Genomic DNA, 129052 nt, shown 5'->3' with positions numbered 1-129052 from the left:
CAGGGTCCTGGGATGGAGCCCCGCATCCTCTACACAGCAGGGAGCCTGCTTCCTCCTCTCTCTCTGCCTACCTCTTTGCTTGCTTGTGATCTCTCTCTCTCTGTGTCGAATAAAAAAATAAAATCTTTAAAAAAAAAAATCTCCCTTGGAAAAAATCAATAGAAAAAATCAGTGAATTTTTTAAAAATTAAGATTTTGGAGGGTATGGGCTATGATGAGTGCTGTGAAATGTGTAAACCTGACGATTCACAGACCTGTACCCCTGGGGATAAAAATACATTATATGTTTATTAAAATAAAAAAATTTATTTAAAAAAAAAAAGAAAGAAAAGCACTTGGAATAAAGTTTAATATCCTTTATTTCAATATATTTTAGGATATAGAGAAATATAGGAATTTCTTTATATCCTAAATGTATATTCTAGTACTCAATAAATGTTATCTGCTAAAAAAAAAAATTAAGATTTTTGTTTAAGATTTTTATTTATTTATTTATTTGACAGGGTGATAGAGAGCACCAGTAAGCAGAGAGACAGGCAGAGGGAGAAGAAGAAGCAGGCTTTCTGCAGAGCAGGGAGCCCGATGTGGGGCTTGATTTCAGGAGTCTGGGATCATGACCCGAGCCGAAGGCAGACCCGTAACCAACTGAGCCACCCACGTGCCCTGAAATTAAGATGTTTTTAAACTTGTTGAAAAATAATTATAGATTCACATAAGGTGGCCTCCCATCTCCCTTCACCTAGTTCCCCACAGTGGTGACAGTACAGTATTTAAACCAGGAAATTAACATTGGTACAATCCACAGAGTTTATTCATATTTCACCAGTCTTACATGCATTCGTGTGTGTGTGTGTGTGGTTTTATACAATATGTGTGTAGATTCCCGTAACCACCACCACAATCACCATACAGAACCATGACATTATTATCAGACTCCCTTGTGCTATCCTTTTATAGCCATATCTACCCCCATCCCTAACCCTTATCAGCCACTAATTTGTTCTCCATCTTTATAACTTTATTTCAAGAACGTTACATAAATGGGATCATACAATATGAGACCTTTTAAGATTGGCTTTTTTCCTATTTTTGCCTATGGATGTCCAATTGCTCCAGCACCATTTGTTGAAAAAGGACCCCTTCCTCCATGATGCCCTTGAAGTCCATCCAACTTATCAATAGTTTTCTTGCTGAGTAGTATTCTGTGGAATGAGTGTGCCATAATTTAACTATCTACCTCACTAAAGGACAAGTGCAATTACTGGGTAGGAAAGTAATCACATGTTTAGTTTTAGAAGAAACTGCCAAACTGCTTTCCATAGTCACTTTACCATTTACCAGCAATGTATATGGGATCCAGTTTCTCCACATTTTCACCAACATTTGGTGTTGTCAGTAGTTTCTTTATTCTTGCCATTTCAATAGGTCTGTAGTGATATATCATTGTAGTTCTAATTCTCATTTCTCTGGTGGATGATGATGTTGCCCATGTTTTAATGTGTTTTTTGCCGTCCATTTATCCTCTTTGGTGAAGGGTCTGTTCATGTCTTTTGCCCATTATCTAATTGGGCTGCCCCCTCCCCCTTTTTTTTTTAATAACTATTGAGTTTGGGGACTTCTTTAAGTATTCTCGATAAAGTACTTTGTCTGATAAGTGCTTTCTCCAGGTCTGTCATTTGTCTTTTTATCCTCTTAAAGGGATCTTTCATAGAGCAAAGGTTTTCGGTTCTGTTAGGATCCAATTTATTAACTTCTCCTTCTGTGGATTATACTTTTGATGTAGTCTAAGAAGCTTTGCCTAGCCCTAGACCCTGATGATTTTTTTCTTATTTTTTCTAAAAGTTGTATATTTTTATGTTTCACATGTAAGTCTGTGATCTATTTTGAGTTCATTGTTGTATAAGGTGTAAAGTTTAGGTCAGGGTTCATTTTACTGCCTATGGATGTCCACCTGGTCCAGGACCATTTGTTGAGAAAGCAAACCTTCCTCCATTGAATTGCTTTTGCACCTTTGTCAAAAACCAGTTTGGCAACAAAACCTAACAGCACACCTAAAGGAGCTGGAAAAGGAACAAAAAATAAACCTTAAAGCCAGCAGAAGAAGGAAAATAATAAAGATAAGAGCAGAAATAAATTATATAGAATTTTTAAAAAAACAGATCAACGAAACTAGGAGCTGGTTTTTTGAGAGACGTAACAAAATTAATAAGCCCCTATCAAAAAGAAAAGAGAAAGGACCCAAATAAATAAAATCATGAATGAAAGGAGAGATCACAATGAATACTGAAAAAAATACAAACAATTTAAACAGAATATTATGAGCAATTATATGCCAACAAATTGGGCAACCTGGAAGAAATGGATAGACTCCTGGAAACATAAACTACCAAAACTGAAGGAGAAAGAAATAGAAAATTTGAACAGAATCACAACCAGCAAAGAAATTGAATCAGTAATCAAAAACCTCCCAACAAACAACAGTACAGAAGAAGGAATATACCTCAACATTATAAAATATGATGTTGATAAAAACATATATGAAAGACCCACACTTAACATTATCCTCAATGGGAGAAATCTGAGAGCTTTTCCCAGAGGGTCAGGCACATGACAGGGATGTTCACTTTCACCACTATTGTTCAACATAGTAGTGGAAGTCTTAGCCTCAGCAATCAGACAACAGAAAGAAATAAAAGGCAACCAAATTAGCAAGGAAGAAGTCAAACTTTCACTATTTGCAGACAACATGATACTCTATTTAAAAAAAAAAAAAAAAAACAAAGGACTGCACCAAAAAATTGCTAGAACTAATACACGAATTCAGCAAAGTTTCAAGATATAAAATCAACGTACAGAAATCTGTTGCATTTCTATACACCACTAAAAAATCAGCAGAAAGAGAAATCAGGGAATCAATCCCATTTACAATTGCACCAGAAACTATAAGATACCTAGGAATAAACCTAACCAAAGAGGCAAAAGACCTGTACTCTGAAAACTATAGAATGCTAATGAAAGAAAATGAAAAAGACAGAAAGAATTGGGAAAACATTCCATGCTCATGGATTGGAAGAACAAACTTTGTTAAACTGTCTATACTACCCAAAGCAATCTACACATTCAGTGCAGTCCCAATCAAAATAACACCAACATTTTTCACAGAGCTAGAACAACTCTTAAATTTGTATGGAATCAGAAAAGACCCTGAATAGCCAAATGTTGAAAAAGAAAAGCAAAGTGGGAGGCATCACAATTCCAGACTTCAAGCTGTGTTACAAAGCTGTAATCATCAAGACCATATGGTACTAGCGCAAAAACAGTCACATAGATCAATGGAACAGAATAGAGAGCCCAGAAATGGACCTACAACTATCTGGCCAACTAATCTCTGACAAAACAAGAAGGAATATCCAGTAAAAAAATGGCAGTCTCTTCAGCAAATGGTATTCAGAAAACTGGACAGCCACATGCAGAAGAACGAAACTGGACCACTTTCTTACACAATACACAAAAATAAATCCAAAATGGATGAAATACCTAAATGTGAGACAGGAAACCATCAAGATCCTAGAAGAGAACACAGGCAACAACCTTTTTAACTTCAGCTGCAGCAACTTCTTACTAAACACATCTGTGGTGGCAACGGAAACAAAAGCGAAAATGAACTATTGGGGTCTTCATAAAGACAAAAAGCTTCTGTACAGCAAAGGAAACGATCAACAAAACTAAAAGGCAACCTACTGAATGGGAGAAGAAGCAAATGACATATTGGATAAAGGACTAGTATCCAAAATCTATGAAGAATTTATCAAACTCAACACCCCCAAAATAAATAATCCAGTTAAGAAATAGGCCAAAGACATGAATAGACATCTCTCCAAAGAAAACATATAAATAGCTAACATATGCATGAAAAAATGCTCAACATCATTCATCATCAAGGAAATACAAATCAAAACCACAATGAGATACCACCTCACAATGATCAGAATAGCTAAAATTAACCACTCGGGAAAAAAACACAGATGTTGGGGAGGATGCAGAGAAAGGGGAAACCTCTGACACTGTTGGGATTGCAAACTGGTGCAGCCACTCTGGAAAACAGTATAGAGGTTCCTCAAGAAGTTAAAATATGACCCAGCAATTACACTACTAAGTATCCAAAGGATACGAAAATACTGATTCAAAGGGGCATGTGCACCACAATGTTTACAGCACCGCTATCAGTAAGAACCAAATTATGGAAAGAGCCCAAATGATGATGTCCATCAACTGATGAATGGATAAATAAGTGGTGATACACACACACACACACACACACAAACACACACAGGAATATTACTCAGCCATCAAAAAGAATGAAATCCTGCTGCTTGCAACAGTAGAGTATATTATTTTATGTGAAATAAGTCAGAGAAAGAAAAATACCATTTGATTTCACTCATATATGGAATTTAAGAAACAAAACAGAAGAACATAGGGGAAGAGAAGGAAAAATAAAATAAGACAAAAACAGAGAGGGAGGAAAACCATAAGAGACTCTTAACTATGGAGAACAAATTGAGGGTTGCTGGAAGGAAGGTGAGGGGGAGTGGGCTAAATGGGTGATGGGCATTAAGGAATGCGCTTGTTGGGCATCAGCTGCTGCTTTCAGCTCAGGTCACGATATCGGGGTCCAGGGATTGAGCCCCGCATCAGGCTCGCTGCTCAACAGGAAGTCTGCTTCTCCCTTTCCCTCTGCCCCCACCCCTGGTTCACGATCTCTCTCCTCTCCCTACTCAAATAAATAAATAAAATATTTTTTTAAAGAATTTATTTATTTGTTTGACAGACAAGAGATCACAAGTAGGCAGAGAGGCAGGCAGAGAGAGAGGAAGGGAAGCAGGCTCCCTGCTGAGCAGAGAGCCCGATGTGGAGCTCCATCCCAGGACCCTGGAATCACGACCTGAGCCAAAGGCAGAGGCTTTAACCCGCTGAGCCACCCAGGTGCCCAATAAATAAAATATTTTTAAAAAATAAAAGGAGGGCACTTATGATGAGCACTGAGTATTATATGTAAGTAATGAATCACTGAATTTTACTCCTGAAACCAATACTACATTATATGTTAACCAACCTGAATTTAAATAAAAACTTGAGGGGAGCCTGGGTGGCTCAGTGGGTTAAGTGTCTGCCTTCAGCTCAGGTCATGATCTCTGGGGGTCTGCAGTAGAGCCCTGCATCAGGCTCCATGCTCAGCTGGGAGTCTGTTTCTCTGTCTTCCTCTCCCTCAGTCCTTCCCCCCCAACTCATGCTTGCAAATAAATAAATAAAATTTTTAAAATTTTTTAAAATAAATAGGGCGCCTGGGTGGCTCAGTGGGCTAAGCCTCTGCCTTCAGCTCAGGTCATGATCTCCATGTCCGAGGATCGAGCCACATAGGGCTCTCTGCTCAGCAGGGAGCCTGCTTCCCCCCTCTCTCTGCCTGCCTCTCTACTTGTGATCTCTCTCTCTCTCTGTCAAATAAATAAATAAAATCTTTAAAATTCTTTAAAATAAATAAAGACTTGAAAGAAAAACGTAAAAAGGTGTTATTATTTCCCTTTAAAAAATCAGTTTGGCATGTTTGTGAAAGTCTAATTCTGGGTTCTCTATTCAGTTCCACTGATCTGTGTGTCTTTTTCCTTCTGCCAATAACACACTGTCTTAATTACTATAGGTACATAGTAAACCTTAACATCATATAGAATTATTTCTACCACTTTACTGTTCTTTTTCAGATTGTTTTACCTATTCTAGATTTTTTGCCTCAAAAGGTCATTTTTTAAATGCTTTTATGAGCTGACAAGAAAACATAGACTGTGTGACCAAAAAGTAAGTTAAAGCTGGTACTCAGAGAGATAAGCTAAGCACTGTAAGCTGGTTTTGCCTTACGGACTTTGCTAAAAAGTTGAATTTAGGTATGTTGATGGCCTCACTGGATGCCACCGTGGCAGAGGAGACAGAGCTCAGGGCTTTTCTAGGGTTAGAAATCTAACAGAAGGTCCCCACCATAAAGTCAGAACCCCTATATTGTCATGGAAGAGTGGATTTAAAGTATACTCACACCCACACTGCCTTAGGGGACTCCATAGAAAATTGCTTGTCTGGAACCTAGGTGCCTAGTGGAGATCTTTTACTTTTTTTTTCTTTTGAATACTAGCAAAGAATTTATAACCCAAGCATCGCTTTTCTGCCTAAATGTTTTGTTGATCCTAAAAACAAAATGGCAAGAATTTAAATTGGTTTTAGGTCAATAGTGCCACCAAGCACCAGGCGGGAAGCAATGCAAATTCTCTCCGGATGAGCTCATCTTCAATCCAGACCCTGGGGAATTTCCACAGATACAGTTCCAAGAAATGTAAATGGTGATCAAAAATTGCAAACAAATAAGGAACAAGGTTCTAAGAGCAAGAGCCAACAGAGATAGAAATAGGAAATAAAAAAGAAAGTTGGAAAATCAAGCCAAATTGTCCCATGTCTGACTAATAGGAGTTCAAAAAAAGAGAAAACAGGATATGAGATACAATGAGAAAACAGGATTATAAGAGAAATACAAGAAAAATTTCCTGAATTGAACAAATCCTTCTGGATTAAATAATGTGCTGTGTGCCCAACACAAAGAAAATAGAAGCACATCACGACACATTTTTATGAAATCAGAATGTTAGGGAAAAAGAGAAGATCCTAAAAGAATTCAAAAAAGGGTGGAAAAAGGAACAGGAATCAGAATGGCATCTCAATACAGTATTAGAAGTCAAAAGACAATGTGGCAGTGCCTTTAAAATTCTGAAGAAAAATGATCATTAATCTAGAATTCCATACCAACCAAACTATCAATATAGGACTAATATAAAAATAAGATCAGGGGCACCTGGGTGGCTCAGTAGGTTAAAGCCTCTGCTTTCGGCTCAGGGCATGATCCCAGGGTCCTGGGATCGAGCCCCGCATCGGGCTCTCTGCTTGGCAGGGAGCCTGCTTCCTCCTCTCTCCCTCTCTGCCTGGCTCTCTGCCTGGCTCTCTGCCTACTTGTGATCTCTGTCTGTCAAATAATAAAGAAATAAAATCTTTAAAAAAAATAAGATAAATAAATATCAAAAAGTAGAATATAGACTTCTTTCAGCATCAAATTCTTACCTCTCTTTTCAAGTAGGTTATTACAAGATGTGCTTTGGCAAACAAGAAGGAGAAAGGCAATAGATATAGGGAATGGAATGCTGGATCCACACACAAAACGGATGAAAGAAAATCCTTGGAATGGTAGCTGTGCCACAGACCCAGAAACAACATGTCCTAAATAAGAGTATAGAAAAAACTGCAAGGAAGTCTCCAGAGAAAAAAACTGATAAAGTATCTGACAGGTTAAATATTTGAAAAATAATATGAACAAGTATTTTTATAGGTCTGATGATACATATGGGACAAAATTAGAGCTAGAGACATAGAAAATTATACAAAAGAAAAAAAGGCAATGGTTAACTTAAGGAAAAATAAAAAGTTAAATGAGAAATAGAAGTTACTTCACATTTATGTCAATTGATTTTCAACAAGGGTGCCAAGACTATTTAAGACTATTTAATGGAGGAAGGAATAATCTTTTCAACAAATGTTGCTGAGACAACTGGATGTCAACATGCAAAAGAATGACTTTGTATGCCTACCTCTCACCATACACAAACATTAAATCAAAATGTATCAAAAACTTATGTTATGCCCAAGTTTTCGCATCTGAGAGACCACCAAGGAGCCAACACCAATGTAATCACACGAGGGTTTATTTGACAAGCTTAAGCTTGGGCCCAAGTATACCCAACACAGCGGAGTAGGGACTTGGACCCCGAACCAGGTTACAGTCAGAGTTTTTAAAGGCAGAGTAGGGGTGGACTCAGCGGTGGGTGAGGACAAAGGGGGTGTTCAGAAGGGCTATCAGGGGAAAGAAGACTGTCAGGATATTGGAGGCCTGGTTATTATCAAGCCAAGGCCGTTTTTCCCTCTAATGAGGCACTAACATGAAGACAGTTGGGAGTTTCCTGGTGGAATGTCACATTCCTCCTATCAAGCGTCCTTGTTAGTGAGATTTAGGTTTAGAAGAAATTTAACTTTCTTTGTTGTAAATCTCTAGGACATTTCTAAACCGAGGGAGACTCCTGTCTTGCAGGATTGTGATCTCTGCAAGTTAACTATTTGTTCACACATACTACCGAGGGGAGGGGAGCGGGTGGAGAGGGGGTGCAGGGTGCCAGCTTTTGTTTTGTCAAGGTGGCTGTACTTATGTCAGGGCTAGACTCAAGATGGGTACAGTCTTGTTTTTCTTGGCCTCCACACTTCAATGTAAGAGCTAAAACTGTAAAAGTCTTAAAAGAAAACATAGTTATATGTCTCAAAAGAAGATATGAAAATGGTCAGTAAGCACAAGAAAAATGCTTTACATCATCACCCATCAGGGAAATGCAAATCAAAGCCAAAGTGAGATACTGCTTTATGCCCACCAGGATAGCTATACTGGGAAAAAAACAAAACAAAATAGATAATACCAACTGTTGCCAAGCATGTGGAGAAATTAAACCCTTGTACACTGCAGGTAGAGAGGCAAAATAATGCAGCCAATTTGGGAAATAGTTGGCAATTCCTCAAACAGTTAAACAGAGTTACCATGTGACCCAGAAATTCCGCTTCTAGGTATATACATAAGAGAAATGAAAATGTCCACACAGGGGTGCCTGGGTGACTCAGTGGATTAAGCCTCTGCCTTTGGCTCATGTCATGATCTCAGGGTCCTGGGATCGAGTCCCCCATCGGGCTCTCTGCTCAGCAGGGAGCCTGCTTCCCCCGCCCCCTTCCTGCCTCTCTGCCTACTTGTGATCTCTTGATCCCTCTCTGCCAAATAAATAAATAAAATCTTTTTTTAAAAATGTCCACACAAAACCTTGTCATGAATGTTCATAGGTCACCTTATTCAGAATAGTTAAAAAAAAAAATCCAAGTGTCCACCCACTAATAAATGGATAAATATGGTGTGGTATATCCATACAATGGAATGTTATTCAGCAATAAAAAGGAATGAAGTCCTGATACATTCTACAACATGAATGAACCTTGAAAGTACCATGCTAAGTTTAAAAAACCAGTCACAAAAGATTAAATATGGTGTGATTCCATTTAGATGAAATATCCCGAATAGGCAAGAATCTATAGGAACAGAAAGTGGGTTAATGGCTGTCTAGAACTGGAGGGAGGGGAACTGAGGGTAGCAACTAAGGAGTATAGGGTTTCATTTTGGAGCAATGGTGAAAATGTTCAAAAATTAAGTGTGAGGATGGATGTACAACCCAACGAATATACTAAAAGCCATTGAATTGGGCAAATTATATCTCAATAAAGATACAGAGTTTTTAAATAAGAAACAAGTTATTCCACAGTACACTAAATAGCAAGCAATATTGATGTGGTCCTGGTAATGTAGACACCACCTACTGATTTAAGCCAAAATGCTGAGATAACTTTGATGAAGAGGAGTGGGGGTGGGGACCATAAGGAAGGAGGGGATTGAGAAGGGTAAATCTAGATTCCTGACAAGATAACTTATAGGGGCCACTGGCTTCCTCTTCCAAAATCCAATCTGGAAAATGTGTTGAAGCTATAAGGAATCATGAATTTCAAGAACTAACAACAAAAGCAAAAGAATGTGGTATATATATTAGTAGATATATATATGTATATACATATCCCACTGGTGTGTATGTATCGGGGAGACTGAAGACTCTTGTTAGGAGTTGAATCGTGTCCTTCAAAAAATTTTAAGTTAAAGTCCCAGGGCACCTGGCTGGCTCTGTTTTTGGAGCATGTGACTCTCACTCTTGGGGTTATGAGTTTGAGCCCCACATTCAGTGTAGAGATTACTTAAAAATAAAATCATTAAACAATTTTTGTTGTTGTTGAAGTCCTAACCCTCAGTACCTCAGAATGTGATCTTATTTGGAAATGTTGCAGATGTAATTATTAGAGATGAGGTCGTATTGGAGTAGAGTGGGCCCCACTCTGGTATGACTAGTATCTTTATAAAATGGGAAAATCTGGAGACACACACACAGGGAGAATGCCATTTTAACATGAAGGCAGAGATCAAGCTGATAGATTTACAAGACAAGGAACACCAAAGATTGCCCGCAAACCAGCAGAAGCTAGGAGAGAATCATGAAATAGATTTTTCCCTCATAGCCCTGAGAAGAACCAATCCTGCTGACATCTTGATCTCAGACTGCTAAGCCTCTAGAAGTGTGAAACAGTAAATTACTGTTGTTTAAGCCACCAAAGTTGTAGTATTTTGTTATGGCTGCCCCAGAAAACTAATATGTACAGCTATCTTGAAGTACCTTATGTTACATACCCCAAATCAGCAACAAACATACATATATTGTACATGTACATTACACATGATTGTGTAATAGGTGCTGAGAATATCAAAATAACTTGAGGGTGTGTAAAGTTTGACCTATCTTGAAGTACCTTATGTTACATACCCCAAATCAGCAACAAACATACATATATTGTACATGTACATTACACATGATTGTGTAATAGGTGGTGAGAATATCAAAATAACTTGAGGGTGTGTAAAGTTTGACCTGTTATAATAAACACTGATAAGTTTAAGAAACCAATGGGAGGAAATAAATGTTTCTTAGAATATAAATCACCCTGAAGACAAAAATAGAACATTATTTTTCTGAGAGACCACATGATCTTTACTTATCCATCAAAAGATGTGTTTCATTTTTTTAAATTTATTTTTCCTCTATCTCCCCTCAGTAGCCATAGACATTATAAATTGTTTGATAGGGGGCCTTTGTGGCTCAGTGGGTTGGGCCTCTGTCTTGGGTTCAGGTCTCCATCTCCTTATCTGGGTCCTGGGATTGAGCCCTGCCTCAGGCTCTCTGCTCAGCAGGGAGCCTGCTTCCCCCTCTCTCTGCCTGCCTCTCTGCCAGCGTGTTATCTCTCTGTCTCTGTCAAATAAATAAAAGTCTTTTAAAAAATTAAATAAATTGTTTTATATAATTCTGTGTTTTTGCAAAATATGTTATTTTCTGTTCATGTACTTTTAATTACATACATGATGTTTTAAATCTCATTCTGTTTCTTTTTCTCACTTAGATTTTAGTTTTAAAGATTCCTGTTTTAGACAATGAAAATCATATAATTTGTAAATGACCACAATTTGATCTCTTTTCTTTCAATCCTCATATCCATTCTCTCTTTTCCATCCTCCCTCCATTCCTTCTTTCCTTCCTCCCTCACTTCCTTCCTCCTCACTCCCTCCCTCTCTTCCTTCCATGACACCGACTAGGACCTTCAGTACTAACTGAAAGTGCAGCAGTAATACCAGGCATCCTTGTCTTGTTGCTGATTTTTTTTTGGGGGGGGGGTGCGGGATGAGAGGGCAGAGGGAAAGGGAGAGAATCTTTTTTTTTTTTTTTAAGATTTTATTTATTTATTTGACAGACGGAGATCACAAGTATGCAGAGAGGCAGGCAGAGAGAGAGGAGGAAGCAAGCTCCCTGCTGAGCAGAGAGCCCAATGTGGGGGGCTCGATCCCAGGACCCTGAGATCATGACCTGAGCTAAAGGCAGAGGATTTAACCCACTGAGCCACCCAGGCGCCCCGAGGGAGAGAATCTTAAGCAGGCTCCGTGTCCAGCATGGAGGCTGAGGTGAGCCTCCATCTCACAACCCTGAGATCATGACCTGAGCCAAAATCAAGAGTCAGACACTTAACCACTGAGCCACCCAGGCGCCCCTTGTTGCTGATCTTAAAGTGAATACATGTCCATTAAATATTTGTTGCTGATCTCTGTATATAATCTTTGCCAAGTTAAGGAAATTTCCTTCTGTTTCTAGTTTAACAGGATTTTTTAAAAAATCATAAATATGAGTTGAATTTTTAAACTCCCTTTTCTGTATCAACTAAGATAATCATGGAGGGCTAAAGCTTCATCTTTCATAACAGGAAGCTAATAAAGTCTAAAGCTGATAAATCATAAAGAGCAGTAGGGCATATTATTTCAAGCTATGATAATAAATACCAGAATAGTTCAAAGAAGTGAAAGCCCTTGGGTTAGCTGGATGATGAACATTAGCGAGGGCACATGATGTAATGAGCACTGGGTATTATTTAACACTGATGAATCACTGAATTCTACCTCTGAAACTAATAATATACTATACGTTAATTAATTGAATTAAAATTTTTTAAAAAGTGAAAGCCTTTCATTCGAGAAACGTAGTTTGGAGGGTAGATGGGTGATGGGTGATGTTTTCGTCAATTTCTCCCCCCCCCCCTTTTTAAGTAGGCTCCATGCAGGGCTTGAACTCACTACCCTGAGATTCAGACAAGAGTTGAGATCAAGTGTCAGACACATAACCAACTGAGCCATCCAGATGCCCCATTTTCCCTTCTTTTTGATTAATTGTATGCATGTATTACCTTTATTTTAAAAATAAAACTTAATTTAGAAATAAATCAAGTCTCCTACCCCATCTTAAAAATTGGGATATAATTTGTATCCCATATAATTCACTCATTTGGTATACAGTGATTTTAAGTGTATTCACAAGGTTGCGCAACCATCACTGCTAATTCCAGAACATTTTTATCATCCCAAAAAAAACCTTGTACCTGTCAGCAGTCATCTCTCATTCATCATCCCTTACCCTGTCCCCTGGCAACAACGAATCTACTTTCTGTCTCTGTGGATTTGCCTATTCTGGACATTTCATATAAATATAAGCCTTTTATGACTGCCTTCTTTGATTTACCATAGTGTTTCCAAGGCTCATCCGTGTTGTTATATGTATCAATATCTCATTCTTTTTTGTATATCCATTGTGTGGATATACATTTTTTAAAATATTTTATTTATCTGAGAGAGAGAGACAAGCAGAGTGAGAGGCATAGGGAGAGAGAGAAGCAGACTCCTCGATGAGTGTGGAGCCCAACATAAGGCTCCACCCCAGGATCTTGAGATCATGACCTGAGCTGAAGTCAGACTCCCAACCAACTGAGCCACCCAGGTATCCACCCCCCATTTTCTTTATTCATCAGTTGATAGAAATTTGGGTTCTTTCTTTTTTGGCTGTTATGAATAACAATGCTATGAACATTTGTGTACCAGTTTTTGAATGAACATGTTTTCATTTCTGTTGGGTATATACCCAACAGGTGTGGAATTGCTGGGTCATATGCACCATTGAGCACTCTTCTTTTCCCTGCTTGAAACTTTCTACCACTTCTTTCACTTCTTTCTCCCCTTACTGAAACCCGTCCTCTTCTAGGAAACCTCTCCTGATTAGGCCAAATACAGTCTTTTATCTAGCTCATTTATGCCCATGTCAGAAGTTTCCAAACATGGCTAATGAAAATTACCTGAGGGATTTCAATCAGAATTATTAAAAACTAATTGAATACTTTGAATAAGTAAATACTTATTCAAAGTAATTATTATTATATATATATATAATATCAAAGTATTATATATATATAATATCAAAGTATTATATATATATATAATATCAAAGTATTATTCAAAGTAATACTTTGAATAAGTAAATACCTGGAAACAATCTCACAATCTAACAATCCAAATCTATCAAAATGGAACTAGTAAAACATTATGGTATAGATGTGAGAATATAAAACAATATCCAAGTTATACTAAGTAAATAAGAAAGGTACAGAACAGTAGTATGGAATGCTACTCTTCTCAAAAGGACTTATATAGTTAATATAAGCTTGAACATGCACTCTGTATGTCCAAAGGACTAAAAAGAATCTTTTAAGAATGGTTGCCTCTGGGAAAAAAAGAGTGGTCACCTCTGTGAAGGAGCACAAAAAAAGTCTGTGAGAAACTTTTCACTTGATTACACTTCAGTAATTTTAAATTTTGCATCGTATGTAGGATACATTTTTTAAACGTGTCTTAAAAAAACAACAACACATAGGGGCGCCTGGGTGGCTCAGTGGGTTAAGCCTCTGCCTTCGGCCCAGGTCATGATCTCAGGGTCCTGGGATCGAGCCCCACATCGGGCTCTCTGCTCGGCGGGGAGCCTGCTTCCCTCTCTCTCTCTGCCTGCCTCTCTGCCTACTTGTCATCTCTCTCTCTCTCTCAAATAAATAAATAAATAAATAAATAAAAAACAAAAAACACCACATAGATGTGCAAGACTCAGCTCAGCTCTACAGATCACAAATCTCTGGAGGCAGGGACCAGGCTTTTGAAATTGTGAAACTACCAAGATGATTCTGACAATCAGTCAGGCTTAGGATGTAAACCATTTATATGGTACTTAATGCCTCAGAATGAAGTGTACATGTGAGAATATATCTTAATTCCCTAACTAGAAAAGCATATTATCTATTACATTTTGTACTTCCTATAGAAGAGGTACCCAGTATTTTTTTGTTTTTAAGATTTTATTTATTTGACAGACAGAGATCACAACTAGGCAAAGAGGCAGGCAGAGAGAGAGGAAGGGAAGCAGGCTCCCCGCTGAGCAGAGAGCCCGATGTGGGGTTCGATCCCAGGACCCTGGGATCCTGACCTGAGCTGAAGGCAGAGGCTTTAACCCACTGAGCCACACAGGTGCCCCAAGTACCCAATATTTTTGATGCGAATAATGCAGAAGCATAATCCCATCTGTTACATTTCCACCAGTGTGAAAGTGTTTTTATTTATTTATTTTTAATATTTTATTTATTTGATGGAGAGAGAAATCACAAGCAGGCAGAGGCAGACAGAGAGAGAGAGGGAGGAAGCAGGCTCCCCGCTAAGCAGAGAGCCTGATGCGGGGCTCGATCCCAGGACCCTGAGATCATGACCTGAGCCGAAGGCAGAGGCTTTAACCCACTGAGCCACCCAGGCGCCCCTGAAAGTGTTTTTAAAAACACATTTAACATAACAGAATTATGAGGCAATCAAAAATTACCACTTTCAGTACATGAAGGGCTAAATGTCAAAAAGTGCCAACAATAATTTTTATTTTTTGGGTGCCTGGGTGGCTCAGTGGGTTAACCCTCTGCCTTTGGCTCAGGTCATGATCTCAGGGTCCTGGGATCGAGTCCCACATCAGGTTCTCTGCTTGGCTGGGAGCCTGCTTCCTCCTCTCTTTCTCTCTGCTTGCCTCTCTGCCTACTTGTGATCTCTCTCTGTCAAATAAATAATAAAATCTTTAAAAATATTAATTTTTATTTTTTAAAAGCTGTAAGTATGACTAGTCTGCAAAGGGCAGGTGGTTAAGTCCAAACCTAAGACTATAAGACTTATGGGTGAGTCAGACTTCATAGTCTACACGAATGAGTAAAAGTTCAACTAGAGTAAAATAAAGTATGTGCATAACAGATTCCAAAGAAGCCCCATTTTATTACAGAGAGCATACAAATTCCTTTCCTTATAAGGAAAAGTACTGTTCCCCTTCTCCGGGTGACAGATGTGCCTCTTCCACAGTTCCCAGCTTTCTCTTCTACCGATACTTTCCATGCCGATTAAAGTGTTTGTAGAGGTAACTGATGCGCTTGTTAAGGTTGTGCAGGTCATCAAGGAACATCCTGTTTCCAACCATTCTCTTCTTTCGGATACAGCGTTGTAATTCGTTCCCCTTCCAGCCTCGAAGCCATCTGGGGCCCTTGATCAGTTCTTTGGGGTGCCTTTCAAAGTCTCCTGTGTAATGTGAGAGAGGGTATTAGTTCCAAGACAAGAAGGAAGCCAGCCTCCACCTGCTGAGCCTTCAGCACATAGTTGCCATTTCCCTGACCTACACCTATAGACAAGACACATTACACCACATGATCAAGAGCACAGCCTCGGGGCGCCTGGGTGGCTCAGTGGGTTAATAAGCCTCTGCCTTCCGCTCAGGTCATGGTCTCAGGGTCCTGGCATGTAGCCCCGGCATCATCGCATCATCGCACTGTCTGCTCAGCAGGGAGCCTGATCCCCACCCCCTCCACCCCGCCACTCTCTCTCTCTCTGCCTGCCTCTCTGTCTGCTTGTGATCTCTCTGTCAAATAAATAAGTGAAATCTTAAAAAAAAAAAAAAATTGCCATTTACTAGCTTTGGGAAAATCACACAATGTCTCTGTGCCTCAGTTTCCTTGCCTGTAAAGTGAAAAGGGTATTCTAAGAAGTAACAGCACCGTACACAACGTAAATAGATACGCACGTGTCTACTCTTACTATTGAGCACGGTACCGTTCCTACACTGGTCCAAAAAAAGTCTTTAAGGCACAACTGCCATTCTGAGATTCTATCCCGCGGAGTCACGTCTTACCCAGAATCCCGATGTTGTCATACACCCCGAACATGGCCCTTTTCTCGTTCCAACGATCAACCACTTTGGGAGGAGGAAGGGTGAGCCTTACATGGAACATTCTAGGAATACCTAGGGATGGGGAAGAAATGGAATGAATGTGAGCTGCTTACAAAACAAGCAGTTCTCGGGCGTTTTTCTGTATCAGTCACTTACCCAGAGAGAAGCTTCTGCAGGCTAAAGGCACCCGGCCCCATAGGACCCTTCCTGCCCCCAAAGAGAGGCTCCCTGCCATTGCTCTCGTCTGTCCCCCACAACAGCGCAGCGTCGCACGTGGCCCTCAAAGAGAGGACAGGGACCTTCCGCACTAGCGTCAGAGGACACTAGATGGAGGGAGCCATCTTGGGCCTCATCCCGCCTCGGCTCCTCTTTCCCCAGCCATAAGCCCCGCCCTCTTTGTTCGGAAGTACGGAGACCTTGACAACCTCCCGCCCCGCCCCTCCCCGGTGCTTCCGTTTCGCCCGCAGAAGTCTGGGAGCGTCAGAACCACGGAGCCGCTCGTCTTGTGTTTGCCTGGGAGGCCTCTGAACTGAATTTCAAGAAAATTTTCCCTATCCTGGGTTGTCCCTCAACTGTGAGGGAGATGAAGGTGCAGACCCTGGAACCCCGAGCTTCCTTTTTCTGTGCCTCACAGCAGTTTTGCGCTGTAGCTGTTTTTATTACCCCTTTTCTACTGGAGAGGAAATGTAAGGCTCAGCGAGTGAAGTGACCTGCTGGACGTCACATAGCAGAGGCGATGGCGGAACGTGGACTATTGCCTAAACCTTCTAAACTCCCGGCTTGGACTTGCCTCCTGTCCTGGGGGGATGACTGAGTGAGCCCTAGCCCAGGGACGCTACCAATTCCCTGTTAGAAGCGGAGGAGAACCCGGCAGCCGCCAGGCGAGGGGAACGGGCGCTGGATCCAGACCCCGCCCCTCCCTCGGCAGCGCGGCCCGGCTTCCCGCCTCCTGCGGAGTGATTGGCCGGTTTCCGCAGTGAGTGTCGCGATTGGCCTCCGAACGGCCGTTGAGATTTGAACTCCACGTTTGTGGCTTTGCCCGCGCGGCGCCTGGCTCTGAGGCGGGTTTTTGCCTCCTGCTGCCGGGGATTGGCTGGTTTCTCTGCCCGCTCGAGAGCTGCCGTGCTGATTGGTGCGTATTGTGCACTCCGTCTTTTTCCCTTCATTTCGCCTCGCGACCTGAGTCGGAGGAGCGGCGGCCGAGTTCTGAGGTGTGGTGTTAATGGGCGGCGGGGAATGAGAGACTGGGCATGTTGGGCTCGGGGCAGTATGACGCGGTATTAGGCCGTGTAGTAGAGGCGGGAGGTTCCGTGCGTATATCCTTGGGGTAAGATGTAGTAGAAACAGTACGTTTTACAGATCCGCTACGGAATAAGGGCAAATCGCCTAACTTTCTAAGCTTCAATTTCCTCATCTGTAAATTGGGTTATATTACTATGCATTCCTTGATATTAGTATTTGAAGAACTAGATCAGATATGATGTATTCAAGTAGCCCACCAAGTAGGTGACACATGATAAACAAATATGTATTAAATGTTAATACTCCCATTCTGGGGCGAGGACACCCACTAACCCATGCTGGCCCACTGTCCTGGCCTCGGGTGAGACGGTCTCTGTGTTAAACTTTGTCCATAACAACGGAAATAATAATGCTAACTTGATGCATTGATACGCCACTTTACAGCTCTGTAAACATTTTCATAGCCCTTGACTCATTTGGTCCTCAGAGCAACTTTGTAAAATAATCAGAGATAAATAACTCCATTTTGCAGATGCGGTTCACCGGGTTATGTGACATGACCAAGGGGCAGAGTCACAACTAGAATTAGATTCTAGTCCAGGGTTGATCTCACATCTTCTGAGGTAATGTTACCAGCTTGATAGAAGTTTGATATAAGCATCATATATTGAAGGGGGAGGAATAACAGAACCTGATAAAAAGACAGGCCTTAGATATAAACCCTAACCTATTTGCTGTTTGGTTTCCAGCCCCGTGAGCCAGTGGGAGAAAGATGTCTCCCCAACTGTATGAGTTCCGTCTGCCTTTATCCCCCGAGGAGTTGTTGAAAAGTGGAGGGGTGAATCAGTATGTTGTGCAAGAGATATTGTCCATCAGAAATCTTCCATCGCAGCTTAGAGGTAAGACCCCATGCTGCTACTGTGCCTAGCACTTCAAAACAACCATCCCACGTGTAATTATATTGTCTGTCTGCTCCACTAAGCTCCATGTGGACAAAGAACATGTCTTTCCTAGTCACTGTTTTTTCCTAGCATTGCTTGGGATGAATTACATGAAGAATGTACACATTGACCTCCTTTCCTCAATTATTCAATAAACCGTCTGGGTGTATGTGGCTACTGTTTGGACAAAAACTTATTTTTAATCTTTATCTCTTATCATACGCCAAGATTAAGTTCGGGTGGATTTAAAGGTTATAGGAGAAGGTAGCTTTCTCAGAATGAGTGGGACTTGACCTGACCTGTTTCAGGTAAAACTTTTTTAAAGTCTAGATCTCGTTTCCAAGAGTGTAGTAATGGGGGAAAACAAACAAACAAACAAACAAACACACACGTACAGCTGCAACACTGAACAGTGTATGTACAATGCAGTTATCCATTGAAACCTAGAGCTGAACAAGGCAATTTATGTGTTATCAGTGAGCCTGTTACCGGCGAGTTATCAGGACCCTGGGATCTGACCTGAGCCAAAAGCCAACTGAGCCACCAGGCATCCCAATGCATCATTTTTTAAATAGATAATCACTATTAGAGTTTTGTTGTTGTTTTTATAACAATTGCATTGCTTTTGGTGTCTAGAACCCTAACTGTAAGTTCTACAAGAACAAATTGTTCAATTTGTTGAACAGGTATTTACTAATACACTATGTACCAGGCAGGCACTGTTCTGGGTACTGGAGCTATAACAGTGAACAAGACATACAAGTGACAAAGTTCTTTCTCTCAATGTTCTCAACAAGGAATAAATAAATATGGGATTTGTCAGATGGTTGAAAGTGCCAGGGAGAAATATAAGCAAGTTAAACAAGACATGTGACACAGGGCGCATGGGTAGCTCAGTCATTAAGCATCTGCTTTTGGCTCAGGTCATGATCCTAGGGTCCTGGGATCAAGTCCTGCATCAAGCTCCTTGCTTGATGGGGAGCCGGCATCTCCCTCTCCCTCTGCTGCTTCCCCTGTTTGTACACTCTCTCACTCTCTCTGTCAAATAAATAAATAAAATCTTAAAAAAAAAAAAAAGTGAAGAAGTGAACTATGCCAATTCTCATAGGCATTCTAAGCAGAGACAAAAGCCAGTGCTGGGGATCTGAGGTGGGGAAATGCCAATCTGGTTGGAGTGGAGTAAGCTAGGGCAAAAGAGGTCAGGTGAGAAGTGATCCAGATTCCTCTATAGTCGTGCTCCTCCAAGTGTGGTCTTCAGACTAGCAACATTAGAATCATGATTTAGGAACTTATCAGAAATCCAAGCTCTAACTCAGAACTGCTGAATCAGAAAATCAATTTTTTAAGATCCCTAGGTAATTCAGATGCATTTAAATTGGAGAAGTACTAATCTAGAGTCTTACAGGTCATGTTAAGGATTCAGCTTCAGTGTGAATGATTTTGAAAGCCATTGGGTTTTGAGCAGAGGAGTGACATGGTCTGACATTTTAAAAATATCACTGTTGGGGTGCCTGGGTGGCTCAGTGGGTTAAAGCCTCTGCCTTTGACTCAGGGCATGATCTCAGGGTCCTGGGATCCAGCCCCTGCATTGGGCTCCCTGCTCAGCAGGGAGCCTGCTTCCCCCACCCCCCGCCTGCCTCTCTGCCTACTTGTGATCTCTGTCTGTCAAATAAATAAATAAATAAATATTTTTTTAAAAAAATATCACTGTTGTTTTGAATAGAGAGTGTGAGTGGCAAGGGAAAAAGCGGGGAGACTGATTGCAAGACTTATACAGTAGTACCAGGTTGCTTGCCTGGGTGATAGCAGTGGAGGTAATTATAAAAAATTAGGTACTGAACAGATGTTGAAAGTCGAGCAAACAAGACTATTAATGGATTGGCTTGAATTTATAGGGTTAGAAAAAGAAGAATCTAGCATGACAGGGCTTTTGGAAGAATGGAGTTGCCATTTACTGAAATGGAGAAGAATATAAGAGGAATAGGTTTATTTACTTTTTTTTAAGATTCTTATTTATTTGAGAGACAGAGAGAACAAGTGGGAAGAGGAACAGAGGGAGAAGCAGACTCCCTGCAGAGCAGGAAGCCTGACATGGGACTGGATCCCAGGACCCTGGGATCATGACCTGAGCTGAAGGCAGATGCTTAACTGACTGAGGCATCCAGGTGCCTGAGAGGAGCAGGTTTAGTCTGTTGGTTGTAGAGTTCTGGAGTTCGGGGGAGAGATGCCATCTGCAGGTATATATTTGGGGTCTGATATTCAGCATGTAGAGGACATTTAAAGCAAGAAAATGAATGTAAACAGAGATGAAAAGCAACTTAAAAACATAAGATCTGAGACAGTCCAATATGTAGAAGCTGGGAAGATGAGAAGGAAGCAGTAGGAGACACTAATGGCCAGTCATTGAGGGAGAAAGTGAACAGAGGTGCTACCTGGAGGCTAAATGATGAGAATATTTCAAAAAGAAAGGGAGAGCTTGGGACTCCTGGGTGGCTCAGTGGGTTAAAGCCTTGCCTTCGGCTCAGGTCATGATCCCAGGGTCCTGGATCGAGCCCCGCATCGGGCTCTCTGCTTAGCAGGGAGCCTGCTTCCCCCCCTCTCTCTCTCTGCCTGCCTCTCTGCGTGATGTGATCTCTGTCTGTCAAATAAATAAAATCTTAAAAAAAAAAAAGAAAGGGAGAGCTTAACTGCAAATTAATGACTGGATTTTGCAATGTGGCTATTGCAGTGTTGGGGAGGGCAGTTTCAGAGGAGTGATGGGACAAAAGCCTAAATGAAAGAGGTTTATGTGAAAATGGGAGGACAGTTTAGATAACTCTGGTTGTTTTGCTTTAATGTGGAACAGAGAAATGGAGTAGTAGTAGATGGGGAGATAGAATTGAGGGAGGGTTTTTGGTAAGATGGGTGGCATTACATGTGTGTGTGCTGAATGAAAGCACTCAGAGAAAGAAAGGTTGATGATGCAGCCGGGGAAGAGGATGAGCGTTGGGGTAGTATCTGTAGTAGGTAAGAGAGTGTGGGATCCAGTGCACAGAGGGAGGAGATGGTTTTATTAGAGCATGGGACAGTTTATCCGCAGCAGCAGAAGAAAAGGCAGGGTACACGGGCACAGATGCAGATAGTGCAGGAAGATACAGATCTCGGGGCAACTGGAAATTCTCTTCTGTGTGATTCTATTTTCTCCCTGAGATAGGAAGTGAACCCTTTAACTGGAAGGGAGCTGGGAAAGAAGTTCTTGATCTTCTGAGCAGAGGAAAGATAGGAAATAATTGCCCAGAGGAAAGTGAGTAGGCCTGGGAATTTGTAATAGGCTTAGCAAGAAGTACTAAGGGTCCACTTGAGATTGATGATCATAAGTTTAAAGTGAGAATAGGCGGCATAATTGTGTATTTTTGTCAAGCCATTTTTATTTGTGTGGTTACATGAATGGAGTAAGTAGTCAGTTGGATTTAATCCAGATTTGCCAAGGGAATAAACATGTTGTGAATTTTGGGGGCCCCAGGGTGGGGGGGGGGAGTATGAGTGAGGGGAGGGGCAGAGGGAGAAGCACACTCCGCACTGAGCAGGGAGCCTGACACAGGACTGGATCCCAGGACTTTGGGATCATGACCTGAGCCAAAGGCAGATGCTTAACCAACTGATAGCACCCAGGTGAGCTTTAGGTGAATTTTAATGGAAAAAATTAGACCATAATGTCTAACAATAGGGGCACCTGGCTGAGTCAGTAGAGCATGCGACTCTTGATCTCAGGGTCATGAGTTCAAGCCCCATGTTGGGCATGAAACCTACTTAAAAAAAAGAAAGAAAGAAACCATAATGTCTAACAATAGAAGAATAGTAAGTTAATTAAGATACATGCATTCAGGGGAATATTATGTGACCATTAAAAATTACTTACAAAGGTTTTATGATATGCTTATTGTAATATTAAATTTTAAAAAGCAGAACACAGAATTGAATATGTGATATGGCCTCAAGCAGAAATACTGTGCATACAACATAGATAGATATGTGTGCTAAATATTGTTCTGATTTCTTCATGGGGATTATCTCAACTTAATCTTTACCATCCTGAAAAGCCCTGTAAGTGTGATCTTTTATTACACGCAATTTAGAGAAGAGGAAACAGACTTGGTAAGCTATGTAGCTTGGCCTGGTAAATGTTCAAGCCAAATGTAAACCTTGACTAATCTGACTCTAGACTAGATCAGTGGGTAATGCTTCAAAGAATTAAAGAGATAATATGGACCAAGAAAATTGCTGGTTGTAATGAAAAATGGGTAGTTGGTAATCTTTGAGAAGAATAGTTGTTAGATTGGTAAATCTCAGAAACAGATTTCAGGAAATTGAAAGAGGAGACACAATTTAAAAGGGATATGATAGCAAGGTCAAATGAAAGGTATTGAGCATATTCGTTTTATTTATTTTAAAGGGAGGCCTGAGCCTGTTGTCAGGATAAGAGCACGTCCTCAACAGGGTAAAAGCAAAGGTGAAAAAGAGGAGATAAATCTTTGGGGCAGTGAGACACATTAGTTTTAGATGAGAGAAACTTTTTGCTTGAGACTCAAGCAAAGAATGGGAAGATGTTGGTAGAGGGGCTTGTTGACAGGGGAGCAGAATAAGAGAGAACCTGTGCTTTGGGTTTTGTTCTTTTTGGTGAAGCGGAAGACAGTCATCTACTAAAGTCAGAGAAGCATAGGGTAAGAAGTATAAAGGAAGAGGAGAATGTGTTACGATTATAGGGCTGGGGAGGCTGTAAGAACTGGAGGAATAAGACAGCTTATTTAAAAACTACAGAAAAGGGGCTCATGGGTGGCTCAGATGGTTAAGCATCGCCTTCAGCTCAGGTCATGATTCCAGGGTCCTGGGATCAAGCCCCACATCGGGGGCTCCCTGCTCAGTGTGGAGTCTGCTTCTCCCTCTCCCTCTTCCTGCTTGTGCGCTCTCTCTCCCTGTCAAATAAATAAAATCTTTTTTTTTTTTTAAGATTTTATTTATTTATTTGACAGACAGAGATCACAAGTAGGCAGAGAGTCAGGTGGAGAGAGAGGAGGAAGCAGGCTCCCTGCTGAGCAGAGAGCCCGATGTGGGGCTCAATCCCAGGACTCCGGGATCATGACCTGAGCCAAAGGCAGAGGCTTTAACCCACTGAGCCACCCAGGCGCCCCAAATAAATAAAATCTTTAAAAAAAAAAAAAATCACAGCATATTTATATGTAGTTGGACGTCCTAACACTACAGTGAATCAGGTCCGTGCCAGCAGCGATACTTGGGAGTACAAGATTCTGGTTCTACTTTCAAGGCAAACCAACTTGGTATTGGAGAAAAGAAGAATTCAGTGAATTCTTTTCTTCCCCTTCCTCAGAAAGAGCTTGGTGTACAACTTGCTTCAAAACCTAATTCCCATACTGCCTTGCCACTCCTACATGTTGTAAGACATAATTCGACTCTACTCCCCTTGATACTGAAGTATTTATCTAGAAACAATACGATCAGGATGAAAAGAGCACTGGACCCGAGAATCAAAAGACCCTGGGTTTTCAAAATGTAATAAAAAGTGCTAACAAGTGCCCCTTTCCTAAGGAGCACAGGAGAAGAACGAGGCACAAACAAGTCAGCTGTAAGAGAGGGAGCAGGGGAAGACAGCTGGAAGGACTGTTGCTGGAGCAACTCCTCAGTCCGGCATTTATTAGATACAAGGTAACGACAAAGGAGAAGAAAAGGTTATACAATAGCCATAGGCCTAGTAGGTAAACAAGAAGGAATGTGAGTTCTATATTGTTTACAAGTCTTAGAGGTAAACGAGAAGAGGAGTAAGGAGTGTCTGGTCCAGCAGCCTGGATTTGTTGGATTTGTAGTTGAGCCGGTGCACTTAAAGGGATTACCTTAACAGGAGGCTTTCTCTGAGGTAGGGGAGACAACTAAAAAGGGAAGCAGGGCAGCCTTCTGCCCTGAGTAGGGCAGGGATTCCCAGCTGCTTGGCTTCCACTGACATGTATCATCCTCTCCACCAGAGGCCTGCTGCTAGTATAGGTTTTTCTCAGGGTCATCTTTAAGCATGCTTGCATGACCAGTACAACTCCTCATTAGTTAGTTATATTTTAAGCAGTATATTATTCCGAGGGACAATTACAAACAAGTATGTTACAAGTGTCTGACATAATCACATTACAAAGTAGGGAAGAAAAGAACTAACCTACATAGCTGGAGACCAGTAGTATTTTGACTATATACTTTGGAAAAAAGAACTTAACACAATTGTTATGATCTAAGTTAGTAATTTTTTTTTTTTTTTTTTTAATTTGCCACAGAGAGAGAGAGAGTACACACAAGCAGGCAGAGAGGCAAGCAGAGGCAGCGAGAGAAGCAGGCTCCCTGCCGAGCAAGGAGCCCGATGCGGGACTCAATCCCAGGAGCCTGGGATCATGACCTGAGCCGGAGGCAGCTGCTTAACCAACTGAGCCACACAGGCATCCCAGTAAATTTTTTTTTATAAGTGTTTAGGTTAGCAATTCTGAAATTCTTTTATATTTATACCAGGATTAAGGACATATGTAAATGAACTCATGTTCTTAATATATACACAAATAAAAATAGATATGGGGGATATGTATACACACACATGCCTCCTATTCTCTGCTGAGAGGGCCTAAAAACTATGATACTCCAATAGCAGTAGGCCTAACTAGTGCCTCAAACTTGGTTCCTAGATGTCAGACTTCCATAAAAGAAACCAGGACTCTACTGAGAATGGTTGATTCCAAGACTGGGCCAGGGAAAGTACCAGATGAGCCTGAAACATCTTATGGTACAAGAAACTGGGAGAGTGAAAGTGAAGGGAGCATGTTGAAAGGACACAAGTCAAGTTGAAGGAACTCCCAGTGGTCAAATATGGGATAATCTGAGCAACAAAATAGATAGTAGGAGGAATGGATTAAAACAATAAAAGAAATATCCATGAGTCTACTCTGATTTGAATAAATAATTGAGGGGGAAGGGACAGCTTATCCTTTGAGTGGCATTCCAATTAGTAAGTGTAGAAGGAATGATGGAGAAAGAAAAATCAGCATACAGGGGCACCTGGCTGGCTCAGTTGGGAGAGCATACGACTCTTGATCTTGGGGTTGTGAGTTCAAACCCCATATTGGGTGTAGAGCTTACTTAAAAATAAAATCTTTTAAAGAGAAAGAAAAAAGACAAATCACCATATAGTAAATACCTCAGTAATAATTGTGGCCAGCAAGAATCATGGACAGATGCCTAAAATAGTGGGCAAAATGTGATGAGAGACAAGATATTTGCACAGTGTCAAAGTATCTCCCCACAAGATACTTAATTACTGCAAAGGGGGAAAATAGTAACTTTACAGAGGAGATACCTGGCAAACACTACCAAGGGGTCAAAGTTAACATAGTAAGAAGGCTTTGATATCATGTATTTCTTGGTAGGATGCATTGAAAGGACCCAACCTCCCTTCTGCATTCATCTTGCCAAAAATGCATAACCTCAGTCTAATCATGAGAAAATAGTAAACAATCCCAGACGGAGGGACATTCTATAGAATAACTGACTAGCACACTTCGAAAGTGTCAAGACTGTGAAAAACATGGGAGGAGACTAAGGAAACATGACAAATAAATGCACTGTGGGATCCTGGGTGGGATCCTGGACCAGGAAAAGGACATAAATAGAACAACTAACAGAATTCACATAAGGTCTGTAGATTCATTAATAACATTGAGTTAAGGTTAATCTTAGTTTAGGATAGATTCTTGTGCTGTGGTTAAATAAGATGTTAACACTATTAGAGTGAAAAGTCTAAGAACTTTGTATGGTTTTTTGCCACTTTTGTAATTTCAAAATAAAAAAAAAGAGATCCTGAGTTTGTGTTCACTACTAACTACACTGAACGAGTCACACAACTGCTCGGAGACTTAATTCCTTTTCCCCTAAAATAGGCATAATACCATCTGCTTTATTGAACTTAGAGATGTGATGAAACTCAAGTAAGGCTTTCGTTATAAAACAGGACAAATATAAGATTTACTATTATTATAATAGGTTACATCGAAGTGAACTATTTTCGTGATTCAGCAAATAAAAGCAATTAACTCAATTTTCTACTATGAGTAGAATTTACCAGAAAGACCTCTCCTGTCTGTATTAATTGGTTTCTTTCATCTTTATAGCATTTCAGGCTGCCTTCCGTGCTCAGGGGCCGCTGGCTATGCTGGAGCACTTTGATACCATCTACAGCATTCTACAGTAAGTATAACACACATGGCTGGCTGGTAGTTTAAGAACTGTTGGCTATTGACCCTAAATTTGCATGTTAGTCCCGAAATTCCAAATTACAGGTTCACTGGTAAAGGCTCTGGGTGCTGAAATCTCTACTAATGAGCATTGACCCCAACTTAACATTGCATTTATTCAGTTGACCAATTTCACAGATATTTTTAAGTATTAAATTCTTCAGGTTTGATCTGATCTAGAATGGGCTCTGCAGTTTCCTGTCTCACCCCCCACACTTTCTTTCCCTCATAGTCACTTTCGAAGTATAGATCCTGGCCTCAAGGAAGACACTCTGGAATTCCTGATAAAAGGTGTTTATGGGTCAGGGGGTAGGGGATGGAAGGTGTTTGTCGCTGTTTGTTCGCTTGCTGTTTCCTACATTTGATCAGCCATGTGATGATATCAAGGCTGTGGTGATTCAGTTGGTTTGGCTAAGCCCGGGGGCCTTTGACCTATTAAGGTCTGTAATCTTGGTGGGCAATACAGAGTTGTGTGTGTTCGCTGTAAGGGCAGACCAACAAGAAATATTTCCTACTCTTGAACTACCCCTCTTTAACAGAGGCAGTTCTTCTAGTCACCAGAGAAAAACTGGGATGGCTAGAGTGAGAGAGTGGGGACAGCGCATGTTCAGGGCATCGAGGTCAGGGGTCCCAAAGGACTTGGCTTGTGTTGTGACCACTGAGAGATGAAACACAGATCTTTGGTAATCTGATGGCTGCAATTGCTAGGTGTTTTGAAGTCAGGGAATATGAGGAACGTGAGTGAAGCTGACTCTTCTGTCCCTTGCAGTGGTGTCCCGTCATTCCCAGGAACTTCCCACTGTCCTGGATGATGAAGCTTTGAGTGTGTCAGACAGGAGCGCCCACCTAAATGCTCTCAAAATGAACTGTTATGCTCTGATACGCCTCTTGGAATCCTTTGAGACCATGAGCAGCCAGACAAGCCTTATGGACTTGGACCTTGGAAAGGTAATTTGGAGTTTCTGGCCTGGAGAGATAGGATGGCAAGAAATAGGGGAAAAATTCTGAGAGTCCTTTCTGTCCTTATTTAGGGTATATGAGGAAGTACTCAAAAGTATCATAGCATATCCTTCCCTGACAAGAAGCTCTTCTATATTTTGGAATTTGTTTATGTCTTCTGTGTTCGTTTCTACCTTGTCTCAGTACTGGGTAGTTTGGGCACTCAGACTAGCAGATCTTGGCCCACTTTGTTTTCTTATTTTCCCCTAAATGTACATATGATTCTTTTTTAGGGGAAGAAAGCCCGGGCCAAGACCGCCCATGGCTTTGACTGGGAAGAAGAGAGGCAGCCAGTTCTTCAGCTTCTAACACAGCTGCTCCAGCTGGACATTCGTCACCTGTGGAACCATTCAGTAATTGAAGAGGAGTTTGTCAGGTGGGTGGTTGAGATGGCTCCAGGTAACAGTGAGCTGTGAGGAGGGAAGACCTTGCTGCTAGATATGTCTTCTTTCTGAATACGTCATTTCATGCCTCGATTCTGTATAACACGTAGAAGTATACTCGTCACACTGAGTTGTTAGGAATTGGATGACAAATGTTAGGAACTGCCATGAATTTCTCATCTTTAATGCCCATTTATTCATTGATGACAGTATTTACTGACCATCTTCTGGGTGCATGGCTGTATTATGACAGGCACTGGAAACAAAAGTTTCTGCCCTCTTAGAGTTTATTTATAGAGCAGAAGATGATTTTTAAAATAAGTAAAATATATGGTGTGTTTTATAGGTTATTACTGTGGAAACAAGAAAGGAGGGGATAGGGAGTTTGATGGAACAGAGCTGTGATCTTAAATTAGCTATTCAGGCAAGACCTCTTTGAGGTGGTGACATTTGAGCAAAGAGCCAGAGGAGCCCATGTGAGCCATGATAGGATCTGGAGGAATAACAAGGGCAAGGAAAGGAACGATGGAACAGCAGGTACCAAGACCCCAAGGAGGGCGTGTATCTGGTGTGTACAGGTGACAGCAGCAAGGCCGGAGACAGGGCAGCAGGGCCGGTGAGAGGGACAGGCTGTGAAGTCCCACAGGCAGTGCAGGGGCGACTGTGCAGCTCCTTGGGCCTTTGTGACTTTGGCATCTTCTCAGCGTGACGTGGGGCCCTGCTCAAGGATTCCGAGCAGGGCGGCAAGGTGATCTGACTTGGGCTTTAACAGAATCATCGCGCTCCGGTTACTGTCATTGCTATGAAGGGAAGGAAAGAAAGCAGGAGACCAGTTAGGGGCTGTTGCAGTGACTTGGGCAAGAGATGGTGGGAGTTTAGAGCCAAGAATGGCAATGGAGATGGGGAGAAGTGCATGGATTCTGTACCTGTTTCCCGAAGGTAGAGCTTACACGATGAGCTGATGGATGTGTGTGAGGTCTGAGGGAGAGTCAAGGATGATGTCCTAAGCTTTTGGAAGAACAGAGTTGGCAGTCACTGAAATATGGGGAAGGCTGTGCAGCGTGTTTTCAGGGGTGACAATTAGAAGTTCTGGTTTGCATATAAAGTTTGAGGTGCTTCTCAGACATCCAATCAATGTTGTCCGACTCTGATGTTGAATTTACAAATCTGGAGCATGGGAGAGAAGTCTGAGCTAGGATACCCATTTGGGAATACAGTGTATCTACATAAATGGTATTTACGGCCCCAAGACTGAATGAGATTACTAAATCAGTAAGCATAGCTAGAGGAGAGCAGAAATCCTTATTGTACCCTGGGGAAGGGAGTCTGGCATCTGGCCAAATGAGAAGTGTGTTTCCAGGAGAATGGCATGGTCAGCTGCAACCAGTGCAGCTAAAAGGTTGATCCAGATAAGGACTGGATTAACCATGACAAGTCTTTGGTTACTTTCTCCTACCTTTTTATCATATATTTGGGTTCTATGTAGGCATCATAACTGGTTGAAAGACAGAGCACCTATCTAGAGTCAGCAAAGCAACATGGTGTAGAAGGTAATCCATAGAATGAAGAAAGGGGCGCCTGGGTGGCTCAGTCGGTTAAGCATCTGACTTCAGCTGGATTCATGATCTCAGGGTCCTGGGAACCAGCTCCACATCAGGCTCCCTGCTCAGGAGTCGGCTTCTCCGTCTACCTCTGACCCTTCCCTCCGCTCATGCTTGCTCTCTCACTCTTTCTCAAATAAATAAAATATTTTTAAAAAATAGAATGGAGGGGCACCTGGGTGGCTCAGTGGGTTAAGCCTCTGCCTTCAGCTCAGGTCATGATCTCGGGGTCCTGGGATCGAGCCCTGCATCGGGCTCTCTGCTCAGCAGGGAGCCTGCTTCCCCCCCTCTCTCTGCCTGCCTCTCTGCCTACTTGTGATCTCTCTCTCTCTCTGTCAAATAAATAAACTCTTTAAAAAAAAAAAAATAGAATGAAGAAAGCTAGAAGCGCCTAACTTTGGGGGCAGGAAAGGGAGAATGAATGAAGCAGGGCCCCCAGTGGAATGGAATCCACACACCTGACTTCATCATCTCCCTCCCTTCCTTTCCCAGTTTGGTTACTGGCTGCTGCTACCGCCTCCTGGAGAACCCCACCATTAGTCACCAGAAGAACCGCCCCACCCGAGAAGCCATCACGCGCCTGCTCGGTGTTGCCTTGACACGTTATAACCATATGCTCAGTAAGTTAGCCCTCTGCTTTGCCCCACATTTTCCATTTTGCCTATAATTTCTCATGTTTAGTACATCCACAGGTGCCACAGTGAAGATCATCCAGATGCTGCAGCACTTTGAACACCTGGCCCCCGTACTGGTGGCAGCTGTGAGCCTGTGGGCAACTGATTATGGAATGAAAAGCATAGTGGGGGAGATTGTAAGGTGACTCTTCTCTAAGTTTCTGATTCTCCTCTTTCTCAGGGGGAAGATACCGAAAGATCGGAAGTTGTCTGTGCACTATAGCTTTCTTAGACATGAGATAGCAGTCTTACCTCCCTTTACTAGGAACTGAATAATCTTGCTGTGGCTGTGTTTGCTTCCCTGCATAGAGAGATCGGGCAGAAGTGTCCCCAGGAGCTGAGTCGGGACCCTGCAGGGGCAAAGGGCTTTGCAGCCTTCCTGACAGAACTAGCAGAACGCATCCCAGCCATCCTGATGTCCAGCGTGTGCGTTTTGCTGGATCATCTGGATGGAGAGGTACGTGGTCCCCCAGGGATCTCAATTCTTCAGGGGATTTTAAGTCCATTGCTGAAAGGCTGTTTCTTAGAACAAGAAGACAGCTTTCCCTTGAAGTCGGGTTATCTAAGCATAACTCGGTGGCAGTTTTTTCCTACAGAGAAGCAGATATAGTTCATTGACTAAAGAGCCACTGATTAATCCCCATTTCAATATCAGTTGGGTTTATCCAGGTCTGATGGAGGGGATGGCGGTTCCACACCTTAGATCTAGTGAGAGTCACTCGGCTGTGATTTGGGGTCCCTTCCTCAGGACGAAGCCCCTTCCATTCTTCCTACCATCTAGCTTGCACGCACTCCAGACAGTGCCACCTCTCCATTCTTTCTGCCTGGTTGCCTCTCAAACTGATGCAGGGCATCAGTCAAGGACAAAAACAGTCTACTCAGTCATCTAATCTACTTTAACTTCTTGTGCGAGACCCCATTCTCTGGCCCCTGGCCTGGCAAAACCCCAGTCCCTGTTCACCAGCTCCTGCAGTGGACTTGCTTGGCACCCTAGGGCTGACTTGTATTTCCCCGTGTCTCACTCTTTGTCAGTAACATGTGAGAAGGGGAGGGGGGGAGGGAGTGTTTTATTAGTAAGGACCAAAGGCTTTGAGGCCTCCAGTGAAGGGTAGGAATGAATGTTTTGCAAATGTGTGTAGATGTGATGAGGCTTATGGGGAGAAATTATTGGGGGCTCTTGTTTATTTTGTCCCTGCTTTCTCCTCTGAGCAGACACGGCCCCTTCCAGTGACCTCAGGGGTGAATACATAAGCAGCTGACCAGAAAAATTCATAGTGAAGCAAACTTACCCTTAACTTAAGGCCTTGCCACTTCTTTGTGCCTGGACAGGCTCAAGAGTTTGGGGAAAGGAGAGTTAGGACTGGAGTGCGGTGCCACAGACCAATTCTGTTTCCCTCCCTTAGAATTACATGATGCGCAATGCTGTGCTGGCAGCCATGGCAGAGATGGTCCTGCAGGTTCTGAATGGTGATCAGCTGGAAGAAGCAGCCCGAGACACCAGAGACCAGTTCTTGGACACCTTGCAAGCCCATGGCCATGACGTCAACTCCTTTGTGCGGAGCCGTGTCTTACAGCTCTTTACCCGAATCGTCCAGCAGAAGGTGACTAACCTTCTGCATGGTAAAAATGTACAGTACTCTATATACAGGCCAAAGAAAAAAGGAATCCAGTGTCCCACAGTAGAGTCTAGGATTCGGATTGTTACTGGCAGTGATAAAGGTCTTCCTCTACCAAGGACAAGAATGCCTGGCTCCATTTAAGGATTACACTGTATCTTAACCACTACAAAGAGAAACTGTTTTATATCCCATAAAAAAAGTTTCTTTAGAATGGGTGGGGAGCTCAGTTAGAGGGTACTTCAAGGTCAACGTGAGCAGAATGGATGATGTGGGATGTGAGCTCACCCTTCTCTCCCTACCCCACACAGGCTCTCCCCTTGACACGTTTCCAAGCAGTGGTGGCCCTAGCAGTGGGACGTCTGGCAGACAAGTCGGTGTTAGTATGTAAAAATGCCATTCAGCTGCTGGCCAGTTTTCTTGCCAATAATCCCTTTTCTTGCAAGGTAAGTAAGCTTGACCTACCCCAAAGAGAAGGAATTAAATGGAAACAGGAATCAAATTCTGTGACTAGTGGCCCTGAAACTCATTTGACCTTGGTAGCTTAGTGACACTGACCTTGCTGGACCACTGCAGAAGGAAACCCAGAAATTACAAGAGATGAGGGCCCAGAGACAAGCTGCAGCTGCTTGTAAGTAGTTCCTGCGTAGGATTCCCCACCCTAGACATGCTGCTCCCGCCATCAGAAGGTCCAAGGAAGGAGTCTAAGTGAGACTTTGTCCTTCAGCTGCAGTGCTGGACCCAGAGGAAGAGTGGGAAGCCATGCTGCCAGAGCTGAAGGCTACTCTGCAGCAACTGCTAAAGCTTCCCCAGGAAGAAGAGATTCTTGAGGCTATTGCTAAAACAGAAACCAGTGAAGATGTGAAAACACGCATCCACCAGTTGCTTGCCAAGGCTAGTTACAAGTATGTGAAAGATTCTTTAATGTCGGGGCGCCTGGGTGGCTCAGTGGGTTAAAGCCTCTGTTTTCGGCTCGGGTCATGGTCTCAGGGTCCTGAGATCAAGCCCCGCATCGGGCTCTCTGCTCGGCAGGAGGCCTGCTTCCCCCTCTCTCTCTGCCTGCCTCCCTGCCTGCTTGTGATCTCTCTCTGTCAAATAAATAAATAAAATCTTTAAAAACAAAACAAACAAACAAAAAAAGATTCTTTAATGTCCTTTTTATGTTTAGAAATAACTTTTTTTTTTTTTTTTTTTTTTTCTTAATACAAAGCACAGGCCATGATGACTTTTATTTATTTATTTATTTTAAAGATTTTATTTATTTATTTGACAGACAGAGATCACAAGTAGGCAGAGAGGCAGGCAGAGAGAGCAGAGGAAGCAAGCTCCCTGCTGAGCAGAGAGCCCGATGCGGGACTCGATCCCAGGACCCTGGGATCATGACCTGAGCCGAAAGCAGAGGCTTTAACCCACTGAGCCACCCAGGTTCCCTAGAAATAACTTTTGAGGAACAAGATTTCTTTAAAATGAACTGTACTTAGGGTATGCTGCCACCAAGTGATGGTAGGTGTTTTCATTGTAGTAATGTACTGAACACCAGATTGATGCTAAAGGCATAGTCTGCAATTAAGCATGCTTTTTTTTTAAGGAATAATTTTTTATTAACTTATAATGTATTATTAGCCCCAGGAATACAGGTCGGTGAATCATCAGGTTTACACATTTCACAGTGCTCACCATAGCATATACCCTCCCCAGTGTCCGTCACCTGGCCACCCTGTCCCTAGTAACCCTCAGTTTGTTTCATGAGATTAAGAGTCTCTTATGGTTTGTCTCCCTCCCGATCCCATCTTGTTTCATTTTTTTCCCCTCCCTATTACTGCCCCCCCCGCCCTGCCTCTCAAATTCCTCATATCAGAGAAATCATGTGATAATTGTCTTCTCTGATTGACTTCTTTGTTTGTTTTTTGGTTTTTTTTTAAAGATTTTATTTATTTATTTGACAGATAGATCACAAGTAGGCATAGAGGCAGGCAGAGAGAGAAGGGAGGAAGCAGGCTCCCTGCTGAGCAGAGAGCCTGATGCGGGGGCTCCATCCCAGGACGCTGGGATCTTTAACCCACTGAGCCACCCAGGCACCCCTTGACTTCTTTTGTTAAACATGCTTTTGTACTTTTAGAAATGTTTAAAGAAACTTTACAAACAACTGAATGTAAATGACATTATAATTAAATATGCAAAAGCTCTCCATTTGAAGAAGAAAGCCTGTAATTCTAGCTCTGTAATTTCAAGTTAGTTTTTTAAACTTCCTGGGCCTCAGTTTCCTTATTTGTAAAATAAGAGATTGATGAGGGCCACCTGGCTGGCTCAACTCTTGATCACTGTCATGAGTTCGAGCTCCACATTAGGCGTAGAGCTTACTTAAAATCTTTTTAAGATTTTATTTATTTATTTGACAGAGACACAGGGAGAGAGGGAACACAGCAGGGGGAGAGGGAGAAGCAGTCTTCCCACTGAGCAGGGAGCCTGATGCGGGGCTCGATCATGACCTGAGAAGGCAGATGCTTAACGACTGAGCCACCCAGGCGCCCCTTAAAAATAAAATCTTTAAAAAATAATTTAGTACATTCACATGGTACAAAATTTTAAATTACAAAAAGGGCATGTATTGTAAAGTCCCTTCCAAACCTATTTCACAGTTCTCCTTTTCAAGAAAAGCAACCTTCTGAGTTTATTGCACATTCTTTTAGAGATAACACAGACATGTAATCAAACATATGTTCTTTTCCTCCCCTTACACAGATGATCGAATTTTCTACCCACTGATCTACCACCTGACTTTTTTTTATGGATCCATGTAGAGTAGTGTTTTTAATATTTATGCATAAAGAGCTGCCTCATTATTCCTTATGGCCACACGGAATCCCATCGTATGGATGTACCATAAATTAATCAGTTCTTGAACACTTATTTTTTCCAAACTTTGACTTAGCAAAGTTTTTAACCAGATGTTAGGAGTAGGTTTGTGACCTTTAAAATTTGAAAAGTATCATTTGAGGTTTTTTGAAGCCTGGGAAGTCTTGTCACTTCAGAAATGGGAAAAGTGTTTTGAGCTCTACTCTGAGTAGGTACTTCTCTACTTTGTAAGCATGAGAAGTGTTCCTTTTCTTTGGGGCAGTAGGTCTAGCTTCTTTTTTTTTTTTTTTTTTAAGATTTTATTTATTTATTTGATAGAGATCACAAGTAGGCAGAGAGGTAGGCAGAGAGAGAGGAGGAAGCAGGCTCCCTGCTGAGCAGAGAGCCCGATGCGGGGCTCGATCCCAGGACCCTGGGACCATGACCTGAGCCGAAAGCAGAGGCTTTAACCCACTGAGCCACCCAGGCGCCCCTAGGTCTAGTTTCTTGATGGAACCATGAGGTAGGCTCCGTGACGGAAGGTTGCAGTGACACTCTTGTGGGTTCCAAGTTGGTAACAGGATGTTACCTGGATGTTCTTCCAGGCAGGCCATTCTTCTCACTCAAGAAGCCCTGGACCACTTCCAGGAGTCTGAACCTTTCAGTCACATGGACCCAGAGGAGTCAGAGGAGTCCAGGTTCCTGAATCTCCTAGAGACTATCTTCAAAGGTAATTCTTTCTCCTTTTTCAGTTAGCAAATAAAACATTTCAGCTAGAATTTGTGGGCCATTGACTTTATGCCAGACGCTGACTGGGCCAGCAGAACCCAGTGCTTAAAGGAATCCAGGAATGGCTGGCCGTGGCTCTCCTCTGGAATGGAAGCAGCCCGAGGGCCTCATTAATAATCATACAGTGTGAAAGAGTGTTTCCAAACCACAGAGGACTTTAGAATCTTTATCGAGAAATACCAAGATAATTTAGAGTAGGTTCTAAATGTATACCTTCCCACTGAGGAAACACATCCAATAGCTATTGGATTGTCCCATATGCCCTTGAGCAACAACCATCCCATAATTCTCTCTTAGGCCCAGCAGCTTCCACACAGGAGAATTCCCAGGGCCCCGCAGGGAACACGGGCCCAGAACGGACAGTCTGTGAAGACAAGCCCAGCGCATCAGAGCCTGGGAAAGCCAGGGAACATGATGAGCTGGTGAAGCAGGAGATGCTAGTACAGTATCTGCAGGACGCCTATAGCTTCTCTCTGAAGATTACCGAGGCCATCAGCATCATCAGCAAGATGATGTATGAGAATACGACAACGGGTAGGCCAGCCTCCCTCTCTGGAAGGACTGGGTCTTGGGGCTGGGAAAACCAGTCTCATCCATATTTTATTGAAGACTGTCTGCTCCTTCAAAAATAAAGGGATTTCTTTATTTCTTTAGGCTGCGTGCAGCCCCTTGGAGCATACACATGTTAGCACATACAGTATTTCCCGGGAGGGCCGTCTGGGTGTCGACATTCTCAGGGAGAATGAGGAAAGCTGCCACTTGAGCGTTGCCACGCTAAGAAAGCTTCTAGCGCTAAGTACTAAGGGAATTTTGCCAAGTGGATGGGTGACATGTGTCTGTCCTCTCAGTGGTACAGGAGGTGATTGAATTCTTTGTGATGGTGTTCCAATTTGGGGTACCTCAGGCCCTGCTCGGGGTGCGCCGTATGCTGCCTCTTGTCTGGTCTAAGGAGCCTGGCGTCCGGGAAGCTGTGCTTAATGCCTACCGCCAGCTCTACCTCAGCCCCAAGGGGGACTCCGCCAGGTCAGTGTGGTACCATCGCCTTTGTGGATGTTTCGGAGGCCAGCCTCTCATAGGACATCTGCACTCCCCTAAAGAAATGGCAGGGAGCAGGGGCATAGTTCTAGAAGAGTTCTGAATCCATAGGCCTATAGATCTGGAATGGGGCTCAGGGTGGAAGTGGACTTCTAGTCAAGCCCATGCTCTGTGGTTACACAGCGCTGTGTTCGGATAGCCGTAATAACCTGTTTGCCAGGTTCAGACTTAGCAGTTTTTAATGACCTCTGCTCTCTGTTCTTCCCGCAGAGCCAAGGCCCAGGCTTTGATTCAGAATCTCTCTTTGCTGCTAGTGAATGCCTCAGTTGGGACCATCCAGTGTCTTGAGGAAATTGTAAGTCTCCTTACTTCTTTCTTTTCTTCCTTTCTTTCTTTTTAAGCTGATTTATCTATTTAAGTGATCTCTACACCTAGCGTGGGGCTCAAAGTCACAACCCCAAGACCAAGTATTGCACATTCCACAGCCAGCCAGGCGCCCCCTTACTTCTGCTTTCTTTATTCATTTAATAAGTATCAGTGGTTACTGTGTGTTCAGCAATTTACTCAGCCCCACAAAGTATAAGATTGCGTTCAAGTTCCCAACTTAAAAGGAACCAACAGTGTTTCAGGTAGCCAAAAGGATGCAAAACATTTATAGAACGATGTAGCACATAGGTAGTTAGTGCCAGAAAAAGTGGCACAAGTAGTGTTTATAGCAGCAATGATAATATAATAACACGTTGTATATGCCAGGCGCTACTCTCAGCAGTTTACTAGTACGAACTTGTGTGATCCTCACACAACCCTATGGGGTGATGCTGTTCGTGCACATTTTACAGTGAGAAGTCTGAGTGAGGCACTGAGAGGTTAAGGGACTCGGCTAATTACAGCTGGTTCGTGGGAGAGACTCAGTAAGAGGTCTGGAAAACACACTTTTTTTTTTTAAGATTTTATTTATGTATTTGAAAGAGAATGAAAGAGATAGCACGAGATGGGGAAGGGTCAGAGGGAGAAGAAGGCTCCCCACTGAGCAAGGAGTGTGATGTGGGGACTCGATCCTAGGACTCCAGGATCATGACCTGAGCCAAAGGCAGTTGCTTAGCCAACTGAGCCACACAGGTGCCCCGGGAAAACATACTCTTAACTTGTGTGTTACTCTGACAAGTCCCAAGAGGCAAAGAGAACAGTGTGGGGTAGGTGGTAGGACCTAAGCGGGGTCTTGAGAAGTACAATATAGAGAATTAGAGAAAGGAGGGAAGCACAGAGATGGAAAGCCAACAGAGTACAGAAAGTTCCAGAATGAATATCATGTTCTGGCTGGAAATTGTTACCTAGAAAAGATAATAAAGTGGGAGTGTAGGTTGGAACCGAACTGTAAAGGTCCCTGAAAGCCTTTCACACGTCCTGGACTTTTTCCTTGTTTGCTGCCAGATCTGCTGTTTGGCAGATTAGCATTTGGACCGTGCAGCCTGAAGGCGGAGGTGGTGCTGACCACTGGCCTCCACTAGGTGGAGCATGATGCTGGCCACCTTTCCCTCCTTGGGGGAGGCGGAGAGGGGAGGGGTGCCCTGCTGGTAGCCCCTGGCCTGGAGCCCCTCCCATGGACAAAGGAGAGCTACTTCTACAGGACAAGCAGAGTCATGGTGCGATGGAGTAGGCGTTTGGGAACAGATTGGTGGAGAGGAGGCTGCTGTCAGTGTGCAGCGTTAGAACACTGGACTCAGGGTGGGAGGCGAAGCTATGGAACTGCACCTTTTTTTTTAAGATTTTATTTTTTATTGATTTATTTTATTTATTTTTAAGATTTTATTTATTTGAGAGGCACCTGGGTGGCTCAGTGGGTTAAGCCTCTGCCTTCAGCTCAGGTCATGATCTCGGATCCTGGGATTGAGCCCCACATCGGGCTCTCTGCTCAGCAGGGAGCCTGCTTCCTCTCTCTCTCTCTGCTTCTCTGCCTGTTTGTGATCTCTCTCTCTGTCAAATAAATAAATAAAAATTAAGGAAAAAAAAGATTTTATTTATTTGAGAGAGAGAGGAGAGAGAGCACACATGAGCGTGGAGGGGGAGAGGGAGAGAGAGAAACAGACTCCCTGCTGAGCAGGGAGCCCAACGTGGGGCCAGATCCCAGGACCCCGAGATCATGACCCGAGCTGAAGGCAGATGCCCAACCAACTGACCCATACAGGACCCCCATAACTGCACTCTATAGAAGATAGAGTTTAAAGGAAGAATGGGGGGGCACCTGGGTGGCTCAGTTCATTGGGCATCTGCCTTCATTCGGCTTGGGTCATGATCCCAGGACCCAGAATTGAGTGCCCATCGGGCTCCCTGCTCAGGGCTGAGCCTGCTTCTCCCTCTCCCTCTGCCACACCCCCTGCTTGTGTGTGCACATGTGCATGCTCCCCACCCCCACCACATAAATAAATCTTTTTAAAAAAATTAAAATTAGGGGTGCCTGAGTGGCTCAGTGGGTTAAAGCCTCTGCCTTCAGCTTGGGTCATGATCCCAGGGTCCTGGGATCGAGCCCCATGTCGGGCTCTCTGCTCAACGGGGAGCCTGCTTCCTCCTCTCTCTCTCTCTCTCTCTCTCTCTCTCTGCCTGCCTCTCTGCCTACTTGTGATCTCTGTCTGTCAAATAAATAAATGGAATCTTTAAAAAATAAAAAAATTAAAATTGAAAAAAAAGGAAGAATAGGTAAGACTACATGGAAAAAAATTAGTTGACCTTGAAGTTCTAAATATATGTGACTAAGAGTGCTCTGGGCAAAATGAGAAGGCAAGGAAGGATGAAGCCTTCTGTTTTGGGCTTATTGAGTTGTGGTAACAGTAATAAGACCTATGAGAAATCTCTCAAATGTGGTCAGAACCACGGATCCACACAGATCCAAACAAAGTCACTTTCAATACATCTTCTTAACAAACGTAGTTTTGAGGGCATGAGGGTGAAAAAGTGACAGAGCTGGAAGTACCTCCCCAAACCCTGAGTTCATGTTCGAGCCTTCCTCCTCCTTCACCGTGCCTAAGTGTTGCTTTTACCCACCTCGGATTCTCCGTGTACTCGTCAGAGAAGTGGGCCGAGGACCGGGCGAATCATTATTTTCTGGCCAGAGCCCTTTTTCTTTTCTCTTCAGCTCTGTGAATTTGTGCAGAAGGATGAACTGAAGCCAGCAGTGACCCAGGTGCTGTGGGAGCAGGCAACCGAGAAGGCCCCCTGCTCTCCTCTGGAGCGCTGCTGCTCTGTCATGCTTCTTGGGATGATGGCGCGGTGAGACTCGGGTCGCCACAGGCAGTAGGGATAAGAGGGCAAGGGAGGGAGAGCTCTGAGAAAGCTCCCTTCCCTTCAGTACCGGCAGTCAGGCCCGGCAGCTATACATGTGAGCTGGTTACCTCAATGAAAAGTAAAAATAAAAGAGTGCAAGTACCAGCCCCCAAACCCCTCCCCCCGGCCTGCCCAGCAGAATTGATGGGATTCATTACAGCAAGAGGGCCTCTGAGAGCTAGCCGTGTCAGGGCCTCTTCTGTAGTGCTCCAGGGCTCTCAGAAAGCCTTGCGCCCAATCTGTTACCTACCCCACCTGGCAGTGTCCCCTACAGAGTGCTGTTTCTGACTAGCTCTAACTCAGTGGCTTCATTCCCCTAGAGGAAAACCAGAAATTGTGGGAAGCAACTTAGATACACTGGTGAGCATAGGGCTAGACGAGAAGGTTCCACAGGACTACAGACTGGCCCAGCAGGTGTGCCGTGCCATTGCCAACCTCTCTGACAGGAGAAAGGTATGTGGGGTCTCCAAACCCAGGAGAATGGGGATCCTCTTATCCACTCTCAACACATACCCATGTTTTGTCTTTGCTGTTCTCCACAGCCTTCTCTGAGCAAACGTCACCCCCCCTTCCGGCTGCCTCAGGAACACAGGCTGTTCGAGCGACTGCGGGAGGTGATCACAAAGGGTGAGCTGTCTCAAGGGCCTGGGGCAGAATCGAGTCCCTTGTCTACACTGGGTAACTTCTCCCTTCTCCACTTCAGGCTTTGTCCACCCAGACCCACTCTGGCTCCCATTCAAGGAGGAAGCAGTGACCCTCATTTACCAGCTGGCAGAGGGCCCCGAAGTGATCTGTGCCCAGATATTGCAGGGCTGTGCGAAACAGGCCCTGGAGAAGCTACAAGAGAAGAGCAGCGCCCAGGAGGGCCCCAGTGAGTGGGGAGAGGGTCCCCAGTGGGCAACAGCCAGATTCTGCTGCTTTCCTTGTCGGGCCAGAAGCCTCTGCCAACACAGCTTCCTGCCACAGCCCCTGACCTCTCTCATACTATACTCTGTCACTTTTGTCACCCAGATCCGGCCTGTGAGCGAGGGGAAGAGCTTTCAGAACAGGGTTTAAGGGCCCTGTGAGACGTGATTTTGTCTTTTTCTCACTGCTTTCCCTCTCCCCTCCTCCAGAGAACACCCCCATGCTCCCCACTTTCCTGCTGATGAACCTGCTCTCCTTGGCGGGCGACGTGGCCCTGCAGCAGCTGGTGCATTTGGAGCAGGCAGTGAGTGGAGAGCTCTGTCGGCGCCGGCTTCTCCGAGAGGAACAGGAGCAGAAGACGAAGGATCCCAAGGAGAAGGTGAATGAAGAGCCTGGGCATTTGGGTTTGTGTCCCATGCGTGGCCCAGATTTGTTTCATGACCTTGGTTCATTCGCATAGTCATATTGCCTCCTGGGGATCCCTGCTTTTCTACCCCTAAATAAAATGAGAAAGACGCTCTGCTCCTTGCTGCTGTTACTTTGGGAGACATTAGTGAGAACAAAGACAGCAGTCCATTCACGATCACCCAGGAAGGAAGGCTTTAAGGAAACACGACACTAAGTTAGGGACCTCAGCCGGCAGCACAGGCTGCCCCCACAGAGGCTCTCCTTGTGAGGACGAGCACACCCCTGCCCCCCCTTTCCCATCAGCCTTGGTCACTGGGCCTGCCACCTGTGGGAACTTTGTGTTCTCCACTAGAGGCAGTGATGTCTTGCAAACCAATGAGACACAGAGCCTTGCAGCCGTGGAATAAGGTCTGACCTCTGTGACCTTGAACCACTGTACACATGACCCGTCTGTTGACTGTATACAGGAAATGACATGATTCTCTGATGGATGGGTTCAGAGATGGAAGAATATGCTTTGGCAACTTGAATATAAATGCCGTTTGTTCAGTTTTGAATTTGCCAATTCAGATTTGGCAACATGAAAACGAAACTACAAAGACCTAGTTCTTTTCCTATTGAATTCAGGAGTCCTCCCTCCGCACAGACTCATTTGATAGGTGTAGGAGTAAGTGGTTGTGCAGAGCTTGCTTTTCCCCAGATGCGTTCCTGCAAAATGAAAGATAGGCTTGGTGGGGGAGGGGGCGCCTGGGTGGCTCAGTGGGTTAAAGCCTCTGCCTTCAGCTCAGGTCATGATCTCAGGGTCTTGGGCTCGAGCCCCGCATTGGGCTCTCTGCTCAGCAGGGAGCCTGCTTCCTCCTCTCTCTCTGCCTGCCTTTCTGCCTACTTGTGATCTCTGTCAAATAAAATCTTTAAAAAAAAAAAAAAAAAGAAAGATAGGCTGGGATGAAGACAGATGCTGCCCCACATGGGCCGTGATGCCTGGTTTCTCCCCCCCAGCACGCCGGCTCTGACACTGCCCTGGAGGAGGAGATGGGACTGGCGGGCGCTGCCGCTGATGACACAGAGGCAGAGCTCATCCGCGGCATCTGCGAGAAGGAGCTGCTAGATGGTAAGACTGGCTGAAGGACCTGCTCCCTGGCCGAGATAGCCTGTCCCAAACCGAGAGCTGTCTTTCTAACAGGCACACAGGTCCTGGCTGCCTTCATTCCACTTCTGCTCAAAGTCTGCAACAACCCTGGCATCTATAGCAGCCCAGAGCTCTCCGCTGCGGCTTCACTTGCCCTAGGCAAGTTCTGCATGATCAGGTAGGCCCTGGGGGTGGGAGCACCTGCTCGGAGAGGATAGGGATCGACAGGCTCCCTGATGGTCCTCTCCTGGCCCCCTAGTGCCACTTTCTGTGACTCCCAGCTTCGTCTGCTGTTCACCATGCTGGAAAAGTCCTCACTCCCCATTGTCCGCTCTAACCTCATGATTGCTACTGGGGATCTGGCCATCCGCTTCCCCAATCTGGTGGACCCCTGGACACCTCATCTGTATGCTCGGTAAGAGAGCCCTCATGACACTTTCTTTTTTTTTTTTCAAGATTTTATTTATTTATTTGACAGAGGGAGAGAACAAAGCAGGGGGTATCACAGGCAGAGGGAGAAAGAGAAACAGGCTTCCCGCTGAGCAGGGAGTCTGATGCAGGGCTTGATCCCAGCCAGGACCCCCGGATCATGATCTAGCCAAGGCAGACGCTTAACTGACTGAGCCACCCAGGCTCTCCCCTCATGAGACTTTAGCAGGCTTCGCCAGCTCCCGGAGGCTGCAGTGAGACCAGTATTAGAATCATTAAAACTGTATTTGTCTAGTCTTCAGCATTACCCTGAACATCTGCTTGATACCTGACCTGTACAGGCCTTAGCTAAATATGGCCCAAAAGGGATTGGTGCATCTGTTCAAAGCCTTGGCTACAAGCTTGGCCTCTTTCCCCAATCCCAGTTTTCTAACTGCTTCTAGAATGTCACGTTAAGAAGGGGTAATAGAGGGGCGCCTGGGTGGCTCAGTGGACTGGGCTTCTGCCTTTGGCTTAGGTCATGATCTCAGGGTCCTGGGATCGAGCCCCACATCGAGCTCCCTGCTCAACGGGGAGTCTGCTTTCCTTCCTCTCTCTGCCTCCCTCCCTGCCTACTTACGATCTCTGTCTGTCAAATAAATAAAATCTTAAAAAAAAAAAAGAAGGGGTAATAATACAGCGACACCTGGCTGGCTCAGTCAGTAGAGCATAAGACTCTTGATCTTGGGGTCATGAGTGTGAGCCCCATATAAGGGTAGAATTTACCTTAAAAAAAAGAAGAAGTAGGGGCAATTCCTGCTGAGGGCCCTTCCTGCCAGTGTTGGTCCCAGTGAGTTAGGGTTTCCTTCCTAGGCTCCGGGACCCAGCTCAGCAGGTGCGGAGAACAGCAGGGCTGGTGATGACCCACCTGATTCTAAAGGACATGGTGAAGGTGAAGGGGCAGGTGAGCGAGATGGCCGTGCTGCTCATCGACCCCGCACCTCAGATCGCTGCCCTGGCCAAGAACTTCTTCAATGAGCTTTCTCACAAGGTGAGAGGCAGCCAGGCAGAGAGCTCACTGCTGAAGGAGCAGGCACACTACTGTCCCTATAACGTGACTCTCTCTCTCTCCCAGGGCAATGCGATCTATAACCTCCTTCCAGATATCATCAGCCGCCTGTCAGACCCCGAGGGAGGGGTGGAGGAAGAGCCTTTCCACACCATCATGAAGTATGGTTGCCTGGGCCCGGAAGCACATTTTTCCCTGTAGCTTATCCTTAGGAATCAGACAGACCCATGTTTGCATTTTGGCTCTGCTACTTTTTAGCTGCATGGCCTTCAGCAATAACTTAACCTCTTTGCATCTGCTCCTCCTCTAGCAAATGAGGCCTGGGATGCTGGCCCCTTAGTTCTTGATGAAGTTTCTAACATGGTAGGCACATAGGCATCCTTAACGCACGACACCCACTTTTGTTACGAATTCCCATTCTCAGTGAACATTTCTCCAGGGGTGGGTGAGCCTTTCTCTGAGGGCGCAGGAAGAGGGCAGGATGAACTGTGAGGCAGGCATGGGCCATGGCCGAAGGGATTCTCTCCCCAGCCAGGAGGGCAACAGAGGGCTGGTGCACCGGGAGGGATGGCTGTCCCTGGGAGGTCACACGTCCACATCTCCTGTTCCTCAGGCAGTTGCTGTCCTACATCACCAAGGACAAGCAGACTGAGAGCCTGGTGGAGAAGCTGTGTCAGCGCTTCCGCACGGCCCGGTAGGCTGCTGTTCCCTGGGGTGGCCCCAAGGCCGTGGGAGCCTACTGAGAAAGGATGGGCCTTTACCTCTCCAACCTGTGACTCCCCCCTGCCATCTGCAGGACCGAGCGGCAGTACCGGGACCTGGCCTACTGTGTGTCACAGCTGCCCCTCACAGAGCGAGGCCTCCGCAAGATGCTGGACAACTTTGACTGCTTTGGGGACAAACTGTCGGATGAGTCCATCTTCAGTGCTTTCTTGTCGGTTGTGGGAAAACTGCGGCGTGGGGCCAAACCCGAGGGCAAGGTGAGCCTGGCTGCTGGGCCGGCCCTCTGCATGCTGCCCGGCCCACCTCACCTGCCCCGGGCTGCCCTGCAGCCAAGTCCCTAGCACCACCTGAGCACAGCTCTTTCTGTATCTGACTCCTGTTTCTTTCTCTCTCTCTCTTTTGAAATGGACTTCATTTTTTACAGCAGTTTTAGGTTCAAAAGCAAAATTGAGTGGGAGGTATAGAATTCCTCCATATGCCCCCTGCCCCCATCCACATGCACCATCTCCTCCAAGATCAACATCCCCCACCAAAGTGGCACATCTGCTACAATCGATGAACCTCTGTTGACACATCATTACCACCCAAAGTCCATAGTTTATCTTAAGGGTCACTCTGAGTGTGCATTCTGTGGGTTTGGACAAGAGTGTAATGCCCTGTGTCCATCATTCCAGTATCCTACAGTGCAGTTTCGCTGTCTAAGAAGTCCTCTGGGCTCCCTCACTCACACTCTGTCCCCCCAACCCCTGGCAACCACTGATTTGTTTTACTTTTCCACAGTTGTGCCTTTTCCAGAACATCCTATACTTGCAGTCATGCACTGTGAACCCCTCTCAGCTTAGGTTCTCCGTGATCTGCATTTCAGTTTTCACCGTGTCTTTTCATGACTTGTTTTTCATCATAGAAGTAACTGTGTTTCCAGGCCTGCTCTTCATGTCTTCTTCCCTTCCAGGCTATAATAGATGAATTTGAACAGAAGCTTCGGGTCTGCCACACCAGAGGGTTAGATGCAGTGGAAGACCTTGAGCTTGGCCAAGGGGGTAGCCAGAGGGCCCCATCAGCCAAGAAACCATCCGCTGGTATGTGAGGCTGCCCCACAGGTGGAGCGATCCGGCCCTCCTCTCAGAGCTTCCTTTTTGGGGACTCATGTCTCTGCCTTTTCTAGTCTCTAAGCGGCACCAGCATCTGGCTTCTGCAGCCTCATCAGACGGTGACTTTGTCACCCCCGAGCCCCGCCGTACCACCCATCGGCATCCAGACACCCGACAGCGAGTTTCAAAAAAGAAACCCAGAATCGTCTTCTCAAGTGATGAGTCCAGCGAGGAAGGTACGATGCTCCCTCCTGGCCTTGGCCCAGAGGGAGCGTAACTTGGGGGGTGAGGCTGGTTCTGATGGGGTCCTGCTGTATAGATTGTCTCCACCGCCTACCCCCGAGGTGTCTTCCCCTCATGCCATTTGGGTTTTGTTTCTTCTGCGTGGTCTGGAGCCATCCCACTTGTTCCCTGAGATCTACTTTTCACCATCTTTGTGACTCAGCTTTTTCTTATTCCTCCAATCCTCTGAGTAGAGCTTTCAGCAGAGATGACGGAAGATGAGACACCCAAGAAGACCACACCCATCCGCCGAGCACCTCCTCGAAGGCACAGGACCTAAGAGGTCATCTTGCCTGTTCCCATCCCTGCTGGGCAGGGTGTCTTGCTGGGTGACCTAGAAGTCCGTTGCTCTTGTAAAATACTTGTTTGCCTGTCTTCTTGTCTTTTTAACATTTAATGGTCTTTATAATGTAAAGCATTTTTCTTAAACTAGCCCAACTGAACTGAATTGAGCTGCTTTCACTGGATTATATGTCTCCCAGTCTCCTCATTTCCTAGTGAATAAATATTTTTATATACTTTTAGATTTTCCTAGGCTTGTCTGTTTCATCTTTCATGTTAGCCCAGATGCAGGAGGCAGGGAGAGGATTATCAATTCAGAAAGAGGAGCCCGAAAGTCCTGGGGCCTATCTCAAGATCTGATAAACTCCATGCTACCCTGGTGCCTCATCTTCCCCTTCTTGACCTTCCCACACTGCACAAGTGACAGGATTGCTACACAGTGGCGAAGCACGCAGAGTTTAGTCTCCAAGTAGACGGGCTCCACTTGGGGACGGTTTTGCCCTCCAGGGGACATTTGGCAATGCCTAGAGATTTTTTTGTCATCACAACCTAGATGGGAGGGATGCTACCTATCAGCATCTAGTGGGGAGAGACCACGGCTTTTGCTAAATACCGTACAGTGCAGAAGACAGACCCCACAACAGAATGATTCAGCCCAAAGCGTCAGTCAGTGGTTCCGAAGTAGAGAAACCCTTCTCTAGACCCCGGGCTGGTCTGCGTGCTCCCCTCCACCATTTGTGCTCCGTGAGCCTGTCTCTGGGACAGGGGACTGACCTGGTCACAGGGTTGATGGAAGGTCAGCTCCCCTCCACCATCTGTGCAGACTGTCTACCAAGGCATCGCTTTACTGTTCCAGGGTCTGTGGGAAGTCAGCCACATGCAGACACTGCTTTAGCTTGCCCACCCCCTCAGCTCCCCAAGTCTGCTCTGCTGAGTCACCTGGACCATTAGGCAGTGAGCGTGCTCTCATGACGACACTGGTGTCTTTGCTGCCATGACAACAGCAGTAATGGTCCATGGGCACCGAGCTCCCTTTTTGGCAGAAGACACTAATGAAAAAGGACGTGTGTGTAGCAAAAGGGAAGATGGGACCTCAGAGATACATTCTAGGTAGTGTGGGAGCATCGAGTCCAGGGAAAGGGTTAATGGTGTTGGCTGAGCCTGGGCAGAATGGAAGGGTTAGCAGCTGAGTCCCTACCCCAGGCCCCACCAGACCACCTGTGGTGCTTTCCACCTCCTATCACCATTAGGTGCTCTCTGGCCCTGCTCTTGGGGTTCGTGAAAAGCCTGGGAACCAACCATGCACATGGCTGCCAGACAGACACAGACTTGGCTCTGGGGCCCCAAGGAGGGAGGGCAATCCAGGAAGGGTAGGGATTGGGGCGGGGAGGGGGCGGTTGGAGTCGGGGTGCGGGAGAGCGTGCTCTCTGCCTTTAAAGCAAAGGTTATCACCAGGCCGGCTAAACTTAGCCACAGGCTCTTCAGCTAGAAAAGGGGGCTGGTCTCAGGTTACGCTGGGCCAGCAAAGAGGCCCCTGGATCCCCAGCCCCCAGCACCTGCTGATGGGCCTTGTCCCTTCCACCCCAACCCCCTCTAAATCCTCAAGCGTTCTGAACGCAGCCTTTCTTCCATTCAAAGCTGGCAAACCCGGCGCAGCTGGGGCCCCAGACTGTGGAAGGAGAATGGATCCCTCCCTCGACCTCGCGTGGGGCTGAGGGCCGTTTCCCACCACGTTGCCCAAGATGTCCCAAATTTCTCCCTCTTCTGGACTCCTCACCCTTCCCCCAACACCCCCAGGCGCGGGCAGGGTAGGGGCGTCCCTGGCTCAGGGGCAGGCCGGCACGTCCCAGGATGGGGAGGGACTTCCGCCCTCACGTCCCGCTCTCCGGCCGGGGCTGGAAGCGGTGAAAGGGGCACTGTCTCCTGGCTCCGGCGGCACAGCACTCAGGTCTCCCAGGAGCGACTTTGTGGGAGGCCTCCGGCCTCGCGTCCTCCCCCTGCGGCCCAGCCCCGCCTCGGGGAGAGCAGCTGCTGCACACAGGGCCTGGTTTGTCCGCCCCAATTATCAGCTCTCCTGGCTGCCCGAGCTTGCAGGACAGCGTGACCTTCAGCGCAGAAACCACCCCCACAGCCCTCGCTCTTCTACAGGACCCCACTGCCCAGTGCCAGTCCAGGCCCCCGGCCCAAGGAGGCCGGGAGCCAGGGCCCGGAGAGGGTGAAGTGGGGGCTGGGCAGAGCCCGGCAGGAGGCGGGCTGGCCCCTCCCGGGCCTTTTCCTCTGCGGTTCCCCCGCCACTACCGAAGAGCCTGGAGAAGTTCCTCAGCCTTCCCGCCTCTCAGCCTCCGAAAGAAAGGGGAGGAGGGTGGCCGCGCACAACCGCGAGGGGTCCCGGCTCCGGCTCCAATTCCCCATCCCACCAGCTCCCAAAGCCCTCCCGTTTCATCTGTGAAGCAACTTTAACGGCTCTGGCTCCCGGAGGGCTTCCGTTGTCACCAGGAGCCCGATCCTGGGGTCCACAGTCTCCTGCATGCCCACGAGTGCCATTGGCAATCACCTCCTCCACTGAGCCGGTCTCTCTCCCCTCCCCCACTCCGTCCCTCGCCCACACGCTTGGTGCGTGCACGCTGGAAGAAGCAGGCGGGTCCAAAAATTCGGGCCCGGCTACTCCCGGCTTTACGGGCGCACGTAGCTCAGGCCTCCGCGCCCTTGGGCCCCGACTGGGCGAGCCGGCGAGAGGCGGGGCCGGCGCCCCCACGCCCCGCCCAGGCGCTATAAATTTGGACTGCAGCCTCCTCCGGTGCTCTCTGCTCTTCCCCGTTCGACAGACAGCCGTATCTTCAGGTGCAGTGCCAGGTAAAGCTCGGCAAAGCCAACCAGAGAGGGACCTCGAGAGGCCCGGGCACGGCTCCGAAGGGGCACGGGGGCGCTCGCGGACCCGGGCGGGGCTGCGCGGCCGCTGGTCGGGCGTGCCCAGCCGGATCTCTGCATTGCAGGGGCTGGAGGACGGACGTGCCCGGGCGCGGGGTGGGAATGGAGGCGGGCGGGGGGGGGGGGTGGGGGGGAGGGCAGCGGCCGGACTGCAGCCCCCGCCCGCTCTCTAATGCTCACTTTTCTCTCCCCGCAGCCCTTGCCCGAGACACGATGGTGAAGGTCGGAGTGAACGGGTGAGTTCGGGGATGGGGTAGGGTGCGGCCCTGGGCAAGCGGGTGGAGGACGTGGGTGCGGTGGTCCTACCCCCCCCCCCCACCACACCCGCAAGGAGAACTCAAGGTCGGCGCTCTGACCTGGCGGAGGCTCCCGCTCCAGAGGGTCTCGTGGCCCGCACCCCATCCCCGGCTGTGGCGCCTCCTGCAATTCCGCCCCTGCGGGTTCGAGCGGCCCGCCGCTATCCCGGCTTAAGAGCCATCCCCTAATCCCCCGGCCCGGGCTTCTTTCTTTGCTTTCGCGCCCTGCGGGGTCACGTGCTGTAGAGGCGCCCCTCCCCCCCAGCCTCTTCCCTCCCCACCCCCCATCTCGCCCGCGCGGCCCGGGGCTCCCGGGGCTCGCTCAGCTGGGTGCGCAGCCCGCCGGGAGGGCTCGTTTGCGGTAACCTAGCCGCCATGTTGCAACGGGGAAGGAAGTGAAGGAACCACCGTTAGGAAACCTCCCGTAGCTTTTCACGGTTCCTCCTTCCTCGCCTATGACTAAATCTCCGAGGCCTGCCTCGCTGGGGTGGAGTCGCCTCTATCCCGTAAGCCAGGTGAGGCAAGGCTTCCCGCAGCCTCGCTCTCGGAAGAGCCTGACTTCAGAACCTGATCACATCCCTTAAGCTGCCAACCACATTTCCCTCGGGGATGCTCTTCCTAGATGATCCTCTGATGAATCAGAAACGTGGGTTCAGGGGAGTCCTGTCCTTTTTTTTTTTTTTTTTTTTCCCTTTCTTTTTCTCCGGAGAGGTGTGGTAGTTGCAGCTTAGTGCCCTGTCGGGGGAGCTGAGTCATGGGTAGATAGAAATTTTCCACCACAAAATGGCTCCTGTGGCAGCAGCCCCTTACATCTCACTGGCTCTCTTCGAAGCTCTTTTCTTCCTTCGATGCCTAGAGCTGACCCAGCCCTAAAAGGCCAAAGCTGTAAAGGTCACTGGGAGGATTAGGTGTCCGTGAGCCTTGGGAATCCTGCCCTTCTTCCTATTCCACCTTCCAGAAATCAGATCCCCGCTCCACTCTAATCTAGAGTTAAATATAGCTGCCTGACCTTTCTGCAGTTGGGGGCCTGGGCTTCTGCTCTCTTAATTCTCACCGCCCACCACTACCACACACACACCTGTTGCTTCTGCTCCTAATTTTTAGAAGAGGGCTTGCAAGGACAGGCAGGTTAGCAAACTAGACCCCTGAGATTAGGGTGTTGGGAAGTACCCTTTTTCCCCCTCCTCTTTCCTTTTTGGAGGAAAGGATGGGCTTTCCCCATCCAGTTAATTTCTGACCTTTACTCTTGCCCTTTGAGCTTGGTGATGCTAAGTGTGCAAGTCTTTGCTGCCCAGAGGGTGTATCCTGAAGCTGGGCCAGACCAGTGCAAGCATTGTCAGGGCACAGATAGTGGGGGTGATAAGTGCCAAGTGCCCAGACTGGGAGTGGCCAGACCATGCCCTGAGCTGCTGTTTTCTCCTGGTGGGACTGGTAGACACTGGGGAATTGGGCAAGTGTTTGAACCTAATCACCCCTTGGGAAGGCTTCACTTACTGGCCATGCTGTCCTGGCAGGATAAAATTAGATTTCTTGGGACTAACAGTGGCAGGGAAGTGCCATTTTCTCACCCCTGGAAGGGGATGAGTTGGTCTCAGACTGTTTCCATGCCCAGGAGGGATTTCTCTTCTGCCCCCCTCATTCTTTCTCGCCCCTTGTCTTTCTCAGATTTGGCCGTATTGGGCGCCTGGTCACCAGGGCTGCTTTTAACTCTGGCAAAGTGGATATTGTCGCCATCAATGACCCTTTCATTGATCTCAACTACATGGTGAGTGCTGCGCCTGCAGCTGTGCTAGGGAGCAGAGCCCCACTGAAGCACAGCCCCTCACTGCCCCCTCCCCCTTCCCCCATCCCTCCAGGTCTACATGTTCCAGTATGATTCTACCCATGGCAAATTTCACGGCACAGTCAAGGCTGAGAATGGGAAGCTTGTCATCAATGGGAAGTCCATCTCCATCTTCCAGGAGTAAGTGTGGAGGAGAAACAGGAAACTGGCTCTGAGGGAGGTACTAGGATGGGGTGACCACCTTGGGTACATGGTACCTCACGTCCCTAAATTTGGTGTTGTCTTATCTTATAGGCGAGATCCCGCCAACATCAAATGGGGTGATGCTGGTGCTGAGTATGTTGTGGAGTCCACTGGGGTCTTCACCACCATGGAGAAGGCTGGGGTGAGTGCCAAGGAGAGTAAAGGTGGGAGGGTGTTGACCCTGGGCTCTGGTGTAGGTGTAGTGGGAAGAATGGGGACTGTGGGCTTAGACCAGGAAAGGAGGGCCTGGATTACAAGGACTCCTCCGCTGCAGGCTCACTTGAAGGGCGGGGCCAAGAGGGTCATCATCTCCGCTCCTTCTGCTGACGCCCCCATGTTCGTGATGGGTGTGAACCATGAAAAGTATGACAACTCCCTCAAGATTGTCAGGTGAGCATGGCAGAGGGAAGAGGAGTGGAGAAGTGGTCTGGTAATACTGTGTATCACAGGATGGATCTGCTTGGCCTTGACCTCCCTCCCTCTTTTCAGCAATGCCTCCTGTACCACCAACTGCTTGGCTCCTCTGGCCAAGGTCATCCATGACAACTTCGGCATCGTGGAGGGACTCATGGTATGAATGATGGGGAAAGTGCCCCGCGCCCAGTGACTTCTCATCCTGGACTGCCTCTTTCTGCTTAGAACATGGTCCTGGGCTGGGGGGAGCCACAGGGGTTTCAAGATCAGGTGACTCTGTCCCTTAATCCTCCCAAGGGTGGCTGACATGAGTACTATGTAGGCCCTCACTCCTTCCCCCTTCTCGTTTCCAGACCACCGTCCATGCCATCACTGCCACCCAGAAGACTGTGGACGGCCCCTCTGGAAAGCTGTGGCGTGATGGCCGAGGGGCTGCCCAGAACATCATCCCTGCTTCCACTGGTGCGGCCAAGGCTGTAGGCAAGGTCATCCCTGAGCTGAACGGGTAAGGTGCCTTGCTGCTTTTCTACCCTAGGGACTTGGTTGGGCAGGCGTTGGGGGGGGGTAGGGGGGAGCGGAGGAATGGTGCTGAGCCTGTTTCCCCTTGTCTGTAGGAAGCTCACTGGCATGGCCTTCCGTGTCCCCACCCCCAACGTGTCTGTCGTGGATCTGACCTGCCGCCTGGAGAAAGCTGTAAGTGTGTGTTGGAAGAGGTGGCAGGCTAGGGATTGGGGGTGGGGTGGGGGAGGGAAATAGCAAGATTGGAACTTGGATAACCATCTCATTTTACCTTGTTAGGCCAAATATGATGACATCAAGAAGGTGGTGAAGCAGGCATCAGAGGGCCCCCTCAAGGGCATCCTGGGGTACACTGAGGACCAGGTTGTCTCCTGCGACTTCAACAGTGACACCCACTCCTCTACCTTCGATGCTGGGGCTGGCATTGCTCTCAATGACCACTTTGTCAAGCTCATTTCCTGGTATGTGGGGGCGGGGCGGGGGGGTCGCGGTTTGGAGCAACACCTAGGAAAGTGACTAGGGTCTGGCGCCCTCTGGTGCCCAGTGTGGGGAAATAGCCTTTCACTCTTTGATCTTCCAGGTATGACAATGAATTTGGCTACAGCAACCGGGTGGTGGACCTTATGGTCCACATGGCCTCCAAGGAGTAAGAGCCCCCTGGACCACCAGCCCCAGCCAGAGCAAGAGGAAGAGAGAGGCCCTCAGCTGCTGGGGAATCCCTGCCCCAACTTAACCCCCCAAACACTGAGAATCTCCCAACCTCCACTATTTCCATCCCAGACCCCCTGAAGAAGGGGAGGGGCTTGGGGAGCCCTACCTTGTCATGTACCATCAATAAAGTATACTGTACCCAGACAACTCCTTGGGCGTTTTAGCTTTTTCCAGTGTCTGGGATAAAGGGAGCTAGGCTGAGTGCCAAAAGAAATCAGTCTTGCTGACAGTACCCAGGAAAGGCCCAGCACACCCCAACCAGGCGTGAACTCTGCCGGAGGTCTTGGGCCTAACAGGAGCATCCCTCCCAAAGATACAAGCACTGCACTCACTTCTAAGGGCCATTGGTCTTGGCTTTGGCTCAGTATCCCTCCAAGGCCCATAGGTGCTACATGACCAGGATGTAATCCCTTTAGAGGACAAGTCCGTTTTGTCACCAAATGACCTGGTGCCTCTGTCTGAAAGCTGTTCTGTTTGCAGCCAACTGAAGAGTAACCTTGGCACAGGAAGTCAGGGCTTTGGAATTGGGCTAGCAAGTCTCATGGCCTTGACCAGGCTACTCTGGGGCAGAGCCCTAGTAACATGGAGGACCGCTGAGTGCCAGGGGTCAAACTCCACTCTGCCTCCCAGCTATGAGGTCTGGACTAAGTTACTTGCTTTAATGTGCCCTAGTTATTCCCATCTGTAAAATGAGAGGCCAGTGCCCCGCCCCTCCAGGTCTTCTAGAAGGATTCTGTTCGGTCAGCTGTGTAAGCACTGTGTAGTCAGTGATCAGGAAAATGAGGTTAACCTCCACCTCTAGGACTTAAGGGGGGTGTGAAGGGGATTGGTGCCGTCATGCAGGGGAGGCTTCAGGGGCAGAAGCACAGGCTACCACCAGCCATGTAGGCAGAGGCCCGGGTTCTGCCATGTGAGACTCCATGGCAAGTTACATACGACCTCCAGGGCCTTTCCATTCGACTGCTTGTGTGAGGGGAGGAAAAGCAAGGCGCAGCTCCCAGAAGGGATCTTGTACCTACCGCCAGAAAGTGCTTAAAACAGGGACACAAAAATGTTCAATAAATACTCTCCAGTTTGATTATTATTAAAGATTCCATTCCAATGTCCGCTCAGGCAGTCAGGCTGACACCTCATTCGCGTGTCCCTAGTCTCTCCCAAGCCTTTCCAAGTCTGGGACATCTCAGCCTGTTGCTCTCAGTGTGTGACTGACAGGGAGGCAGCACACCTTCAGCTGATACTTGAAGAGACTGAGACCTTGAGCGCACACACACGTGCTCACACAACTCACACAAACGCACAATAGCTTCACCTTTTTCGCTGTCACTCAGCGCTGACTGGGAAACGAGCAAGGGCTTCTGTCTCCCTCCACGATGCTGCACCAGTCAGCTCCAGAAGCCACCCAGCTCAGGGTGGGGGCACTGAGACCCCTGAAGGCAGGCACTGTCCTGGGGAAAGGGCTGCAGCCATGGCACTGCCATCCACAGGCAGACGGCCCTGAGCACTTGGAGGGCGGAGGGAGGAGGGAGCGCCCTGCCCATTGTGTCCTTCCACCTGCACTGCGGAGGGAGGCCCTCTCCCACACACAGTTCCGCTAGCCATGCAACATCCAGTCTCATCCACTTCATACCAGTGCCTGGGCCAGTTAGCACCAGTACAGAATCAGACCGTAAACGGGCTTGAGGCCACAGAACTGGGAGGAAGATCTAACAATCATATTTCTTACTCAGCAGAGAAAATAAGGGGCCACGATCACTCTGGCAGCATTTTAGAGATGAGAAAGTAGCAGACACCCACGCATGAAGGCAGGAGAGCCCCTGCTGTGGTGGGAGTCGCCAGGGACGGGCCAGCTAAGCCTCGCTCCAGACACCTTAGAACCCTGGAGGCCAAGGTCAAAGGCAGGAAGCCCAAGGGAGGAGTGCCCCAGTCCCCAGGGGCGAGGCTTGGTGCAGTGGGACGGATAATATTCCCCTCTGTGAAACCCCCACCCCTCCCCTCGGTGAGTTCCCAGCAGGGTGGGGCCCCAGGGCTCGGAGCTGGAGGTAGGTCCCTATCTCATGGAGCTATCAGATGAGACATCACGATCGGAGTCCTCAGCCTCGCTTGGCGGCGGCGGGTCGCTAAGCGGGACCGCAGTGAAAGCAGGAGACTTTCTAGAAAAAAACACCAGCTGTCACCTTGGGGCAGGCAGGAATCCTGATGCGGCTGGCTAGCATTCCTCTCTCCCTTGTCCTTATTCTTGGGCAGGCTGGTGAACACCATCTCTGATGAGGACAGGTGGGCCACGTAGGTGAGGGTGAAGGCAGGGTGAGGGAAGCGGGGAAGGGGAAGGAAAGCTCTTGCACCCCACCGTGATGGGGGATATGGTCCCTGTCTTTATCCTGGGGACTCTGGGAGGCTCAGAGTTCAGAAATATCTCAGATCACAGGGGCACACCTAGGTGGCTCAGTCACTTAAGCATCTGACCTTGGCTCAGGTCAGGATGCTTGGGTCCTGGGAGTCTGCTTCTCCCTTTCCCGCTGCCCCTCCCCCCACTCATGCTTTCTCTCTCAAATAAATAACATCTAAAAAAAATATCACAAATCACAGTATGAGAAATGTTGCCTGAGCCCAACTGCACAGGCTTGCTGGCCCCAGCTTTATGTCCATCTATAGTATTTTGGGGACTTTTTAAAATTTACTTCTTTGTAGAAGCAGAACGTACACAGGGCCAAATGCACAAACTATGGCCCTGACTTTAGATACAAATCCGCCACCACACCTGTTCTGTTCCTCAGCAGTTCTGAGCTGCTTCTGACCAGGGAACCCCCCAAGCTGGTGGTACTGGGAGGTTTGGGCCATCCAGCCATGAATGGACACACACCCATTGCCCCACTGCTGAGGGACAGAAGGCCGGGGGCCAAGCCGGACACGCAGGGTACCCCCCCCAAGAGCCCCACATCCAGATGGGACTGACCCTCAGGCTGTTCAGGGCCAACCCACCGCATTCCCTCCCTGCACGGGAGCCCCCGGTGGAAGATATGGGGGGGCCTGGGCCCCCACCTCCAGGGCCGGTCCTCACCGGTCTCCCGACTGCGTGATCAGCCGGCGGCAGGTCTCCATCTGCACGTCCAGCCCCCGCTTCATGCTGCACATCTCCATGTACTCGTGCAAGTGCCGGTTCATGTCATTCTTGGCCGTGGCCAGCTCCAGCTGTGGTGGGGGAGGGGAAGGGCCCTGCAGGTCAGCAGGGCCCCAGCCTGCACCCCCAGGAGGCGAACATGCCAAGAACACTGTGGTGGGAGTTGAGGGGGCCCGGGGCGCCCGTGGGCAAGGCCTCAGATTTAAAAATCAGTCTGCCGGGGCGCCTGGGTGGCTCAGCGGTTTAAAGCCTCTGCCTTCGGCTCAGGTCATGATCGCAGGGTCCTGGGATCGAGCCCCACATCAGGCTCCTCTGCTCAGCAGGGAGCCTGCTTCCCTTCCTCTCTCTGCCTGCCTCTCTGTCTACTTGTAATCTCTGTCTGCCAAATAAATAAATAAAATCTTAAAAAAAAAAAAATCAGTCTGCCCAGCCAGCGGGGACCCACTGTACTGTCATTACATCTAGCTTTCCTGGGCATCTTTGCCTGCAGAGGAAGGCAGAGGTCTCTGCTACGGGCCTGCCTTCTTGCAACTGATCCTCCTTGACGACAGGAACCAAAGTGCAGGCAGGACAGAGAGCCCGGGGCGGCAGTCCATGCAGCCTGGCTCCCTCCCTGGGCTTCCTGCGTGGCCCTGTGCACCACTGCACCCCATCTGTCTCCCTCACTCATTTGGGCGCTTCTGGAAGGCCAGCCATGGCTTATTCATCTCTGCCTGCACAGGTGACACCACGCTGGGTGACTTAGAGAACTTCATGACAAGCCTCATGGCACAAAGGAGGAGACCTGCCTGAGTGGCTCAAAGAGGCTCAATCCTCCCCAGAGGGCTCTCTGGGCTCTCATCTCTCCTGTGAGCCATTCGCAGCATTTCACAGAAAGACGGTGGCCACACCCAGCACTCCACTGGTTAGATGTACCCCGATTCAAGAAAGGTTCCATGGTGAAAATGTGGGCTCAGAGATCAAGGAAAAAACAGCCTCCCTGGCAAAGGTAGGGCTGAGAGGCGGGGCGAAGACGACAAAGATCTGGGCCAGAGACAATCTTCGGCCTCTCTTTGTTTTGGGTACAAAGGACAGGGGTGCCAAACAGAGAGGCCGAATAAAACTGCTGGGTGGTGATCTGCTTGACTGCCCCAGAGCAAAGATAAAGGGGTAGGAACTCCCCGTGAATAATCCGAACTGGAAAGAGGAAACCACCCAGAACTAATTCCAACTGGACAGGGAGAGGATGGGAACTCAGAGAAAGAAGTAAAGGTGTCACAGGGCCCGACAGAAGAGATGGTAGCCCAGGTGGGGCAGGAGCCCTTAGCGGGCACAGCTCACACAACAGCCTGGATTCCAGAGCCAGGACGTGGGGGCGGGTCATGCGACTGCTCAGTCAGGAAGACAATAGAGGTCACTCACCCGCTCTTATGAGGACTGGCCACTGCCACTACCCCAGCTTCTCCAGCTAAGGAGAGCAGGAGGGGAAGGGGCCAGCTGCCAGAGCCCGTCACCGGCGAGACCAAGAAAGACAGAAATGAAGCAAGTATATTCTACCCGAAGACAAGGCTAGGACTGCCACCAGTTGCCTCTACACATGTGTACGGGTCCCCTTCACACGTGAGGGAAGGGAGCCACCACAAGCCAGGAGGCACCCAAGAGCCTCCACCAAAACCCCCAGCCTCGCTGTGAGACTGGAGGGCAGGGCAGGGCTTCGGCTCGAGGGATTGGAAGGAGGCAGGAGGGCAGGAATTCCCTCCCACCTTCCACCTGGGCCCTGGCTTTACCACTGATAATTATCAGGATGGGTCACCAGGGCCAGCAGCTTACCCAAAGCCCCCTGTTAGCTCTCAACACCTCTCCTAAAGCCATCCTCCTGCAAGACAAGAGGGAACCTGCTGGTTGGGTGTCCTGAGTGGACAGAAAGCGGCTCTCCCCTCCCCCTCCTCCGTGGGGAGCAGACACCTGGCTGCCGGCCTTTAAAACTCAGCCCATCTGCCTGTGCAAGAAACAAAAGCAGGGGGACGCCTGGGTGGCTCAGTTGGTTGAGCTGCTGCCTTCCGCTCAGGTCGTGATCCCAGGGTCCTGGGATTGAGTTCCGCATCGGGCTCCTTGCTCAGCAGGGAGCCTGCTTCTCTCGCTGCCTCTGCCTGCCTCTCTGCCTGCTTGTGTGTACTCTCTCTCTCCGGCAAATAAATAAAATCTTAAAAAAAAATTTTTTTTAAAAAGAAACAAAAGCAGGTTCAGCTTCAAGGAGCAGGACCAAGTGATGTGTGTTGGGAGAACACTCAAATAGGAAAATCACCCGTCGGTCCCTTCTCAAAATGCCAGCAGTGTGAGAGCAGCAAGGGCATAAATAGGCCACGGGGGCTTAAAGAGAGGCCAAGAGTTTCAGAAGCCCAGGGGCCTCTTCCCCACGCTGGGGCGCTCAGGGCTCCAGGAAGGGCCCTCTCCAGGAGCGGGAGGCTGCCGAGAACAACGTCCTGCCCCGCCGCCCTGCGGCTGCCACAAAGCCGCCCTCGGCCCTGCAGACCTAGCTCCAGTTTAGAGCCCTAGCTTCCCTTCCCCACTCGGGAAGGTTCCTCCAGGCTAGGGAAGGACCACAGAGGTTCCTCTGTCAGCTGAAGGGCTGAGCTGAAGAAACAGCAGAGTTCGAGTCCACTCAGTGGCCTCTGCTATGGCCCCGACAGTAGGAAAACTAATAAGCACTACCGCGCCGGGCAGGAAGCCTCCCAGGCTGACAGCCCCTGCCCTCAGCTCCATGCGGGCCTCACTTCCTCCGATCTTCAGACAAGCCTGTGAGCAGGTAGGATCGAACAGGCTCAGAGGGTGCAAGCAGCCCATGAGCAGTTGCAAGCGACAGGGCTGAGACTGGAACCCACATCTGCCTGCCGCCCGCCCTGCAGAGCGAGGTCTTAAGGCCCCACCCCCACAAGAGAAAGTGTCTGGGGTCCCCCCCAACCCCCGGTCGCGGCTTCAGACACCCCAGCCTTACCTCTATCTGGTCAATGGTTTCCTGATATTCTTTCTCCCGGGTTTTGAACAGGGACTCCGTATCTTTAATCACCTTCTCCAAACTGTCTTCCTGCTGCTGGAGCAAAAAGGAAAGCAAGGGCGGGGAGGCCAGTGGGGAGGGTGGGATGGGGGCATTGCACAGGGCCAAGGTGGGGAAGAGAGAGAATCCTGTTAAAGGAAGCTGGAGACAGCCCAGAGAAAGGAAAAAGGACGAGGGGAGAAGCAGGCAGAGGATGAAAGCCACAGAGGGGAAGCAGCAAGGAGTGCAGGGAGCAGAGGGGAGGGAGGGGACAGGTGGCCAGCTGGGGGTCTGGGCAGGACTGGCAGGGGCCCTGAGGCTGGGAGGGGCCGTTACCTCTCCCTGTGCCTCTGCGGCTGCCATGGCATAACCTGAGAAATCCTCCCAAAGCAGCAGGGTCTCCTCAGTCTCCTCCCAAGTCAGGCTGTCACAGTCGTCCTCAAAATCATACTCCCTCCTAGAGACAGGGAGCCCGCCGTCAAGGAGGGCAGGGGCTTTTCTTCAGGCAGCAGCAGGCCGCTGTCGGGGCGTTGGGCAGGGTGGGGTGCGGGGGGGGGGTGCCTCCGGCCTCCGGGCAGGGGTACCGCTGAGGGGCGGGCCTGCGGGACTCGGGACTCACAGCTGGCTGAGCATGCGCTGCATCTCCTCGTTGATGCTGAGGGCTGTGCTCTCCTCCTCATCCCCATCGGGCTGGCGGGGCCCGTCACTCTCCGACAGGGAGGTGTCCTCCTCGATGGCAGCCTTGCGCTCCCGCTTCCGCCCCCCCATGGATGGGACCTTAATGGGAGACAAGTGCAGAGACTACAGAGACGAGGCCGGGTGCGTGAGGAGAAGGGCAGGTGGGCAGGTGGGCACCGGCAGGGGGTGGGCGGGGGGAGGGAGAAGCGTGAACCAGCAGGAGGGCGGGGTGGACAGAGAGAGAAGACACAGTTACAACGACAGGAACAGACACCGGAGTTACCGAGAGACAGGCAGACACACACGAATGGGGGCAGGGCTGCAGACTGAGAAGGAAGAAAAAGGAGAAACAGAGAAAATAGGGCAGTAAGATCAGGAGACAAATGGCCCGGGGCAACCACATCAGATGTGCAAAATGGCTACAGAGGATTTATTTTCTTAGAAAAAAGAAAAAAGTCCTTTCTAATGAAATGACCAAACTGAAAGGAAAGTTTTGGGCTGCAAGGAGGAGGTGTATACAAAGGAAAGCCTGAATCACACAGCCAGATCTGGAAAGTCCGAGAAGGGGCAGAAAGAAATGAAGCAAAAGGGGAAGAGCAAGGAGAACGGAGACAGGAGAAAAATCTGGGCCCAAAAGCCCAGCGGGTCAAAACTGAAGGCCAAAGGCCTAGGTGACTTAGAAACTGGGACTGGGACTTAAAAAGCTTGCATGAGAGCAAAACTAACCAGCTTCTTCTGTGGAGAAAGCAAGAGAAGATGAAAGGAAGAGAGGAGAGGAGGCGGACAGAGGAGAGAGAGAGGGAGGGGAGAGACGGCGTTAGAGACGGCTTCCGAACCTTCTCTTCAGAGGCTGTTCCTTGCCCCCCAGCCTAGTCCCACTGAGGGGCCCCGGTGCCAGGGTGAGGCCCCCCAAGAAGGAGGGGCCGGTGCTGACCCGGGGGGCGGGGGCAAGGGGGCTCTAGGCCGGTGCCCCTCCCGTGAGGAGCTGAGGCACCATGCAGGTGCGGCAGGGGCCGGGGGCCTGGGAGCAGCCCCGCCCCCTCACCTGAAACATCTTGATCATGTCCTCGCAGTTGCGCTGCTGAGCCACGTCACACAGTTTGGCGGTGATGTCGATGCGGCGACAGATGTCCATATCTACCTTCATGGCCTTTTCCTGGATCTTCGTGTCCAGCTCAGACAGGTTCTGCCCAGGGAACGCGGGGCACGGTAAGACAAGGCCCAGTGAGAGCCTCAGCCTTCACGTCACACACCGCTGCTGTGTGTCACTCTTCCTGGACGCCCTCCCCACAGCATTCCCATGCTGCTCAGGCCGTGGACTCTCTGGTCGGAGGGGGAGCCCTGGAATGCATGGCCCGGAACCTGCAGGGGCTCCCCCCAGAACTTATGCTCCCAGAGAGAGAGCCCACTGGGAGCTCCAAGAGTGGAGGAAGTAGTGCACGAGGAAGAATGGCTACCACTTATTGAGCACAAAGTCAGGGCCAGCACGCCCCTAAGTGCATTCTCATCTCTGGACTTGCCCTGCAAGGTACATGCCCTTATGACCCCATTCCGCAGAGGAGGGGGACAGAGCAGAGCAGTGATGGAATGCAGAAAGCCCCCCTGCAGGCCAGTGGCAGAGTGGGGATTTGGGTCCTTAACCGCAGCTTAGGGCCTCCAGGAACGACGGAGGCCATACAGCCGCCCCCCTCCCCCCGCCCCCGCATAGGACACCGACACCGAAGCTTCGAAGCTTCGGTTCCTTCCTTTCCTCTTGAACGGGGTTGGGGGTGGGGCAGCGCAGCGTGATGGGTGAGGGCTGTGGCCAGGAGAGTCACAGGCCCAGACCAGAAAGGCCTGCTCTGCCAGTGCCAGGCGCGAGGGGGCCGCACTCACGTTGCTCATGAGCCCCTTGAAGACCACGAGCTCAGCCTTCAGCTGCTCCACCTTCATGGCCAGCTCCTCCTGGCAGGCGTCAGCCTCCTGGGCTTCCTGTGGTCGGGGAGAAAGCCCCATGAGCGAGCCATGCCGCCCATGCAGGGGGCAGGTAAGGACAAGGAAGGGCCCGGAGAGGACTGGTCCGGGGGCCAGTGACAGGGTGAGGGGACACGGCGGGGACAGCGGGGGCAGCCCTCACCTCCTGGAGCTCGTTCACTCGCTCCTGCAGCTGTACCCGCACAGTGTACTCCTCTTCCCACCTGGCAGACATGGGGGACAGGGAAGGAGCCTAGGTGCGGGGTCCTGCCCCGCCCCGCCCCTGCGGCTCCCTGCCCCCTCCCCCGCCACTCCCGCTCAGGCCTCTCTCTAGCTCTGCTGCCCTCGGTGTACAGGAGCCGTGGGCAGGACCAGCCGGCTGGCCCGCGGGTGGCCAGCTGCTGCTGTCGGGTGGCTCCACGCTTCCTGGCACGCCAGCTGTCTTCCCGGAACCTCCGGGCTGCGCCCCAGGAGCCGTAGGTAAGAGCAACCGCAGCGCCCATCCCACTAGGGCCCTGGCTCAGCCAGCTGCCCGGCTGGCCTCCTCCCTTCTCACGCCCGCACCAGACCCCCAGGCCCACCGGCCCAGCCCCCCAACTTTGGGGGCCCAGATCCGGTCTCCTGCCTCCTGCCCGCTCCAACCCAGGGCTCCTCTAGCCCGCTGCCCTGCCACTTGTGGTACCATTTCACTGTGGAGAAGCAGCCGCAGGACACACGCCACAGCCACACGGCTGGTCAAGAGCCTGGTAGGAGACACTCAAAGTCTGTCCCCCGGCAAAGGTCCAGAAATTGCCCCCCCAACCTGGAGCCCCTGCACAGGAGCCCTGGAGAGGAGACGGGCCTGGCCCTGAACCATGAAAGCAGTGGAAAGCATGAGCCTGGGGGGGTCCCAGGCACCCAAACACCGAGGGCGAGGGAAATCAGAGTAGGAAAAAGAGCCTCATTCATCCGCTGGGTGGGAACTAGCAGCGGCATCCCCTACGCTCCAGGATTCTGAAACTAGGAGCACAAGCAGCCAAGAGGACCCCCTGACTACCACCCTGCTATGCAGGGCCAGGGCTTCCACTAGACGGGAGTCCACAGCAAGCCAGTGCACAGGTCATGGTGCAGCAGAGGCGGAAGGACGGTGCTGGAGCGGAACGCTGCAGGAGGACTCAAGACCTTGTGAGGGTGCCTGGGCTGGCAGAACTTCTCAGACCCCACTCAGACAGCCCATCACCTCCTGCCACTTCTTCCAGGCTCAGAAAGGAGGGCACAGTACCATGAGAGACATTGCGGGACAGAAAGGTGGCCAGAAGCCACAGAGAGTACGGCAAGAAAATGAAAGCCTGACCGAGCAGATTCTGCAGACGTGGGACTCTATCCTCCCTGCCCCGCCTCCATCTCTCCCCAACCTCGCCCTCCTCTCCCCGCTGGGCTCTGCCCACAGCCTCTTCCCTCCAAGCCCTCCTGCTCCTCACTGGGCTCTGCACTGCAGTGTTCCTAATAATAACTCCCAACGTCACCCACTGCCCCTCCCGCCTGGGCAGGGGAGAGGCAGCCGGTTCGGCCACTACCCGGCCAGCCTGCCATGCAGCCCAGCCTCCCAGCCTCTTGGCTCTCTGCTCCCCAACCCCCCTCCCTGGTGCCCCCATGTCCTTCCTCCTTTTGCTCTGGTATTCTCCCTCTGACGGTCGGGGCCGGTGAGGGGTCCCAGAAGCATCAAATAAAATAGTTTCATAGTTCAGACATATTTATCTTTCCTGGGCCTGTGGTTTCTTCATTGACAACCTGAAGGCATGGGACGCGGTGCCGTCATACCCTGAGTCCATAAGCCCCCAGAGGAAGCAAGCCTGGGCAAGATGCATCAGGAAGGGCAGAAAGCAGCAAACTCCAGTAGAAATTTAAGTAAGGAAGTTAGGGGAGGATTGAGATGAACAAAATATTACAGAGTTTTTTTAAAATCTGAAAATAAATTGCCTGGAAGCTTACTAGAACTCACAACCCTGAGATTGTGGAACTCAAACTCACAACCCTGAGATCAACAGTCACATGCTCTCCTGACTGAGGCAGCCCAGCGCCCCTGGAAGCTTACTAGAACTCTATTGCTCTCCAGCCAGACTTTCCCACAAACAGGTTCCTTCTGACCTCCATTCCAATTTGGTCTCACTTCCAAGGTTCCCTTGACAGGGGTAGAATTTGAGCAATTTCCATGTGTTTTACCTTCACTAAAGACCTCCCTCCCAAATAAACGGTACCCTCGAGCAAAGTGAGGAAGCAGGGGCCATTCCTACACTGGAAACCAGAGGCCTGGACGAAGAGGTCCACCCAAGGTGGCGCACAGTAGGGGAGCTGAGAACAGAACCCAGGAAGCCTCAGCTCCCTTCCCAGTTCAGTGCTCAGGCTATACCCATGCCTTCTGGGCCACGGACAGGAGCTACGGTGTTTTCAAGGGAACAGAACGAGGGCACAGGATCTGGGGTGGAAGAATGAGGAACCGCCAGTGTCACGTACCACACACCTCTAGCTGCAGGGCCCTCTGCACAGCAGCGTGCTGCAGAGCGATGAGCTCACCAGTCCCCAAGGAATAACTCTCTGCTGCCCTGGACAGCTGGACCAAGGACAAACACTCTTTCAGTTAAGGAAAAACAAATACCGAGAACAGCAGCTGTTTCTATGGTTAGGCATTACAGAACTGTCCGTGTTCGGCCACTGACCATTGTTAATTAACTCCTGCAGGGGCAGGGGCTGGGGCAGGGACTGGGACAGGCTGGTTCTGGGGGGCATGTGAATGATGGCTTTAGAACTGAGACTCCCAAAGGCACTTATAACATGGCCTACGTACGACGAAGGAAGCCAGCATGAAGACAAGACTTAGCATCAGAAAGTCTGCTGATCTGCGATCTGCTAGACTCTGGCTGGTTACAGCTCACTGAAGGCTGCCCCCAGACCCAGGGGTAAGCTCCGGGAACATTCAGCCAAGCCCCCTCTGACACACCAGTATCCACCACACAGGGCTGCCTGGGTAGTTCCCAAGCCTGCCCACAAGGGGTCAGAGTAGCCAATGAAGAGGTTAAACCTGATGGCTCCCAAAATAAAGCCTCCTCCATACCTGTCATCTTCCTCCTCAACCACGCATCCGTGGCAGAGGGCTGGCTGTGCTCGTGCTCCTTCCTAATGGCCCGGGTTCTCAGGCCTCTAAGGACATACAGCCAGCGCCAGCATCACGTCCCTTCTCCTGGGACCTGGCTGCCCTGCCAGTCCCCTGCAGAAAGCCAAATCCTCATCCTGGGTCAGCACTGGGCCTGCCCCCCAGCTGCCTTATACTCACAGGGTGTGTCCAGATTCTCAACTTTTCCACGCACTCGGTTCCTCTCCTGGCTTCGCTCACATTTCATCATCCTTTGGCTCCTTGCACTTTCACAGATCCCCCCACCCCCGGCAGCTTCCACAAGCCTTATGACAACCAGCAGTCCCTTCCCTTTTCCCTAGGGAATTCCTTTCCCCCTTATCTCTTTACTTTTCTTTTTCTGACTTACTCCAAGCAATGTTCCGAGGTCCCAGAGCCCTTCCTGTTGAACTGGAGTAGGCACCCAGTTTTCATCAGCATCACCTTGGGAAACCCAGAGCAGCAGCAGGATCGCCTACTGGGAGATGTAGCCCCCCCACCCCCTTCTAATTTCACTTAGACTCCCAAGTGAAAGCTATATCCCTGATCTCTTACTTTTGATCCGTATGCGGCATCTATCACAAAACTGCTCTGAGGGCTGAGCCTGGAGAGGCTAAGTAGTACCCCCAGATGTCTAACCAGAGGTAGACGCGAGTCCCTTTCACACAGCACACAACCCCACAGTGAACCCAGTCATCCAAACACTGCAGCCTAGCTGAGACAGAAAAGCCACAAGAAAAATAGGTACGCCCCACAGTACTCGGCTCTGAGGATCCTTCTTCCGGTCACCAGTGCGACTTCTGCATTCCCTGTGGATTCCGGACTTCCTGTACCCAATGCCGTCTGTCTACTTCCAAGCTCCTCCTTACACAGCAGGAACTTTACTCTCATCTTACTCCTCCCTATCTCCTCTCCCGGACCCACACCTGGTCCTGGCTCCATGTGTGCCATGACGCTGAGCCCCTCCCCACCTTCCCGGTCCCCTACCTCCGCTTGTACTCGTCCCGCTCGCGCTTCACTTTAGCCAGGACGTTGTAGAGCGCGCGGATCTCAGGGGTGATGGTGTCGATCTGGACGCCCACCCCGTCGGGATGCACCCACGACAGGCCAGGCCCTTGCACCAGCGTGGGCTCCAGTCCCGGCCCCAGCCGGCGGGCGTGAGAGAAGGACCAGATGGTGCCGGGCATGAAGCGGGCAGACGAGGAGTAGGAGGTGGAGGTAGAGGTGGAGGGCGACGAGTGGCAGGCCGCGGAGGGCACGAGGGGGCCGGCTGGCGAGCGCGCGGGCGACCCCAGCACCCGCGCCGAAGGGGTGCAGACGGCGGCGGGCCGGGCGCTCAGGGGCAGCCCCAGGGGCCGGATGGGGCTGACGAAGCCGGTCTGCACGGCCTGGTCGCGGCGAGCCAGGCCCCGCCGGCCCTGCTTACCCTCCTCCAGCGCCTGCTGCAGCTGCTTCTCCAGCAGCCGGTTGCGGCGCTCCAGCTCGTGCACCTTGGCCAGGAAGCAGCGGAACCGGAGGTTCAGGGTCTTGAGCACGTTGATGTTGGAGCCCAGGTCGTTGCGGAGAGCCATGGCGGCGGGGGGCGCCGGGCCCGGTCCGGGCGGCGAGTAGGCAGCCGGGCCGGGCGGGGCGAGCGGCGCTGGGGACACGTCCCCTCCCCCGGCGAAGTGGTCGCCTCCCAGAGGGTCCCCCAGCGGCCCGGCCAGGCCCTGCTGCTCCTGCTGTAGGAGGAAGAGGTTGGGGCCGAATAACGGATTCATGGCTGCGTCTTCTGCTGGGAGACAGAGACCGCTACAGAAGCAGGGATGGAGGGCGAGGGAGAAGAGCCAATAAGGCGCCAGGGGGACGCGGGGGAACCAATCAGATGGCCCGACGGAAGGGGCAGAGGTCAGGGGGCGGAGCGGGGCAGAGAGGAAGCCAATTAAAGGTTCAGTTGGAGGCCGGCACCCGGACTTTTCCGGGTCTGAGACTGAGCGGACCCGGTCCATGCCCCCAAGACAGGGTGACAGAAATAAAATCCAGGTCCTTCACTATTCCATGGGTTCTAGTGGCAGGATGCCCATCCTCCCTACACCCCTACTGCCCTCCTGTGGCCCCCAGAGTCCAAACACCCTAAACTCCGACTCCAGGACTCTCCAGACTTGGGACCCTGAGGAGACCAAGGGAGCCCAGGAGCCTGAAACGGATTTCTCAGGATACCACACTGTTTCCTCTCGTCAAAGGGGGCCCTATCCCACCCTCCCACCACTACCTTTAAAGCAGCAAAGCGAGTATCCAGTCCCCTCAAAAAACACACAGTGACCAGAGATTATAAAACGTGTATTAGATTTCATATGCACAGTGGGGATGCCAACCTCACAGAGGTAAAAAGTTCCAACCCAGTGCCAACAGCAGTGAGCCATCCCAGTCTAGTTTCAACCATTCATCTAAGACAACACTGCACGACTGCTGCCTCTGGACTGAGATTTCCTCCTCTTTGCTGGTGGGGGCCGGCTGGAACCAAGGAGGGACATGGTGGAAGACTCAGGTCCCTCGGGGGTGCCATTCTGTTTCTGGAAGGCAGCTCTCTTGGAAGGCAACTGCTGCTTTACCTTCTCAGCCCCTTTGGTGTTTCGAAGGGGCGGATCACAGTCCTCAGGCTTGACAGTGGCCTGGGTCTTGGAAAGGGATAGTACAGGCACTTTGTTGTTGGTGCCCTTAAGAGGACCATTCTGTTTCTGGAAGGCAACTTTCTTGGAGGACAGCACGGTAGCTGACTTTTGCTTTAGTTTCTTAGTCACCTTTGGTCCCTTCATCACTTCAGCTTCTGGAGCTGGCTGGCTACTGTCTTGGGCCTTGGAAGGAGCTTGGAACTTTGTGTCACAAGATACAGTGGACAATCCTGAGTCTGTCCCTTTGGAGATGCCATTCTGCTTCTGGAAAGAGGCCTTCTTGGGATGTTTCCGTTTCTGCAACTGCTGCTTTGCGTTCACAGCCACTCTTGCCTTCTTGGCAGGCTGGCTGCTGCCCTCAGGCTTGGGGATCACCTGACCTTTCACCTCAGGCAAGTCTAGGTTTGCAGGGGTGGAAGCTCCAGAATTCCCTGGGTTAAAATTAAACATGTGGTTTAAGAAAATGGACGTCATCACTGGGATTTGATCATTAGTGGAGGAAGTAAGCTGTGGTCTAAGATAAGGAAACTGCCTGACTACTGTCAGCCAAAGGCGCCCATGTAGGCGGGATAGCACCTCAAAGCAGACCACCTAGATTTCAATTACTTGGTATCACCTGGCCTTTACTCAAGTCACATTTGAACCTCATAATAAAGAAAAAGGGATTAAAAAAAAGAGAAAGAAGAAATCATTATTCATCCTTGGGCAAGGTTCCAGAGGAAGCTGTGTCCCCTTAAGGAGAGCAGGTCACAGGAGACTCTGAGGAGGTAAATCCTGAATAAATGTGAAGTGCTGGGCTTTTGTCTTTTTTAATTAAAGAAAGGATTTTTGGGGCGCCTGGGTGGTTCAGTGGGTTAAAGCCTCTGCCTTCGGCTCAGGTCATGATCTCAGGGTCCTGGGATCGAGGCCCACATCGGGCTCTCTGCTCAGCAGGGAGCCTGCTTCCCCCTCTCTCTGCCTGCCTCTCTGCCTACTTGTGATCTCTCTGTCAAATAAATAAATAAAATCTTTAAAAAAATAGGATTTTTTTGTTTTTCATGTGGATTTTGATGAGATGCAGCGATTTTGATAAGTCACACAAAGCAACTAGAAACAGGCTAGGAAGGCACAAATGAGAAAGAACATTAAATACGTACTTTTAAAGTTATGGTGGAAAAAAGAAGTTATAGCAAATTTTGTCACTTCTTAAGGTTTCTCTTAACATTCAGATGTGACTCTAGTGAGGAACATTATTTATAAAGAAAAGAATATCAGGGTGTCAGACTGGCTCAGTTCAAAGAGCATGTGACTCTTGATCTCAAGGTCATGAATTCAAGCCCCACATTGGGAGATGACTTGAATAAACTTAAAAAAAAGAAATCACCTCAGTAAGTCACAGTCTGTATTCAGAGAAACTCGCCTCTCCTTCTTCCAACTAAACCTAGGGTTCTATCCCAGCATGCTGAACCACCAAGCCTGTTCCAGAAAACCCCACCATTCCTGAGATCTAGGCCAGACTCAAGATGGCTGAGAAAAAGATTTGCAATTAGTGTGATGGGCTGAGAACTGCTGATGGTTCCGAGGAGTCTTGGGCCAACCCTGACAATGCTGGACCAGCAGAGGTCTGTTACCAGGAAGGCAGCCCTCGGCCAAGCAGGAAAAACAAACCACAACTACACTGGGAATGCATTTAGTGCTGAAAGACTGCAGCCACTTGGCAGAATCAAGCAAAAGATCCCCATCTGCACAAGTACTTTCACATACACTCAAATGGGGTCCAGGCTCAGGAACGATTCTAATTGGGATGAAAGAAGCCTCTCATCCAAGCATGCAAAGGTGGGATAAGCGAGGTGCAAGTCCCTCCCTTCCCTGCAGTCATATGCCTCCTGAAAGGTAGAAAGGGCAAAGGTGGTGATGAAGGGCAGAAAGAGCAGATCGCTTACCTGTTTGGGATTGGGGGACAGAATTAGAGAATTTCTTGAACTTAGCAATGAAGAAACCATCCATGTTGTGGGTGTGAGGGTAGAAACGGCGGGTAGAACGCAGGGTGGGGTGGAAGCGCCTTTCTCGAAAGCGAGTAAAACCCTCCTGGCCAAAGTCTAGACCCGTGGGCACCAACCGCACGTTCCTCTTTTTCAGGGCATAGTCTACTACCCACTCGTTCTCTTCCACCTGAGTACGTGGGGGAGGCAGGAAGAGAAGGAAAAGCAGAGCTGGAGCTGAAGGGAGCTCTAAGGGGCAAACACCCTCTAGCCCCGTCCCCTCAGCTCCACCACAACAGAGGCCTCACCATGATGGAGCAGGTGCAGTAGACTAGGTAGCCTCCCGTCTTGGACATGGCATTGACAGAGTCAATGGCACTCAAGAGCAACTCCTTCTGAAGGTGAGCACAGCGCAAGATGTCCTTCTCATCCTGTCCCAAGGAGAGACCGATGCGAGGGTGTCAAGATTTCAAAAAGACAGCCTCAGGAGAAGATGTGAGCTATTAACTGCTCAGCGTGCTCCTCCAACTCTCCTTCCAGCTCCGGAAGGCCCAGCAGACCTCTCAGCTGTCCCCACCCCCACTCTGGGCCCCACCTCCCAACTCCTCACCTTGTTAGTCTTCACAGCTGGGTCTTTGGAGATGACCCCAGTGCCACTACAGGGAGCATCCAAAAGGACTCGGTCAAAGCCCCCCACCACCTGGGAGAAAAGGGTAGGTTAAGTGTTTTTGGCAATCTGCACCGCACCATTACTTCCTAGGGGGAAGTCTAAACACCGAGAGGTCAGGAAGCAGGAAGACGCACAGAGGGGGGCCACACCTTGGGGAACTGGCGCCCGTCGTAGTGGCTGATGATGGTGTTGGTGACTCCCAACCGGTGCAGATTACCCACGACACTCTTGAGCCGCTCGGCATTGGCATCATTGGCAAGAATCACACCTGTGTTCTTCATCAACTGGGCTGAAGGGAGCGAGGCACAGAGCTCACCAGCCAGCTCCTCTGCCTCATGCCTGCCAGCCACCTTCCAGCCCAAGAACCCACAGCTGAATTCTCACCTCTTCGAGGCCACTTTACTCCCAATAAACTGCCTCCCCACTGTCTACTGTACAGGTCTGTCGACCTGCACCCGCTGATGAGCAGGACTGCCGCTGGGGTTTTTCATTGTTACTGAGCATCTTTTTGGTCCCACAGACTAACTTACTTCTTTGAAGCACAGCTGCTACCCCATTTTACAGACAGTAAGATCAGGGGCTTGTCTGAGGCCATATGGACAGTTGGTGGCACATGGGGCTGAAACCCAGGCCGACTCCATAGCATGCATTCCTCACCACTCTGAGCTGCTCTGCATGGTTTTCCTGAGCACTAGAGAGTCAGCGACACCATTTACTTCCAGAAGCAGACAGCCAGATGGCTCCTACCCCTGCCTGCCCACCTCATACCTATGTAGCTGGTCTTTCCTCCAGGGGCACAACACATGTCCAGGATCCGCTCGTGCTCCTGGGGCGCTAAGGCCATGACTGGCAGCATACTGGAGGCTCCCTGAAGCATATAGTGCCCAGCCAGGTACTCGGGGGTAGCACCTGTGGAGGACGACCCATCTGTGACATGCTGGGACAAGGGCAGGGGCAGAAAGGCCACCGGGCAGAGAATACTTACCAATGGGCACAGAAGAATCATACACCACCAGTCCAGTCTTTGACCACTTGCCCAGGGGGTCCAGGTTAACTCCACGGTTAATCAGTGCCTGAACATAAGAAAGATTAAGATTTTAAAACCTTGCAGGCTCCTATACCCAGAAAACAGGTGGGAATATGAAAATGTGGTTCTACTGAGGCCCGTGGCATCAAACTCCCAGAGCTTACAGGTACAACACAATCATCACAGACTCTTGGACCACAGCCTCACCCATACCATCCTCTGATGTCCTCTCCCTTTGCCTCAGGCTCTAACCCAATGTCTGAACTCTATCCCAATGGAGCAGACTACCAGCTCCCATCCTTCTGTTTCTTGGAATTGAACTCTGATTTTCGAATAGGCTCAGCCCCCTTACCATCTTATAATGTAACATCGCTGGCTACAGCACATGAAAAATCAGAAGCACGTAGGTCAACTTCGCACCCAGAGAAAGACTACACACAGGCCACACCACTGAGCACAGAAGAGCAGGCAGAGGAGCCTGGGTGGCTCAGTGGGTTAAAGCCTCTGTCTTCTGCTCAGGTCGTGATCTCAGAGTCCTGGGATCAAGCCCTGCACTGGGCTCTCTGCTTGGCAGGGAGCCTGCTTCCCTTCCTCTCTCTCTGCCTGCCTCTCTGCCTACTTGTGATCTCTCTCTGTGTCAAATAAATAAAATCTTTAAAAAAAGAGAGAAAGAATAGTAGGCAGTCTTTAACATGGAGTCCCTGAACCCTTGGAAACGATGAGTTGAAAATACTGTTTGTGCCTATGTGTCATGTCTTTTTCTGGGGGCAGAAATCGTAGTTTTACCAGCTCCTCAGTGATTTAAAAGGCAGACAACTCCCATTTTGTTCTGAGGCAGCAGAAATTTTATCCTGAAACAGTGTCTCAACCCTGTCACAGAGAGCACAGGCTGAAGAGACAAGTTTCCCACTTCACAGTGGTCATCCTGGGCCCAAGCCAGATAAATCCAACATGACACTAGGCCTTCCTGGGTCTGCCTCTAAATCATCCCTGTACCAAGAACGCTTACTAAGACCCCACTCCACCCCTCATCCCCCTCGCCGTCAAAGTGAGATAGGGGTATCTCCAGGGTTAGAAGTCAACACCTCCCTGAGATAAACAAATCTCAAAATCTATCCCTCACCTGAGCAAGGTCTCGGCGCCGGGTTTTCAAGGTATTGGTCCTGAGGGTGATGGGCCGAGGTACCTCATTAGCTTCTAAGAACTCCACCAGCTGGGAAAGCAAAATGGCAGCGAGCAAGTCAGGCTGATCAAGGAGCTCAGCCGGATGACAAGAGTAAGGAGGCTGACTCAAACAGTGTCAAATAAAGAAGGTGAGAAAAGAAAAGCAGAAAGGGCATTAGATTAGCAATTCAGTACCTCAGACAGAGGGAAGAGGTCCATGAGCTTGCCAAGGAGGAAGTCTCCATAGGAGTAGTAAGTAGCTAGATCCTTCTGAAGCCGGTGCAGATACTCAGAACGAGACCGACCCTCCTCCCGCTGAGTCCCAAAATCACGCAGCACTCCTACTATATCCTGGATGCGCTTGTGAATTCGTTGCAAATCTGGAGCCTGGGCATGTGGATGTGTTAAGGAACTGTTTCAAGATGTCCCAGGGCCTGGAAATACGCTCTCCCAAGCACCTGCTCCCTACCCTTCACCCTGCTGGAAGGATATCCTGCTCCATCTCCCCAGCAGGGGGCAGCACAAAGGTCTCCTCCACATCCACATTGATCTGTAAGCCCCCATCTGTCTCGTCATCCTTCTGGGGGCCTGACTCAGGAGACCCTTTCTCCTCTTCCTCCTCCTCCTCCTCAGTCTCCTCCTCACTCCACTGGCCCCTAAAAACAGGTTCAGAAACAGTGATTCACAGATGAAAACAGACACTGGCTCCCCCCTCAATTTCTTCATCCCAGCTGCTGCCTGGTCTCCACCCTAAGAGTTTCCAAAACTTACCCAGCCACAGCTTCCTGGGCCTTTTGCTTCCGAGCAGCCCTCTCAATAGGCAGCAGCTGAAAAAAGAAGACAAGGGGCTAGTAATGCAAAACCTGCCCTTCCACCCTCCCAGGTAGAATTCTCTGTGTTTTATTGTTTCCTGAAGGCAAAAGTAACACCCTTAGAAGTATGGAACCTAAAGAAACAAATATAAGACTGGCAAAATATTGACCATTGTTGAAACTAAGTAACAGATTCAAGGCTTTCATAAAAACTCTTCTACTCTTGGGTGCCTGGGTGGCTCAGTGGGTTAAACCTCTGCTGTCAGCTCAGGTCACGATCTCAGGTTCCTGGGATCGAGCCTGGCATCGGGCTCTCTGCTTGGCGGGGCTCTCTCTCTCTGCCTGCCTCTCTGCCTACTTGTGATCTCTCGCTCTGTCAAATAAATAAAACCTTAAAAAAAAAAAAACTCTACTTTTTTTTTTTTAAGATTTTATTTATTTGACAAAGATCACAAGTAGGCAGAGAGGCAGGCAGAGAGAGGGAAGCAGGCTCCCTGCTGAGCAGAGAGCCCAGCCCGATGTGGGGCTCGATCCCAGCACCCTGGGATCACGGCCTGAGCCGAAGGCAGAGGCTTTAACCCACTGAGCCACCCAGGCGTCCCAACTCTTCTACTCTTTTATGTAGTTCGTTTCCCATTAAAAAGTTCAGAACGTGGGGCGCCTGGGTGGCTCGATCCGTTGAGCAGCTGACTCAATGTCAGCTCAGGTCACGATCTCAGGGTTGTGAGATGGAGCCCTGCAATGGGCTCCACACTCAGTGGGAAGTCTGCTTCTCTCCCTCTGCCCCTCCTCCTGCTTGCACACACGTGCACAGTCTCTATCTCAAATGACTATTTTATTTATTCGAGAGTAAGAGAGAGAGAGAGCGCGAAAGAGAGAGCACACATGCATGAGCAGGGGTGGAGGGAGAAGCAAACTCCCCCACTGAGCAGGAAGCCTGACACAGGACTCAATCCCAGATCTATGTCTGTCAAATAAATAAATAAATAATCTTTTAAAAAGCTTTAAAAAAAAATAAAATTGTGATGTGTTTTCAAGTTTGTTTCCTGCCTTTTCTCATTCACAGATTACCAGCATTTTCATAGACACGATGGCCAAATATTGACTTAGTGTGGAAAGGAATTATAATTTACTTGGGCGTATTTGTTACTTTGGCTGTTTCCAGAGTTTTGGGCATTACAGGGTGCCTGCAAATCTTATTAAGAGCAATTCTGTGGAGAAAAGGCAGACTGGGAGAAAGGGTGCAAATGGGAACTTCCCTTTCATCTGTTACAACCTTGTATCACCTGAGCTTTTCTTTCTTTTTTTTTTTTTTTAAGATCTTATTTACTGGTTTATCTGTCAGAGAAAGAGACTACGTGCAAGCATGCACAAGCCAGGGGAGGGGCAGGCAGAGGGAGAAGCACACTCCCCACTGATCAAGGACCCGGATGTGGGACAGGACCCTGGGATCATGACCCAAGCCAAAGGCAGATGCCTAACCAACTGAGCCACCCAGGTGCCCCTTGCCTAAGTTTTTCTAACATACTCATATGCTAATTGTATGTTAATACTTAAAATAGCTTTTTTTTTAAAAGGTTTTATTTATTTATTTGACAGACAGAGATCACAAGTAGGCAGAGAGGCAGGCAGAGAGAGAGGAGGAAGCAGGCTCCTCGCTGAGCAGAGAGCCGGATGCGGGGCTCGATCCCAGGACCCCAGGACAAGGACCTGAGCCGAAGGCAGAGGCTTTAACCCACTAAGCCACCCCAGCGCCCCTAAAATAACTTTTTTTTTTAAGTAATCTCTACATGCAACGTGGGGCTCAAACGTACAACCCCAAGATCAAGAGTTGCGTGCTCTATCGACTGAGCCAACCCGGTGCCCCTAACTTCTTATACCTCAGTAAATAAATCTCTGTCCACATTCTGGATTGTCTTCTGAAACAGAATTACTACGTCAAAAGGAAGAAACTCTCTAAGGTTCTGACAGCAGACGCTTCATTAAAAAACGTGTGCACATTTCTATTCCCCTCAGCAGGGCACTCAAGTATCCACCTGACTAGGTCCTCACCAACACTGAGCGTCCTGGATTTCAAAATGCTCTCGCCCACAGTTTTTCTACTCTTGTGTGTACACTGAGCCAACACAGGTGACAAGAAAACAGTGGCAGAAGACAAAAACCCCTTTTCTCTGCTCAGCTTATCCTTGTCACTGAGGGATAATCTCAAGGACCTGGAAACACTAAATGGCAAGGATCCCTTCCTGAATACCCTGAGAGCTAAACCTCACCTCTTCACCTTCATCCTCGTCCTCCGAGTTGGAACCAGTGCCGTAGTCATCTATCATATCGGCATCACTGTCCTCGGAGCCCCAGAGGTCCCCTTGGTTCAGCACACCATCCTCTTCAGGTTCTTCCTCCTCCTCTTCCTCCTCACTGCTGAGGGTTGGTGCTGGACGCTTCCTGCCTTGAGTAGCATGAAGAAAGAACTGGGCTCCCTTCTTACCAGGTGTCTGGACAGCTCCTCCAGAGATTCCTAAGGGTTTAAAGAATTCTGGACTGATGGCAGCCACACACACACATTGATGGAGCCTATACTGTATTCTACCCTTAAAAATGTCCTCTGGCTGCTTCTTTCACTCCAGAAATGCTCAGCAAGCCCTTCCCTACCCAGGACCCAGAAGATTCCTCATGGAGCACACATCTCCTATATTCACTGACCTTTGGGTAGTTTTCCAGGCAATGGTTTGGCCTCAGGGAATTTATGTGTCTCAAGGGCTTCAGCAGAGCCCAACCTCCTCTTGGCTGCCCTAAAAAAATATAAGGAGTTAGAAAATGGAACATACCTCTAGGCTCTGCCACAGAAATGAGAGAGTCCCCAAAAAGCCCCTCCCATCAGTATGAACACATGTGACTACGTGACTAAAGATGAGCAATACCAATTTAATCTACGGAAGTCTGGACATCAACACTCACCTTTTTCGAGCACGACTAGACAGCCTCTTGGAATTATCATCCCCAGCTGTGTTAAAAAAAAAAAAAAAAGAGCAAACAGTACATCACAAGGAAAATGAAAAAGAACATTAGAAAAGAAAAGTGGAGAAAGAATTAATATACTAATTAAAAGAAGTAGATTATAACTTGCTCCACAGAGCTTTACAAGGAGCTGAATAAGAAGTGTACAGGAGATGCTCACTATGTGGTTGTTCATCAACCAAATCCGAACTGGGCCTCCCTCCAGACTTCTGATTTCAATAAACAGCAATACTATAATCCTGGTAACAACAGAGACTCAGGGGCACCTGGGTGGCTCAGTGGGTTAAAGCCTCTGCCTTCGGCTCAGGTCATGATCCCAGGGTCCTGGGATCGAGCCCCGCATCGGGCTCTCTGCTCAGCAGGGAATCTGCTTCCTCCTCTCTCTCTCTCTCTCTCTCTCTCTGCCTGTCTCTCTGCCTACTTGTGATCTCTGTCAAGTAAATAAATAAAATCTTAAAAACAAAAATGACAGAGACTCAAAATTCATCTTTTCTCTCTGGCCTTGGACCTGGCTGGCAGCAACATGGCTAAACCCACCAAGAAGGTCTGAATCGGTGATGGGTTGGTAAATATGGGATCCGTTAGGATTCCTCCCTCAGGAAAATGGTGAAGACAAACTGAAATAACCCAGCATGCCAGATACACTTGCTCCTTCTGTAGCAAAACCAAAATGCAACGACTGAGCTATGGTGGGCACCTGGGTGACTCAGTCGGTTGGGCATCCGACTCTTGATTTTGGATCGGGTAGTGATCTCAGGGTCATGGGACTGAGCCCTGCACTGGGTTCCACGCACTTGGTAGGGAGTCTGCTTGAGGATTCTCTCTGTCCCTTTCTTTCTGTGCTCCCCTCTTGCATTCTAAAATAAGTAAATAAAATCTTTAAAAAAAAAAAAAAAAAAGAAAGAAAAAGAAAAAAAGACGCCATTGCCTACTGAGCTATGGGTATCTCGCACTGTGGATCCTGCAAAAAGACAGGAGCCAGCGGTGCCTGGACCTACCCCACCACTTTTGCTGCAGCAGTCAACTCTGCCATCAGAAGACTGAAGGAATTCAAAGACCAGCAGAACTTCCACCATTTCAAACACTGCTAAGTCTATAATAAATGGATTTCCATAACAAACAAAATTGTTTTTTCTTCTGCTTTCCTTTGCTCTCAACTTAATCAGTAACCAACTACAGATTTTTACCTTTGTAACTGCTGTTTTCCATACATTCTCCAAGAAATAAAAAGCTTATCAAATCTCAGCCCTGTCACTTACATGGCCAAGTTTTAACCTCTGAGCATTTATTTCCTTAACAATGTCTCTCTCACAGAGCACCAAGAGAATGAGGTGACATAATGAGTCCAAAGGGTTCAGTATAATGCCTAACACTTTTTTTAAAAGATTTATATTTTAGGGGCGCCTGGGTGGCTCAGTGGGTTAAAGCCTCTGCTTTCGGCTCAGGTCATGATCTCAGGTTCCTGGGATCGAGCCCCGCGTCGGGCTCTCTGCTCAGCAGGGAGCCTGCTTCTTCCTCTCTCTGCCTGCCTCGCTGCCTACTTGTGATCTCTGTCTGTCAAATAAATAAATAAAATCTTTAAAAAAAAAAAAAAAAGATTTATATTTTAGAGTAAGAGTGTGCACAAGCAGGGGGAGGGGCAGAGGGAGAGAATCCTCAAGCAGACTTCCCACAGAGTGCAGAGCCCAATACAGAGCTTGATCCCACAACCCTGAGATCATGACCCGAGCCCATATAAAGAGTCCAATGCTTAACCCATGAGCCACCCAGGTGCCCAGTGCCTAACACTTTCTAGTATCTCAAAAACCTGCATCTTCTATCTAATGCCCAAGACAAACTACCTGTCCACTCTTCTCTCCCACCCAGCCTTCCATGCAGTAGACTATTCAGCATATGGGAACCACATCTGTGTCTTCCCCTGCCCTCCTCCTCCACAATGCTGGTGATGGTGACTGGTCTGTTCCCTTCCCAAATTCCACTTACTAAAATGTCAGCCATCTTCCAAAACCCAGATTAAAATATTTTTAAACTCCAGCACCTGGGTGACTCGGGTCATGATCCTGGGGTCCTGGGATGGAGCCCCACATCCGGCTCCCTGATCAGCAAGAAGCCTGCTTCTCCCTCTCCCTCTGCCCCTCCCCCTGGCTTGTGCTCTCTCAAATAAAAAAACTTTTCAAACTCTGTGTAGATCCTCCACTAACCTCCTTCAGTGTTAAACTGCACCTCTCCTTGCATGGGTATTTGGGTCTCTGCTACATTGTCCCTAATTTCTAAGTGCTGATGACAGTGAATGTTTCATTCATACTTAAGGTTTTTTTTTAAGATTTTTATTTATTTATTTGAGACATAGATCACAAATAGGCAGAGAGGCAGGCAGGGGGGGGGAAGCAGGCTCCCCACTGAGCAGAGAGCCTGATGTGGGGCTCGATCCCAGGACCCTGGGATCATGACCTGAGCCAAAGGCAGAAGCTTTAACCCACTGAGCCACTCAGGCACCCCAATACTTAAGTATCTCTTTAATTAAAAATTCTTTATTTTTTTGAGACAGAGTGAGCAGGTGTTGGGTGAGTAGAGGGAGAATCTTAAGCCGACTCCCCATGGAGTGGGAGTGAGAGAGGGACTCAATCTCAGGACCCTGAGGTCATGACCTGAGGTGAAATCAAAAGTGAGATGCTTAACCCACGGAACCATCCCGGCGCCTCCATTCATACTTACTTTCTAGTAACTCATACAATATACTCTGGTTTCTCTTCAAATGTATAATCTTATACCTCATTCAAAGAAAATTCCACTCGAACATAATAAAGTGTACACAGAAACTAAAAACGGAGGGGCATGTGATACAGATGAAACAATGGTGCAAAACCTGGAGAACGTCGGGGTGGGGGAGCGGCTGGGAGGGCACGCCTAACCCTTACCTGCAGGTAAGAACCTTGCCAGTTCGGTCTCAGCACCCTTCTGTTTCCGGGCCTTACGGCCCGGCCCGCGCTTCTCCTTCTTCGTAGGGTCCAACTTGCGCCCCATAGTACTGGACAAGAGAAAAATGGAAGAGGATAGAGTCGCGCGTGTGGGAAAGGAGAACGGACACCGCAGACTCAGCGTATTAGAATGGGAAAGAGAAGCGCTTCGAACCTCGACTCAGCACCCCCCGATGCCCCTCATGGTATGACCAAAGCTCCACTCCACGCTCCAGCCGGCCCTTGGGTCCCACGCCATTTGCACTGCGTCGGCCTTCCAACGCCCCGGCCTGGATCGGTGCAGACACCCGTCCCCGACTTCTTCCACGCCCACCCAAAGCCTCGGCTCACCTGAAATAGGGTCCAGACACGAGACACCCACTCAGTAAGCGGCGCAACACTCCACGTGCACGCCGAGGTTAGGGTTCGGACACCACCGCCGAGGAAACGTTTCACGCAGGCGCACAGACGCGCGCTCACCTCGCGCCCCGCCTCTTCCGGTCGCTTTTAAGCGGCCGCAAACCCGGAACGAACGCTCATTGGTGACGGGCGCTTGGCTGGCCGGTGGGACGCTGGGGATTGGGGGACGGACCGCTTCACTCACTCCCCGAGGGCGGAGAAAGCAACCACGACGCAACCGTTTTCAGCTTCCCCGCCCGTCCCGGAAAGCGTTTGGCTTCTTGCCTCACTGCAGACTTCAGCGGGATAAACTGGTACCTAAGATCGCGGCCTTCCTCCTGACATGCTCCACCCTACATCTAGTCTCAGGATCATGGAATCCCAGGCCATTCTCCTCCTCCTAACCCTTTCATTAGGGAACCCGCTTCTTCGACCCTACAGACCCCTGCTCAGCCCATCAAGTAAGGTCTCTGCCTGGTTTCCCATCCCTAGAGGCTGGAGGAAGACCTCCTGTGTCCTAATTTCACACAAGCTAACGAACAACTCCAGCCTTCCTTCAAATCAGCACTAAGGCAGTGCTCAGTAGCTTTTAAAAACTTTTCCAAGCACATTACTAGTTCTATCTTCACAACTCTATAAGGAAGGGCTATTTTATGAGAAATCTACAGCCCAGATAAGCTAACTTCCTCAGGTCACAAAGCCATTAAACAGTGGTACAGGTATGCACCCAGGCGTAGTTTTGGAGCTCCTCACTTTCCAGTGAGGCGGGACCCTTGGTCCAGAGCACGCAAGACATGTGCACATACAACATGGCTCCTCTGTAGGGCACTGGAACAGAAGGTAACCCCCTTCGTTTTCAGATACACATTCCCCAGCGCTGCTGTCATACACACTCACCCACCTGCACCTACACCCACACTGAACCAGAGCACTAAAATACAAGGAAACTTTTATTTTCAATTTTCATCAAGAAATTTGCTGTGGTTTTTTATGCTTTTGGTTCTTTTCCTTTTTTTTTTTTTTTTCCAACTTTATTTCATTCTAGCTGCTCAGTGGCTGGAGCCGCTGGGTTCCTGGTATTAAAAAGATGCCAACAGAGGTAGCTGTGTCTCGCCCAGGGGCCCGGCCCACTCTGAATACCCCAAAAAAGGAGAAAAGAAAACACAAAATAAACCAACAAAATAAAACCAAAAGGAAGAAGAAATTCAGATCATTTTCTTCAAGCCTGGCGGGAACCCACAACAGTTTGTGTGTAACAGGCGTTACAGTGGGGAGAAGCCAGGGCCCAGAAGAAGGCCAGCCCGCCAGCTCCCTGCAGATGGCGCCGGCGCTACTGCTGCACGTCTCTCCAGCAGGAAGGGCACCGCTGCCCCTCGCTCCCTCCCCTTCCCCAGTGTGCTGGGGGCTGTTCCTTTACAACACGGATGATGGGGCAGAAGGAAGGAGAGGGTCTCTCAGGCCCCAGGGGAGAAGCTGGGCAAGGGAAAATGAGGAAGGTCACTGCTCAGCGGTGGAGGTGGTATCATTGATCCCAATCTTCACTGCTGCTGGGCCACCTGTAGGGAAAAAGAGCCAAGGAAGTCAGAATCCCAAACCACAGGAAACCGCCCAATCCCAGGAGAACTCCCTGGTAAGACCCCACCAGTGTAAGAAACTCAATTCGGGGCAGAGAGCAAAGTTGCAAGTCCCAAAATGGCTTTGCTGAAAGCCAGCCAGAAGAAAAGGGTCTACCTGCTGTGGAGTAGGTTCAGGTGCTCGGTTTGCCAAACGGCTGAGGATGTTACGCTCTGACATCTGTAGCCTCACGGCAACTGGGGGAATCCGGGCAATAGTAGCTGGGAGTCGAGTCACATCGGCTTTCATGTCACTCAGCAGTTCTTCTAGCTGTTTCAGAACTGCACAGAGGGGGAAAAAAAAACAGGTGGTGAGCTGTGGTGGTCAAGGCTGAGATCCTCCTTACGGAGAGAACCCAGCCCCTCGTTACTTCCCACTGACCCAGCAAGTGATGTGCTGGAGTGCTGCAGTATTTTTTGGCCACTGAGTCACCTGACCTGCCTCGGCCACACTCAAATTCCTACTCCTCCTGTTACAGTTCCAACTGTCCATGATGCTATGCAGTGTTACCCTCACTGTACCTTGCTCCCTACGGTCTCTATTTTCTCCCCTCCTTGAGAGATTTCCATTGTTCCCTGTTCTCACCGTCTTTGCTTTCGGAGCTCTCTTCTCCTTCCTCTGAACCAGACTTCTTTTTCTCATTTCACCCTCCACCCACCCTCAGCATTTAATTAGAAATGTTGAAAGGGGTCTAGAATTTGATAGGATCTGAAGTTACCAGAAGTTACCTCTACAGTATCCCAGATAGCACTGTATTATTCTGCTTTGCTTTCCATCTCCAAGAACTTGAATAATAGAGTTAAAAGAGGCAAAGAACAACTGTCTTCGATTGCCTCTAAGACATTAGCTTCCAAGGAAGAAGGCAAAGATCCCCAGCACATCCTAAGCGCCCACACAGGGGCTCTGAAGGAGGTTTGGAAATCAGGAGTAACTGTGTGTTGGGGACGGGTAGCAGAGGAAGGCTGAGTCAGCAGGAGGCAGGGGAGCCACTGGCTACCTTTGTGCAGGACCGCATTGGCTGGCTTGTTTCCTGCCATTGACTCCTTGGACAGATGCTGGTGACTCTCCGCCAAACACTCCACCTCAGCAAAGCGCGTGTTTAGGGCCATGGAGGGGTGAGAGGGGTCCTCTGACATGTTCAGGTAAGCTGCCCGACGCAGCTGTTCCTCGATCACCAGGGCTTGTTCTAAGAGCTGGAGAAGGATGGAGAGGAGAGGGGAGTTGCACTGACACTTGCTTTGCTTATTTCTGATGGGTCTCTCCCAATCTATGAAGAACCCTACCGAAGGTTCCCCCACACCCGAGCCCTTCAACATCACTTTACTTTGTTGACTCCCATTTGCAAGTTTATGTTTTTAAAACTCTGCCCTTTATGGACTCGCTTATACAAAAATGATTAAAATTTCAGTCTAGAAAATAGATCGTATAAAAAATTATTATCAGAAGTAATTGTACCTCCCAGAGATACTGTTAACATATTGAGGTTTTCCCTTGCATCTAGATTTTTTATGTAGCTGAGATCACTCTACATACCTGTTGTGTTTTCACTCTAAGTTCCGTATTAAAAACTTTGTTATAACTGCCCTTCATAAAAGATGATTTTTACGGTTGCGTGGTAATCCGTCTTATGGATTTACCTACCACATCGTATCATTTGAGTTGGTTCACTTTTTAAAAGTACTTCTGTTGCTTTTCTTTTGTTTCCATTATCTCACTCCTGGTCCTTCCTTTCTCCAACAGACAATGCTTCTACTATACCTACTGTGTGGCTTTGTGCAAATGTTCTTGAAGACGGAGTTTTGTTTCGTGTGCACATTTCTAACTTACAGAATGTTGTTCTGTACACATAAAAAGCCTCTTACTCCTTTCCCCACTTCAGATCTTTTCAGAACATTCAATTTATGTTGTTCTAACACATCTATTTCATTCCTTATGTTGCTTAAAATGCTCCATGATGTGAATCCACATTCTACCCAGCCACACTCCCCGTTGATGTCCCAGGCAAACATCTAGGGTACCTCTGGGCCCCACCCCCCCAAAATCATACTGCAATGAACACTTACACATGTCACCTGACGGAGCTATGTAAAAGGTTCTTTGCAATATATTCCAAGAGACAGAATGTTGATTCAGAAGTTATAAGACTTAATTTGCTCAAGTATCCATCCACTGCTTCTTAAAGACAATAAAGCCATTAGGGGTCAGGAAATAGGACAGTATGAGAATAATGGGCTGTTGTTTCTGCACAAGACGTGCTGCATCGAGCAGAGTAATTTCTCACCAGACTGACCAAGCATCTACTTTCAATCTACATACCCTGTCTCCTTCACCAACTGCCTCTTCCTGTCCCAAACTATGAACCTTCTCCAGGACCATCAGCCCTTGTCTTGCTGCTGTTCTTTTAAAGCACTCCCTTAAGTGATTTCTCCTCTCCCAGTTCAGCCAGCCCCTCTGTGCAAAGGATCTGATGCTTTCTGAACCTGTATTTCAAGCACTGAGTGTTCTGATCCCACTCATGTGGTTGATCACTCTTTGATCCCACTTGTTTATGGTGTGGGGGGGAAGGCAGTGGGAGGATATTAGTTAAGACTATTCTAAAATTGAACTTACTCTTTTCTACATACTGCTCCCTCTCCTCACTTCCCTGATCTGCCAATAATAATTTTTTTCAGTGACTTGGGCTCAGAAGTTTAGTTTTATATCTCAAATCCATTAAGTCAGTAGTCCGTAAATTATGGCCTATGGGCCAAATTCGGCCCACCATCTGTTTTTGTATAGCCCAAGAGCTAAGAATGTTTTGGGTTGTTGTTTTTTTTTATATTTTTAAATGGATGGTAAAAAATAAAAATGGTTTGTGACACTTTACAAAAAATATATGAAGTTCAAATTTTCTTGTCAACAAATAAAAGTTTTATTGGAACACATTCATACTTCTTCATTTAGAACCTGTATCTGCTTGCACACTATGACAGAGTATTTCCAACATATGTGTCCCACAAAGCTTGAAAGAGTTATGATCTGGCCCTTTAACAGAAAAGGTTTGCTGACTCTACAACACAGCAGTAAATCTTATCAATTAGTTGGTATTTTGTCTCCTTTACCTTAACCTTTTCATTTTCTAAAACCAGCATCACAGGCCAGCCCTTACTACCTCTTTTGACCATAGCATAGTTCTATAATCTCATGAGTGTTCTGTTCCATTTCCCGTGGTTGTAAGGTAAAGTCCAAACACTTATCTGGTGTCAAAAACCTACCTACTAACCTCTAGCCCTTACTGCACTCTCTAATTTACCTGCCACCATCACCTAACACTAGTGTTTTCTACAGCCCAACTGGGCTACCAGCTGCTTCCAAACACCCTAAGCTCTGTTGCCCTTAGGCCTTTGCCCTGCTTAAACCTGTTGGTTCAAACTACCTTCTGCTTCTATCCAGCGATCTCTAGGACATTAATCAAAAGTTCATTCCAATGCCATCTTCTCCATGAAGCCATTTGGGAGCTCTCTCCAGGCTCCCCAAATTCCCCTTGGAGAACTCCCATATGGATCTCTCCTAATTCACAGAGTGGTACGCATTTGCTCACACATTTGCCTCTACCTTAAACCAAAAGCTCCTTGACAACAGGCACCATGCCTTCTTTGTCTTTATATCCTTATGCTACTCACTGCTTGGCACATGATGTACATTTCTTATTCCCCCAGTGACACTCAGCTTAAATCTCACATGTCTTGTCTTCATGGTATCCCACTTTGATGGTCTGCACCCAAGCTGCCCTCAACATGCATTTGCTGAATTCCAGACTGAGACTCCCCTCAAGTCCTGGGTTTACTAACCCTGGTGATTCTGAGACTGAAGCTCTACCTTTGTATCTCCTCTTTGCATCCACCCTACCCTTTATCCACACAGGGGCTCTCAAACCCAGAAAAAAGTACCACTAGCCCACAACAGCCCTCCCTCTTCAGAGATCCAATTCAATCCCACCTCTGTATCTATCCTGAACACACTAACCTACGGGGGTCCCCTCACACACCCACTGCACGGTTGTGTCGTTTATTAGGTTTCAGTTATTTATTTTTAAGTAGGCTCCATGTCCAGTGTGGGGTTCACACTCACAACCCTGAGATCCAGAGTCACATGCTCTACTGAGCCAGCCAGGTGCCCCTTCACCTGTCTCGTTCATTAGGCATGGTCATCTTCCACCCTTAAAGAGCTGGTTAATTTTCAACTCTGTATGTCTTGATTTCTTTTCTTTTTTATATTTATTTATTTATTTTATTTAATCTCTACCCCCAACACGGGGCTCAAACTCACAACCCTGAGATCAAGGGTGTCATGCTCTCCAGACTAAGCCAGCCAGGCACCTCTTCATGTCTTGATTTCTAATATTTAAGATACTTGGGAGCAAAGCCTCTCACAGAATACCAAGAGTTAAGTCAAATACGCAGGAGCAGACACTAAACAGCACCTCTGCATGAACAGACTCTCTCCTCTATAGTCCCTTCTGCACTTCAAAGGCTGTCACTTCAACACCATATTCCTCCCCATCCTGCTCACCTTGAACCTTCGGGCTAGAAACTTATTCTTGATCTCTAAGAAATTGCCACGATTCATTTCACCCTTGAAAGGTTCATTGAGGATAGCATAGCGTGGGTCATTCTGGATGTCCTGCCACCGGGCATAGCCATGGCTATTAGAAAGTTGTTCAGGAAAAACAAAACAAGCCAGGGAAGAACCTCACACAGTAGTACCGTCAGAGCCCTTCACCAAGAACCTCAGCCCAGACTCAGGCAAAGGATACTTTATAATGCCAGCCAGCAGCCAGTAGTCATGCCGCCGATGCCAGATCTCATAAGTCTTCTTGGTGACAGTGGCTGCCCGCTCCTCATTCTGCCAAAGGGAGTGTAACTCTGAGGAGGAATTTGGGGAAGGTTGGGGAGAAAAAGAAAGGCAATATCTGTAAGAATTCCAAAAGCTATTTATTCCTGCCCCCACAGATGCCATCTTTTTTTTTTTTTTTTTTTAAGATTTTACTTATTTATTTGACAGACAGAGATCACAAGTAGGCAGAGAGGCAGGCAGAGAGAGGCAGTGGGGGAGGGCAGAGCAAGCTCCCTGCGGAGCAAAGAGCCCAATGTGGGGCTCGGTCCCAGGACGCTGAGATCATGACCTGAGCGGAAGGCAGAGGTTTATTAATCCACTGAGCCACCCAGGCATCCCTCACAGATGCCATCTTAGGAGCATGCCTCTGGCTTTCTAACACAGAGGCAAGAGAATGTGCAACCAACTTGGCAGCCCCTTCATCTGGTAGAGATGAAGACTTTGTACCTTGGCTGCAGACTAGAACCCTAATTTCACTTCAGAACCCTCTAACCCCAGTTGGCCCCTCGCTGTCATACCAGTAAAACCACCATCTGCGATGTTGAACATGAAACGCTGTTTTATATTTTTCTTCTGCTTCTCATCATTCAGGTCCTTGGGGGTCTCTCCATTCTGAAGCATCACCTCTTTTTTCTCTTCTTCTTCTTTCTTCTCTTCTACGGATATGCAGGGGGAAAAAAGTCAGCTCCAGGCAGAAGCATAGCACCATGGCCCTTACCCATAGCATTCTACGCTCTCAGTATCCAGCCACCTCCACCCTCTCTCCACACAAGTATTTCTCAAACCCAGAAAAAGGCGCCACTGGCCCTTAATAATCATATGAAGGGACAGATGGGAGTCTTTTAACTTGGGATAAAATAGCTCTTGGGGTGTGGAAGGGGAGAAGTCGGGGGGGTGGTGTCCCAGAGATAAAGTCCTTGCATCTAATTTTAGAATCGTTTTTAATCACAATCAGCTTCTCCAAAAACCCACCTTTGTCCTCTACCACAATGGGGGTCAGATCTACTGCTGACTTCTCCTCTACCTTCTCCACGTCAGCAACACCTGGAGGGAACAGATGGCATTGAGAGTGTATAAAGAAGGGTCTGGGGTGCCTGGCTGGCTCAGTAGGTAGAACACGTGACTCTTCATCTCAGGGTTTTAAGTTCGAACCCCAACATGGGCGCAGAGGTTACTTAAAAATAAAATCTTGAAGAAAAAAAAAAAAGAAGGATGTTCTTCTCCACCCCACATCTTAGGCAACTGGAACGGTCTTAACCCTAAATCTCAATGAAAAATGTCCTGAAAGATGTCTTAAGGGATTAAACCCCTCAATTTAAAATCAGGAGTGCGGGGCACCTGGGTGGCTCAGTGGGTTAAAGCCTCTGCCTTCAGCTCAGGTCATGATCCCAGGGTCTTGGGATCAAGCCCCGCATCGGGCTCTCTGCTCAGCAGAGATGCTGCTTCCCTCTCTCTCTGTCTCTGCCTGCCTCTCTGTCTACTTGTGATCTCTGTCAAATAAACAAATAAATCTTTAAAAAAAAAAATCAGGGGTGCAGGATTCTCCAGTGTATCACTTCCTCCTGACAACTCCTTAGCCCAGCTAGAAGTCTAGGAGTTTCACAGGGATCTGGATGCAATAACTTGAAAATGTGGATACCTTTGGGCTCTGTTTCCATCGGTTCCTCTGTTCTCTCCTTCACCTCTGCCTTTTCTACTTTCTCCTCTCCCTCAGGAGGTTCAACAAGGACTTTTTCATCCTCTGAGGCAGGGGCAGGGGGTTGTGTACACTTCAAAGGAAAAAATACAGAAGTTGAGGCAGATAGGCCAGCAACTGAAAGGATGAATAGGCTTACCCATTCATCTTTGGTATGGCACCCAGTCACCCCAGCTCTTACCTCAACAGTGGCCTCTGGGGCTGCAGACTTAACCTCCTTTTCTCCTTCTGCACTCTCTTCTTCTTTGAGGCTATTCTCCTCTATTTTTATCCCATCCTCTGCAGACCAATAGAAGACAATTAATTAGGAAGAAGGTTCTAGATCAGAGAGAAGATCATGCCTTCTCAGATGGTCTCATCTTAAATTGTCCTCTCGTGCCTTTAAGAGCCAGCCCTACTCTTAGGACGGCTCTCCTAAACTGAGAGGGAGACTGCTGTGTGTCCTGCCAGACTCCCCTGTCAGAGCTGAGAACAGGAGAGCAGAAAAAGCACTGGCAAGGACAGAAAAGGACAATCCAGGCAAACTTACCAGCAGGTGGGGCAGGTGCAGGGGTATTGGGTTGTGTATCTCCCGGAGTGGAGGGTGTAGGAGTCTTTGGAGAAGGAGACCCTGGCTGGGACATTTTCTTGTTTTCTTCTACTTCAGCAAGTTCAGGCATGCTCCAGCGCCCATTGACATGTTCAAACTCCTGAACCTGTAGCAATGGGACAAGAAGGTGAAGACCCGATTCCAGCTCTGGGCTCCTTTCCTGTTGGCCCTCTAGTTTCCCCTAGAAACTGAACACGGCAGAGAGGCTCAGGGCTCACCTTTTTTCGAATCAAGGACATGACACCAATCCTAGTAAGGACATGCTGGCGAGACAGGCCTTCTCGGGGGACACCATCAGCAAAGGTCTCAGCCCCATCTGCTCCTGGCTCACATAAATGTCTCATGAAAAGAGATACATAAGCCCTGTAGAAAAGAAGCAAGGAATGAGTTAAACAGCAATCAGGCCAACTCCTAGATGAGATCTTTCCCACTTATCCTAGACAACAACTCTGGCTCCATCTTGACATAAAGCCTGCCACTGCACTGAAGACCAGTTCTCCAGACCCTACAGCATGCCCTAGGTTCTCCTCCAGAGAAGCTACCAGCACAAAGAATGCTATTAGTAACAGCTACTCCTGCCAACTTCAACAGAGGAAGCTGCCAATTCCCCTGCACAGCCTGGACTCACACCATGGAGTGACCAGAGATCAAAAGCTCTTGCTTGGGGCACCTGGGTGGCTCAGTCAGTTAAGCGTCTGCCTTCAGATCAGGTCATGATCCCAGAGTCCTGGGATTGAGTCCTGCGTCAGGCTCCTTGCTCTCTCTCACTCTCTCTGTTTTTATCTGTCCCTCTCTCTCTCTCAAATAAAATCTTTAAAAAAAAGAATAAAAAAGAATAAAAGCTCTTGCTCTACATTATTCATTCCATCTCTCGACTTACTTGAACTCTTTCTCTGATTTGCCTCGCAGATCTCTCACAAGCCACTGGGTGGTAAAAGCATCCTGAGGAGGCATCCCATATCGCATAATTGCATTAAGAAAGGCTTTTCGCTGACGAGCATTAAAACCAAGTACCTAGAGGAAGAAGGAGCATAGGTAAGAGGGAGCAGGCCTTATTCCATCAAAGACCAAATATCTAGCACTCGCCCACCCCTCCTTAGACTCAAAGGACACTTACTTCAATATTCCCACCAACACGGGCCAACAGAGGAGGCAATGGCTTATCTTTATCATTCCGCAGGCCCTTACGACTGGGCCTGCGGGGAGCTGCAAGAAGAGAAGAATGCATGAGTGACACTGGAAAGGGTGTTAAACAAAGCGATATTTAAAAAGCCAGCAGAAAGGCACAGCTCTCACCTTCTGAACGTTCATCAAAATCTTCATCACCTTCCTCTGAGGCCACTGAATAATCGGACTGGTTGTCGGACTGGTCGTCCTGCCAATCTGGAGGGAGAGAGGGCAGATGAGCGGGGCCCACTGCTCTAGTGGAACGGCCCATGGGTGGGGGGCGGGGCCGGCCACACACACCTCGGTCCTCCTGGGAGCCATCATTGTAGTTGACCTGTTTACGGATTCTTTTTCCTTTGCCCAGATTTCGGGCTAGATCTTCTTGCTGCTGCTCATAATGGTGCCGCAGCAATTTCTCCCAGTAGTCAGGATCCACACTTTCTTCCTGTTTTATGATTTCTCGTTCTACCTCCTCTTCCTCCTGGGACAGAGGGAGGGCCAGGACTCAGAGCTGCTGAAGTCAGCACCACCAGCTACCCCTGGTCCTCACAGTTCCCATTCTGCTAGCTCCTTTTCAGGACTGGACTCTGAAATACTTAGTGTGCCTGCTTGGACCTAAGAACTTAAAAATAAATTTAGTTGACAGGACATGGTTCCTCATAATTACGTATGGATTAGCAGTCAACGTAACTAAAGAAAAACATGGGATGATGCTGTTATCACAAGAGAAGAATAAAGAGACAGTATGCTTTCTTCTAACCCCTTTGACACCTATACAGTTGGGAAACAGCAAAATGTAGAAAAGAAAGATTAGATAGCAAGGCAGTACAGAAGGGCTTCTGAAATGCTGCAAAAGATTTCATAAGACGTAAAGTAGAAGGGCCATAAGCTCTTCTGTTCTTCACAACGTCATAAAAGTTTGCCAACTATGAGGAAAAAAACCCACAAAAAACAAACCAACAAATTATACATATATATCCTCTCATATCCCAGTAATGTTTATGTTCCTCTGGAAGTCTTATATTTTTTTCAGACATTTCAGGACCAGTAACTGATTCCAAATCCCTTACATCAGAACTAAACCACTACTAACAATATAAAAGCAGAAACAACCTAAATGTCCATCATTATGGAACAAAACGAATAAATTTTGGGGGGTGGGAGTGGCCAAAATGGGTGAAGCGGGTCAAAAGGTACAAACTTCCAGTTATAAACAAGTCCTGGGAATGCAATGCACAGCATGGTGACTACAATTAGTAACACTGTATTGCACATTGGAAAGTTGCTCAAAGTAGATCCTAAAAGTTCTCATTACAAGAAAAAAAAATGTGTTAAGTACGCATGGTGACAGATGTTGATACCAGACTTATCATGGTGATCATTTCACAATATATACAAATATTGAATCAATCCATCGTATACTTAAAACGGTAATGTTTGGGGCACCTGGGTGGCTCGGTGGGTTAAGCCTCGGCCTTCAGCGTGGGTCATGATCTCAGGGTCCTGGGATCGAGCCCCGCATCTGGCTCTCTGCTCAGCAGGGAGTCAGCTTCCCCCACTCTCTCTGCCTGCCTCTCTGCCTACTTGGGACCTCTCTCTCTCTGCCAAATAAATAAATAAATAAATCTTTAAAAAAAAAAAAAAAAAAGGTAATGTTTTCTGTGAATTACACCTCAATTTTAAAAAATAAATAAGTTATGGTACTTCCAAACAAAGATATATTATGCAGCAAGAGAAAAGGGAGAGGAGCCTGGCTGGCTCAGTCAATACAGCATACAACTCTTAATCTCTAAGTTATCAAGTTTGAGCCCCACAGTGGGTGTAGAGATTACGTAAAAAAATATTTAGGGGCACCTGGGTAGCTCAGTCTGTTAGGTGTCTGCCTTCAGCTTGGGTCCAATCTCAGGGTCCTGAGATTGGCCGGGGCCCTGCATTGGGCTCCTTGCTCAGGAGGGAGTCTGCTTTTCCCTCTCCCTCTGCAGGTACCCCTCTGCTTGTGCTCTTCCTCTCATTCTCTCTCTCACGCTCTCTCCTCCTCAAATAAATACATAAGTTTTTTTTTTTAAATGAAATCTAGATCACCTGGGTGGCTCAGTTGTTAAGCATCTGCCTTCAGCTCAGGTCATCATCCCAGGGTTCTGGGATTGAGCCCCGAATCCGGCTCCCTGCTCAGCGGGAAGCCTGATTCTCCCTCTCCCACTCCCCCTACTTGTGTTCCCTCTCTCGCTGTCAAATAAATAAAATCTAAAAATTTTTTAAGAAAAGAGGGGAGGTCTTTACCAATTTGGACTACATCTCCAAGATTTATTTATTTAAAGATTTTATTTATTTGAGAGAGAGTGCAGGAGTGGAGGGAAGCAGCAGAGGGAGAGTGGGGAGAGGTAGAGAGAGAAGCAAACTCCCCACTCAGCAGGCAGCACCGACACGGGGCTCGATCCCAGAACCCTGGGATCATGACCCAAGCCAAAGGCAGATGCCTAACCACAATGAGCCACCCAGGGACCCCTTATTTATTTTTAAAAGATTTTATCTATTTATTGAAAGAGAGTGTGCGGGGGGTGGGGGGTGGCCAGAAAGAGAAGGAGGGAGAAACCAAATAGACTCCCCACTGAACACAGAGCCTCGGGGGAAGGGGTGCTGGATCCCATGACCCTGAGATCATGACCTGAGGCGACATCATCAAGAGTCAGAAGCTCAACTGACTGAGCCACACAGATACCCCTAAATCTCTAAGAGTTAATAAGTGGACAAAAGCAAGGTGCAAAACATTATGTATAACAAACTACTTTGTGTTTAAAAGGAAAAGGGAGCGGGGCCTGGGTGGCTCAGTCAGTTAAACACCCAAGCAACCAACTCTTGATTCTGGCTCAGGTCAAGATCTTAGGGTTGTGAGATTGAGCCCTATGTCGGCCTCCATGCTGGGCCTGCTTTGGATTTTCTCTCTCTCTCCCTCTCCCTCTATCCCTCTTGTGGCTCATGCACTCTCTCAAAAAAAAAAAAAAAAGGGAAAGGGAAAAAGGTGTTTGTGTGCACATGTGAGCACATGCATGTGTGCATATATATGGACAGACATACATATAATATGTATGCACATAAACTACCGTTAAGGAAAATATGCAAGAAACACAACATCAGTGATCTCCAGGGAGCGAACTAGACAGAAAAGAGATTATCTTGTATCTCTTGAATCTTGATCATGAATTACTATTTATTCAAAAAATATGATTTAAAGAAGGTAAATAGCAGCTGGAGCCACTTAAGAGACAGGGTCATTTGTATACCTGAGTAGCTGAGAGCAGAGGATATCAATGGGAGGACCCCTCCTTCCCAAACATTCAGCATATGCTGCCCCAGCCAATCACCCCCGTGCAGCCAGCCACCACTCTGACAGAAACACGGAGCACCTCACAGGAGGGCTGCTGGGACTAAATACCCCTCGTCCACAGACCTAGGTCAGAATTTTCAGCATCAGATTATACACAACCAAGGCTGGCAGCATCACCTCCAGAGAACAAAGGTAACAGGTATATATGAGAAAAATGTAGCAAGGGAGATGGTTTTGAGTGGAAAGGATGAGAAAAGATGGAGAAGACTATCAGAAATCTATGCCAATTCAAAGAACCCTGAGTTGAGTGGTCTAAAGGGGACCAGAAGAGAAAGTGATCTTTTTTTAAATTTTATACTCTACTTTGTGGGGGAGTAATTATAAAAGAAGCCACACCTTTATCAGACTTAGGTTTCATTTGTTTGTTTGTTTTAAATAAATATTTATTTATTTGACAGACAAACAGCAAAAGAGGAAACACAAGCAGGGGGAGGGGAGAGGGAGAAGCAGGTTCCCCGCCAAGCAGGGAGCCTGATGTGGGGCTCAATCCCAGGACCCTGGAATCATGACCTGAGCCAAGGGCAGATGCTTAACGACTGAGCCACTCATGCGCCCCAGGTTTTTTTATTTTTGATAAAACAGATCCAGAAAAGGAAGGGAAGAGAAGAAGGGGAAACAATTCTAATGTTTTAAAAAGTACAGGGAAGCAGGCTGCTTAGATATGTATCTCATGTCTTGCCTTTTCTCCAAAGAGATCTGAGAAAGCAACCAGAAGTTTATGTGTAGGGTTAATAGAATACATAAGCTAAAGTAAGATTCTGATAAGAAAGAACTAATACAGATAAATGTTTTTAGTGTGAAATTTGACTGTGAGTTTCCTGACAGCCATGGCAAAAATGAGTATGTGACTGCCCATGTGTGATAGTTATTTATTGTCAAAGGAAGAGGTATATTAATTCATCAATGTACTGACTTATGCACATATATTTTCTTCTTGTCTCAAATACCATCCTGGTCTCAGTAACAACTTGCAGACCAATCACCAAGCACAGCATTGCCTTGGACTCATACTCACCCCCATCTCTTCTTCCCGCACCACGTACTGGGCCACTTTGAACGAGCTCAAATATTCATTCATGCCCTGCAGTTCTGTGTCTTCTGTCTCATCCTGATTACGGTCCAGAAGTCGTTCAATGGCCTTGTCATCGTAGTGGATAACACTGCTATCTTCTCCCTCTTTGTTGTCTCCTCCTATAAAGAATCAGAGGTCCACACCCTCGAGTCAGCTTCAGCAGCTACAGTGGTAAAAACAAATCCCACAGGACCCTAGGTCCACGTCTCTGGACCCTAAGTATCAAATATATCCTTTCAAGAAGCCAAGCCCCAGACCAAAACAAGTTCCTGACTAGCTCACCTCCGTCTGTGGCTTCATCCTTAAATAGCTCCTCAGTGCCAAACTTGAGGATGTCATCAAGCTCCTGTTTGGACATGGATCCAGTCTTGGAGCCCAGCCCAGGCCGAACCACTAGATGCGTCAGCATCATCTTCTTCTTTGCCACCTGTGTGATGCGCTCCTCCACGGACGCACGGGTCACAAACCGATATATCATCACCTTCTTATTCTGCCCAATACGGTGAGCTCTGCTAAAAGCCTGAAGTTGGGCACAAAACAAACTCAGAAATGGAAGTAACCATATTTTCCGGCTTCTGCTCTTGCCCCGATGTCCATGTAATAAGCTAAATTCAGCACAAGGCAGCTTGCTTTCACACGAACTCTAAAACCCTGCCCCCCTGATCACACCCTCTATCATGTTACCCCAAATAAGACCATAGCTAACCCAAACTCTCTGGCTCACAATAAGGTAAAAGACAAAAAGAATCTATTGTTTCCCCTGAAACAACTAATTCCAGACCGTGGAGCCCTCTCAGAGAACACTTACATTACCAGTCAGTTACCGTATACGAAGGCCGCTATCTCTGCTCACCTGGATGTCATTATGGGGGTTCCAGTCAGAATCATAGATAATAACTGTGTCGGCAGTGGCCAGATTGATTCCAAGGCCCCCAGCTCGAGTGGAAAGCAAGAAGCAGAACTGTTGAGCACCCGGTGCTAAGAAAGGAACCAAAATGCCATTAGAAGTGTCTCCTGAATTCTAATTAATAATTAACATAGAAGGCATGTCAGAAATACAAAACATCAGGCAAACACCACATAGTAGTAATTACTGTAAGCGAGGTCCACGAATGGATGCTGAAATCAATGTGCAAGTTTAAGGAGAAACAGTGCATGACCATAGTCTCAAATACCTCCCTCATCTACTTACAGAATGGGTAAGTCATGGGGGCAAAAGGCACAGCACAGGGAATACAGTCAGTGATACTGTAACAGCATTGTGATGACAGATGGCACCTACACTCCTGGGGAGCCTAACTCACAGATGTCCAATCACTACCTTGCACAGCTGATACTAATGTAACACTCTTGTGTCAACTATAGTTCTAACTGGAAAAAAAAAAAAGACATTTATCAGTATCAATTCCAATAGAAAGAAAAGTAAGTTTACTGTCGAGAAACTAAGCAGGTACCACCTGAACTGAGTGATCAAGGTTAAAGTCACCAGTAATGGGACATTATCAACATCATGTTCTCCCTCTGATAGGATGCAATGAAAAGAACACAGCATTGCTTTTATGGCATTCTTGCCCAGCCCAAAATGTCTAATAAGCTCAACCTGCTAGGAGAAAACATCAGACAAACCCAAACTCAAGAGACATTCTATAGAATAACCAACCAGTGATCCTCACAAGTATCAACGGCATGAGAGCAAAGGAAAGAATGAAGAACTGTCACAGATAGGAAGAGACACAACAACCAAATGCAATGGGGGATCTGGTATTGGGTCCTGAAATAGGAAAAGGACATTAGGAGGAAAACTGGTGACATTCAATTAAGGTCTACAGTTTAGTTACTAGTATGACATCAGTCATCACTTCCTGCTTTTGAGAGTTGTACTGTGGTTATGTAAGCTGTTATTGTGAAGAGAAGCTGAGTGAAGAATATATATGAACTCTGTATTGTTTTTTGTTACTTTTAAGTCCAAAATTATTATTTTTTTTTAAAGATTTTGTTTATTTATTTGACAGACAGAGATCACAAGTAGGCAGAGAGGAAGGCAGAGAGAGAAGAGGAAGCAGGCTCCCTGCGGAGCAGAGAGCCCGATGCAGGGCTCCATCCCACACCCTGGAATCATGACCTCAGCCGAAGGCAGAGGCTTTAACCCACTGAGCCACCCAGGCGCCCCTCCAAAATTATTTTAAAATAAAAAACAAAGGGGCGCCTGGCCAGCTCAGTCCGAAGAGCGTGCAACTCTTGATCTCGGGGTCCTGAGTTCGAGCCCCACAGTGGGAGTAGAGATTAATAGAAAAACAAACTTTCTTTAAAAAAATTAATTAAATTAAATTAGGGGCGCCTGGGTGGCTCAGTGGGTTAAGCCGCTGCCTTCGGCTCAGGTCATGATCTCAGGGTCCTGGGATCGAGTCCCATATCGGGCTCTCTGCTCAGCAGGAAGCCTGCTTCCCTCCCTCTCTCTCTTTGCCTGCCTCTCTGCTTACTTGTGATCTCTCTCTGTCAAATAAATAAAATAAATCTTTAAAAAAAAAATTAAAAAAAAAAATTAATTAAATTAAAAGTAAGAAGGAAGGGGAGGTTGGGGAAGAGTGGCAGCTACAGAGACAGGTCTGCTACGAATTTCCTAACTGAGCTTGGTAAGTCCTGGTCCCTCTCTGGGACTCAAGAATAACAAAGAAGCTTAAATAAAATGCTCTTCATGTGGCAAAAAGAATGAAGACTCCAAAGGGAAAAAAAAAATCTGCTAGAAATAGTCCAAAACATTCTTTGAATCAAGGCATTCAAAAGCTTTACTCTTCCATATCACAATTAACAAAAACCCTAAAGAACCATACAGAAAAGCAGACTGACGAGAACAAGTGATCCATGCAAAGACACGAGTGAATGAGAACGCGTGGACTGAAACCACTCCCCCGCGTTTACCATTGAAGCGGTCAATGGCCTCTTGCCGCATGTTCCCGGTGATCCCACCATCAATTCGTTCATACTTATAACCTTCATGTTCCAAAAAATCCTCCAACAGGTCCAGCATCTTGGTCATCTGTTAAGGGAGCACAGTTTAACGAAGGACAAGTCAGAGGACAACTGCTCTCCTTGTGTCACAGTGGGTGGTCAACTACTTTCTCCTCAAGCTCCTGGCCCAGCCCACACGATACCTGAGAGAAGATGAGAACTCGGTGCCCACCCTCCTTGAGGTTCTTGAGCATCTTCTGTAGCAGCAATAATTTACCAGATGCTCGGATTAGGGCACTGCCATCATACATGCCATTGGGCATTTTAGGGGCTTCCTGAGGGAAGAAGCAAGACAAGAAAAAAGCATTAAGCACACGGGAGCGCTTCTGGCACAGTGAGGGGCTAGACAGGAGGCAGAGCGTACCATCGCGGCCACGGGGAAGAGGTACGGATGGTTGCAGCACTTCTTCAGATCCATCACCACGTTGAGCAGAGACACCTGGTTGCCGCCACCCCGAGCATTGAGTGCTTCAAAATTTCGAGTAAGGATGTATTTGTAGTATTTCCTACACGGACAAGATGGAGAGAGAAGTCAGACTCGAGAGCCTTGACAGGACTCCTAACCTAACCTTTATACGACTCCTAACACAGTCCCCAGGTCTGAGATCTTCCTTCCAACACATCCCACTTTGGGACCTAACGGCTGGCAACCTAACAGGCACCACTACTGGCACCGTCACGTTAAGTAAGGCATTTAACTAAGTTAAGCACTATGGCATCAGGTATGATCTTGCTTGCTCCCAACACCAGATGCCTGGAAGCAGAGTACAGGGAGGAATCACAAACACTCTGCAGGGGCACCTGGCTGGCTCAGTTGTTAAGCGTGTCTGCCTTCAGAGTCCTGGGATCGAGCCCTGCATTGGGCTCTCTGCTCAGCAGGAAGCCTGCTTCTCCCTCTCCCATTCCCCATGCTTATGCTCCCTCTCTTGCTGTCAAATAAATAAATAAAATCTTAAAAAAAAAAAAAACAACATTCTGCAGACTAGTAGGTGTCTTGCTACTTTTACAAAATGGAGTCAATGCTTCTGTCCCTTCTGACTCACTTCTGCATAGGGCTCAGCTCCACACGCACAATCAATTCTGTCTTGGATGGCATGTTCTTGAACACATCGGCTTTGAGCCGCCGCAACATATGAGGGCCCAGCATGTCATGCAGTTTTTTAATCTGGTCCTCCTTGGCAATGTCGGCAAACTCCTCCAAGAAGCCTTCCAAATTGCTTCAGAAAGAGAAAGGAAAGTGGTAGTAGGAAATGGGCAACAAGAAGAATTAGAAGCAGAATTATCAGCTGATTACGGAGAAACGCACTTACTGGAACCTCTCGGGGGTTAGAAAGTTGAGCAGATGAAACAACTCTTCCAGATTGTTTTGTAATGGAGTCCCGGTCAGCAACAGCTTGTGTTGGAGCGAGTAACCATTTAACACCCGGAAAAACTGGAAAAGCAGATGGAGAAGGTGAGATCCAATGAAAAGAGGGCTCTGGGAGATCTTTGCAAACCTGAGCTGTTTTACTACCCAGTGGTTAAGCCCCCACACCGCCTACATATCTCCATCTCCCTTTTTTTTTTTTTAAAGATTTTATTTATTTATTTGACAGAGAGACCGAGACAGAGGGAACACAAGCAGGGGGAGAGGGAGAGGGAGAGGCAGCCTTCCCACAGAGCAGGGAGCCCCAGGCAGGGCTGGATCCCAGGACCCTGGGATCATGACCTAAGCCAAAGGCAGATGCCTAACTACTGAGCCCCCCAGTGCCCCTCCATCTCCCTTCTTTTTTTTTTTTTTTTTAAAAGATTTATTTATTTATTTATTTGACAGACAGAGATCACAAGTAGGCAGAGACGCAGGCAGAGAGAGAGGAGGAAGCAGGCTCCCTGCTGAGCAGAGAGCCCGACGCGGGGCTCGATGCCAGGACCCTAAGATCATGACCCGAGCCGAAGGCAGAGGCCTCAACCCACTGAGCCACCCAGGCGCCCCACTCCATCTCCCTTCTAAAGGCTGACCACCAAGGGGAATCACCAATTGAGATGGGAAGGAGACAGCTGACCCTTCTGCCCCTCCCGGGCTCTCCCCTTCCAGAGCAGGTGGTGTAGAAAGCTCAAGCTGGAGGCCGTGACTACCCCGCTCACCTTGGACTGGTTGTTCTTGAGCCGGTGCGCCTCGTCCACGATGAGGCAGGCCCAGTCAATGGAGCCCAAGATGGCCATGTCGATGGTGATCAGCTCGTAGGACGTCAGCAGCACGTGGAACTTCACAGACGCCTCTTTCTGCACAAGAAGACAACTTGGTCACTAATGTTTGCCCCCTCTAGTGCAGGCTAACCCAAGGGACTTACGGGGTTTTCCCTCCTCCCAGGTGTTCTCCTCCTGGCTTGCCCCAGGGATAGGAGTCCAAAGGAAGCAGACTAAGCCGGCAGCAACAACTCCCTCTAGAGCGGTCTCCCACCCACTGAGATACCTTCATGCGAGATGCTTTCTTGCCACCACGAATGGCGTTGTCTTCAAAGGAGAACTCATTCTCTCGGATGATGGCTCGGCTGTCTTTGTCACCCACGTAGGTCACCACATACATATCTGGAGCCCACATTTCAAACTCCCGCTCCCAGTTGATGATGGTAGAAAGAGGGGCACTCACTAGAAAGGGGCCCTTGGAATGACCCTTGGAGAAAGAAGTGGCAGGATAAGGACTGAGGACCCCAACACACTACTAGCCTGGCACCCATCTCTACCACTGCCGCTAAGACCAGCTGAGGACTGGCATGTGTGCTGCTGCTCCTACCCTCACCTCTGTCCACATATGAAAACACTCTGCCTGCTCCTTCCCACGACACATCCACCTTTACAGAGTCTAAAACCCGACCCCTTCCTGCAAGTCTTTCTGTGCTAATTCCACTCACAACTCTGCTTATCTCAACTGGGTATTTGTTCCTCCAAGCCTGAGGCTCTATGCATCCACCACTGATTCTACCCAGGGCTCCATCCCCTCAATCTATCTCTGTGTACCATGTGTCTATCTCACTGTCACTCAACATGTTCAAGTTCTGAGATCAATTTTTCCTTCCTTTTTCTCTTTCCTCAGGAGTATGAAAAACCCACAAACACGAAATACCCACCCACAAAACAACGAACCGCTCCAGCTTTCCTACCTCCTTGTAGAGAGAATAGAGGAAGACTGCTGTCTGGACAGTCTTCCCAAGGCCCATCTCATCAGCCAAGATAGTATCGGTGCCTTGAGCCCAGGAGAAGCGCAACCAGTTCAAGCCCTCCATCTGATAGGGGTGTAGGGTTCCACCCGTAGCGTCCAGGTACTCCGGCTGCCGCTCATACTTCACTGTCGGCTGAAGGATGAAACGAAGGAAGTCAAGAGCTGCCAAGGAGCTCTCTTCCTTCCTTAAGATAGTGGATGCTTGCTCCTCACACATCCTCATTAGATCCTCAAGAGCCATAAAGAATTGTGGGGAAACAGATCTTCAATGGCTACGGGTAACTCTGATTTAGGATCCTCTAGGAAGCAAGGCAACTAACCCATCAGAAAGACTGAGATCTTGGGCCTACAGATTTCTGCTGAAAGACCACGTCATAGCCTCCCTGACAAGACAGTAATTCTGCTGATCAGGATCCACCAGGTCAACAATCCTATGCTTCCCCTAAGGTCAGATTTTTGTTTTTTAAAGATTTCAAATTTTATTTAACAGAGAGACAGAGAGAGCCAGAAGCCACAAATGGGGGGAAATGCAGAGGGAGGAGGAGAAGCAGACTCCCCTGCTGAGCAGGGAACCCGACACGGGACTGGATCCCAGGTCCCTGGGATCATGACCCTGAGCCAAAGGCAGACACTTAACCGACTGAGCTACCCCCACGCCCCTAGAGTTATTTTTTAACCTTAACAGTCTTTATGTTATATTACACAAATAAACCCCAGAAGAACTGAGCCATGAATTAAGAGTCAGAAGATGGGCCACCCTGGGTGGCCTCAAGTCATTGAGCGTCTGCCTTCTGCTCGAGTCTTGGTCCCAAGGTCCTGGGATCAAGCCTGCATCAGGCTCACTGATCCATGAGGAAACTACTTCTCCCTCTTCCACTCCCCCTGCTTGTGTCTCCTCTCTCACTGCCTGTCAAATAAATAAATCTTTAAAAAAAAAAAAAGATGTGGCAGACCCAGGTTCCAATACAAGTTTCATAAAAGCTTAGTTACATGACGCATCCCTAGGTAACACTTTCTCAATCATAGAAAATACCACTGCCTATGTTTTCATTTTTCTGATGATGCAAAGAGAAAATGAGATGTAGAGAAGTAGGGAAGCACCTAGCTCTGAAGTTACTGCTGGCAGGGCATCGCCAGGAGTACCAGCCGTAGATTGCGGTACACAAGATGTACCGTCCCACCCAACAAACCGTCCTCTCCCTCTTCTGCCCCAACTCACATCCACTGTAGGAGTTTCAGGAGGCCTCTCCAACTTCCTCAGCTTCACCTTCTTGAGCTTCTTGCCTGGTCGTCCTTCCTCACCCCTCATTAACTCCCTGAAAGAAGACAGACATCACACAGATGCCTAAGGCCCTTCTCCATAAGAACCAACTCCCCACCTCAGCAAAGCCGCCCACCTGTGGTTCCAGTAGCTCTGCTTGAACAGATCATAGTCCTGTATCTCCACATCCTCGCTCTCCCAGGATGCCTGATCGTAGGGCAAGTCCCGCCACTTGATCAAGTAGTGGACATGGCCCTTCTTGTCCACACTGCAAAGTCAAGGAGAAAAAAACCCTCAGAGCCAGAAGATGACACCTCACTCTCAAAAAGTGCCAATAATAGATGTTCCAAACTAGACTTCTAGGAAGGCCAGATGCCACATGTATTCAGAGTCTCTATACCACACTAGTCTTTGGACCTAAAATTACATCTCATCTATAGTCTTCTCCTGTGGCTCAAATACCAGGATTCAGTCAGTTAATAATAATATACTGACATGTCCCTTCCAAGTTTAAATCACCAGTGACATCCATTTGCCTACTCCCTTCAGCAGCAGTCTCCCAATGGCTATGTTGCCTACCTCCAGTTCGCCCAAGACCACCACCAGTCTGACCCTGTTCCATTGGTACCTGTGGTTGAGAATTCGGTGGATCATCATCCACTCAGGTTTTATGCCATAGCGATAGAAGCGTTCCTCCATCTCTGCAAATTTAGGGTCTTTGTTCTTACGCTTCCGGCTCTTTTCTTCATCACCACCAAAGTCCCCGGAAGGTGGTTCGTCCATATCATTCTTCCGCTGATAGTTTCGGAACATCACTTGACAGTGCAGCTCCAACTGCAAACAGAAAGAGACATCAGCCACCATGGAGTGGCATCCGCTCCTTCCAGCCACAAGGCTGTTTCTCATGACCCTCTTCACTGCAGTCCCCAGATCTCCAGCCTATCCCAGGTTTACCTGCAGTTCAGACACCCAGGAGCAGTGCCAGTAAGACATGCCTTGCCATTTCACAAAGAACTGCCGCTCTGGCCTCCCCTCCAGGGGCTTGGGAGAAGGAGTATTGGGATCAGCATCTGGAGGCCGAGGCACTGGTGTGGGAGATGGTGGTTGCCCCCATTTCCAGATTAGAATCTTCTGAACTTTGCCCTTAAGCGCTGGACACTGAGAGAAAAAGAGGATGCAACATCAAATCATTACCAAGGAGAGGAAATGTAACAGCCCATAGCCTCAGCCTTATCAAAGGATTATTTACATCTTATTTCAAGAGGTGCCTGGGTAGCTTAGTCAGCTAGGAGTCCAACTCTTGGGTGCAGCTCAGATCATAAACTTGGGGTCATGGGATCAAGCCTCCCACTGGGGCTCAGTGTGGAGTCTGCTTGAAATCCTCTCCCTCTCTGCATCCACCCACCCTGCTTGTGCTCTCTTCCTCTCCCTCTGTCTAAAATAAATAATAATTCTTGAATTCTCGTTTTAAGAAGAACCATTCTATGTAAAGAATAATAGAATTCCATCTCCACTTCTGGACTTCATCTAGAATTTGAGTGACACTATCACTACTATGGGTTTTTTTGGTGTGTTTTTTTGTTTGTTTGTTTTCTTGTTTTATTTTGTTTTTAAAGATTTTATTGATTCATTTGACAGACAGAGATCACAAGTAGGTAGAGAAGCAGGCAGAGAGAGGAGGAAGCAGGCTCCCCGAGCAGAGAACCCGACGTGAGGCTTGATCCCAGGACCCCGGGATCATGACCTGAGCCGAAGGCAAAGGCTTTAACCCACTGAGCCACCCAGGCGCCCCATCACTCCTGTGTTTAACAGAGCCAATAGCGAGACTTCAACAATAACCCAGAGCAAGGAAAGCAGAGAAAACCCCCAGACCTAGGGCACCAGAATTCCTTTCGTAAGCAACTGAAAAGCAATTAAGTAATCCTATTAACCATTCTAAAATACCAAGACCCCAAATCTGGGTGCCAAGACAGAATGTATGGTCTAGGCTGGAGAAACACAGCTTTAAGAACACCCCTTAAAAGAGATGGCAAAGGGCGCCTGGGTGGCTCAGTTGGTTAAGCAACTGCCTTCAGCTCAGGTCATGATCCTGGAGTCCCGGCATTGAGTCCTACATCAGACTCTCTGCTCAACAGAGAGTCTGCTTCTCCCGCTGACCTCTCTCCTCTTATGCTCTCTCTCTCTCTCAAATAAATAAATAAAATCTTGGAAAAAAAAAAAAAGAGAGAGAGAGCAAAGCATCAACTCCTCTGTTCAAAGCTAATCCTACATTTTCCCAGGCAAAGCTACCTCCCACCTTGGCTAGGGTCAGTCACTCACCGTACAACGGGGACAGAGCCATTCACCATTAGGAATCTCTGGAAGTGGGGGGTTCAGGCAGTGGATGTGGTAGGATGAAGGACAGGTGTCACAGCAGAGCAGCTCCCCACCATCTTTACAGACACGACAGAATTCCATATGGTGGTCATCCTCCTCTTCAGGGTCTCCTCCAACCTCTTCCAGGATCTCCTCACCCTCTGAATTGTCCTCTTTAGCCTCCCACTGGATGCCTTCCTTCTCCTGCAGTAAAGGACCACAGAGTCAGATTATTACCTCCCCCCACCCACCCAAGTCGGAACCACACCCATCATTTCTTTGAATGCTTCCCAAAGTCCACACCAGTACCACCACCCAGGCCCAAAGGATCTCTGTCACCCCACCCTTCCTCTTAAGGGTTCCAAAGGGCCACAATGGCCAGGTACTCACGCAATGTGGACAGCTCCACTTGCCCTCGGGAGCCTTCTCCATATCTGGATCCAGGCAGACCATGTGGTAGGCTCGGGGACAGGTATCACACAGGATGATCTCACCGCCTTGCTGGCACACCTCGCAATAGTCCTGGTGGTCTGTCTCATAACCATCCACAGCAGTCACCTCCTCCTCGCCTGGGCAAGGAAGAGGGAAAGCCCAGTTATTAGAAAAAAACTACCTCCCCCCACCCCCTCTAAAATAAACCCAACCCCGATCTCCTTAGGGAGATTCTTCCCCAGTCATCCCCACCCCACCCCATCACACACAGACCCAAAAGAGAAACACACCTTTCTTTTTCTTTTTAGTGGTTCGGAGTTTCTTGCGGCTGCGGCTACTGCGGCTGGTAGAACCATCAGAAACAGAATAGCTATTGATGCTGGCATCATCGAAGTCAGACTCCACATCTAAGTCATCATCCTCACTCTGGCAGAATGAAAAGAAAGAAGGTTAGAGGTTAAAGCCAAGGGGAAGGAGAATTTACTAGAGAAGGGATCACTCTTACTAGGGGTGCTAGAATCCCAGCAAGGACGGTCAAGTAAGAAGCCTAGTCACTGTGTTCTGGGGCCAAGAGTCCCCACTCTTACTTGCCTACCGTGAAGGCCAGACCTGGACGTAGAGTAACACTGCACCAGATTGGGCACCCTCACCAAAACAGGATGGGCTGGGCTCTCACCGAGGATCTCTTACGCTTAGAACCAAAACCTCCCAGCTTGATTTTCAGGGGAGCTACTTTCTTGGGTTTAGGCTTCTTGGCATCAGGTACACGAGGGCTGCCCTTGGGCTTCCTCCGAGCATTGGGACCTAAAGTCAGAGAGCACACTTAAGATCAGGTAATCCAAACACAAGACAGCAGATGGAGAAGATTAATAAAATATTCTCTACCTAAGCGCATTTCCCCATGTCCAGCTTCCCAAAATTTTCCTCCTAAATCCAAGGTTCATTTCTACCTCACACTCTATCTTTAGGCTGACAGAACAGCGTCCTCATGCTTCTTCCGTCTTTGGTATCCCGTGCCCACACCATCCCACCTCACAGTGGGTCTCATTTCACCTTTGCCCTCCTTGGTCTTGGCCTTGCGGATCGGCACCTCCACAGGTGGAGGAGGTGGTGCAACTTCGGTGGCCGTCACCATGCTCTCCACCACAGCCACCGCTGCCGCCGCTGCTGCCGCCACAGAAGCCCCGGAACTGCCTTTGAAGGGATTGTTGGTGCTGAACTCACGCCACTTTGCACCCAAAACCATCATCATCTTGGAGACAGCAATCTTGGGGTTTTTGGCAGCAATGAGAGGTCTGGTGGAGAAACGGACAAGAACAAAGAGGAAAATCTTTGAGAATAAATGAGACAGAGAGAGAAGTGAATAGAGATTATTCAGGCACTCTCCTCCCCAGCACCCAAGACCCCCACTATTTACCGGACAAACTGGCTGAAGGCCTTGTAGTTGGTGAGGGTGCGATAATCCTCCTCTGAGAACACATGGTCAATGTCTTCCATGCCCCAGTCTTCCAGGAGCTGAGCGGATGATTTAGGCTCCTGCAGAGAGAGCAAGGTCAAAGACCTGACACCAAGTGTCCATACTTGCTAAAGGGAATCTGAGCTGAGATGAAGGCCTGCAAGACCAGGGCAGGAGAGCGGAGAAAAAATCATTACAACCGGGGAGAGAGAACACTCTAAGGGGCAGTGCAGTATCTGGGAGACAGAGGACAGGAAGCCAACCACAAGCACAGAGGAGAGGACAGAGGTCCAGGCACCTTTGAATCATCATCATCGTCATCCTCCTCCTCCTCTTCCTTCCGCTTGGATTTGCTCTTCTTTTCTTTCTTAGGTCCAAGCTTCTTCTTTTTCTTCTTGCCAGGGGTGTAGTCGCTGCCCTCACTGTCTGAGCGCAGAGCCACCTCTTCCTCCTCCTCCACAAACTCCGGCCCCTCCCCAGAGCTGTCCCCCAGCTGCCGGCATAAGAGCATACGCTGGAGCAGGGAAGGGGGAGAGGGAGACAGACACACACATGCTACACACATGCTGACCTCAGGACAGCCCTGAGGCTCATCCCCAGGACCTGGCCCACCACTGGAGAAGAAGAAACAAATGTCCCCCCACGCCCCTCAAACGTTCTCATCAGAGCTGCTCCCTTCTTCTTATTCCCCAAACATCCAGTCACCCACTCACCTCCTTTTTTTGGCGCTTGCTCTTAGGGATTTTAGGGTCCCGAGGTTTCTTAGGCTTTTTCTTCTTCTTGAGCTTTGGAGTCTCTGCTTCTGACAAATCCTCTTCTGGGTCCTCTTCATTTTCTACATATATTTGGCAGAGAGAGGCAGGTAAAGAAAAGATCAATAGCAAAAGGTCAGAGCCTAATCCAAAGGCTTTAGACTTTATTCCCCCACCTCTTGTCCCAGATTCCACTGAAGAGAACTGCTATACTCACCACAGAAGGAAGCTGATACTCAGGACAAAAACAGACAAAGAGAGAGCTGTATATACCCGAAATAGGCCTGTCAGGCCAAACCAGGCCCACCTCGGGCAGCTGTCCAGACCCCTGCCTCCTTTCCCTCATCCCTCACTGGAGCCCTCTATATGTTCACCAGTGCAGCTGAAGCAAGCTGCTTAGAATGAACCAAATAAGAAAAATAGGTCTAGCCCTCCTCTAACTGTCCACCAAATATCCTACAAACCAGGGGATGAAAATGAAAGGTCCTCCCATAAGGCAAAAATGACAGAATACATCTTAACCACATTCCCAGAACGGTATCAGTCCAGGGGTCCCAGAAACCACACCCTTCACTACCCACTTAGGGTCATCACTGCTTAAAACCACCAGAATCCTCAACCCAGAGGTTCAGTTGTCAGCCCAGTATCATACCCACTCCCAAACATAATTTCCTTTCCCCATCTCCAGCTCCACAGTTCCTCCCCAGCTTCTCCTGGGTCAGTAGCCTCTTCTCCCCAGGGGCCCAAATCAGCCCAGCTGTCACCATCTCCTCCACACCCCCCCCAATCCTCCTCCCATCTGGCTCCACCTCCTCCCCTGGCTGGGAGCACACACAAAGCCTGGGGTAATACTGAGAGCTCCTGGGCAGGGATAGGTGGGAAGGGGCACAGAGGGGGAGGAGAAGACCAGGATGCAGCTTCCTTTGTAACTAACACACATTCACACCACCTCCCTCCTCCCTCCTCTCTCTGCTTCTTCCTAAGCCACCCCCGCCCAGGGAGGGGGGGAGTGGAGAAGGGAGTGGAGAGAAGGAGGGAGTGCCTCACCCACTGAGGAGAGGGAAAATGGCTCCTGACCGCAGAAGCCAGCCCAGGGCACCCAGCTGCCAACATAGGACAGGAAGTAGCAGGGGAGGGGGTGGGGTTGGGAGAGGTAGCCGAGGAAAGACTACCCTCACAAAGACTTCCCAAATTACTACCTGGCCCCAGGTCCACATGCCACTTCTCCTAACACCTATTCTGGGATAACACAGTTCTCGAGAGGCCACTCTAATGTCCTAGGCAAGGAAACCCAAGACAAACGTGAAGGGTAATACAAGAGGGACTGGGTTACTCCCCTCAATCATAATTATTTTTCCAATCACCAGAGCTAAGATTTAACAAAGGCTCAGTGGAGCTATGGTCAGAGCATGCAACCTTCTCAAATTTTGGATATCCAAAAGATTTACCTTGAGGAATGGGAGCCCACAAGAAGTCTCTATAACTCAGTTTCCTCCTCACCACCTATCTCCCCAAGAGCCCAAGCCATAAATCCTAAACCATGTCTCACGGATTACAAATAGCCACCTATCCAACATATATGGGAGTGATGTCTTCACCAAGAAAAAAGGAGCAGCACCTGGACAGAGCTGGACAACAATACGCTTCCTTCAATCTTACGCATGCTCTTTGGCCCTGACCCCCAGAACTAGCCCTAAAATGCTTCTGGCTCCGCCCTTCCTGAGCAAAGCAGATACTAGGGAACATGAGACATTAAGCTTGACAAAGCACCATCAGCCTCCCCCCACTCAGCCCAGGATCAGGCCAGGCATAAGAAAGCCCCTCCCATTCCCTTGGGAATGGAACACCAGCCTGGATCTCACCAGAAAGAACCATTTTCTTAAGGCTTCTCCCCAGCAATCCCCATGTCATCCCCCTCACTAATCAGTTCCATCTCTCGGTTCCTCGTCTTCCTCACCTCCATAAAAACTGGACACAAGGACAAACTCATGCAGGTGAAGGGGACACCCATCCTAAGACCCCCAAACTTCTCAGGCAGATAATATGCTGAGACAACACGGGGCAAAGTGGCTGAGACATAAAAGAAGATTTGGGAAAGGGGCAGGAATGGGGCGTGGCAGCGGAAAAACTGGGTCATGCTACAGCTTGGGGCAGAGTTCACCCTGGGAGCCTGCACAGCTCTCAATCAACTGGGGGGGGGGGGGCAGCCCCAGACCAAAAGGCCAATGGGAAGCCAAGATGTGGAACCAGCATTGGCTGGATAGCACTACTACTTCTCTGGCCCCTCACAGAAAGGATCAGATCATATTACCTATACCACCATCCCACCCCCACCTTGGGCAACAGCACCGAAATTTGCCACCTTGGCCTACATGGTGATGAGACTAAGTCTAAGTTTCTTATCCCAACAGCTGAAGATTCAGTAACAAGACCCCTCTCCTAAGTGCCCTCAGTTTCAAAAGAATACTTCCAACTTAGAAGATGCCAAATGTAGAAACATCTTTCCCAGACCACTTCAACTTGCTGCTAGAGCTAAGGAGAGAGAAGGCAGAAGTGAAAGATGTTTGATGGGAAACAAAAATGGGACAAGCAAGCTCTGGAATTAAAAGAAAAATAAATAGGGACGCCTGGGTGGCTCAGTTGGTTAGGCGGCTGCCTTCGGCTCGGGTCATGATCCCAGCGTCCTGGGATCGAGTCCCACATCGGGCTCCTTGCTCGGCAGGGAGCCTGCTTCTCCCTCTGCCTCTGCCTGCCACTCTGTCTACTTGTGCTCACTCTCGCTCCTCTCTCTCTCTGACAAATAAATTAAAAAAAAAAAAAAAAAAAAGAAAAATAAATATAAGCAGAAGATTAAAAAATGGCATAAAAAAAGCCAAAAAAAGGTCAACGAAACAAGTAGGTGACTTAGCTAAGGGCTCTTTAAAAGGAAAGACAGCCACTTAGATGCATGACATCAATCACCATTTGAGAAGAGACAAGGGCTACTCCAATCAGGCAGGGTGATTATAACCATACGGGTTTGGCCAGTCCAAGGAGCCACCCCCAAACACAGACAGAACAACCCCCAACACACCTACACAAACACTTCATGCCACCAGCCCAAACCCTAGGCTCCTTGCATGGAGGCAGAAGCCTCTAGGAAAAAGCCTGTACTGTGTCCACTTGCTATAGGAAAGTGTGTGTGGGGGGGGGGGGGGTCCGCAGGGTGTCACCTCTGTTCTTTTGCCCCTCCCTAGTATATCTTTCAGGCTATGACATCCTACCCCTAGCCCCCATCATTTCCCCACTTCAAACATTTCAGCACTCTGCCTGGCTAAAAGCGCTCTACAACCCAGCTAAGGAGCGCAATTCAAACTTCACACAGTTGAGACAGCACAGAAAACCGGTAACTGATCAGAAGCTAAAAATAATCAGACAGAGAGTAACCAGCACTCCCTCTCTCCTTTCCACAGCAGCAACCACAGGATCCTGCTAACACAGATGACCAACTGGTCTCCAAAATGCAATCCTCAACACACACCCCCTCCCACCCCCCCTCCAGGGGTCCCAGCCACCTGCGTTTCTCCATGGACCCGCACAAGGTAAGGTCCGCCAGCCCAGAGAGCTCCCTCAACCGGGAACTGCATAGCATTCCTGAAGACAGTGCAGCAAGCTTGCATCTAGGTCCCAGAGCCCAGGAGGCACATGGCTTCCACCCCCTCCCACAAGAGCTCCGCAGAAGGGAACCACTCCCTTCGGATGCCCTCCACCTCAGACTCTGCACACATCGAGAGAAACTCAACCCTGCCTCACCAGAGTCGCTAGGGAGGGCCCAAATGCCTCTTTCCTGCCGTGGGCCCTTGGGGAAGATGTTACCTGGGTGGGGTGGGGGCAGGCTGTTGTTCAAAAGTGCATCCATATCTTCCTCCTCGCTGCCCGCCGAGCAGGGGGACGGGGAGCCCAGGCCCGACGCCATCCCCTTCCGCTCCCGGCCAGGGAATCGGCCCAGCTGCTCCTGCCTGCGGCCTGGGGCCCTCTACACTGGCCCGAGTCACTGTGCGGGGGAGGGGGGAAAGAGAGAGAGAACAGTCAGTGACGCGCACTGTCCCCCTCCCCCACACCCACCCGCTCTTTCCGCCCACCACCACCAGCGGCCCCCCCACCCCAGCCACCCTAGCAGGGCACCCGAACCACTCAGGCTGAACTTAGTTCCACACTCCTCGAGGGCAGCCCGGAAGCCGGCTCCCCAACCGGAGCCCCCCAGATGAGCGGGAGCGACGCCCCCGAGGGCAGGCTGGTGCAGGCGTGGGGAGTGGGAGAAACCAGGCTGGACCGAGCAGGGTGTGACGCGGGGGGGAAGGGGGTCCGAGTGGCCGCGGCGCGGGGGGGCCGGGGGAGGCGGCAGGCGGCGAGGCGCTCGGGGACACAAGGTCACTTGGGGGTGGGGGGGCGCCTCCCTGCGCCTGGGGAGGGGCCAGTCCCCAGACAGGGCAGCTCTCCAAAGGCTGTCCTCTGGGACAACTCAGGTTCTCCGGAGGAGCTGCGGGGCCGAGGGGGCGTGGAGGCTTGCGCGCTCCAGGGGGCTGGAGGTTGGGACCCGGGGAACGAGGGAGCGCCCACCGGGCAGGGGGCCGGGCCACGTGTCCCGGGGGGCAAGTGAGCAAAGGGCGAGGGGGCGGACGCCGGGCATTGTGGGAGACCAAGCCCGAGGTGGGAGTCGCGGAGGGCAAGACTCGGGCCGGCTTAGGGCGGGGGTGGGGGGGCAGGGCGCCCTGCAGGCAAAGGAAAGGAAGGGTCGGCTCCTCTGGGCAGGGGGCGGTCCGCGAGTCCGGGACGTCTGAGGAAGGGGTGGGTGGAGGGATGAGCTTGGGGGCTGGTCGGGCTGAGAGGGGCGTCTCTTTGGGAACCCCGCGCTCTCCTCACCCGGGAGCCGCCGCAGGTCGCGCTGGGTCCGGCCCGGTGTCACTCCCGCTCCGGCTCCTCCTCGCCGCGGCCGAAGGGGGGAAAATGGCTCCGGCTCCGGCGTCGCCTCTTAAAGGGCCCGAAACACCGGCCGGGAAATCCCACCGCACAGGCCCCGCCCCCCCACGGACAGCCCATAATAACCTCAACCAACTCCAACCCCCCCTCCACTACCGCCACCCTCCTCCCTAGGTCTCCCGGGCAACCCCCGCCCCCTCGTCGCTCAGGCAACCATTGGCCACGCCCCCTTCGAGCGCGCGCGCGCGTGTCACCCGGGCAACCACCCACCTCCTGGCCATCCCATAATACACACGGACACCCTACCACCACCCCCCCACACACACACACTCCATACACCTATATGCCAAGGCTGTTGACATCTCATAATATTGCAGACCTTTTGCAACTAACCCTTTCCCCACCTCAGACATCCCATAATAGTCATCCTTTGCCAACTTCTTCACTCTTGGCCCTAATGCTAACATCCCATAATAATTCGTCACCTCTCCTTCCCCATGGCCATCCCATAATAAGCACCCCTCCCAGCACTTCAGCCTCACAGCCCATAATACTCATCCCCATCCCCCACAGACATCCCATAATAACCACTCTTCATCCACCCCCAGTTAGATATCCCATAATAGTCAGAAACTCCCCCCCTCCCCCCCCACATTACAACAACGGACACTTCGGCCTCCTCCCACACACATCCCGTAATAATCAGTTTCCCACTTTCTATACTCACATCCCATAATAAGCACCCCCCTAGCCTGAGCTGCCCTCAGCCCCAGCAGGCTAGGGTCTAGATCCTCAGAACACCACCCTCAGCCTTCATACATCCATTCTAACTCCACAGCCCATAATAACCTTCTCCTCTGTCAGAGAGATATCCCATAATGATCGGCAGTCCTACTGTCACCCTACAGATGGACATCTAATCTCCTTTCCTCTAACCCTGGAAAGATATCCCATAGTTCTACTCTTCCACCCCACCCCCTGATATCCCATAATAATGTCAAGCAGTCCGTGGTCCACCAGACATACTATAATACTCCCAGCACAACGCAGAGTCACATCCCATAATGCTTCACCTCCAGCCACCACCCCTATGCCTTTCCAGCCAGGCATCCCATAATATTCATATTCAAACCTCCCCCACCTCCACAGGCTGTCAGTCTATTCTAACACCCAGAGCCACAAGGGTGAAGCAGGCTACCCACACTGCCCTGTGCCCGCCCCAACTTGTACACACCTTTATCCCTTTCTGGGCCAAAGCAGTATCCTGGCATAAAGCCTCTTGATGTCTAGGACAAACCCTACCTTCCCTCATCCCATCATTTCCAGACACTCAGGAACTGAGAGTCAACCTAGGGTCCCACCCAATCCCACCAAATTCAGTTATTCTCCAGATGCTTACCTTCAGCTCTTAAGTTTTGGGTAGAGCCAACCAAATACCATGCTGATCAGATGAGCCATTTACATAAAGTTTAATTCAGGCATAGCATCCCATAATAATTATAAACTCCTATCTTTACAAAGGAGTCTTTATTTCTCAGCATTTCAGCAGTCCTTCTCCCATGTCACCCTGCCTCTCCAGGTCAGATGGTCCAGCATGCATGGGCCAGTCCCATGGATGGACATCCCACCATGATATGAAGTGAGAATTCTGCTATATATATCAAGAACCAAGACCCCTCTCCTCCTCACTGCTACTCCTGTTCATTCAACAGACGTTGCCAGAGCACCTAGTAAGGCAGCAAGCTGGGCGCCACAGGGAATGCAAGGACCACAGGTGCCTCCCTTTAAGAAGCATAAACAACTCATCGAACTATGAGACAAGATAGAATGTCTGGTGTCAAGGGAACACTGCTGAGTGCTATTTCCCAATTTCCTGTTAAAGAGAATAAAAGAGATCCCAACTGGTCTTGGTAGAGATCAGATCCCAGTAGAGGTTCTTGATAGTCCTTCTAGAAGCTAGAAGGTATTCCAAAAGGATTTACGGTATAGATGGGGGGTCAAGATATCTCCTATCTGTTCCCTGCCACACTGAGGGATTTTGACTGGAAAACAATGTCCATCTATCCAGTGTTTCTAAAACTGAAATCCTGTAATATCATTATGGGCCTCCTTTTTGAGATACTCCAGAGTTGTTATCCTCATTCTTGAACACCAAATTCCGCTTACCTTCAATGTCCTGTATTTTTTACCAGTTTCTTGTTTATATCCTTAAGTCTGGTACTTCCAACTGCCCCCATTCTCATCTTGTTGGGGCCCATTCTCCGTTCAAAAAAACCCTTTGATGTATAATATTCACCATCTTTCCTCCTCCCATGTACAAGTCAACATTCCAGGATGCCTCTTTCATTCAGTTATGCTACAAGATAGCCTTCCAACGTATACCCTCCCCTTCCCAGACTGTGCCTATCTTGCAGTTACCTTGGGGACCCAGTCTTAGAAAGTCCAAGAGCCCAGTCTTAAGAACTGTTAGCCCTCAGAGAGCCTGATCCCATAGACCTGTCACTTTTCCCTCTTCCTGGTCCCTAGAGAACCAGGACCCAAGTGAAAACCAATGTTGTAGCACCATTGCCTTGCTGCCCCCAACCCCCAAGGCAGAGATAATGTCTTTCTTTGCTCTCATGTGCCTTGTTCATACAAATCCAAGAACTATGGCAGTGGGACAGGCTGGAGAGAAACCGGAACATCTTCTAGGATGAACCTCAGACCGTCTCTGCATTGCTCTTCTAACCTCACTTTCCTAGAGAAAGCGCCTGGCCAGAGGACTCTGCCCTCCCCTGGGAACCCAGGGCTGGAGTTGTGGCAAGGACAAATAAATTCAGGAGAGGTGAGAGCTTGCTTCAAGAAGTTATCGTCCCTTTGCTTCTCAGCAGAGCACCTGTGGTATTAATACATCTTTTCACCAACTCCTACCTGACTTAACTCCCTGGAGCACCCTTTTGCCACATCCCTGAGGTGTGCAGGCCATTTCCCCCATTCTGCAAGGTTGTCATGGTCTTCCTTATTCAATTCTCATGACATCAAAATTGGGCCACATTCATTCGTGCAAACTCTCCCCCATGACCGTTCTGAGTACTTAGGATGGACCTTGTAAGCCTCACTTAGGGGAGAGGAGGCAGCTCTGTTAAGATATCATAATGTGGGTATACCTTCTTTCAACAACATTCTCCTTGGCAGGTAGAGCTGCTAGATACCTATTATGCCCTCCTCTCTCCCCCTTTCTCCAGGGAATCCAGCCTGCCTCTGGGCCTCAAATTCCCTTCTGTAATATCCCATCTGCCTCATAGCCTTTTCTTCTCATATGTATAAACCCCATTACTACAGTGATTCGTAATATAAACCAGGAAGAGAGTTTTGTAACTGGGTAGTCACAGCTTTGTGCCCGTGAATATAAACACGGATTGCATTTGTCCCCCATAGCTCTCTGCCCACCTCTCCCTGCTCCCACCACAAGGAGAATGTTAGAATCCCTTTGCCTCTTCTTGAGTTCCAGAGAGGGCTAGGATGAGTGTGTTTATGTATTGCTTTTGTGGTCTTTATGCTTCTTTGCTCCCCCACCCCCTGGCCCCACGCTACCCTTCCAGATAAATTACAAATAAACCACTAGCATGATTGGCCCACAGAGACTAAGGGTGGGATAATCTCCTGATTAATGCACCCAGGGGGACAACCTCTCTAGCCGGTTACCTTAGAGTTCTGTTTCCATCCCATGGTACAGAAGAACCTAGAATAACACTCAGAGTGGGTTGTCCATGGAGTTTTCAGCACATGCTCTCTCTACATCTCTATTTTCTGTGAGCCCCAGAAACTGCCAGTAAGAGGTCTAAGGGACCAGTGTTCTCCTGCTTTGTCAGAAAAAGGGCTTTGGAAAGACAACATAGGGAGGAAAAGCCACAGTGACAGTGCATTGTGTTGGCTAGACAGGATGCAGGTCCTGCAGGGCTTTGGGGAGGTGGTGGGTGACAGGCCAGGCATTTGTCCTTCAGGAGCCAACTGAGCCTCTGTTCCCGTGGCGTGTGACTGCAAGGTTGCAAAGCCCCCTCGGCCCAACCCACCTACCTGAGCTGTGGTCCCAAGGCTCAAATCCAGGAAGGCAAAGTGGGAGGAGAGTACTTGGGTTCTGTGGTCACCCAGGAGCACTACTCCCTTTGGTGTGCCACACAGACAGAACCCAGACATTCCCACTGCCAGCCCAGCTCTGCAGGCCCTAGACTTAGCAACCCTGCAGCTCACAAGCTGCGAAAAGACCCAGGTGTCCAGGGTTCAGATTTGACCAGCTTTAGCCTGCCCCAGGGGCCCCTTCAAACAGCTGTCACAGAAGAACCTCTCTAGCCAGTTACTCTTGCCAGGCCTCAGGTCTGGCTCCAGGGCTCACCCCACCCTCCCCAGCTCCTTTCCCTCCCTCTTCCTTCCTTTCCTTCCTCACCACCAACCACCCCCCCCAACCTCCCCAGAGCTTCACCTACCCAGGACAGCCCCACCCAGTTGTGCAGGGCACATCCCATAATAATCCTTCTCCTTGCTAGCCCCCACCCCCCCCCAAAAAAGAGAGGCGGCCATCCCATAATAGCCACCCACAAGAGACATTCCGCGGTGACCGCCCCCTCCCTGCAGAGCTGCCGGGAGCAGCCATCCCATAATAGCTGGCCGCCTGTTTTACTGGTTACGGCTGTGGAGGGAGCTGGAGAGGAAATGGAGGGGAGGGGGGAGGGGAAGAGGATCAAGGGCCCCCACTTTGTGGAGGGAGAAGGGGGAGGAGAGTGGCCCAAGGGGATTGGGAGCCAAGAGGACATCGTGCAGGTGGGAGGTGGGATCTGCTGGCCGCTATAACCCTGATTTAGGGCTTTCTCCCCATTCCCCAGGGGCTGCCTTTCCCCCTGAGCACCTTGGAGGTGTCTGCTAGTTAAGGGAGATGCCTAGGATGGGTTGAGGTGCTCAAAGTGTGTGCGTCGGAGGGGATGGATTTCAGGTGTTCCCCTTGGGCTGTTTGAGAGAGAAGGCAGACCTTAGAGAGAGGATGGCAAGAGAGTAAGGGGTGGGGGGGTTGGAGAAGAGCTCCTCAGGCCCTCCCCATTCTGCACCACCATCCCATAATAATCCCCCCAGCCCCACTCCCCCTCCCACACACGACATCCCATAATATCTTCTGGAGAAGCAGTCCCCGCAGTAGGTACAAAGAGCTATCCCATAATATGCTCCCCCACCCCCACTCGCCACCCCCCCAACTTGGCCCCCCCCTCAGTCACATGCAGCCGGTGCCATCCCCCGCTGCTCCCCCCTCTGGCCACCGAAGGCCCTGCCAGCCCATAATACTCTTGCCTCTGGTCGCAGGAGGCCTCCAGCCCATAATATTCCCTTCCACCACCACCCCCCCCTTCCCGCCCCGCACCCCTTCCTCCCGCCTCCAGTTGGATCCGGGCCTCACCAGCCCATAATATTCCCCAGTCTCCTAAGGCTGTTCCAGCCCATAATACTCTCCCTGTCTCCTAAGGCCTCTCCATCCCATAATACTGCCAGACGCCTGACCTGTGGGCCAAACCCCAGCCCGTTCCACACATCGAGGCTGTGTCAGCGCCGCTGGTCTCCCTCCCTGTCCCTCCCTCCTCCCTCCTCGGCGCTTTCCCTCCCAGGCTCCCTCCCGCCCTCCTGCCCTAGGCCCCTCTCCTGGCCCCACCCTGTGCCTGCCTGGGCCCTTACTTCCCCTCCAGCCTCCTCTCCTGCCCTTTCTCCTTTGCTGGGTTCTTCATCCCATGCCCCCTCTCCTCTCCCTTTCAGGCACTTTTCTACCCACTCCTCTGTCTGTGGGATAGACGTTAGGCCTAGTGGGGAGAGAGTGCCCCAGAGGGCAACAGGCCAGTCACTGCCCCTGAAAACTGTCTACTTGACCTAGCACTGTGGAAACTTGCCCAGCCTGCCTCGCTCACCCATCCCCTGGCCCTGGTTCTGATTGCTGGCAGAGCCCTGTCTGGGTGAGGATTCACCTTGAAACCCTTGCTGTCTTCCAGAAACACTCCCCGTGGGCATCACAAACAGATTTTACCAATAGCATCTACTCCCCACACTCTTGTTGAAAAGAGAGCTCCCCCTTTTGGGGTTTCTCCCAGGTGCCTTTCCAAGGTGATCTCATTGACCTAACAGCAACCCAACAAGTAGATACTGTGATTCCCCATTTCACAGAGGAGAAAACAGAGGTTCAGAGAGTTGAAGTAACTTGCTAAGTCACATTGCCAAGAAGTGACAGAGCTGAAATTAGTACCCGCCCTGGTTGGTTCTGAGAGCCTTTGGGTTTCCCCAAGGCCCCTGTGAGAAACTTCGCTTTTTGGTGCTCTCTCTTCTGGAGAGGATATAGCATGGTGAGAGCTACCCAGCCTCCCTCTGTCTGCAGGGTCTCCTGAAAGAATGAAGAAGGCATGCCCGTGGTGTGAGATTTAACCTCCCCTTTCCCGTTTCCTCCACGGGACCCCAGGTGGCAACCCAGTAGGGATTTCCCTCAAGCTGGTTCAGGGCTAAGAGAGAAGCATCCTGACCCTTTGGGACCCCCTTACCTTGGCCCTGGTTCTCCCGAATTTGTTTTATTCCAAGACCAATGATTGTTACTCTTCTCCAGGCTACTCACTGTGTGGAGGGAACTACAGAGGAGGGAACTCTTCCTACAGAAGAGGCAGACTTTGAGGAGAACCAGGGGACGTCTTCTCTTCAGCTTAGTTGGTGGACAAGCAGGAGGGCTGCCTTGGAGATGCTGGGTACCTCCTGGCTAAGGGAGGGGAGTCATGGCCAACTGCACCAAGGCTGAGCCATCCCGCCTGGGTGAGCCACCACCTAGCTACTCCTTTCTAAGGCTTCGATGGGGTGTGTTTCAGGGCTCGACACAACTGGAACCGTGAGTGAGCGGCGAGGTGCTCTGCACAGGAACCTGGGGCCCGTGGAGGGGGAAGGGGCAGGTGTGTCCGAGGGTAAGAGGGTTAGGAGTATGGAGGAAGTAGTGGAGCAGAGAGGGTGAGAGAAGTAGTTGGGAGAGGCGGCCCAGGTGAGGAGGAGACAGGAAGCCAGGGAGGGTGGATGGGACAGAGCCAGGATGAGAAGGTGGGAAGCCCCAGGAAGGGGAGAGACAGTGGAAAGTACTGCAAAGAGTAGGAGTTAGGGAGCCGAATAGCTACCGTGCCTCTTCCCGGTTGTTTAACCTTCAGATCGCAGCTTCCCTAGGGTGCTTCATTTTTAAAATAGGGATAATAATTGTCCTTAACTCAGAGGCTTATGATAATCAATCACTAAATAATATATAATCAATAGTGATAAGCACCACATGGAGATCCCGGCATAGGGAGTTATTTCCAAAACGTGTTCACGCTCTTCTCCCTCCATCTAGGATGTTCTCATTTTCCTCATTTGGATTTCCCTAAACTATAAATGGGGTCACCTCAGGACACGGGGTGAGGGCTCTGGATCCCCCCCACATCTTGCACCCTTCCTACTGTGCACTCGGTGTTGGAGAACGCTATGCAAACGGCAGGGCTGGCTCCAGATGCACTTAAACTTTCCTAGCCTGTGGCTTGTCGGGTTCTTCTGTTCATTCCCCCTCTGCCTGCCCCATCTCCTGAATCTATTCCTGCCTCTTTGTTCTCGTGATAGAAACTCTTTGGATGCACTGAATGCGGGGAAACAGTCCACCAGAGCTTAAACCCCAGAGATTTCACACTGGAGGTGACCCATTTCCATCCACCTCCACACACCACAGTCACACCTCTCCTTGACAATTTTAACAGCAGCCTGACCAGTCTTCCTTTCCCCCTTAGACTCCCCTCCCCACTTCCCTACAGTTTACCCCACACCATCTGTCAGAGTGAGCAAGACCTCCCTCAGGAACCTTTAGGGGCTTCCCACTGCCCAAGGAATTGACTGCCAACACCTTACTCTGCATTCTTGCATCTTCTGTCTGGAATGGTAATTGTTGACTTGTTCTGTGGTCCCCCACGAGACAGTACACTACTCCACACCAAAATTCAACAGTTCATCATTCAACAAATATTTATTAAGCACTTCTTAATAATGGCACTTCTTAATAATGCCAAGAGCTGTTCTAGATGCTGAAGATACATCAGAGAACCAAGCAAACTAAAACCCCTGCCCCCAGGGACCTTATGTTCTACCTGGGGGAAGGAGGGGAGAAACAGACAGAAAACTATAAAAATTATAAAAATAAATAATTATATAGTATGTGAGAAGATACTTGCTCTGTGAGTTTTGGAACTCATTCACATATCAGAATATAAAAATACTCAAGCAATTTTTTTTAAAAAACTGTCTTCAATGAAGTTTAGTTTGGATAGGGCAAAGTTCTGAGAATTTGGACTACCACCACATTTTATGCTCCCAGGACATGGGTCTTGAACCCTAAGGACGAGGGAAGATGGAGCAGGTGCTAACCATTGGGCCTCTTGAAGAGCTACAGGAGGACCTAGCCCAGGGCTCCATCTTCCCAACAGATGGTGGAAGGTTCTACTTGAAAGTGATCAAGGAGGAATCTGGGTCAGTTCTCTGCTTTGGCCACCAGGGGTCATTTTACCCCTGTAAATCACCATCTGGAGCAATCCCTTGAAGACACACAAAAGGCTTACTCCAAACTAAAACACGCAGAGACACATGCAGGAAAACCCTGACACACACACACACACACACACACACACACACACACCATTGAGATACCTAGTGACAGAAATGCATACAGGACACACGCATGGCAGCAACTTCCTCACTTATGCAGTCTCAACTCCGCAACCCCTCCCAGCCCTACTCCAGTAAAGAGGGAAGAAGGAAACAGTAGGTGGTCCATTCACCAGTCTTCCATTTCCTTGCCCCCAGCTTGCTAAGAACAGACACCTTATTCCTGTCCTCCCTTGCACTCCTATGTCCCTGGAAACTTCTTTCCTGGCTGTGGCAACAGTTCCCTTTTCCCTTCCCGGGCAAAGAGAAGCCCCACCCCTCCTGCGAGTGTTTGTGTGACTAGTTCACCCCCACCTCAGAGCTGCCCCACCCGCACCAGGAAGCCAAAGTAATGTTGCACTGGGTGTGCAGCTCCAATCTACCCCGGCAAACTCTCAAGCCTTTGGGACTAGAATTAGCAATTGATTGGTGGAGCATTGCCCTGTCCCCGCCCCCCCCCCCGTAATAAAAAACAATGTATACATATGCCCTGGGAAGAAGTTACACATGAACTCTAATACTGACTCTTAGATGTCCACAAGGTCAAAGTAATTTTCGGAATACTACTCCCACCAATGTTGTTTGTCCTTTGCAATCTCCTTGTTCACAGGTATACCGTGGAGTTTTCCAGAGGCTTTGTGAAGTGTGATGACATTATTGCTCTCAAAGCTAATGGAATGTGTGCTTGTGTGTTACATTGTTAGGGCTTAACGAGTTTTAATTTCTAGTATGGTTAAGTATCAAAAGGTAAGGTATAAGCAAAGGCTTTTTGGAATCCTGGATTGTTAAGAGTTGTAAAAGGGTCTGAGAGCAAAGTTGGGGAGAACTGTTACTTTCGTACAAAAAATTTTCTCCTTAATTCTAGATGAAGGGCCAGAGGCAGAGAGAGAGAATTTAGGACCTAGAATGGAGGAGTTCTGGAAAGTGGGGCAGGGTGGAAGGATAAAGGACACCTAGAAAGGCCTACAGAGACCAGCATCTGGGGGGAAAACACCCTCTAACTCACAGTTTTGTCCTGCCCCCAACCACCCCATGCTGGGTGTCAGGTCTAAATTGTTACAAGTCACTAACCAAGAATGAAAGAGATTCTGTCAGTGTCTCATGCCTCCATGCTGGTCAGGGCAAGGCCAAGTGGAAATGAGAGTGGGTAGCATCGGAGGCACTGAGACTGCTGTGGTTGGTCTAAATCCAGGACACTCATTTTCTGCTCCATCTACCAGCCCTCCATAGGGTTTCATGCCCACACACCAAGGGCATGTCATCCAGTCGTCTGCCTATGCACTGAGGAAGCTCACAGCGTCACTCCCTCCGGACTGGGCCAGGGATCCGCCCCACGCTCACCATCACCACCAAAGCAAAGAAGGCATTTCCACCAGCACTCTTCTTCCTTCCCTGTGCCCCAGGCTCGCCACACTTTGTTCTCTTGTGCATTTACGGGCAGGAGTTGCCGCCCGGAAGTCCAAGTGCCCGATCCACTTCCCTCATGTACAACATCCTGCGAGTGTGTGCGTGTGAGCGGCGCGGGGGCCTGGGAGGTGGGGGTGACAGCGCAACCGTAGGCAGTGCGTTCAGAGGGCCGAGTCCTCGCGGCGCTGGGTCAAGGGCGTCCCGAAGCTGGAAGGTCTGAGCAGCTCCTGGTTCGCGGTAGCCGGACCGGTGATGAGAGTGGCCTCGGTGGACCGTTCGGCGTGCGCTCCCTGAGCCCCGTTGGTGGCCAAGGTCCTGGCGCGGAGTGGAGTGCCCAGGCCGCGCAGGGTGTTGCGGAAACCCTCGGCGCTGAAGTAGTACACGAGCGGGTCCAGCACGCAGTTGGAGCCGGCCAACAGCACCATGACCATGAGGGCCTGGCGCACCCGGTCGCGCACCTCGCTGCGGGCCGCCACCACGTTGCCCCGCAGCAGCCCGTAGACCGCCAGCGTGGCGTTGTAGGGCACGAAGCACAGCAGAAAGATGACGAGGTTGGCCAGCAGGAGGCGCACGGTCTTCTGCCCCCGCCGGCTCCGCGTGCTGTCCGGCCGCGCCAGGGTCCAGAAGACCCGGCCCGACGAGTAGAGCATGGCCGCCAGGGGCAGCAGGAAGCCCAGCGCCTCGGCCAGCAGCAGGAGCCACAGTAGCCTGTTTTGCCACATGTCGCCGAAGCTCTCGAAGCACAGGTGCACCTGGCTGCCGTTGTAGCTGCAGGGCGAGGGCCGGTGCACCAGGCCGGCGGGCACGGCGAACACGGCGATGAGCGCCCACACACCCAGGCACAGCAGCCGCGCCACGCGGGGCCGCCGCAGGTGCCGCAGCCGCAGCGGGTGCACGATGGCCACGTAGCGGTCCACGTTGATGAGAGTCAAGAAGATGCAGCTGCCGTACATGTTCGTCTGGAAGATGGCGCCCGCCGTCTGGCACAGGAGGGCAGAGAAGGGCCAGTAGTGCAGGGCGTAGTAGGAGATGCGCAGGGGCAGCGAGAGGGTGAAGAGCAGGTCGCTGGCCGCCAGGTTGCACATGTATACGCTCACCACGGAGTGCATGCGCAGCACGCGCAGGAAGACCCAGAGGGCCAGCGCGTTGAGGGGAAGCCCTGCGGCCAGCACCAGGCTGTAGACCACCATGTGCAGGTAGTGGGTGCTCCGGTAGTCAGGGCACTGGGAAGCGAGGCTGGAGTTGTTGGCAGAGTTGTGCTGCATGGTACCACAGTGTGAGAGGAGCTAGGCTGGGGACATCATTGGGCACGCTAGGGTCCTGGCCTCGTGTTCGTCCCCGGAGTGGGGCCTGGAGGCTGCGCAGGGACCGTCCTGGGGCAGGCAGGACATGGGAATGTGGGCTATGGCTGCGGGGCAGATGGCTGTCGGGGGGGTGGACACTTTGGGTCACCGCTTCATCAGCAGTGGAGACCTGGAATAGGAAGGCAAGCCAAAGTCAAGATTATGCAAGGACAGCGTAGAAGTCCCAAATGTTTATCTAGCTAACCTGGCTGGCCTCTTGAGTCTTTTCTCAGCCTCGGATCTTTCCCCAACTTTCCGTCAGGCCACAATAGCTTTCCGCAATAAGGCTATATAGCACAGTGTTAAAGGCCCAGGCTCTGGGGTCAGACTGCCTGGGTTTAAATCCTGGTTCTGCCAACTTGCCTAGCTAGGTCCTCCGAAAATTGACTTAATCTCTCTGAACCTCATTTTCCTTACCTGGAGAAAAAGGTGGTGGTGGTGGGCGTCTCCCACTTCATGAGGTTGTTAGATTAAACGAGATATGTGTTAAGTACACAGGTTCTACTAATAACCTCTCTCCCTCTCCCTTTCTCCTACAGATGTTTACTGAGCTTTATAAGGTTCCAGGCATGTTCACAGCCCTGAACAAAACAAAGGCCTTGCCCCCAGCTCCTGTACTTCCACCGAAGGGAGACAGATAATAAAGTGCAAGTAAAGAGGTCCTATGTCAGATAGTAAGAAATATGATGGAGCTCCGCCCCTGGAACTCCCCAGGTCTGCTGGCTCCCCGTTATCTAAAGAATAAAGTTCAAATTCCCCAGGACAGTACAAAATCCAAGCCTCATTCATCACATCCATGATTGCTCCTGTGTGGGCTGGATTTGTGGTCAGAACAACCCAGGTTCAGCTGGATTGTTTGACCGCTCTCAGTTTCTTCGTCTGTAAAGTGGGGACAATAACATAATGGGCTCTCATGGGCTGATCACACACCAGCACACTCCTGCCAAGGAGGGGAAGGTGGCTGTGGGCTGAACTTTTCCAGGTGCTTCCCTGGAGGATCTGACTAGGGAGCTTCCCAGCTGGGATTCTGTGATGGAGGGAGAAGGGGTTTTTTTAGTGAGGGCTCAGAGGGGACCCTAAGTCCAGAGAGTGTGGCAATGAGGCAAGGAGTTACCAAGGGCACTGCCAAGGCCACTGGAGAGAGCAGCCCACGGCAGCCACAGTGCTCAGGCAAATGCTGGCGGACAAAGATATGGCCAGGAGGTAGAGGAGCCAGAGGACAGGACATGGTCTCAGAATCCCACCCTCCTTAATGCCCTAATGCCACAGAAGTTACTCTTCCATCTTAACCCCCAAATTCCATCTTTTGTGTGTGGTGGTGGGGGAACGGGTTAAATAGACACAACTTAAAATTTACTATTTTAACCATCTTTAAGTATAGAATTCAGTGACGTTAAGTACACTCACAATGTTGTGTGACCATCACTACTATTTCCAGAACCTTTTCATCATCCCAAACAACTCTATACGCGCTAAACACTAACTGCCCATTCCCTCCCTGCACTCCCTCCAGCTCCTGGAAAACTATTCTACTTTTCGTCTCCAGGAATTTGCCTATTCTATTTGAATTAGTGTTTTCTTTTTTTTTTTTTTTTTTTTTTTTTTTAAAGATTTTATTTATTTATTTGACAGAGAGAGATCACAGTAGACAGAGAGGCAGGCAGAGAGAGAGAGAGGGAAGCAGGCTCCCTGCTGAGCAGAGAGCCCGATGTGGGACTCGATCCCAGGACCCCGAGATCATGACCTGAGCCGAAGGCAGCGGCTTAACCCACTGAGCCACCCAGGCGCCCCATGAATTAGTGTTTTCATTTTCTTTGGGTAAATACCCAGTAGTGCAATTACTGGATCATATGGTAATTTTATTTTTAATTACTTGAGGAAACTCCATACTGTTTTTCACAGTGGCAGCACCAATTTACATTCCCACCAGTGGTCCACAAGGGTTCCCTTTTCTCCATGTTCTCACCAGTCCTTGTTATTTGTCTTTTCTTTTATAGGGGGAGGGGGCAAAGTGAAAGGGAGAGAGAGAAACTTAAGCAAACTCCACGCCGAGCGTGGATCCCAACACGGGGCTCCATACCACAACCCTGAGATCATGACCTGAGCCAAAATCAAGAGTGAGAGACTCAACAGACTGAGCCACCCAGGTACCCCTCTCATCCTGGTTTTGATTTGCGTTTCCCTGATGAGTGACGTTGAGCATCTTTGTGTGCTGGCTATCTGTATGTCTTCGTTGGAAAAATATCTATTCAGGTCCTCTGCCCATTTTTAAAATTAGATTACTTGTATTTTTTTGGTGTTGAGCTGTGCAAGTTGAATTTGCCTATCCCAGACACCTCATCTGAGTGGAACCATATAATATCTGTCCTTTTGTGTCTGGCTTCTTTCACTTAACATAAAGTTGTCAAGGTCCATCCATGTTTTAGTATGTATCAGAATTGCAATCTTTTTTTAATAGCTGAATGATATTTATTTATTTATTTATTTATTTTTAAAGATTTTATTTATTTGACAGGAAGAGAGACGAGAGAGAATATACAAGCAGGGGGAGTGGGAGAGGGAGAAGCAGGCGAAGAGGAAGCCTGATGTGGGGCTCGATCCCAGGACCCTAGGATCACGACCTGAGCTGAAGGCAGACGCTTAACGACTGAGCCGAAGGCAGACGCTTAACGACTGAGCCACCCAGGCACCCCTGAATAATATATTTATATATACATTTTTGTTTATCTATTCAACTGTCAATGGTTACTTGGGTTTTTCCACCTTTTGCCTATTGTGAATAATGCTATGAATGTGATGTCCACATGCCATCTGAGGGAGCAAAGTTGTCCAGAGACCCTGAGCAATTATCCCAAGATACTGGATTTATTCCTCTTGAAAGGAATTTTTAAAAAAGATTTTTATTTGTTTTTTAAGATTGCTTTATTTACGAGAGAGAGAGAGCATGTGTGTGCGAGCATGAGTGGGGAGCAGGGCAGAGGGAGAGGATCCCCAGCAGACTCCTACTGAGCACAGAGCTGCAAGTGGGGCTCATCGCAGGGCTTGATTCCAGGACCTGCGATATCATGACCTGAGCCAAAATCATGAGCCAGAACCAGATGCTTAACCGACTGAGCCACCCAGGGACCCCTTAAGATTTTATTTTTAAGTAATCGCTACAATGAACGTGGAGCTTGAACTCATAACTCCGAGATCCAGAGTTGCATGCCTCACTGACAGCCCACCAGGTGCCCAGGAACTGCTTAAGTTCTTACCAAGCTGTAAACCTGACTCTAAACTCTTCCTGTGGGTTTTTTGTTGTTGTTGTTGTTCATTTGTTCTCCCTCAAACCATGACTACCAGCAGTTTAAGCCTTGTAAGAGGTTTAGGAGAATAGTTAGAGGAAATAAACATTTCCTCCACAAAATACCAATTTCACCAATGAAAATCATCTTAAATGGGGCTGAAACCCGCTGAAAAGCGAATAAAACCAGACTCTTTCCCTGACACATGCCCCACCTCCCATGCTTCTTTGCTCCAGCCGCGCCACACTAACAACAGTTTTGCACAGGCCTTAATGTTTTCAGGACTCTGCTCTTGCACGTGCAGTGCAGGCTTTTTTTTTTTTTTTCTTAAGATTTTATTGATTTGACAGAGATACAGAGAGCACAAGTACGCACAGTGGCATGCAGAGGGAGAGGAGGGAACAGGCTTCCCCACTGAGCAGGGAGTCCTATGAGGGACTCGATCCCAGGAGCCCGGGATCATGACCTGAGCAGAAGGCAGCCACTTAACCGACTGAGCCACCCAGATGCCCCAGTGCGGGCTCTTCTGCTCAGAATGCCCTGCCTCCCCCTCTCCAACCCGCAGAGTCAATCATTTCTTAGGACTCTGTGAAGCCTCACCTGCTTCCCTCCCTCCCTCCCGGCAAGGCAGATGTCATTCCCCTTTGCACACTGTTCACCAGGGGTGTCCCACCTGTCTTGTAATTAGCTGTGCTTCGCCTGCCCCTCCCCTTAGACTGTGAGCTCCTCGAGGGTCAGTCTGTGGACCGTGACTGAGTCATCTTGGTCTCCCCAGCCACTATGTCCATAAATGTTGAGGGAAAAATATTAGTGATGATTTACTGGCCATTCATCCCGTCCCAGGCTATTTTTTTTTTTAAGATTTTATTTATTTATTTGACAGAGAGATCACAAGTAGGCAGAGAGGCAGGCAGAGAGAGAGAGGAGGAAGCAGGCTCCCTGCTTAACAGAGAGCCCGATGCGGGGCTCGATCCCAGGACCCTGAGATCATGATCTGAGCCGAAGGCAGAGGCTTTAACCCACTGAGCCACCCAGGCGCCCCCTGTCCCAGGCTATTTTTACATGCGTGGCCTTTAACCTTCCAGCAGGCCTTTGAGATAGGTGTTTAGCCTCATTTTTACAGGAAACAGAAGCTCTAGAGCTCCATCAGCATTCACACTCAGGATTCACACCCAGCTCCCAGCTGCCCCAGAGCTGTTTGCAGCAAGAGTGGATGGTGGGATATGAGGGTGCATGCGGCCTAGAGCACCTGGTCCCTTACAGCTGCCAGTGAGAAATCTCCGCCCACAGATAAACAGTTACTTCTTTATTTGCCCAGTTGAAATAGACACTTTTTAACAGCCCACCGTTTCTCATTGGTAACACAGACTCCTCTTGCTGTCTCTCTCTCTCTCTCTCTCTCTCTCACACACACACACACACACAGGAGCGCCCCTCCTTACCATGTCTTCTTACCTACTTAAGCACATTAGTGGTTCACAGCTTTGAACTTCTCAGATTGTTTCCTGTGTGTTTATTTGCTTCCATCATCCCCGGCTAGATGGTAAGGTCGTGGGTTGGGACCCCCTCATCCATGGCTTTCCTTTCAAGCTCACACTTGGGACTCACACTTCAGTCTCTGTGCTTAGCAGGCCCATGTGACATTCACTGACTACCTGGAAGGAAATCTGTCCCCTCCCCACCATGTTCACACACCCTGTAATCTTGCTATAATATCTCTTGTGTCGGTCCCCCAGCCGCTTCTTATCTCACTGCTATATTGCCCAAGTGTATAACTCACCTAGTAGAAAACTCCGCCTCCTCAAAGGCCTGTTTGGAAATAGCCTGCATTATAATTTCAAAAACAGTTTACACTGTCACTACAGTCACGCTTGATCATTCTTAACCATTACCTGGAGAATCAATAGCTTCTTACATACACTAAACAATGAATGAGTGAATGAATAATTGTTTACCAAGAATCCCAAGTATTTCTGACAACAAAGTTACAATGTTCAAGAGACCAGAAAGTATTAGATGAGCTGCTAGTTAAAGGGAAAGGCCTTTTATAAAGCAGATGGCGATGCTTTCATTACTGGACTCCAAAGTGGAGAAGTCCTTTTTGCGGAAAAGTCATTGCTTTCTGACAGATACACACACAAGGGCCTGAACCGGGCATTGAGGACTGCCAGGCCCCTGCCCTGGTCCCTACCCCATCTGTCTGCTTCCCTGGGCTCCTGTTAGTGGAGCTGCGTGGGCACGGTGCCAGGCCAGATGGCAAAGATGGGGAAAACTGCCAAAAAGGAGGCAAACAGGAAGTGGAAGGAGGGTTCTAGCTGGGAGGGGGTGCGGGGAGGGCAGCCCAGGATCTCACCCCAATCCTGCCTTGAGAAAGAGGTCAGGTTATAGAAGAGATGGAGGACCCAAAGAAACAGCAACTGTCCCAGAAAGGATCAAACACCGGGGCTTTGTGTCCCCAGCGAGGAGGAGGGACCTGGAGGCCCACATCATCTTAATAACCTCCAGGCTCACAAATGTGGTTACGAGCACAGCACCACACGCAGATGTGCGTGCGAAGACACATAGACGTGCACACAAGATCCCCGGTATGTGCACTCACCCGCTAACACACAAGTAGGTGCATG

At 49.0% G+C, this 129052-nt stretch overlaps 7 protein-coding genes across 18 annotated transcripts; 2 read left to right on the top strand and 5 right to left on the bottom strand.

Moving 5' to 3' along the window:
* Positions 1 to 15242: 15242 nt before the first annotated feature.
* On the bottom strand, positions 15243 to 16746 carry MRPL51 (mitochondrial ribosomal protein L51). The gene is made up of 3 exons (XM_080810673.1): positions 16530 to 16746; positions 16335 to 16445; positions 15243 to 15727 (listed from the first exon to the last, which is right to left on the bottom strand). Exons 1-3 carry the CDS (start codon positions 16606 to 16608, stop codon positions 15531 to 15533), a joined length of 387 nt encoding a protein of 128 aa, XP_080666799.1. The 5' UTR covers positions 16609 to 16746; the 3' UTR covers positions 15243 to 15530.
* Positions 16747 to 16855: 109 nt separating this feature from the next.
* Positions 16856 to 46666, top strand: NCAPD2 (non-SMC condensin I complex subunit D2). The gene is made up of 32 exons (XM_080810672.1): positions 16856 to 17584; positions 18365 to 18514; positions 26746 to 26821; positions 27101 to 27159; positions 27638 to 27816; positions 28101 to 28243; positions 30344 to 30471; positions 30544 to 30667; positions 30835 to 30982; positions 31929 to 32126; positions 32453 to 32587; positions 32685 to 32772; positions 32869 to 33046; positions 35582 to 35706; positions 36063 to 36299; positions 36614 to 36788; positions 37071 to 37155; positions 39931 to 40064; positions 40439 to 40571; positions 40661 to 40745; positions 40822 to 40989; positions 41234 to 41403; positions 42432 to 42543; positions 42616 to 42739; positions 42821 to 42976; positions 43843 to 44020; positions 44105 to 44199; positions 44652 to 44732; positions 44835 to 45018; positions 45714 to 45840; positions 45927 to 46088; positions 46329 to 46666. Exons 2-32 carry the CDS (start codon positions 18388 to 18390, stop codon positions 46412 to 46414), a joined length of 4200 nt encoding a protein of 1399 aa, XP_080666798.1. The 5' UTR covers positions 16856 to 17584; positions 18365 to 18387; the 3' UTR covers positions 46415 to 46666.
* A 1619-nt stretch (positions 46667 to 48285) lies between these two features.
* On the top strand, positions 48286 to 53457 carry GAPDH (glyceraldehyde-3-phosphate dehydrogenase). Its single transcript, XM_080810671.1, has 11 exons — positions 48286 to 49269; positions 49541 to 49580; positions 51306 to 51405; positions 51497 to 51603; positions 51718 to 51808; positions 51941 to 52056; positions 52156 to 52237; positions 52434 to 52585; positions 52695 to 52773; positions 52879 to 53060; positions 53180 to 53457. The coding sequence occupies exons 2-11, from the start codon at positions 49558 to 49560 to the stop codon at positions 53247 to 53249; spliced, it is 1002 nt and encodes a 333-aa protein (XP_080666797.1). The 5' UTR covers positions 48286 to 49269; positions 49541 to 49557; the 3' UTR covers positions 53250 to 53457.
* Positions 53458 to 54373: 916 nt separating this feature from the next.
* IFFO1 (intermediate filament family orphan 1) lies at positions 54374 to 67015 on the bottom strand. Of its 3 annotated transcripts, none has more exons than XM_080810668.1 (9): positions 66208 to 67015; positions 62236 to 62296; positions 61995 to 62090; positions 61165 to 61305; positions 60061 to 60218; positions 59778 to 59898; positions 59403 to 59495; positions 56369 to 56499; positions 54374 to 55460 (listed from the first exon to the last, which is right to left on the bottom strand). In XM_080810668.1, exons 1-9 carry the CDS (start codon positions 66978 to 66980, stop codon positions 55358 to 55360), a joined length of 1677 nt encoding a protein of 558 aa, XP_080666794.1. In that variant the 5' UTR covers positions 66981 to 67015; the 3' UTR covers positions 54374 to 55357. The 3 variants fall into 3 exon arrangements, with proteins under 3 accessions (XP_080666794.1, XP_080666796.1, XP_080666795.1); XM_080810670.1 differs by having other exon boundaries at positions 59403 to 59498; positions 66208 to 67010; XM_080810669.1 differs by having other exon boundaries at positions 54374 to 55456; positions 59403 to 59498; positions 66208 to 66986.
* Positions 67016 to 67522: 507 nt separating this feature from the next.
* NOP2 (NOP2 nucleolar protein) lies at positions 67523 to 79960 on the bottom strand. Of its 2 annotated transcripts, none has more exons than XM_080812398.1 (16): positions 79829 to 79960; positions 79439 to 79548; positions 76461 to 76506; positions 76206 to 76294; positions 75776 to 76020; positions 73465 to 73520; positions 73186 to 73349; positions 72889 to 73088; positions 72653 to 72742; positions 71488 to 71575; positions 71271 to 71411; positions 70652 to 70791; positions 70443 to 70532; positions 70141 to 70263; positions 69794 to 70022; positions 67523 to 68302 (listed from the first exon to the last, which is right to left on the bottom strand). In XM_080812398.1, exons 2-16 carry the CDS (start codon positions 79542 to 79544, stop codon positions 67647 to 67649), a joined length of 2463 nt encoding a protein of 820 aa, XP_080668524.1. In that variant the 5' UTR covers positions 79545 to 79548; positions 79829 to 79960; the 3' UTR covers positions 67523 to 67646. The 2 variants fall into 2 exon arrangements, with proteins under 2 accessions (XP_080668524.1, XP_080668525.1); XM_080812399.1 differs by having other exon boundaries at positions 75776 to 75951; positions 79829 to 79933.
* Positions 79961 to 80813: 853 nt separating this feature from the next.
* On the bottom strand, positions 80814 to 111877 carry CHD4 (chromodomain helicase DNA binding protein 4). 9 transcript variants are annotated; one of them, XM_080810894.1, is made up of 40 exons: positions 111641 to 111877; positions 110594 to 110771; positions 106700 to 106821; positions 106285 to 106479; positions 105948 to 106066; positions 105584 to 105825; positions 105207 to 105334; positions 104821 to 104956; positions 104489 to 104667; positions 104063 to 104302; positions 102698 to 102901; positions 102372 to 102577; positions 101880 to 102011; positions 101702 to 101798; positions 100424 to 100615; positions 99736 to 99936; positions 99408 to 99545; positions 98594 to 98715; positions 98327 to 98500; positions 97648 to 97789; positions 97427 to 97558; positions 97194 to 97311; positions 95128 to 95252; positions 94557 to 94794; positions 94218 to 94393; positions 90118 to 90298; positions 89947 to 90033; positions 89768 to 89856; positions 89531 to 89664; positions 88869 to 89013; positions 88591 to 88756; positions 88243 to 88340; positions 88005 to 88134; positions 87338 to 87409; positions 86884 to 87021; positions 86286 to 86394; positions 86042 to 86174; positions 82488 to 82683; positions 81608 to 81771; positions 80814 to 81432 (listed from the first exon to the last, which is right to left on the bottom strand). In XM_080810894.1, exons 2-40 carry the CDS (start codon positions 110691 to 110693, stop codon positions 81415 to 81417), a joined length of 5718 nt encoding a protein of 1905 aa, XP_080667020.1. In that variant the 5' UTR covers positions 110694 to 110771; positions 111641 to 111877; the 3' UTR covers positions 80814 to 81414. The 9 variants fall into 9 exon arrangements, with proteins under 9 accessions (XP_080667020.1, XP_080667021.1, XP_080667016.1 ...); XM_080810895.1 differs by having other exon boundaries at positions 90118 to 90295; XM_080810890.1 differs by having other exon boundaries at positions 82485 to 82683; positions 106285 to 106500; positions 111641 to 111876.
* A 10085-nt stretch (positions 111878 to 121962) lies between these two features.
* LPAR5 (lysophosphatidic acid receptor 5) lies at positions 121963 to 123066 on the bottom strand (the record flags this gene model as incomplete). Its single annotated transcript, XM_080810286.1, has 1 exon — positions 121963 to 123066. The coding sequence occupies one exon, from the start codon at positions 123064 to 123066 to the stop codon at positions 121963 to 121965; it is 1104 nt and encodes a 367-aa protein (XP_080666412.1).
* Positions 123067 to 129052: the final 5986 nt, after the last annotated feature.

The sequence above is a fragment of the Martes martes genome (genome assembly GCF_963455335.1).
Source record: "Martes martes genome assembly, chromosome: 8".
Lineage (NCBI taxonomy): Eukaryota > Metazoa > Chordata > Mammalia > Carnivora > Mustelidae > Martes > Martes martes.
This window is presented reverse-complemented; position numbering and strand designations above follow the sequence as displayed.

What these genes read in the sequence shown, in the direction of transcription:
- MRPL51 (XM_080810673.1), bottom strand. Translation starts at nt 16,608, where the DNA reads ATGGCAGGGAGCCTCTCTTTGGGGGCAGGAAGGGTCCTATGGGGCCGG. An exon ending in CTGCAGAAGCTTCTCTCTGG is followed by an intron (nt 16,446 to 16,529) that starts GTAAGTGACTGA and finishes CCCCATCCCTAG; the next exon opens with GTATTCCTAGAATGTTCCAT. An exon ending in TGACAACATCGGGATTCTGG is followed by an intron (nt 15,728 to 16,334) that starts GTAAGACGTGAC and finishes CACATTACACAG; the next exon opens with GAGACTTTGAAAGGCACCCC.
- NCAPD2 (XM_080810672.1), top strand. Translation starts at nt 18,388, where the DNA reads ATGTCTCCCCAACTGTATGAGTTCCGTCTGCCTTTATCCCCCGAGGAG. An exon ending in CTTGCCAAGGCTAGTTACAA is followed by an intron (nt 33,047 to 35,581) that starts GTATGTGAAAGA and finishes ATGTTCTTCCAG; the next exon opens with GCAGGCCATTCTTCTCACTC. An exon ending in AGCCAAGAAACCATCCGCTG is followed by an intron (nt 45,841 to 45,926) that starts GTATGTGAGGCT and finishes TGCCTTTTCTAG; the next exon opens with TCTCTAAGCGGCACCAGCAT.
- GAPDH (XM_080810671.1), top strand. Translation starts at nt 49,558, where the DNA reads ATGGTGAAGGTCGGAGTGAACGG. An exon ending in GCATCGTGGAGGGACTCATG is followed by an intron (nt 52,238 to 52,433) that starts GTATGAATGATG and finishes TCTCGTTTCCAG; the next exon opens with ACCACCGTCCATGCCATCAC. An exon ending in GTCATCCCTGAGCTGAACGG is followed by an intron (nt 52,586 to 52,694) that starts GTAAGGTGCCTT and finishes CCTTGTCTGTAG; the next exon opens with GAAGCTCACTGGCATGGCCT.
- IFFO1 (XM_080810670.1), bottom strand. Translation starts at nt 66,980, where the DNA reads ATGAATCCGTTATTCGGCCCCAACCTCTTCCTCCTACAGCAGGAGCAG. An exon ending in TCAAGGGGCTCATGAGCAAC is followed by an intron (nt 61,306 to 61,994) that starts GTGAGTGCGGCC and finishes TTCCCTGGGCAG; the next exon opens with AACCTGTCTGAGCTGGACAC. An exon ending in CAGCGCATGCTCAGCCAGCT is followed by an intron (nt 59,899 to 60,060) that starts GTGAGTCCCGAG and finishes CCCTGTCTCTAG; the next exon opens with GAGGGAGTATGATTTTGAGG.
- NOP2 (XM_080812398.1), bottom strand. Translation starts at nt 79,544, where the DNA reads ATGGGGCGCAAGTTGGACCCTACGAAGAAGGAGAAGCGCGGGCCGGGC. An exon ending in GGCGCCGAGACCTTGCTCAG is followed by an intron (nt 71,576 to 72,652) that starts GTGAGGGATAGA and finishes TCTTATGTTCAG; the next exon opens with GCACTGATTAACCGTGGAGT. An exon ending in ACTGCACCTGCTCCATCATG is followed by an intron (nt 70,023 to 70,140) that starts GTGAGGCCTCTG and finishes CCACGTACTCAG; the next exon opens with GTGGAAGAGAACGAGTGGGT.
- CHD4 (XM_080810887.1), bottom strand. Translation starts at nt 110,693, where the DNA reads ATGGCGTCGGGCCTGGGCTCCCCGTCCCCCTGCTCGGCGGGCAGCGAG. An exon ending in GGATGAAGCCACAGACGGAG is followed by an intron (nt 94,394 to 94,556) that starts GTGAGCTAGTCA and finishes GATTCTTTATAG; the next exon opens with GAGGAGACAACAAAGAGGGA. An exon ending in GATGGAAACAGAGCCCAAAG is followed by an intron (nt 87,410 to 88,004) that starts GTATCCACATTT and finishes TGTTCCCTCCAG; the next exon opens with GTGTTGCTGACGTGGAGAAG.